We start from the raw sequence: 127,953 nt of genomic DNA, 5'->3' as shown, positions 1-127,953 counted from the left end.
TTTTTTAGGGTAGAGGCGGCGTCCGAGGAACACGGAGGGTGAGAGCGGGAGGGGGGAGGAGATACGGATAGGGAAGGAGAGGGGATGCCTTGTTGGGCGAGTGAAGGAGGTGAAGGGGTGCTTATTGCGGGATTGAGGGATTTGGAAGGATGAGTTGAGGGTTTTTTCTTGGGTTACATAAGGCACGTGTGATGTGTAGGGCTGACATGAGGTTTGCTTGATTTGCAGTGTTTTTTTCTCGTGGACATGGATTTCAACACTGCGGTGTTTGGTGCATGTGTATGTGTTTTTTGGACATGTGAATGCGTGATGGGGGGTATTTTTTCGACTGGGATTGAACGGACATAGTCAAAGCTACAGCAGCGATGTTTGAAAGAGAATGGCGACGAGAATGATAAGGCGATCTTTTGTTTTTGTCTGATTTTCATATTGCATGAGAGTAGTAATTGCCGGAGTTTGATATGCTACTATATTGAGAAGTGCATGCTCATCCTCCGCGGCGTAAACTCGCTCTGTCGTTTTTTCCATTTTGTGTCTCGACGAAGACGAATAGAGCGATAGCCCCAAAAGGGAGGGATGGTGCAGAGACGCAGAGCAGAGATTGCGTGTCCTCTCTTTCCTGAGACGGGCGTAACGTAGTACTACTATGGGCTATTTACCAAATGCAGTGCACATGTACAGGGTTTCTGCATATTTGCGGACATGGAGATGAGCAAAGAAAACGAGGTTTGCCCTGCCTACATATGCGTTACGCATCCCCCGTGCTATCAAGACTCGACTAAGGCAGATCTGTCTAAAAAAGGATGAGTAGGGGAGTGAAGAGAGTTCGCTTTTCGACCACTTCACACAGGGGGTCGAGGGTGGTAGCTTTCTGAAAGAGTCAATACTATCTTTGATTGGTGACTGTGAATAGTTTCATCAGCTGCTTAGGGGGCTGGAAAGAGAGCAAGGACCAGGAAGCCATCTACTGTCAGTACATTTTTCCCTCCCCCATTTCTTACTTGCCCAGATGCATGGACCAGGCTAGGTTGTAAGGCCACGGTAGTAGCCTCCGCCCCCGAGGATGTGGTTGTTTCCCCGCAAACTCGCTTACGTACGGCCATGCATGCTCAGCTACCATTTCGGGGCCAGGGGGGTTGCTGATGTGGCCATGTCTTACGATATGCCAACCAGTTCTATGCCCGGCGCCGATCAAGGGCCGACCGTGACAACGTGCGGGGAGGCGTGTAAGAAATGGGAACGAGTGGTGCGGGGGTCCTGTTGTGTTGCAGGGGATGCCGTGGTAGTCGAGTATCAAGTGCATTTCATTTGGGGGTAGGGGAGAGAGGTAGACTGTATAGATGCAGTGATCAGCGAATCCACGGATATTGTGTTACGCATAGACAGAATGGACCGACGAGCAAAATTGGGAGGCTTTTTGGGTGCGGAGAAAAAAGAAAGCAAAGGGTACATGTAAGCTGCTGCTGCGGCAGTGGAGGTTTGCTGCCGCGGAAGTTGCCGCCAACAAACGCAATCATGCACGGGGTCCACGATTTCAAGTGCATGTGTCAATGTGCTAGTTTTGATGGTTCTCGTCCTGGTGTAGGATTTGGATATGAGTGGTGGTCGCATCGAGAAAGTCATGTCTGCAAACCTTATCGTAGATGGACATTGGCCGCTTGGCTGAAGCAGGGCATAGTGGGTGGCGGAAGCCTAGAGTGGCACAGCGTTCGGTCCCAAGATTTGACTGGGGATACCAGTTGGTTCCAGCCTCGAGGTGATGATTACTGTCGCTAGTCAGCTTGATTCGTTGTAATTTAGCGTATAGGGCTTGCTCTGGCTGGGCGCACCCCCCCCCCCCCAAAAGCCGTGCAGATCCGTAAGCGGCCGGATGGACATGCAAATACAAAACATGGAACAGTCAGCAAAATAACAAAGGCCGACAACGACAGAGCAAGGGCCAAAAGCAATGAAAAGGATATTGTCAGACCTGGGGGAATGGTGTGACGCCCAAGAAGGCGTGCCAGACGGGATCCTCGGACGTCAGAAAACGGAGCAAGAATGTGTGCAAGGTGTGCAAGGGTAGGGCCAAAGTGCAGTGTGCGTAACCGCTCGGGGCATTGCTGAGTCTGTCGTAGCGGGCTGTCGGCTATTGTCCGTAAGAGTGTATTGCGGCGCAACTTTAGCATACCTACTAGGTGTAATCTCCTTGAAGGCATGTCCTTGACTGTAGATTTGGTAATGGGGCTTGGATGCAAAGCGTTGTAGTAGTGTAGCAGCAATGTGTGGATTGGAGGGGTTGGTTTATCTGACCCAAGGGCAGGCCAATGACAAGCACCGGAATTGACAGCCTACCCAATCAGGCCTCATGTGCAGATCTTCAGGGCTTTGACCGAGATGTTGAAGGACGATCTGCAGGGTCTGCATTGCTTGGAGGGGGGAGCCGGCCTGCACGAACTAGTGGATTTTTTTTCCAACATGAGAGTTACAGGCAAGCGGTAGGCAGGCTGGGATTGGAAACAAAGAATTGAGAATCAGCCGTTGGCTTGCATAGGTTCTGGGGTAGCCTGCGGGGAGAGTACGCCGCAGCGACTCACAGATGGCAGCGCGCCAAAATAAGCTTTGTGAGGCGCTGCGTAGCGGCCAAGAGTGGATAGCAGGTGAGGAGAAAAAGGCTAGGAACGCTGCGAACCATGGCAAGCCGACGGCAGATGGCCTTAGTAACGAGATTGCGGAATGACAGCGGGCCACCAAGCTGTAGTTTGATTACCGGTCGTCATCGTCACCATTGCATGCGCGCCATGGGCTCTGCGTCTGCTGGCGCGCTAGTTGGTGAGTTGGGCGACTTTGATGGAGCATCTGTCCACGACGCCTTTCCATGGTTACAAACATATTGTTGAGACTACCAAGCCACATTGCGTTAGGGAGCACTGACAAAACTATGCACCTACATACACCAAGCAACCTTGCGAGCAGGGACGAGGCATGTAAATGTGTATGTGTAACTGTTTTCATTGCTATTATCCGAGTGGCAGAGTGAGGGGGTGATGGTCTGTAACAGACACCGCTCAGTCGTCCTCGGGCGCCAGTGCCACATATGGTCAAAAATCAAGACAAAAATCAAAGGTCGGTGCACCTTGCAAAAAAGGGCGGGTATCCATATTACCAGTTCCAAACCCACGTCCCTATGATTGAAGCCCTCATCCATCCAATTGGCCGTCATCATGGTAGCGCTACCACCGTATTGAAACGAGAAGAAGGAGAGAAAAAAAACATGTCTGTAAAGACGGCGTGACTGCCGTTAAGGTATATACAAAGGAAAAGGTCATGCGTGCGAGCAAATGGCATCGCCCACCCAAAAGAAACGCCGAGATCCGTTTGTAGCCATGACGGCGTGCGTCTATTTCTTCCAAAACGGCCTTTTTTAGTAGAAAAAACTCCATTAGATGCTGATCGTAGCCGTAAGCGCCTTGCTCCAGAGGTTGTTAAGCCTCGTGCCGTAGACCAGAAAAAGTGATGACAAAGCGTGAGACAAAAAAAAAGAACCGAAAATAGACAGAGAGAGGCGTATGACAAAGCTGATTACGATTCAAACTTGCGCTTCTCTCCGCTGGCGGCAATGGCCAAGGCGTCTAGACCACCATACGAACTAGGGTTGTAGCTGTAAGGAGTGGGGTCGGGGTACGGCGAGCGATGTTGCGAGCTTGAAAAGTCGAGAAAAGAGTCGGACGATTGTACAGGAGCCATGTATGACGCCGTAGCGGGACTGACGGGCAGGGTGGGGTCCACCATGGAGAGCGATGAGAGAGAAGGCATTGTTGACTGCAGAGGCGCTGGCTTAGGGCGCTTGGCCTGGTGCTTTGCCTTTTTGACGTCGCGGTCGGCGCCCTTTGCAGCGTTGCGACCGGTCTGGTGGGTGCGGCGGTGCTGCTCCATGTTGTCCTTGCGAGTGAAGGCCTTGTTGCACTCGGGGCAGAAGGCGTCCTTTTTGCCCGTGTGCTTCTTGGCGTGGCGCGCAGCGTGGCCTGAGGTGGTGAAGTAGTCGTTGCAGCCGAATTGTTTGGCCATTGGGCACGGGTAGCTGTTCTTCTTGGGGCGGGCGTTAAGGGCCGAGGGCTCCGAGAGCTGCTGATGTTGCTGGTGGTGCGGGTCCTGGAGATGGTCGGGCCTGTTGTTGAAGTAGCCGGGTTGGGGTGGGTAGGGCATCGGGGCCGCTTGTGGCTGGTGCATGGGGTAGCTGAGGTCCTTTTGCGAGGGGAAGAAGCCATTTTGCGAAAAGACGGGCGAGTCCATGCCCTGCTCAAAGGCAAAATCGGGCGTGATGGGCGAGGGAGTCTGCATGTTTGAGTCTGAAGAATCGCTGCGGACCAGGCGGGGGGTTGGTGGTGAGGCAGCGGGTGACGAATAAGCTGAGGTGCGGGACTGGAGGGAAGGAGTGATGGAGGGGAGTCGGACAAGTTGAGGTGGAGGCGCCGGGCCGTCGTTTAGCAAAGACACTCTGCGACCTGTCGAATTCTTGCCGGACAAGGCGTCCATTTTGAGCAGACACGTGCCGGTGCAAGGGGGGAGGTGATGAAATTCACAGTAATGTGGGGGGGAGCGAGAGGGGGTTGTGCGGTGCGGTGCGTGTGCAAAGGCAGGCGCAGACAGGCAAGCACGTGAAAGTCCGAGGCGAGGCGGGCAGCAGCAGCAGTGGCTAGCAGCAGCAGCGGTAGTCGCGGTGGTGGTGGTGGTGGTGGTAGCAGCAAGCAGCGTGCAAGAGAGCAAGCCGCGGTAGAGAGTCAGATGGATGACGTGGTTGAAGAGGGCAACAAATGGTGAGTGGTGAGGGTGAGGCAGTGGTGGTTGTGGGTGGTAATGGGAAGAGGGATCTGGCAGCAGCACCAGACGGTTGGGCGGGCGTGGGTGGGCAGTTATAATGGGCAGGCACAAGCAGGGCAAAAGGCACAGGGTTCGCCCACCCGGGATCAGGGCACTATCAGGGACTGAGAATTGCATGCGTGGAGATGGGAAAGTGCAGTGCGCCCTAGGACGCTAGCGCGGTGAAGGAGCAGGGGCCCCGGCGATCAGCTTCTGGCGAGGCGACGCGCGACCAGGAAGCATGCGCACCAGCACCAGGTGGCATCAGCTCATCTTACGCCTGGCATGGCGCTACACAGCCGGCGATCGAGGACGACGCCCCCCAAAGCTTCTTGTGCTGTTGAGCCGGCTGCTTGGGGGCAGAGGTGCAGCAGCGCGGGCGATCAAGACAAAAGCAACCCCAGACGAGAGCAGGCGCCGCCCAAGGGCAACCCTCGGCCAATGCTGCGCGGCGGAGTAGTGCCGTGCCAGGACGACAGATCGCGATCTCGTCAGTCGGGAGTGAGAATGGCAGTGGTCAGTGGCCAGTGGGCATGGCAAAGTGGAAGCACCATCCCTCGGGCTGCAACTGCTCTCCCGCCTGCCCGCCTGCCAGCTCACGCTTTTTCTTTTGCTTGCCGCTCCTCGGATATGGCACTCGAGCATTTGCCGGGCGAGGGCAGCAGTACATGGGAAAGAGTAAAGTGTGTGAGTGTGGGTGCAGGTGCGGGAGTGGGTGCGTGTGATGAGCATGAGTGAGAGAGTAGTGAGTGTGTGGGTGTGGGTGTGGGTGTGGGTGTTGTTGTTATTATCCTTATTCTTCTTCCTATTATTGTTATTATTCCCAGTTGTTGTTGTTCTGGTTGTTTGCACGGTGCGCCCACACACACGTATGTACTCGCATCCATACTACACACACACACAGGCATGTGCCCCTCAACAAGCCGATTACACACCGTACCGCACCTGTATGTAGACATGTACCGTAGCAGCAGCAGCAGCAGCAGCAGCAGCAGCAGTCACTCTCCTTTGTGTGCCCTCGGCCGCTGGGCAGCTGCAGCGCGAGGCGGTGGCGGCAGAGGCTGCCGTGTTTCTGCAAGCAGGGCGGAGGGCGGGCGTTCTGCGGGCCAGTAGGCCAGGGTCTGCGTGTCGGTACTGGCAAAATGGACGGGGCGGCATAAACGTCGTGATGTCTGATGTAATCCAGAGATCAGGGTCTTCTCCGCTCCCACATCCCTGTCGGCTCATCCCTGCTCGGCCGTTTCCGCTAGTGCCATATCCGGGCAAGCGCGCTCCTCGACGCTCAGCAGTGATCGAGCAATCAGGTGGGGATCGATTACGGCGCCGCTCCCAATGACGTCGACCCGCCCGCCAGCCAGTCTTCTGCGCCACAGCCCCTGGAGCAGCTGTCTGCCCCTACTAGCCCCTGCTAGCCCACTCACACTGTGCTCGTCAGACCCATAGACCCCTCTGGCCCTCTGCCCACCACGCTCCACGCAGACGCCAAACGGTAGCCGTGCACCCCGGGCCTGCTACTTCTCCCCTCATCGGGTTTTGGCACCACATCGACCTGATCCTCACACCCTAGTCCGACCCCGTTGCTTTTGTACCACAGCCCTTCCAGCCTGAATCCGGTCCTTTTCCACCTCTCTGCTGCTGCGATCGCGATCCCACGCCCAAGCATCTGCCCTCTTCCTTCTATAGCCCACCGACGCGCCATGCAGGGCCCAGCGAAAGTCCCCTTTTCCCGCCGCCGCCTGACCCGGGCCCTCGCTATCTCTTACACACGCTGATGTCATTGCTACCCACTGCCCCAGTCCCTGCCCACCTGCCGACTCCCAAAACAGCAGGCCGCGATACACTTCTGGCGACCGCCATGTCCGCCGTGACACCGCAATCCTGCCATTTCGCCCTTCACCCTCCGCTTTCCCCTCACCTTGGATGCAAGAAAGAGAGCGGGAAAGAAAAAAAAAAGTCTCTTTCGCGTCACTAGAGCCGCCTCCGGTCCACGTGTAAGACCCTCCCTCCCCGATGCATCGCGATCCTCCCGCCTTCCATGTGTCTCCAATCTCATGATCATGCCGGGCAATGCGGTACATACGTGTCCAAGTATTACTTACTCTCCAGCACCGTATGTATGTACGTGCACTTGCTTTGCCTGGCTTGCTTGCATATACATTATAGTACGTACATGCTATACCATCTTACTGCTTGCTTGCCTGCCTAGCAGCCCGCCCTGTCCCCTCAACCAATACTCTGTCGCCTCGTCCACGGGGCTAATCCTCGCCCTCTACCGTGGTAGCAAGACCCTCGATGATTGTTTTCCCTCGTCAATCGCCCTCCCGGTGCGATTGACCAGCATCTTGTGAAACCTAGATTGCTTCTTTGATGCGTCTTCGCTTGCGCAATCTCGCAACCGCAACCACTGTTCAGCTATCCGTCCATTCCTCCATCCTCTACAGAGACCCTGCATATGCGATCCCATCTGCTGCATGAACAAGCGCAAAAGCTACCGGCACCTCTTGATCCCACTCCCACCCTCATAACCACGTCCTTTGTCACTTGGACCTCACGACGAGCCTGCTCTGGGACACATGCTTTGCTAGCCATTTCTACCATTGTTTGTTTCTGAATCAAGGCGCCGACAGTGTGCGTGCGAATCTCGATCTCTCTGCTACACGGTACGTCATTGAACTCTGCGCCACAAGCGCTGCATCGGATCCACTCGGCCTATTTGGAGAAAAAAATTGCTCCTGCGCCAGATGAGCAATTTGGGCCTTGGCATCAAGTTCTGATCTCGATCACTCTCAGCGCCACATGCCTTCGGACCAAATCACAACCACGGGCTACCCATCTAGTATGGCGTTCATGCAGGCAACCACTGCGAATCCCCCCTCGCGACGTTTATTCATCGATTAGCGTCTGCACCTTCTCGTTTGTCATCAGTTTTGGACGCTCAAGTTCGATAAACTAACTCTGCGAGTACGCTATTGCTCGTATGCCCCGTACAGACACACATCACATACGGTCCCTTAGTCTTTCGGCATGTGTGATAGTAGTAAGCCCGTTGGGCAAGCGCGCACCCTTCCCCTCCGCTTCCGCTCACTTGTAATGATTATTCTCGCTTTCGGCTTCAGAACCTGTCCTCTCATCGACTTTGCGACAGACCCTGGCTTTTCGGGAAACATACCGTGTACACATATGCCTAATCATATTGTGCCCATTTGCTTTTTTCGGGTTCGAATCTTGGCAAATGGCTGAAAAGAGAACGGACCCTTGAGCTGTTCTCGGTAGTTTTTGCATCAATTGTTGCGACAATACACAATACAAGCATAATCCCCAAGATAATGCAAATGTGCTGCATGTCTGTCGTACGAGTTGTCGCGAGGGGTACGCGCGTTATCTCCATTAACTCTATGTTACTCGTGTATAGCTGCTTAGAGAGGTAAGCCTCGAGCTGCGTTTCAGTGCCATACAACCGTTCCGACAATCTTCGGCCTCTGCGAGAGTGAGCATCTGCGACACACCATTGGCTGGCCCTAGCAGGCTGAGATCGCTTCCACTACCCCGTTTGCACTACGGCAGTTTTTTTTTTGTTGTGTGTGCTTCAAACTCAAAACTGCGTGCATTGACGCGCGCGCTATTGACGCCTTCCGTCGCAAGTTATTTTACCAAGATTAGGTGCACATCACTACTTTACACCCACCTAGAAAGGAAGCGGAAAGAAATGAGACCAAACCACTAAAACAAGGGCGGCGCATTATGCAACATGGGTTTCTTTCTGCGAGGCTGCCAGCCGCACACAACGTCCGCGGAGCTGGCTGTCGGCTGCTACTTTTTAGCTCGGGCCCCACCACGAATGAACGGAACAGGTTCCTACCAGACGTTTCCGACCGTTGTCGGGCCTGCTTGCACTTGCTTGCTGTGTCATCCCCAAGAATGAACGCTTATCCCGCATCCCCGCCCACGCTACCGCAGAGTAGATCCACGTGGGAAGCAACTTGGATTGCTGGAGCTACTTTTTTTTCTGCTCTCTTTCTCTCTGCAAGTTTCTTGTTCCTTTGCCAATAATTACGTCTACTTACTATTCCCGGCGAGCGGGGGAAATAGCCACGCTGTGCCAAGTAGTTTTTTTTGCTTGAGGCTTCCCATTAACCTATACCTCTCAACACTTTCAAGCAACCACTTCCTTGTCCAGTAGTAGTAACCAACTTTTTTTGGGGCGCTTCAATAACTTGCATCTCCCCCGTCCGGATGTGATCCCCGGTGTAACTAGTAGTTTTCCATAGCACCTCTATCCATATCTCTCGTCCCGCAATCACCAATTGCCTTCTTTGGCCGAGAAACCAAGAACAACAAAAACGCCTTGTCTAGACCCTTCCCCTCCCCTCCCCTCCCCTCCCCTCCCCAAATCCCCCCTTTCCCCGCTCCACTTAACTGCCATTTGCCTATCAGAGCTCCGTCCATACTCCGGATGTCGCTTACGCCCTCCTTCACCTCTCATTAAACTCTAGGCGAGAGATAAATCCCTCTTTTGTAATCACCACTTTCATGCGGACCCCCTCGGATTGTGCGAGAGGGTACGGAGCTGATGCCGACTCAAACGCGGTTCATGCATCCCCTCCCTCCCTCCCCATGTTCGCGGCGGTGGCTTGCAAAACCATGGCGAGAACAGAAGGAGGAAAGAAAGAAAAAGAAAAGCCACAAACTGTATTTTGTCTTGAACTACTTGGTAGATTGTGTGTTGTTGTTTCCAGGGATGCGCAACACTGTGTGTGTGTGTGTGTGTGTGTGTGCGCGTGCGCCCCCGTGGTTGATGAACCGTTCATTTTATTCGGTACTGGGTTTGGTGAACTAATACGCCATTATACTTGCTCTCACCCTCCTCCTTCCACCTTAGTCTATTTCTTTTATTTTTCTTTTATTTCTTTTTTATATTTTCTTTTGTATGCGTTTGTGAACTCTGGTTCACTTGCATCATTTCCTGCTTGTCAACTTGGCCAAACCCCCCTCCCCTCCTCCTTCCCATCATCAAAAATCCTGTTTTTATTTGATTTTTTTCCTCTGACTCGTGGGCTGGCTGGGCCATGCGTGATGTATGTGGGGAAGTTTACAGTAATGTGCAAAGTTGCTTGTTTTACGTCGTTTGTGCTGCGCGCGCACGCGGCTATCTTTCCCTTTCGACCAGCCACACACGCACCCCGGTTTATTACTAAACACGCCGAATCTCTAACTGCTTTCTCAGCCTCGTACTCGCACAACGGGTCCTCTTCTGGGTTGTTTTAGGCGCTCGATCGATGCGCACGCCGGTCATTCCTCTCGATTCTATACATTGTTCCTTGGAAAAATAAGTCCGATTACCCTGATTCAAGTTTTTTTTTTGAAGAATTACTCATGCAACCTATCTATGCACATTCTTGCCTTGCAAGTTTCCCCTTCTTACGAAAGAAAGAAAGAAAGAAAGGCGGATTGGTGGTGGGGAGGATGCGCGCCATCTCATCTGATGTCTTGTCATGTCGTTGCATCTCTACTGTCTTTCCCCCCCCCCCGCCTTGCAATTCTTTACATCAGATCATTGACAAGTCTTTTCTTTCCTGGTTGCTGGTCAGCCTTAACGACCCTCTTTGCCGGCTGGCACTTCCGACAAGCAAATAGCGAGTAGCAGCTACCATGCCTTCCCGCTCTCACACGTCAGGCCCTCAATCCTTCCTGTCACCGGCGTCCAAGTAAATCCCCCTTCCCATCATCTCACCTACTCGGCCATTTCCTCCATAGACATCACACACACACACACACACACACACACACACACACACACCTCGCGTGCATACACGCGAGAGCGTTGGACGTTGAATACGGGAACGCAAAAGAAGCTCGGTTTCAGCATCCCCCCTCTCCAACCACCTCCAATACGTACTACACTACTACATATCACAAACCGTTGTCCCGCCCCACCCCTCCTACCTTCCCGCGTGCAACCACCCCGTTTTCGTGGCTTGCCCCTTCTCATTACAAAACGGCGTATAGTAGCTGCAGGGTCTCGTTCCCTTCCCTTTCTCTACCCTCTCTCGACCCTGATTCAAGCGCCATCTTGCTCCACTATTTGCTCATACTACATATTCCCACATAAATATAATCAATCCTCCGAGGGGTCAACATAAATCGAGGCAGGGAAGCACAAATCGGGTTTAAACAAAAAAAACGTGTGTTCGTACAAAGTGGGGGAAGGAGGGGGGGACAGCGGCCGGCAGGGCTTGTGTGCCCTGCTTTGTTGTCTAGATTTGGAGGTGCGCATGTACGTTAGGAAAGTAGAATGGGAATGGGATTGGGCGTGGTGTTTGACTCGGGATGCGATGACCATCCCCCCCATAGCCCCCCGCGTAGTATAGTATGGAGAATGTGCGGTAAGGTCGGCGACGTTTGAAGCAACCCCAGTCTGCGCGCATGAAAGAGAGAGAAAGAGAAAGGGACATGTGCGTTGCTTGGATTCAAGGAACGAGGGAAGGGAAATTGAAGTGCCTTGCTTGCCTGGTTTTCACTGTGGTGGGGTTCATGTTTTCTTTTTCGGTTTGTCCCCTTTTTTTTTCTTCGTGTTGCAAAGTCGGCGGTTGCGTTTGCGTGCGCTTTGCTTGTCCTTCTTCCCACCCCCGGGAATGTTGGCCGGTCGCCCGTGGCCAATGGGGAGCCCCGGAATACAATGACATGGGGGCTGGATACATGCTTCCTTTCGCTCTGTCTGTTTCTGTTGTTCCCTTCCGGATACCTGGTAACAACCTTTTTGTCGTCCCCTCTTCCACATGGCTCATGGTTTGATGTGGTTTTTCACTAACACCGTTTATCTTAATCGGTGAGAAAGTAACCATTGGGTAACTAGCATTCGCATCGATGTAGCGATTGCTAACTCTTTTTTCGCATGGGCCCTATCGGGCTTATTTCTTTGGCTTGCTTGCTTTGCGGCGATTGCGGTATACTTTATGATGCTACATGTTGCATACATGCATGCAACATGAGTAATTACCACATCATACGTCACACCTTTTCTTACCTCTTTCCCCCAACCACATCCCCGTCCAAGCCTCAAATCCACTTTTTCAATTTCTGCGCTATCCTTGCTGTCTCTCGGTGCAACCTAATCTCCTTTATCTCCTCGACTTCACTTTACCATGTTTTTTTTACAACCCCATGCTATAGATAGCCATACCAACCCAGCTTATACGCCCGGCACACTTTCCTTCCCTGCAACTCTATTCTCAGGTGTATATGTGTAGATCCAAAGACCTGGGATGAGCGCATTTCCCTTTGCGTTTTGCGGGCGGGTGGTGGGGTTCGACTGAGCAGGCGGCGGAATATGGTCGCGTAAGAAACCCAACCCCCGGTAAGACTATCAGGGTGACTAAGTTTGTCGTAAGACTATGAGAGCGGGATTCAACGGCCCCGATAGTAAAAAGAAGGTTATACGCCGGGGTTGGCGAGCAGCGGCTGGGACAATCAGACAAGGGGGGACATCGGGGATAACAAAGAGTTAAGGTTGGATAGTAATCACCGTAAGGGTACTCCGTAAGCAACGAGCAAAGACGGGAAAGAGCAAAGGTTACATGGGTGTGCGACGCCGAGATGGAATAAAGAAAGGATATCCCAGCTTCACCCCAAGTCTTCACCCCCGGGGCTCACGGGTGCGGTGGCGGAATAAGGTTGCGTTGGAGGGGGGCGTTCTTTCGCGTATTCCCCTGTGGGGATTATGGATGGGTAGATGGGTAAGTGTATGGGTAAAAATGACGTTTGAGTATTTTCAAAAGCGCCGGAGAAGGGCCGTCATGAAGGGTTTTGGTTTGGGTTGCGAGATGCGAGAGTGGCTGACGTCTCTTCAGGGAAGGGAGTCCGAGGGACTGGTTTTGCTTGGGGTTGTAAGAGGGGGGAATTGGAAAGTTAAAATCTGGTGGTTCGGTTTTGATGCTGAGTATGGTTCGATATGTACAGGGAGTGGGATGCATGACAGGGTGTGAATACGTTGGAGTTTATATTCCGAGTCGTTTATAGTCTTCCGAGACATGTATCGTACCACTTCCAATTCGATAAATGTTTACGTTCGACTTGTATGGATTGTTTTTTGACACAATATCGATATTTCCAAGGTACTAGCCCTGGTTGTAACACTGCGATATGTTACCTTGCACATTCGCAAACTATCTTGCCTGTATTGAATCAGGTTCCCAGTTCAGGTATGACAACAAAGTAATGTCTTTGAAATTTGAGTTTCATAATTCATGGTTGCAGTAAGTGGTATGATGAGGAATCCTGGGGTTGTAAATATAAAATATCCACAGTTGTAGTATTTTTTTCGAACATGTAAACATCCAATGTATTACGAAGGCAACCCTATTTTGAAGGAAAAGATTATTCGAACAATCAAGTGTCTTGACCAGTACTATGTACGACTTACAATAATTATAACAGAGCGCCTGCAAGCTTTTGAAACGTTAGAAAGAGACATGCACGAAATGATTTTACCCTACTGTGGTTGAAATCATACAGACAGACCATACACTGTGACGAACACAAGTATATGTTTAGCTATAATCTACTGGCAACCCGCTGCTGTGGCAGCTATCTGATATATTTTCTCACCAGTATGAGTGAAACATCCTACAGACAGCAAAGTAGAAACACACTAATGTTATGGTATCTAGGACTTTCCAGATCAATAATTTTTTAGTATTGATTGAGCTTTTTTTGTTGATACCAAATACAGGCAGGTCGAGATACTGTCTGCCATCCTTTTCTAAGAAACAATAATCCGCTACTCAAGACGCGAAACAGATAGCAACCATTCAAGCAGTAGTATTTATTCACTGGAACTTAGCATCTTAATGCCAATAAGAGTATCAAAAAACTTTACCAGGAGGATACCGAGTCGTAAGTGAGCAGACAACCACATCCACCCTGCACTGACTGACTTTATCGTAACAGGTCTTCACCCAATTGTATATGTCAGTTCCGAATTTTCAAACTTCACATGCATAATTGAGCGCTTCAAAAGTCTATGCTACACTGTTCGTAACTTGAACAAACTTTTGCCACTCCTTGTATGCCGCTCCACTCGAGATTGCCCACTTTGCTCTCCGGACACCTTCCTTCCAGCGTCCACCACCGGGCCCGACTTCTTTGATGACATTACCGTCATCACCCTCGCCCATGTTACTTGTATCAGCATCACAAATACCGCTTACTACGAACAATGCTGCCGTATTGATGTAGACAAAATGCAGAATCGGGTCGTCAGGCGGGACCTCGCCGTTCAAAATCTTCATGAGGATCGTGGCATTCTGTTCTGGGGACTGACCCGGGCTAACCTCGCTGAGGGGATGCTCAGGAAGCCCAAAGTCGGCAGGGCTGACGGTGAAGTAGTTGATGTCGACCTCGCCTGTTAATGCATTCTCAACTAAGCGCCAGCAGTGAGTTGGTCCAGCACACGATAGCTCGTCAAGTTCCTCGTCGCCGCAGATAATCATGCCCTTCTTGGACCCTGATTGCTTGAGTGACTCTGCAAAATCTGGCCCAATCTCTTTCCTGGCGACACCCAGCACCCGGGCCTCGATCAGCTCGTGTAGGGGGTTTGCCAGAGGACCAAGAAGGTTGAAGATGGTTCGCCAGCCCAACTGCTTCCGAATAGAAGCGGCATGCCTGGCACCAGGATGGAAGATGGGGGCGAACAAAAAGGCATAGTTGGTCTGTGAGTAGATTTCATGGATGGTGTTTGGGGTAACGGCGGTGATGATAGGGGCCTTTGGTGGTGTGCATGAAAGGAGATCTGCCGAGCCAGAACGCGATGTAGACGCTTTGTTGCCGTGCTTTCCAATCATGAGGAGAGAGCTTGCCAGAATGGAAGAGGTAGTGCTGATGTTAAACGTGTTGTGTGAGTCACCTCCTGTGCCTACAATGTCACACAAGCCGCCGTGGTAGTTCCCTTCTTTCCTTCCCCGTTTGGCAATGAGCTCTTGCAGGCCTTGGATATCCACATCGGTTGAAAAGTCACGCATGGCCTTCGAGCACTTTGCCAGCACTTCGGCCTGTCTGTCCTGGTCTGTGAAGTGGAGACATGTTAATAATGCGCCTGTCTGGACCTCTGAGAGACTGTTGGTAAAGATCAAGGCGAGTGCAGCTGCAATCTCGTCGGCGGTTGGCTTGGTGGTGGGTGACTCATGCCAGAGACGTTTGAGGAGGGGCGTGATAGACGTCTTGTCCTCGTCGGTAACGTCGGTAGCCATGGTAGGGTGAATTGGTGTGCTTTGCTTGCTGGCGGGGTAGGCTGGCGGGGCAGAGGGTTGGTGGTGGTGAGATGGACGTGTATTTGTCGGGACACGTGTCAATGGCAGTGTTTATATGTTGTATGGCCGAGCCAATACACGCATTGTTAATTTGGGGATACGGCTGAGTCACGGGAGTGGTGTTTTGGCATATTCCGCTCCTGACAGGGTCCGATGATGTGCTGCACAATGACGGGCCCCACGGCGCTAGGGCACACTGCTAGCGTGCCAAGAATCTTCAAATTCTCGACTCATCGCCGTGCGAGCGCCGCCATCTTTTTTGCGGTCGTGACGGGTCAGAGGAAATTCTCTGACGGACCTTGCAGCTGCTCCGCGCGCGACACCAAAGACATCAAATGGGGAAGAAGCGAACCCATGCCGAGACCAAGGATGGCTTTGCGAAGCCCGAGCCGGACCAGGGCCGGCTGAGCGCGAAGAAAGAGCACAAGAAGGACCAGAAAAAGCCGCACGCGCAGTCGCAGCTTGTATGCGCCCTGAAAAAAAAAACCGCCTGTACTGCATCGCCATGCTAACGCGAAACAGCTGATTAAGCCGCAGCCAGAATGGCATGCCATTGACCTTCCAGAGCTTCCTATCGTCGACAATCCCACCATCCCGCCGCGTTACATCATCGATGCGCTCCACGACTATGCCCTCCAGCTGCTCGACGCAGAGGCCAAGGAGTATGCAGCCTCACACCTCGCAAAGGACTCGTCGCACAAGTTCATGGCTACTGTCATGGACTCTGGTACCATGGAGGACAAGGTGTCAGCCCTGACGCTCTTGGTCCAAGAGTCGCCACTGCACACGCAAAAGGCTTTTGGGCAGCTCATGGGACTGTCGCAAAAGAAGAGCAGGAACGCCGCCATGCAGGCTTTGGCTGCGCTAAAGGATTTGCTTGGCCAGGGTGTCCTCCTTCCTCCAGACCGAAAACTAAAAGCGTTTGCGCGACAGCCAGCCCTCCTCTCCGCCATCCAGGGAAAGAATGTGCACTGGAAGGCGGGTGAGAAGCTTCCTGGTAGCCTGCAAAAAACGCATTTGATTGTATGGGCGTTCGAGGACTGGCTAAAGAAGCAATACTTTGAGCTGCTCAAGATTCTCGAGGCATGGTCTAATGATGAGGTTGAGTTCTCGCGCAACCGCGCTGTCACATATGTTTGGGAGCTCCTCAAGGAAAAACCAGAACAGGAAGAAAACCTGCTGCGACTGCTCATTAACAAGCTAGGAGATAAGGAGAAGAAGGTTGCATCAAGGGCCTCGTATCTGCTGCTCCAGCTGCAAAACACCCATCCGCTCATGAAGAACGTCATCATTAGCTCCATAGAGTCCGATCTGCTCTTCCGACCGAACCAAAGCGGAATCGCCAAATACTACGCCGTCATCACCCTCAACCAGACCGTCCTCAGCCTGAAGGAGCCCGAGGTAGCCAACAAGCTGTTGGAAATCTACTTCAGTCTCTTCTTGGGCCTGCTGAAGAAGCAAAAGGAACACGAAAAGGAGGAGAAGCGGCTGAACAAGCATGGCCTCATCCAAGGAGGTGGTGGAAAACCCGGCAAGATGGCCAGGCAAAAGGCTGAAAAGGCGGCTACCATGGCTTTCAAAGTCGAGGACGAGTCGCGCGAGAAGCTCATTTCGGCAATCTTGACGGGCGTCAACCGCGCATTTCCCTTTGCCAAAACCGACGACGCCAAGTTTGAGGACCAGCTAAACATGATTTTTGAAGTGACACACTCTTCCAACTTCAACACCAGTATCCAGGCCATGACTCTGATTCAGCAGATTTCGGCCACGAAGCATTATTCTGCGGACCGCTTCTACCGTACGCTGTACGAGTCGCTTCTGGACCCACGCCTCATGACGACTTCAAAGCACATTATGTTCTTGAACTTGCTATACAGGTCGCTCAAGGCTGACACGAGCATCAAGCGCGTAAAGGCTTTTGTGAAGAGGTTGCTCCAGACCATTCACATGCATGAGCCTCCGTTTATTTGCGGAGTCTTGTATCTTGTAAACGAGTTGATCAACACCTTCCCGAGCATCAAGTCCATGCTATCCACACCAGAAGACCATGCTGATGACAGTGGCGATGAACACTACGAGGATGTTGATGAGGAAAAGGAGCCCACAACCAATAAGAGCGAAGACAAGTCTACAGCACCAGCCTACGATTCTCGAAAACGAGACCCAGAATACGCAAGAGCTGACCTGTCGTGCTTATGGGAGTTGCTACCGTTGCAAGCACATTACCACCCCTCGGTCCATGTGCTCGCTTCCAAGATTGTCAACCAGGAGCCCATCAAGGAGAAGCCAGACCCAACAATCTACACTTTGATGAACTTCCTCGACAAGTTTTCCTTCAAGAACGCAAAGGCCAAGTCATCCGGCATTCACGGTACATCCATCATGCAGCCTATGGCCGGCACATCCAAAGCGGCATCCTACCTCATCACGACGCGCGACGGCGACCGGACGCATGACCCGCTCAACTCTGAGCAATTCTGGCGCCGCAAGGTCGACGACGTGCGCGACGATGAAGTCTTCTTCCATACGTACTTTGAAAAGGCCGGCAAAGCCAAGCAGGCGGAGAAGAAGACGAAGAAGAAGAACCGCAAGCAAGACGACAGCGAAGACAGCGCCGACGACGAGGAAATCTGGCAGGCGCTCGTCAAGAGCAGACCCGAAGTCGAGGGCGATGGCGGCGACGACGACGATCTCAGCGACTTCGACATGGACGACATGATGAGCGATGACGACGAGGGCGCAGGCGGTATGGACGGCGGCGTCGAACTGAATCTCGGTAGCGACGACGATGAAGACGTCGAAACGGGTGGTCAGCACGCCGACGATGATGACGACGACGACTTTGCAAATTTCGATCTCGACGACGAAGACGCGTTCATGGATAGCGACGCTGATGTCCCCGTTGATCTTGACGTCGACGAGGATGAAGGAGCCGCAAAGGATGGGCGCAAGAATAAGAAGCGCAAGCTTAAGAGTCTGCCTACTTTTGCCTCGGCAGACGATTATGCAAAATTGCTTGCTGATGAGGATAGCGAGTAAGCTTTTGTTTGGTCTTTGCGTTGATGTAGTATTTTTTCACAGAGATGGATTATCTTTTTTTCCTTCTCCCTCAACTTAAAAGAAGAAGAAGATTTTTTTGTCAACTTGTTATGTGAGGTCGTGGTGTCCTGATGTCGTCATCATCGTTGTTTTTGTTGTCATAGTAAAAAAAAGGAGCACTTCGTCGTTGTATTACGCCCATTTTTTTCATTTTTTTCTCCATCAGGTTCGAAAGGGGGAGTGGGATTTAGGGTTTTGGGCAGTTGTTAGATGTTTACATACCCTTCCCCCCCCTTTTGTTAATATAACAACCATATCTTGAAGAAAAAGAAAAACACAAGTGTACTGGAGTAGAGAGAAAAGAACTTTCTTCCCCACTTTCTCTTCATGTCATTTAGTTCATAAAGATGGGTGTTTCATGCTCAGGCGGGTTATTCTGCTTTGTAGAAATGTGTCATCACAAATATGGGGTTCCATACTGTTTCTACGTTGAAAACAAAAGGAAGAAAGCGAAACTGGACCGAACTCAAAACTAAAGCTTCAATATGCATGTGGAATCATGCGTTTCTGCTCGAGTTTTCCGTGTGACGGGAAACGTGTAATCCCCATCTTGCTCATACAAGCACAACCCCAGATGTTTCGATGTAAAACGGCTGCTGGAACGTTGACAGTTTGATGTTCATATTTCTTTTTTTTTCTTTCAACCTTCACATTGCTCAATCCTCATCAGGCATTTGCGGATCAGGGATACTATGCATCACTCTGCCGCGTTCTGTGGTACTCTAACGCAATCTTTTCTTGGCAAAGAGCCTCTTGATCGCATCATTCCCCTCTTTTAGCGATACGGACTTGCTTTTTGTGTGTGGGGAAGATCTGGTGACCCGGGGTTTGTCTGTGCGTGTAATCTGTTAATTTTATGAGATGGAGAGAGTATGGATCGCGATTTTGAATATTTGTTGGATATTACTTGGAGAGAGATGGGTTGAGATCGAGGTGGCATGTTATGGGCACAGGGGATGATGCTAAAGGTGAGGAATTTTGGTGTTGATGCGACAGATGCAAGAGGTAAAGTAAAGGAAAGGGTTTGAGCTGGTGCTGTTGAGGTGGGGAAAAGGAATGGGAAACGTGAGGTAGACTGTGGTATTTTAGTAGTGATGAGAATGGAGTTTCGTTTGGATGCTACAGCATGGAATGGAGACGGAGATAGAGATGGGGCAAGTAGAATGTGTGTGGAAGAAGACTGTGTGGTAAGCTACCATTCCCAGCTGATAGATGATCAAATGGAAGTGCGGTTTTGGAACACGCCGTCTCTGTCCGAGGAGGCTCATGTCTGTCTGTCAGCATCACCTGCCTGTAAATGTCACGTTGGTGTCAAGAGATGTGCTGCGGATGAAATCGAGATGACGAGAAAATCAGATGGCGTTGAGACGACGGCCGATGTAACGTTCGTGAGACAGATGTGCAAAGTTGCGGGCGGGCTGCGGGCTGCGGGCTGCGGGCTGGTGAGGTTGGGAAGCGCCACTAGTCCAGCCTAGTAGGCCGGCCTCAATCCAGTCAATCCAGCCATTCTGTTTCAAACATGTGTAGTGTTGGACATGATAGAGTTTGAACGTAGTTGACCGACATTTTGCTACGCAGCAAACAAGCAGCGACAGCAGGGCGACCAAGTTGAACAGACGGTGTGCGGTGATTGAGTGCACATGTCGCTCAGGAGACCATGCAGGGCTAAGATGAGGGCTCCATTCAGCCGTTGTCGAGGGCGTGGACAGGCATGCCACCCACCTTTTGCTTGGAGCGAACCCGACGCCATGCCAAAACGGGTCCCGGTTGCCGCTCCAGCCCCTTGGCTGCGCCCCTGCGTAACCCACTCGCTCATATTTACGAAGAGCCATACGAGATGATGCTGTCGGGCCTAATTTTAGAGCCCAGCAGCTTCCGAGAGGACGCGTAATGCCGTGTGTTTGCCATTATTGAATAAGCGATATTGGCCATGATTGGCGGGTGCTGCATGGTGAATGCTATGGATGTCATGGTAGTGGGTGTAAGTAAGGAGGGTCAGTCTTGCAAAGGGCTAAAAACAAGCAAACGCCTGGCAAGCTTATCGATTGCTCACGTGACAGACCGCAGTGCTTACTGTACATACTTGCTGTTCTGCCCTACTGCCGCCGGGGCCTGTGTGTAGTCAGGGTCCTGGACTGGACTGTGTAGCAGACAAAACGTTGGGGAAACCAAGGACAAAGGGGTGCGCGCGCCGTTTGACGAGTGCCAGTGCGCCCAACGGAGCGACGAGCATTGAAAAATTGCCATGTTAAAAGTGGAGAGGCTGAAGCCGGGGTCGGAAGAGCATTTGACGGGGGACATGACGACAGCATGCACTTTGTTTCTGCGGGAACCCGCACACCACACCACACCTCACCGCACTGCGCTGAGAGAAGGCTGGAAGAAAGATGGCGAGAGGTTTGCTGAAACTCGGAATGAGGCTGGGCTGGTCAGCACCAGAGGCGCACCTGACAGACTGTCCTGCATGAGCTACGATATTTTTGTTTTCCTTCCTTGGGCCAACATGCTGAGACGACAATGGCACGCATTCATTCCTTTCTCGGCGACCAAGACAATACCATTGTGCTGCTTGTATTGTAGTTGAGTAATATGGCCCAATATTGGCACATGTCGCGATCAGCGTCTGCAAGGACGATGGGAAATCAATAAAAAAAATTATCTCCGCTGCCACAACGGACGCGAAACATGGTCGCCACCAAACAGGGCCATTATTGGCTGGGCTGGCCGCTAACAGCTTGCCACGGTGCGCGTTGCCCGATTGGGGGTTAGCGTGAGGCTGGCTGGTTGCCTGGTCAGGGTGGCGCGGGCCTCTCGGGCTAGTGTTAGCTCGTATGCCTGTTCCTCAGCAGCGGGTGAAGAGAACAGCGGCAATAAAAGGAGGGCGCGTCGCGTTGACAACAATTATTTTCCTGCTCCATCCCATCTCGCTCCAGTCGCTACTCGTCTGAATCGCTACTTGCAACTTGACTTTTGTCGTCAATTCCAATCGCTCAAAGACGCGTATTTAATATCAACCACCACCACCCGAAAAACAAACACTACCACTACCACCACCAAAATGCGTGCCTCCATCTTCGTCTCCACCGTGGCTTTTGCCCTTGCTTCGGCCCAGGTACGCAGAAACCTCTTGCATTGCGAATTCCCCGTGATCTGGTTCTGACATGGCTACCATAGAACTCTTCCCCGTCCCAGGACCCAGCTCCCCAGACTGCTTTCCTGACCCAGACAAACTCTCTGGGTGTGATTACCGGCATGCCCCCTGTTGACACCTCCATTGCCAACCAGCCCGACGCCGTCACCGAACAGCCTGCTGTTGTCACTTCTCAGCCTCTTCCTGCCAACGTTCCCGCTGTTGGCCCTGGTGTCCACACCCTGACCCTCGCCGGCACTGGCACTGGTACCGCTGTCAACCAGACCCGTACTGTCACCGTCAGCGCAAACAACAGCACCACTGTCGTCCTTGCTCCTTCCACCACCTCCTCCGGTGCTGGTGCTACCGGCAGCGGCTCCGAGTCTGGTGCTTCTCGCTCTGGCTCCGGCTCTGGTGCCTCTGCCACTGGCAGCGGTGGTCGCCCCGACTCCACTGGCGCTGCCTCCAACGTCAAGGTAGCTGCCGGTAGCCTCATGGGCTTCGGTGCCTTCATGGCCGCTTTCTTGTAAACGCTCTTTTCCAACGAGACGCGTTTGACGATCTGTTTTTCTGTTCTGTCTCTTGGAGAGATTTTTTGATCATGTTCGGAAGTAATGTCCTTAAAGATACCTTAGCATGTCGTTTTTTTACCCCGAAAACGCTACTTGGCGTCCCTTTTAGCACTGGCATGTGCTTTTGCATGGGAAATTTTGGAAACCTGTTTTTTGTAATGTCTGTTATTTGATGGTGGAGGAAAACATCACGAGGCAATTGAATGAGCCATGTGGTAATTTTATTCCGCGGGGATTATTTTTTTGGGGTTTCGGTTCTTGAGGTTATACTATCGCCGTAGTGTAGCCGGAAGAGACAAACCCATTATCAAAATCTTAAAAACATTTGAAACATCCTTACTACCTACTCCAATCTAGTGAGACTCTAGAGTGACAGGAAACTTTTTGCTAAAGCTGCAGACTGACATTAGCGTACGCCAAAAACCAACATTGATATGTAGCAACTTCACCTCTTCTTTTGCAAACCCCACAAAACCGTTTCCCGTTCTGCATTCCTTCAGCCAGCCAGCCAGCCAGCCAGCCATCCAGCCAAAAGAAAAACAAACCCCCCACCCTCCACAATGGCGTCAGCCTCCCCCTCGCTCAAACACCTAGGGTCTCTCCCCTACACCACCCCCGCAAGCCGCCTCCGCACCCTCGACATCTGGCTTCCCACACCCACCCCAAGCGCACCTTCCCTCTGGCTCATCTACCTCCACGGCGGCGCCTGGCACGACCCCCTACAAGACTCGACCTGCATCACCCCTCTCCTCTCACACCTCAGCACCACCCACGAATCCACGCTCCCCTCCCTCGCCGGCATCGCAAGCCTCAACTACCGCCTCTCGCCCTACCCCGCGCACCCCACGCACCCCAGCACCCCCTCCGACCCCGACCGCTCAGCAAAGCATCCGACCCACGTCCGTGATGTAGCCGCTGCTCTGCGGTTTCTAGCGCAAAACCATGGGATGAAGCGTTGGATCGGCGTGGGCCATTCCTGCGGCGCAACGATGCTTGCGCAGCTTGTGAGCGGGATAGGCGCGGAGACTGAAGCGGCGGAGCCGCCAACCGGACCAGAGGCGTTGGTATTGCTCGAGGGAATATACAACATACCGCTACTCCTCCGGAACCACTCGCCGCCCGCGTGTCCGGAGCATATCTCAGATATTTACCGGGGCTTCGTGGCTGCTGCGTTTGGGACCGAGGCAGACGAAAAGGACTTGTTGGACGTGTCCCCTGTATCGGGGAAATACAACACGGAGCAATGGCCTGAGGGGCGGTTACTGCTTATTTGCCATAGCTACGAGGATGAGCTTGTGGAGCGCGCGCAGCGCGATGTCATGTGTGTGGCGCTGGATAGGCAGGGGTGGAGTATCGTTATGGAGGTTGGGGATGAGGAGGATGAGGTTAGGGCTGAGGGGCGGAGAGTGCTTAATGTGAGGGATTTAAAGGGTGGGCATGATGAGATTTGGGAGGATGGGAAACAGATTGCTACCTTGGTTGCCGAGGTGGTGCAACGGTTGGCGTGAGTATAATAAAGTTAGAGATAGTGATATTAATATTTAGACAAAAGGGCTGCAATCACATCACACAAAAACATACACTGGGTGGCTGGGCTTTGTTTCAAGTCATGTTGATTGGCTGTTGCGATTCCTTATTAAATATACAAAGGCATGGAGTCTTGATGCAGGAAACAAGACTCTTCGAGGAATGCTTTTCAATGACCAGTATCCAATAACCCGGATGCAATCGTTTCGTGGGCCGTGCTAGTCATACAGCTTTGTGTAATGTACAATCGTCTCGCGTTCCCATTCTACCTCTTCCCTTTCCTCAACCACTGTCCGCGACTACCTGTTGTTCAACCTCTGGTCCATGGCCTTGTTGATCTCGCTGTGCACCTCACTAGTCCCGCGTTCGACATTGTTCAACTTGTTCTGAAGCTCTTTGATCTTTTCGCTAGCTTGTGTGCTGGCTCGCCCACCTTCGACCGACTTGGAGGCCTTTGCTTGCGAGGCACTGACATTACCGTAGACTGCCATGGCACTGGCAATCATGCCGCTGATGTCACCCACATTACCAGGAACCACAATGCTGGTACCCTCCTTGGCAAGGTTACCAAAGGCGTCGACATACTTCTCAGCAACAGAGAGCGAAATGGCATTCTGCGCGGCGCCTTCGCCTTGGGCAATGGAGCGTGCAACAGCATCGATACCGTTGGCTGTAGCCCTGGCCTTGAGCAAGATGGCCTCAGCCTCTCCGCTTGCCATGTTGATCTGCTCTGCCCTCAGAGCCTCGGATGCCAGAATCACTGACTGCTTCTTTCCCTCGGCAATGTTGATGGCAGACTGCCTTTGACCCTCCGACTCGAGAATCTCGGCTCGCTTGGATCGCTCAGCAGTGACTTGACGGTGCATGGCTTCGACAACGGGTTCGGGCGCATGAATGTCACGGATCTCGTAGCGCAGGCAAGTAACGCCCCAGTCCTGGGCGGCCTCGTTGATAGCTGCAGTGATGTTCGCATTGAGGTTGGCGCGCTCCTTGAGGACGTGGTCGAGGGAAAGCTGGCCAATTTCGGAGCGCATCGTTGTCTGTGCAAGCTGGGAGATGGCATACTCTGCGTCTTCTACGCCGTAGCTGTTTAACCTTAGTATACTGGTAGCCTCCAATACATCTGGCCGCACTCACCTCGCCTTGTATGCGTCAAACACACGAGTGTACAGTACGCCGTCGAGCTCGAGTGTGACATTGTCGGCTGTGATGGCACTCTGGCTAGGTATCTCAATGGCATTCTCCTTGAGGCTCTTGACATAGGCTATCCGGTCAATGAAGGGTATCAGGATGGCCAGACCAGGCTCCAGTATGCGGTTGAACTTTCCCATGCGCTCGACTATCCATGCTGTCTGCTGCGGCACAAAGCGAATGATCGTGTTGGTGGGCAGGCGCCTGTGTGACGAGGAAAAGTACGATGGGGGCCCCGATGCAGATGTCAGCTGGCCGAACGATGAGAAGACACTTGTCGGGTTTGTGGCGGACTGTGAGCTGAGGTGCGAGTTGCTGCGGGCCGACAATGTCGTCACTACAGCAGCCAGCGGCGTTATCCTCGAGTTTGCCAGTGGCCGCGAGCCTCGTAATAGTGTTGAAGCTGTGGTGGCTGCCAGCCGTGTGTGCGACGCCATGGCGAGTTCAATTGTGGCTGCAAGGCGGTTGATGACGGACACGCGATGCTCTAACCATCTAGTAGTAGCGATACCATCGGCCCATGACTGATGGCATCGCCGACCGCCGCCTTACATAATCAAACACCCTGGTCATGCACAACGATTACCTAGTAGGTTAGTGTGATGGGAGACACTACATGTGCGAGTAGTAAGGCGATAAAATATGATGCTCGATTAATCAATTACGCCTCTCTAGCTAGACCTTTCCTCTGTTTGTCGACTGACATACCGCATATATATGAGGCTCGTATGCTGAGTAAAATGTAGTCTATTTTGCTGCTATAACAACCCCAAATCCATGGTATCAGCCCTCGGTACGATATATCCTATCATAATACCCCAAACGCCGCGCTATGCTTAATAAAAACCGAAATACTGGTCCCCTTCTCAAAGTTTCACCTTCTTGACAGGCTTCTGCTCCGACGCATCGTCCTTCTTTCGTTTGAAAATGCTTTGACTCTTCATTTGTCCAAGGCCAGCCTTGTTAGCTGGAGCGGCCTTTGCCTTTAGGCCGAAACTTAATTTGACGGGTGCTGCATCGACCTTCGCCTCCTCGCCGACTCTCTTTTCTTCCCCTTGCTTCTCGCCATCAGCCGGTGGGTCCGATTTCTTGCCTTCTGTTGACGAGGCCTCTTCCGCGGGTGGGGTGACTTGTTGTTGTACTGCTGCCTGGGCTGCCGCTCGTTTCGCTTCGATGGCTTTTTTAGCTTCGGCTTCTTCCTGGGCACGCTTTGCCATCTTTTTGAGCATTTTGTCTTCACCGGCTCCGCTGCGTGCTTCGGCAGCCTCTAATTCCGCAATTTCGTTGCGTCTCTGTACCGCTGCAGCACTGGTGTCCCGCCATGCAATCATCAAGCCGTCTTTTTCGTCTTCCTTGACATGGCAAATTCCCTCGCGACCAAGATGCTTTGTAAACTCTGTGAGCGAACTCCATTTTGTAGCGTTCACTGTTGATGGTTAGTACATTTCCGCGACATTGAGGGTCTTATGTACTCACTATGTACATGCTCCTTATCCCTAATATATTCATTGTAGAATTTGTTCGCAGATATCCACTGTAGTCATGTCAGTTGAACCGCGTTTTACCAGAGCCAAAGAGGCTTTACACACCTTTTCGTTATGCGCCGTGCGCAACAAGTTGACGAAATCCCTCTGGAAGTCATTACTGAAGTTGTTGATGAACTTCTTTGGGTCCTCGCCGACAATCTGGAGATTCCTGACATGGCTCTCGCTCTGTACGTGACATTTAAATCCGTTGGCGTCGCGACATTGTTTCTGGCAGGGCTCACACCACCAGCGCAGGCGCTGCAGCCCCTTCGACTTCATCTTGTTCGCGACCCATTTTGTACTACCGGCTTCCGCTTTGCCCATGTTTTATGTGTGTAGGTGTCGGCGTGTGTGATGTGCGTATGGTCTAGTCGTGAGTACGCGCGAAGTATTCTATGCAGCGTAGTCTAAGTACGGTGTAGAATGAGTTCTCGTGTGTCCAAATCGTTACAAGTATAGAGCGAGCGTGGTATGGCAGGTTGCAGTAGCAAGCGGGGTAGCAGGATGTGTGGTGGTAGAGTGAGAGTTGAATGCAGAGTTACGGAAATCTAAACACATCGGGCTGACTAACACAGGGATCGCCACCCGCGGCTTACCAGTCTTGGCACTGGGGAACGGAACCAGGGTTCGTACGCACGTGCCTCTTTCCTCAAATATATCGTGAAATCAAAACCACGAAGCAGGTAAAACTCGAATCCTCGGAAGCCATAACATTTCCCTAGATCTATAAATCGCTAAAAAAAATAGTAATTATGACAGTCGTATGCGCTTATCGACAAGTCCCTGCCATTCCGTCTTTCCAAATGGTAAATATCTATCGCTACCAGGCGGCAGCCAGTATAACTTATCTTCGCCAGTGGTTTTCTCCGGGTCTACACCTTCCTTCTTGAGGCGTCCTTTCTGAATCTTTAATGTGCCTGTATATTCAAGTGCCGGAGTGACCCTCAGAAACAGTGGTACAGCATAGTTCGGCAACCGAGCTCGGGCGTGCTTTGCAAGGGCAACGAAGTCGAATGTCGACTCTGTCACGCCGTCTGCCATGACAATTGAGGCTGCGCCAGCTCGGCCATCGTGACCTGGCACAAGGACACCGTACACATTCGTTTCAGCAATCTGAGGAAATGTGCCCACCATGTCCGCGACTTCATTGGTAGAAACGTTTTCAGATTTCCAGCGGAACGTATCGCCTAGTCGATCGACAAAGAAGACGCGGCCTTCGGCGTCTTGCCGCAGCATGTCACCGGACTTGAACCACCTATTTCAAGTAAGCATTCTTTCTCCAGCTTGGCATCATAGATCTTACATGTCACCTTTTTTAAACACATCTGTAATTTGCCTGCTCTGTGTGGCCGCCTCGTTGTTGTAGTAGCTCGGTGCACTAGCCACAGTTTCGGGTGTCAGCCGGTAAAGCATCTGTCCAGGTTCATTGACAGCGCATCGTATTGCAAATCCATTGCGATCTCTCATGATATATTCGGTATCGAGATCCATCTTGACAAGTACCTCCTGATTTCGAAATTTCCAATGCCAGATCAACCCTCGTAGCCCAATACAATTTGCTGTGAAAGGGCCTGCGTTACGATTGAACGTTGACCCGAGCCCATCGGTTGCGGCGTAGAGCTCATGAATGATTGGTATGTTGAAGCGCTCACGAAACGCTTCCCACACGTCTGGACGCATGCCATTGCCCCACGCCATCTGCACTTTATGGGCCCTCTCATACGGGTTCTTTGGGCCATTTAGGAGATATCGACATAATTCGCCAACGTACTGAATAATGTTTGCCTCCGAACCCGCAACTTCAGGCCAGAACGTCTTGTGTGAGAACTTTCTGCTCAATGCCACGGTACCTCCACCGTAGATCATTGATGCTGTACAGAGGGTGTGTGCGGCGGCATGGTAAAGCGGCATACATGTATACATTCGATCCTTGGGCTTGATATTCAGATACTTTGAAATCGACCAGTCACTCTTAAGCTCGCGGGCGGTGCTTATAAACACGCCTTTAGGTAGGCCAGTGGTTCCAGATGTGTATATCAGTCCACGCACTGAATCTAATGAAATGTTCTCAGTGCGGCTGTCGGGAATTGGCGTGTTGTTAGATAGCGATGAGAAGAACGATGGGTCATAGTAGTGAATATTGATGGTGTTCTCCTCCAGTTCGCCACGGCACGGTTCAACGTTCGCTTTGACATCGACGTCTGCGATTAGGAATCGACATTCGCATAGCTGGAATGCTCGTTAGCTGCAATGTAGACGCAGTTTATGATCGAGGGATTTACCTTAATGCAATGAATCAACCCCGCCCCTGTCAGGTTCCAATTCAAAAAACTCGTAGCCGCACCGACTGCATCAACTGCAAGCCAAAGCATCAGGTGCTCTGGACTATTTCCGCCATCGATTGCGACCATCTCCCCTACCTGTACTCCCAGCCCATCAATTAGCCAGTTTGCGACCCTTGTATATGCCTCGGAGAACTCCTTGTAAGACCATGTCTTGCCCTCAAAGATAAGAAAGGGATGGTTTGGTTGTTTTTGGACTTGGTCTTGGAAGATGTGATGTGTGAGGACGCGCTTTTGTGCGACGCGACTGTTCATGAAATCAATGACTTCGGACGATTGCGTCAATCCACCACCGGTATTCTTGAGATCATGGGCTATGTGGTATTTGGCGTTGATGTAGGCAGTGAGAGATGCAGCTCCAGCAGCTCCAACAACGATGGGTACTGATGGAGAATAGTTAGCAATTTCTCTTAATCATTATAGAGGTGAGCTTGAAGCATACACGCCATGATAGTTTCACCTCTGAGGTACTCCTTATCCTTTGACTACTATGACAAAAACAATAGATACCGGTCCACCCCTTGGCCCTCAACCCAGTCCCGAGGCTTTCACAAAGGCTTTCAAAGTTACACCGACTCGTCCCATCTTTTGTAGCACGTTCTAAGCATAATGGATGGGCTAATACAGTGTCACCGAGGTTATTGACTAGGGAGTTATTTGCGGGGTAAGTAGTAGTATGTAAGCTCAGTTTCCCCGCATTTTCAGGGGCACGAAAGAAACGATCACTAACACCCTGGTAGCTTGGTATGATGATGATTATGCCGCCTCATAGATTTGAAAAAAAGATACACCGCATCTTCGATTAGAGCCAAATGCTCAAGATACATTTTCCCTGTTTCATCTATCGCTGTACATGGCTGATTTGCAGACGGACAATTGTTTGCTTGCTCGTTTGCTCGTTCGCTGCAACGCTTCCCAACACTACACTCACTCTCACCACAAAACCTCTTCTTCGTACCAAACACACACCCAGCTGTCCATGTATACTTCATCCTCACACAGCCTACTCTGCTCGCACTCCCCTTACCAGTACACTCCAAAACACACACACACACACAAACAACCATCTTTTGCTTTCTCATCCGTCATAGCATTACTACCTCAACAAAAGACCAACTCGCCAACCAAACAACGCTTTTTCACGCGAACAAGACCATACTGGTAAGCCTTCTTAGTCCTGCTCGCCTACTCGCCGCCGGGCCCGTTGCTGAGTATGCCAACACACAAGAGCAAATGACGACCGCATTTTCTCCAAAACAAAAAGCCCAGGGTATCAGGAAGTGGCGTACGACTAAGCAAAATCGGCAGAGTAGGAGAAACCACGGAACTCTTCTTGCATGGCTTGCGAAAGAACTAGACTTGTTGTCAGCAAAATTTCCCAAGAAATGACATGACTGCACGGGCCCACATACCAGACTGCACAGGTGTAAGCACCGGCGTAACACTCGTAAACTCAGTATCGAAATTACTCGTGTCCGTTGGGCTCGTAATCTGTGGAATAAATGGCGGTTGTACTCTCTTGTGGTAGATGTCGTCCCAGTTGATGTTCCTGAAGAAGGCATGGGACATAATCTCCTGTGCATCAGTCGGCCCAGATCCTAGACGCATCTCAGGCTCACGGGTGAGCAGCTTCTGTAGAATTGATACAGAGTCGCGCGGCATGTGGATGGGGTAGAGCGGTTCGTCGGCAAGAATAGCGTCGTAGATTTCGTCTTCGTCTTCACCACGGAAAGGCGACTGCTGGAGGAGCATCTGGTAGATAAGAACACCAAATGCCCACCAGTCAACTGCGCGTCCGTACTTCTTGTCCAAGAGAATCTGGAGAATCCAATGTCAGACATGCTCATGCTAGGCCAAAAAAATACGGCTTACTTCTGGTGCCATGAACTCAGGAGTACCACAGAATGTGCTGGTGGTTGAGCCATACCACATCTCCTCTTTACATAGACCATAATCGGCAACCTTGATATGTCCGTCAAGAGTCAACATAATATTGTCGAGTTTCAAATCTCGGTAAATGACACCGTTCTCGTGGAAGTACTTGAGGGCGAGGCAGACCTCGGCTGCATAGAACCTGTGCCAGCGTTAGCAAGTGCTTCGTAACCCATATGGTGAAAACATACTGTGCGCGTTTTGTGCCGAATTGCCCACGTTGAATGTGCAACATCAGATCACCACCACTGATGTACTCCATGACGAAGTAGACTCGTGTCTCGGTTTGGAAACAGGCGTGGAGGTTCAGCAAAAAGGGATGCCTCTCCTTGTTGGCAATCAAAAACACTCTCTTCTCCGAGCGCGTGCTCTCCACTTCGTCGTTCTCGATAATGAACTCCTTCTTCAGAACCTTGATGGCATAGAGCTGCTTGGTCGTCTTTGTTTCAGCCAACATGACCTTTCCAAAGTTACCTTTACCCAACACAGCAAGGAAGTTGAAGTGGTCCAATCCTATCCTCTTGCCAGTACCCTGTGTGTTGGCTGCGGGCGTAACCTTCTTTCCTGGTGCTTCTCCCACTGCGGATGGAGGCTGCTGGGTGAGCGCCTGCGGCTCCGGCATCTTTTGTTGCGAAGGCGTTGGTTGCTGCGGATGTTGTGGCGGCGATTGTGGCGGCGGGGGTTGAGGCAGAGGATAGGAGGATTTCGTTGGGTAGGACGGCACAGGCGCGGGCTGTTGGTGACTTGGTGGGTAGCTTGGAATGTTGGCGTAGACTGATGGGTCATAGGCCGCCGGTTGGGGTGCTTGCTGCTGTGACATGCGTTGCTCTGTTGGATATCCACTGCCAGATGATCGTCCACTTTGCGGTGAGTAATCTGTGTTGCTGCGGCCATACCCAGGTTGTGTGGCCTTGTTCATTGCTGCTGCGGCCGCAGCTACTGAAGACTGAGTGCGTGGGCCCGAAGGGGGTCTCGATCCCGAAGTCGGCGATGTGGGAGCCCCAGTGGATCCCGTTCCCGTTGTTGAGTAAGAGGCGCGTGCAGCATCAACTGAAGTTGCTGATGAAGGATAAGATGGCTGTCGTGGCGGGCCGGGTGGAGGACTCATCTGTTCCTTGCCGTAGGAGTACCTGTCGGATTGGGTTGGTGATTCCTGGCCTGGCTGTCCAGGAGATTGAGGTTGCGTCGGTGGCAATGGCTTCGCCGCCGATTGCGGTCTCAGAGTGCGCTGGCTCATACCAGGACCTGATGAAGATTGGCCTCTTCTGGTTCTCTTAATCTCCATTAGAATCTGGTTGGCGACTTCCATGGACATTCCGCAAAAATCTGGTACAAAATGAACGCAGTGAGCGTGACAAGTGAGGCCACATTCTGTGATGAAGTTAGTATGAGGTTAGGGCTAGCGGTCATGTCGAGATACTCACCATTACACTTCTTAGTCTGCTTCCGACCAAGCGGAAGAACGTAACCGCAGTGACAGCACCAATTGGCACCCATGTTGGAAAAGTTCTCGAAACGATGTGGAATTCGGTGGTTGAGCTTTGCCTCGTCGGGATCGGTCTCGGCGTTGGACTGGGTGATGCACTTTGTGACGACTTTGGGATAGCATTTCTTGTGACAGGTATAGTTGCAGTCGGAACATTGCATGCCTGCAGCATACTTAAGAAATTCGGCACAGAGAGCGCAGCGCATGACGTTGTAGAACTGCTGCTGCACAAACTTGTGTCCATACTGCTCGACCACGTCCTCTTTGCGTTGACGGACAGCACCCTTACGACCGAGACCAAGATCAAAGGGCTGCTTGTTGCCCGTGTTCTTGATAAATGACATTGTGAGATGGATGCGGCCAACCGGCTCCAGTGAGAACCAATCATCAATCATGATAGGTCCAGTCTGCGGCTGTGGGGCACCAGGCGGTCTCACACCGGCAGGAGTAGGGCCTCCACCAGGACCGCCAGCGGGGGTTTGTCCTGGGGGTGGCTGAAATTGCATGTCGGGCTGGATTCCAGTGTGGCCTCCCATCTTGTCAGCAGCGACCCAGCCAGAGTTTGCGAGCTCCGTCTCAATCTTCTTCCTGCGCATCTCCTCGGCAATGTCGGATATGCGCACCCATAGCATGCCAATGGGCAGAAGATGGTCGCCTGTCTTGTCGTAGACTGTGATTTCAATCTCGTTTGCCTTGTCGATGCTGAAGTCATGGACTTCGTCGGTCCAGCGGTCATTCCTTGTAGGCTTGGTACGGCCTTTGATGGTGTCTTCGACCTTGATGTTGACAAAAGTTTCTGGGCCCCGACTAAAGCGCCCAGTAGCTGCGTGATCAACATCGGCAACGGCATGTATGCGCAGAGACAGCTGGCCGCTCAGCGGTTTTCTTTGGCTGGGAATATCGAGACTATCGTCTGTGCGATGGTCAGTCTTTGGATGTAATGCTGCTTCTTCCTTTGTGGAGCTTACTATCGTCGCCGTCGCCGTCAATGTCAACATGCAGATCCTCGTACCGCTTCAGCGAGTGCTTGAGCAACTGGATCTTTTGGTTACTCTCGATGCGCTTGGCTTCGGCATCCTGCTTGCTCTTGCGGTCGCCTTCCATTTGGTATAGGCGAACCATCTTCTCAATACCATCCTTGTACTGTTTTTCGACACTGAGCTTGAATTCAAGTTGGGTCAGCATGAGCTGGATGCGGGGACCGAGATGCGGGGTGTCGTATTTGATAAGGTCTGGACTTGTTAGCATCGCACATGGCGGGTAAGGGAGTGGGAAAGGCATGTACCCAGCTTGCTGTAGTTGGGGCGTTTGTTAGCTGTGCCAGGCGGCGGTGCGGCAAAAGGCGCGCGAGGAGGCTGCAGAGCTTCGCCGCCGCTGAGCTGGCTATACTGGCTCTGGGGCCCGCCATAGCCGCCCTGGTCCTGCTGCGCGTAGCCGTCCCAGTTGTCCTTTGGCGGAGGGGTCAGGGGATTGGTGGGGGAGCGGCCTGGCTGCAGATTCATGCTATCGACGCCCGACGTAGTGCGCTGCAGGTCGAGGTCGCGCAACTTGGACTCGAAGTAGTCGATGTTGCGGCGGCCGTCTTTGATCTGGCCGTCGAGGCGCGAGAGGACGGCCGGGTTGTTGGTCGACTGGCGCATGGCATTGGCGGCGTTGATCAGGGCCTTTTCACGGTCGATTTTGCGCTGCACATTGGCAACCGTCTCCTCGACGTTGGCCATGGCGAGGGCGTGGTGTGGAGGAGGGTTCGGCGAAGAAGGCGGGTGGGGGGAATTTCTTCGCCGATGGAGGCAACGGCGTGCTCAGGTGCCTGGCCGTCGCTGGGCTGGCTGGGGGGGAGGGGTGCGCCGGCACTGATACAGACCGACACTGGGGGGTGCAAGCAGGCAGACGGGCAGGCAGGCAGTCTCTGGGCGTCGAGGAGCCGCTGCAACGCGTCTTGGAGCGAGCGATGGGGCGCGCGTCCAGGAGAAGAATCGGGTGGAGAGGCCTGGGGTCAATGGCGGCGGTATGGTGCTGCTGTGGTGATGTCGTCGGGCAGACAGCGATTTAGCTCACGCATAAGGCGGCTTAGCGGAGCCCCACTTTGCTCCCCCCTCTCTGCTCTCTCTGCTCTTGAGTGCAGTCGGTGGCGTTGCAACGGGCGCAGACTGTAGCTGTCGTATCGTCTTATTTCTATTCGTCGTCTTCGTCTTCGTCTTGTCCTTCTTGTCCTTGTCTATCTCCTGCTCTTGCTGGCCCCTGGGTGGGTTGTGTCGTGTGCCTTTGTCAGCGTTGGGGCGGCATAAATCAGACAAGGCGATGGATGGTATGACGACGCGACGGTTGGGGGGCGGGGTGAAAACAAACACTCCCTCTCCTTCGCCCTCACTCGCTCAACGTCACATGCGACTCGGGCAAGCACCTGCCGACGACATCAACATCATGCCTCTATTCTCTAGTCATGCCACCTCGTACTACTACCCATCTTCGCCCCCCCTCACATTGTTCGCATCGCCTTTGTTCCTCGTATCTGCTCGACGGCACATGGCCTCGTTTTTGCCCAATTGGGCACCGACGCTCGGTGTGTACAACGCCTGATGCTCTGCTTGTACGAGTCTTGTCTTCGCCGCCAAACTGCCCATCCCACCTTGCACAACCCTCTGAAACTAACATCAGGGGTGCCATCCCTTCTTACCCATCTTGCATCAACTGCTCTACTGCAGCTACGTATAGCAAACGCCGTTGCATTGCACCTAACCAAGTCACGCGCTCAGACTACTAGACGTCTAATCAAAGTTTTGATGTCGTTGAACGCCGAAATGTCACAACACTTAGCTATACAGTCAACCGAAACCAAAGAATAACAAGTGCTGACGTTCCTTCCCCTAACTGGTGTTCGTCACGTGACTAGCCCAACCGATAGTCACAACTTTGCGACTGGAACTTGACGCGCCGCTTTCGGCCACCACTTTCAAACTCAATGGGAATGTCATCCAACCACATTTCAAGCTTCATATACGCAAAAGCAAGAGCCCAAATAGAGACAGCTCAGCGGCGCGTCTTACAAACGGCCAAGCGACCACTAGCCCACTGATCTGCTCAGCCGGCAATTCATCTTCCGCGAATTGTGGAGAAACCCGCAAAGTCCACCTCGAAAGATTGAAAAGTCAAAAGACCGCATTGGCCCTTGTGCCTACTACATCCTCTCCCACAAAAGCAAACACATGTCTCTATCCGTATAAAAAGACCAATAAATCACCCCAGACCCGCAAAATCACCAATCCTTCCACCTTGCACCCACTCCTGCAAGGTTCCACAGCCTGCAAACATCACCCACCTCCGAAATGTCTCTATAGATCATATGCAACTTCATGTCTTGGACTTTCTTTCATACTCCATCGTAAGAGTGAACGGACAGTTCAGGTGCATCTTTTCTGGAAACTTGCCCCTTTCATTCCCTACCAATAACTTCCGCAATCTATCTTCCCCAAGATCGTTTCCATCAGCAGGAGACATATGGGGCCGATTTCAAACTCAACACAACAGTCACGTGGTTGTGCATTTTTCTAGGGGTTTCCGCGCTGCAGGTATAACGGCAGCTGTATCACAATGGCAGTTGACCGCTTCACTCATTTTCTGCAGATACCGGAGACTTGGCCATCGAGTCATGGCCTAAGAGTGCCATGGTACCGTGGCTTTGGTAAGTTACAAAAAGCAACTCAGTACTTTAGACAGCGGTTTGTTAGTAGCCGCTTTGGCGTCTTTACATGACTCCAGCTGTCTCGCATCTGGCCCTCTTCAGATATTCGAGTCGACAAACGTGCTGATACGTCCAGCCCCATATCAAATAAGGCTACCTAGGGTCCACATTATGAAACCAGCCATTCAGCGCCGCGTATACAAACGTGTTTGTGCTTTAGAATTTTCGACAGTCACAAGTGACTGCTGAATGATACTGGCTTTCGCCTGCGGACCGCGGAACTCCCACTGCTCCACAGTCTGTGAGACACTCACTTCCCTTTCAGGCCCTCCTTCTCTGCCGTGTCAAGTAGCCGTGTCTGTGTGGCGCATCTTGAAGCCTGCAGCCCTTTTGGAAGGAGGTAATGATCACTTCACACATTGTTGTTACAGGTTCATGGTCGCCTTATCTTTTCTCCCATGGCTATGTACACTAATCCATTTATCCAAGCCGCTCACCATAGGGCGTCCCGTTCCGGATGGGCAGGTCAGGGGATGGAAGATCTTCGTTTCGGACCTTTTATGGGGCACGTCAGAAGCGAGTATGTGGCTTATGCAAGGCTTACTAGTGACAACCACTACATACCCGGGATCATCTCCCGACGTGGCGAACCTTCGACCCGACCCAGACACTGTTATGAGCTGCAGACATGAAAATCTGGAGAAAGTTGAGCGAGAGCAGACCGAGCATACCAAATCAAGATTTCTCAATCCGCCATCCGCAGGGCATGTGACCAGATAGCCAAGCGATGAATTCCAAATAGCACACAATAACAGTGGGCTAGCATTCTGCCTGGAATAGAGAGCAACACCATGGGAAGTGTAGCATCAAACCCGCTAAACCTTCACTCTTCAATGTGTACCTTTCGCGGTACCTGCGTTTTCTCGAGTCCGGACGCGAGCATGTTCCACCTGTATGGGTCAGCCGCTCTTCCCACACCGGCCGCCACTTTAGGCCACCCTTACCAACCATCGTAACGACGTTTTCGATGGGGCGGAACATGGTTCTATTCCAGTAATTGTTCGCCGTACCTTACAGGCCGCATCCCAGAAGCCCTCTCACGATTCGACAAAAAATTGGATCCCCGTGGGTCGTTTACTTGGCTTCTGTTGCAAGACCAATGTCGAATTGTTCCATGATCTGAAGCGAGTCGTAATTTGGCATGGGGGATCTTCGACAGCACCCCGACATGCGTCCAATCTCTCTTCTTTTATCTCTGAGCAGATCTGTTTTATATCCTCCATCTTACTTTGCCCTATCCCTGGATGGCAGTTCTTGAATATCATTTTGCGCTTGCATCACTGGCAGATTGACGGCTTCTGAGAACACCACTTAGTTGTTTATAACCTCCGCGGACTGCCTTTTCACTTTTATTGCCACTCCTATTTCGCTCCATAGGAACTCGAATCCAGAGCAAAGGATCCAACATGACTTACTTCGAGGACAAGGCACCCAGCCTCGCTGCCTCAATCATCGCGCTGGCTGTCATTGCGTACATCACATTTGGATTGCGAGTCTACACCAGACTTCACAATCAAGCCTGGGGTCTCGATGATTGGTCTATGACCCTAGCGACTGTAAGTCACTCCCTTTTGACTTTGGCGGTAGGAGTTATGCTGACAGGACACTTGCCAGATTCCCTTCACGGGCCTGACGATATCGTGTATCGGCGGTGCATTCAGCGGCGTCGGCATTCATGACAATAAACTCAGTCCAAGCGAAAAGGTTCAGGGAATGCAGGTATGTGCTTGTTCATTGACGTGACATTTCATACTGACAATCTCCAGTTTTTCTTCTTCTTTGAAGTCTTTTACTGCGCAGCAATTATCCCGATCAAGCTGAGTATATCTTTTATGCTGATCCGAATCGCTTCGCGGAGAAAAACATACATTTACAGCTTGTATGCTGTTTCTGCCATGTTCGTCGTCATGAATCTCATCGCCCTGCTGTACATCATTTTCCAGTGTGCCCCCGTGTCATACGCTTGGGATCAATCGACACCTGGAGGCAAATGTAATCCTTCGCAGACACTTGCCGATATCTACTATGCGACCACAGCAATCAACATTGCAACAGATTGGTTTTGTGCCCTGCTGCCAATACCGTTACTATGGAACGTGCAGCTTAACCGCAATGCTAAGCTTTCCGTCGGCGTTATTCTCGGTCTAGGAGCCTTGTAAGTTTTTGTTCCCCCGGCCTCGCTTATCTCATGAACATGATCACTGACCCGATGCTCCACACAGAGCCAGTTTGTCTGCATGTATTCGCCTCATTTACACGGTGAACCTTACGAGTTCGACCGACTACCTCCGTGAGTTCCACTTTGGCTGTCTATTCTCCTTGTCCCCCGCACACACTAACACCTCCGACAGACGGTGTAGCCGATGTCATTCTCTGGGGCTACGCCGAAAACGGCGTTGGAATGATTGTAGGATGTGTCGCCACACTTCGTCCTCTCCTGCAGCGCGTCCTCAAACTCGGTAGCAGCGGCAGTAGCGCAACCCCACAAACACCCGCAGCAGGCTATGCAAAACGACCCATTCTCAAGAGCCATTTGGCCGGCAGAGATGAGGAATGGGTCGCGCTTGAAGATGGCCAGATGGTAAACATGGTGCGTGGACAGGGTAGCGCCGGAAGCGAGGAATTTATCTTACCATACAAGGACTACCGCGGCATCCACGTCACTAGTACAGTCGAGCAGCGAACAAGCTCACTGAAGCTGTAAGGTGTACCGATAAGATTTTAATTCGTGTTTAAAATGACGTACATATTGAGGAGGATGAAACAAGGGAAAGCAATAAGAAAAAGTTCATACATATATAATAGAAATGACCATAGATTTAACCACCTGCCAAATCAAGAATCCCCCGAACTTGTAATTACTATTCGTACAACCCACCCACAAATTATGTACCTTGCAGGCAAGCCACCAACAACATCACAAGAAAAAAAACCCCTCAGTAGTACCCGTCCATCTGGCCCCCCTCCCGTTACCAGCCTGCCACGTCGGGCCCGCAACGAGAAATAGGAAAGAGACAATCCCGCGATAGTATCACCCCGAGACTCGACAAGTTGCGTACCCGACACTTGCTTTACATGCATAATGTCGCATCTCTTCCACGCGTACATGTACGTAAAGCAGCTAACAAGGTAACTATCCGCAGACTACGCCTTCGTCTTTTCCACTTTGCTACATACGTACTAGCGCCGCACCCGCGACCAGCACGTTAAACGGGGGTGGGTTTAAAAAAGGAAAACGAGCGGTTTGCGTACCGTAGAGCGGGGGGAGAATTTGCGTTTGCATCCTGCTGGCGCATAACCGGGGGGGTTGAAGCGAAAGAAGGAAGAGGGTGTGTGGTGCAGGATGCAGGGAAGCGATATTACAGTACCGGTACTGGGTTGGTGGGAACGCGGAGTAGCGAGATGAGTGTTGGTGTTGGGGAGGTTTTTTTTCACTGAAACGATGGTTATTTTGGTGGATGTACTGGTAGGCTGGGAGGTACTGAGAGTCGGGCCGAGGATGCTGGGTTATGATAGAGCGAGGAGGTGGTTTGGTGGAGGTTCTGCAAGAGGCTAGGAGGCTTTGTAGGAGTTATGATGGTGTGTAGATATGAGATGATGGGTTTGTGGGAGAGGTATGGTTGACGCGAGTGTTGCGTGTTGCGTGTTGCGTGTTGCGTGTTGCGTGCGATGTGTGGATGTAGTTGGTCTGGTGGTGCTTCTTGAGGAGAAATTGCTTGTCGCCGTTAATGGATAGTACTAATGAACTGACTTGGTCTTTTGAAATATCTAGATGGATATGGCGATTTGCCAATTGGCTTCTGGTGTTGTCACTCGGATAGCATAACAGCTCGGCGAGGGTTGGTTGTGCAGAATAGCTTTGTGCAGCTGCCCTGCAATGACTCAATTAGTAGTATAGTAAATTTTAGTCTTGGAATATGGAATAGCTAAATACTGCACGGTGCTTCGTGAGAGGGGAGTGGTGCAGCCTGGGGAATAATGTTCAGAGGGAAACACAATGAGCGATGTGCAAGCCTTAATAGCGGGCTGTACAACCCTTCTTTGATTCACTATGAATTTTGCCAAACTCAGCAGAACGTCCTCTCATTACTTAGACAGTTACCATGGATCGAGATGCTCTAATTCGAAGACTGTCTAGCACTCATTTTTGACGCGACACCCAAACGATTGTCTAGGCTATATCTTGTACCGTTATACTGACATGCAATAACATCATCAAGTGCACTGTCACTAACAATTTATAATACCAAGCAGTTTTTGTACAATGGTAGTACTCGTGTCGCATGTCAAACTCTATTTCCCGGTGGGGTAATTCTGCCAAGCGCCTGCTGCCTACAGTACTAGTGCAACTCCATGAATACGAGATAAACAGCACTGTCTCGACCACATCCCCACGTTGAAAAAAAGCAATATTTCTCGACGCAATCTATTCCCGGGTCCTCTCTTCCCTTGTTTGCCACGATTGTAACTCGGCACAACGCACTGTCTCTCACATCCTGGCCATCCACTCGCATCTAGCCCACCCCGCCTAGTGTCCACTGATTTGTTTTAGATTCTCCGACAATGGCGAATTTTTCTGGTAGCGTCTTCGGCGAGACCCTCCAAATAATCACCAGCACCAAGTTAGAGGAGCTCGCAAAGCAACGTATCAGCTTTGAGGAAAAATATGCCAGACTGCTCGACTCTGTAGAATCCGAAAAAGACGCATTAAAGCGAGTTGGCATCCTACTTGACGGCTTGAAGGAATGCCTTGGCGTTCGGACCATGAAGAGTTCCGAAAATGGGGGAGCTGAACACGTACTTATCAGCAAATCAAGGAATACTCGCCTCGAAACTGATCTCCGGAACCTGCCCCGTTTTATTGAGCAAGCTCGCTTTGACCCTTCTGTGTCAAGTAAGGACCTCTTGGATTGGGAAAAGAAACTGCTCCAGTACCTTTCAATTCAGTCCACCAAGTTCCAATACGCCGATCTCTACGGGAAGCTCGTCACAGAATGGCTCTCCTCTGAAAAATCTGCAAAAAATGATGGCAACGTTGAGATGGTGGAGAGCTTTGAAGAGGTGCCTGGTGCGAAGAAGCTTGCTAATCGTGCAGAATGGGAGAGGAATGTGTTCCAGGCGGCTGAAGTAGATGAAAATGCACTAAGGCTATATCTCGAAGACCTCTTTGTTAGGGACGAGAAAGAAAGTTCCTCAGCAATCGACGAGTTGCGTAAAAAGGTCCAAGAATTCGAGAAGAATCTAACTAGGTCGAACCAATTTGACCTATTGTCACTTCGTCCGACCATTGAAGGATTACAGAACTCTGATCTGCTTTCAAACGAAAAGCGGGAAGCGTTAAGAGATTTTCTGGACAACAGTCAGTATAATCGATACCGGCGAGGGACCTCAACTGACGATTGTATCAGATGTAATATTAACAGAACTCTGCGACATTCTCAATGTGCGCATGGCAGCTCTTGAGAATTGGAGTTGGGGCCCGCAAGTCCTAGTGGAACAGAGGAGGAAGATCAACGGCGAATTCTCGATCCATTTCGATCCTGACCTTTTACAAGCGATTTTCCTTCATTACATCGGCGTACAATGGTATCTTCACTGGCTCTCAACCAATTTAACACAACTAACAAATCTTGACTAGGTCTGTATTCTTAAAGTCAGCATTTAGAGACTTGCATAAGCACGAAGCTTGGAAGAGTTCTTTTACTAAGGTCGGCAGGGATGAGCGCTTACAGCGCATGTGCTTCCTTGGTAAAAAAAGTATAAATGTTTCAAAGAGTCTCGAGCAGAAGCGGAAAGGCACGCATGACAACAGGTACTTTGCACATCAATTGCTGGATTTTGACGCACAAAAAGTCGAGGTGGAAGAGGGCGAGGAAGAAGCAGAGTACGGGGACTACGCTGCCAATAAACGGGGCACCACCATGGAGTGGAAATTTCACACAGGTCATCCTGTGAAATCTGCGACTAAGTCGCATTTCACCTCGAGGCGTCTGGTTGCTGAAATGGAAGTAGATGGAACTGATGAGGATGATGAAGACGAGATGTTTTCTGAGGATTCGTTTCATGACGAAGATGAAATTTACCGTCATCAGTCCAAGAAACCTATGGAATCAAAGCAGAGTCTGCTTCATCTTGTCGCTACAGAAATCATCTTCAATACTCGGCTACACGGCGAGTTTACCTGTCTCCGCACGACATTTGATTCCTGGGATTCACTTCTACCGCATCAAACAATATCCGCAGTCCTCGAATTTCTTGGTGTATCAAGGAAATGGAGGACTTTCTTTGAGCGATATCTACAGGCTCCATTGAAGTTTGCTGACGATCCACCATCTGAGCCACGTTTGCGTCGGCGAGGCATGCCGAGCTCTAATACATTGAGTGATGTGCTGGGCGAGACAGTACTCTTTTGCCTGGACTTTGCTGTCAATCAGGCGACTGGCGGTCCAGATCTGTATCGACTCGGCGATGATGTATGGTTTTGGAATAAGAATTACGAGACATGCGTGAGCGCCTGGGCCAGCATTCTGAAGTTCACCGAGATCATGGGAGTTAGGGTGAGTTTTAGATTAATGAAGGTCCTGTCATGTTGTCTAACGAAAGAACTAGCTGCATGAGAAGAAGACTGGCAGTGTGCGAATCTCACACAACAAAAAAACGGAGATTGATGAACGTCTTCCCGGAGGTGAGATTCGCTGGGGCTTCTTGCAGCTTGATCCCAAAAGCGGCCGGTTCGAAATCGACCAACGCATGGTTGATGGACATGTAGAGGAATTGCGCACGCAGCTGCAAGGCAAATCGAAGAGTGTTATCGACTACATTCAAGCCTGGGTACGTCATACGACTTGAATAACTAGTTTCACAACTTTCTGACCCTTGAAATTAGAACTCTTACGCGGCTACATTCGTCAGCTCGAATTTCGGAAAAGCTGCCAATTGCTTCGGCCGCGAACATGTCGATAAAATGCTCGCTACTCACCGCCACGTTCAGGAGCAAATATTTCCTAATGGCAGCATCGTTCAGAAAATCAAGCAGATGATAGAAGAGCGTTTTTCTGTAAAGAACGTCCCTGACGGCTTTCTCTTCTTCCCAGTCGAATTGGGCGGCCTGGATCTTAAGTCACCGTTTGTGCACCTTTTGCAGATCCGTGAGTCGGTCAAAGAAAATCCTTACGACTTGCTTGATGAATACGAGGAAAATGAGCGCGACGACTACGCCACTGCCAAACGTAGATTCGACAATGCAGACGATTCGGTCTCACAACGTAAAGACACTGATGAATTCTTCTCTTTTGAAGAGTTTGTCAAGCACCGTGAGGTTTTTGGAAGCCTGGGAAAGGCAAGTTTAGTGAAGACTTACAATAAATTGCTGGAGCGACCGCAGGAACAACCTGTTGCTCTCGGCACATCGGTTGCGCAGGCTGTAACTCAGCTGTCGAGTCAGACCAACCTACGAGGCATCCTTGGTCGTTGGGCGGACATGGATGCTTATTGGAAATGGATCGCACAGATGTATGGCCCAGAGATGATCGACACGTTCGGCAGTCTTAATGTTGTCGACTTTGGATTACTGCCTATTGGTATGGTGTCGATGTTTAGACAGCGTCGTACCAAATGGCAAGGCTGAATGGATTCATGAGATGTTTCAAGTTGGGTAGATCGTTCCTGTTTGTCGAATAATATGGCTATCTTAAAGCTTCCTACAGTTTTCGTTGCTGATCGTGAAGTGAGTATCTACCCGTACAGCAAGGCACTTGTCCTGCTCTTGCGTTACTAGCGTAATATAAATCTTGTAGTTACAACCGGAACATTAGTCAGAGGCTGGCGGGGGAATAAGCTCAACGGGACGGGTAATCCGATCGTCTTCCCCGCACCCGCTCTTGTTTCACCCTTTTACATGTCTTCTGTTCCTGTCACTCGCAATCTCTGCTTTGGCACCTCTCCTTTTCGCCAGGAAAAGCAGCAGATCCTGTGTGGTGGACGTAGCGCTATCGAAACTTGAGAATGTGCTCCCCGTCACTGCCACTCTGTGTGCCTCATATGTTAGCAAGACTTTGAGGAAGCCAACAATCGGCTACTGAAAGCCACAGATATCTTCAGTAAGTGCCGATATCACCTGTTTGTGAACTGACTATTGGCAAACCCATTTGAATCATAACTATGACACATTATTGCGTCAGCCCAAGCAACTTTCTGTTGTCAGTCCTTCTTCACATCATGAGTTCCGATTTAAGAGTAGGGAGCCCTCAAAGAAAAAGGAAAAATTGAACATTACTACCTAACGTTGTTCCACGATGTTCAGAGCCGGTGCTGTCATTTCATCACTCGGACATACGGGCACTGGCAAGATATTCAGATGCCAGGGCAGAACTACAGGACCCTTAGCATCCCAACGTGGTACCCCACCGACCCGCTGGAAGCCACTCGGCTAGAACGTTGTGTCGCAAACCCCACGGGACGTGGGTCGAGCCATTTTTTGGCGGACCGGTTCGTCATTGGCGAGAGCTCATAGGCTGGCGCTGCCCACAATTACCGGCAGACGGCCACACAGAAGCGAATCGCGTCCCTGCAAGCTGTCAACAACCAACCAAACAGTCGCGCGGTACACTCCAAGATCCTCAACGATTCGCACCTCTGGGCGGTATTATGGGGGTGTGGGATTGTTAGTTGACGCTAGTTGATGACGTTATCGGCAGAGCTGTGCGCACAACACTGAGACGAGAAAAGTGTCGTGCGCTGGAGCTAGCAAGCTATACGAGCCCTAGCAAGCCAAACCCCATACTTCTTGATTTCCTGTACGAGAGCTATTGGCTCGGTGGATGGAGTTTACAACTGAATAAATATCTCGTCGAGTGCCAGTCGCCCGCAGATCCCCTTTTCGATTTTACCCCTCCTTCAAAAACTTCCAGACCATGTCTGTCATCGATACTACCAAGGACCTGTCAGCACTCTTCTCTCAACAGGTTCAGGCTACCCCCGACTTGGTTGCTTTAGAAGACGACAAGAATACATACACATACCAGGAGCTTCACGACAAAGTTGCTGCGCTTGCCGACCGACTGCGGAGTCATGGGGTTGGCCGTGACAGCCTGGTTGGTGTCCTGTTACCGCGATCCACTGACTATGTAATCGCCTGCTTAGCAGCACTCCGTGCAGGCGGTGCATTTCTGGTTCTGGAACTGGCATATCCTCCTGATCTCCTTGCGGATGTTCTCGAGGACTCGCAGCCTACCGTCATAGTTACTGTCAGCGCAGAAGTCGGAAAGATCAAGGGATCCATACCGCTCGTTGTTTTGGATGAAACCAGCTCAGATAAGAACGGCCAATTGGACGAGTCCGATCTGAAGCCTTTGCCCGAAGAGACTGATTTAGAACGCCTGGCATTTGTTGCCTACTCCAGTGGAACTACTGGCAAGCCGAAAGGTATCGCCAACCCCCACAAAGCAGCGGTCCTTTCATACAACCTTCGATTCGGGCTATCTGATCTACAACCGGGAGACCGAGTGGCTTGCAATGTCTTCTTCGTTTGGGAAATTATACGCCCGCTATTACGGGGAGCAACTGTTGTAGCCGTTCCAGACGATGTAAGCTACGATCCGCGCATGCTAGTCGACCTACTTGCCTCCAAGAAGATTACTGAGACTCTTTTCACACCAACCCTGTTCTCTGCTGTTCTTGCGCGTCACCAGGCGCTGGCGACTCGGCTGCCGAATCTGAAGACTGTTTGGCTCAATGGTGAAGTAGTGACAACCGATCTCGCACGCCGTGGTATTAAGGCCCTCCCCAACGCCCGCTTGCTCAATGTCTATAGCGCGTGCGAGACACACGAAATCGCCTGTGCCGACGTCAAGGATATGCTTGAGAAGATTGAAAATGATGCTGCGTACTGTCCTGTAGGTCCACCACTTATCGACAAGAAGTACATCTACATCTTGGATGAGAGTGGCCAGAAGGTAGACGATGGCGAAAATGGCGAGCTCTGCGTTGGTGGGCACCTTCTTGCCCGTGGATATCTCAACCTTCCAGAGACAACTGAGAAAGCCTTCATCAGGAATCCATACAGCTCCAAGATTGGTGCTAGAATGTATAGGACTGGCGATAAGGCACGCATACTTCCCAGTGGCCTGCTCGAAATCACCGGGCGTGTCGGCGCCATGATTAAAATTCGTGGATATTCGGTGGTTCCAGGCAAGGTTGAGAACGCAATTCTGAGCCATTTGGCCGTCAGCCATTGTGCTGTGATAGCCTTTGGGGAGGGCATTGACCGCCAGTTAGTGGCATATATTGTGCGAGACAAAAACACATCAGCAGAACGCCCGGAGCTTGAGATTGACAGAACTGGGCGCAGCTCGACTGCTAGGCGCATGCTTATGGCCTATCTTGCTCATTACATGATACCTTCGTTATGGGTTGAGATGGATAAGCTACCGACGAGTGATGTTTCTGGCAAGGTCGACCTCAAGGCACTACCTCCCCCGAGGCCATCATCACCTTCAGGAAGTGCACGCAAATATGAACAAAGCCCGATTACTATCGAACAGATAACCCAGATCTGGGCATCTATCCTGAATGTTAGCCCAAGCTCGATCACTCCTGAGTACAACTTCTTCGATCTCGGTGGTCATTCACTTCTTCTTGCAGACTTGGCTGCGCGGTTGTCAAATACTTTCGGTTTCCGGGTACCTGTCGCACGTCTCGCCCAACCCGCAACCCTGAACGGACATCTGGACACAGTTCGTGCTATTCGCGATGGTCATACTGCTGAGGTACAAGAGAACCTTCCAGCTGTATTACGTGCAGACTCTGTCTTGGACAAAGAGATCCAGCCACAAAACGCCAAGGTGTGTGCACTCAAGGATGCGAAAACCGTGCTCCTCACGGGTGTGACTGGTTTCTTGGGTGCGTTCCTTCTCCGCGATCTACTGGAAAGCACGTCTGCTCAAATCATCTGCATGGTCCGATTCGCCGATTCCTCACAAGATGATATCCCTGCTGGTATCGCTAGGATACGTAGGAACTTGCTGGATTTTGGCCTCTGGAGCGACAACATCATGGAGCGTGTGGAAATTCTTCCAGGAAATTTGTCTCGAAAGCGATTCGGTCTTGCCCCTGATACATTCAAAGAGTTGGCCGAACGCCTTGATGTCATTGTTCACGCTGCCGCTACTGTCAACTTGGTATACCCTTATGCTGCGCTGCAGAAGCCTAATGTTGGCGGAACACGAGAAATCTTACGTCTTGCAACTCAGGGTGGTGTGACGGTACAGTATATCTCAACCAACGGAGTACTTCTTCCCGCAAAGGGCCGGGAAGGGTGGCCAGAAGACGCCATGCTTGATGTCAATGATGTTGTCAAGCTTGCTGATGGTTATGGACAAACTAAATGGGTCGCTGAACAACTTGCTTTGGAAGCTGGCCGAAGGGGTCTCCCCATCAAGATTCATCGCATTGGTACGATCAGTGGTCACAGCGAAACTGGTGCTGCCAACGCGTGGGATCTCTTGACAGCTTTGATTGTTGAGTCTATCAGAATTGGTCATTACCCGGACGTCGAGGGTTGGCGTGCAGAAATGACACCGGTGGACTTTGTTAGCAAAGCCATCATTCACCTCAGCAATCAGATTGAAACTGAGCAAACAGTCTTCCATATCGGCGATCCCGATCCTGTGGATGTTAGAAAAGTCTTTGAGGATCTCAATGAACTAGGCTACCCAACTACACCCATAGAGTTCACAAAGTGGATCCAACTCTGGGACGACAAGCGCGGCGCTGCTAAGGGTGGTGATGGCGCATTCACTGTTGATATACTCCGCAGTGGTATGCCTAGCATTGAGTTCTTGAGGGATGTTGTAGTTCTCGACAATGCGAAGACACGGCCACTTCGTCTTGCTGTGGAGCGCCCAAAGGTTGATCAAGTACTTCTTGAGACGTACACACGTCACTGGTACGCTCGAGGCTGGCTCCCAAAGCCTCCTGTCCATCAGGACGCTGCGGGTGGTTCGGCTCGACTTCCCCGAAGGGGTCCGCTATATGGCAAGGTTGTTGTTGTCATGGGTGCTTCATCTGGTATTGGTGCTGCGACTGCTACAGCTCTTGCGCGAGAAGGCTGCCATGTTGCGCTTGCAGCACGGCGCCTAGACGCTCTCGAAGATTTGAAGAAGAGCATTGTGGTTCGCGAGGGCAAGATCATCACCCAGAAGACCGATATCACGGACAAGAGCCAAGTCGAAGCCCTTGTCGCCGCAGCAGAGAAGCAGCTGGGACCAGTTGATATCTTTGTTAACGTCTCGGGAGTCATGTACTTCACCATGATGGCCAACTCGTATACCGACCAGTGGAACCAAACCGTCGACGTAAACTGCAAGGGACTCCTTAACGTCATCGCTGCCATCGTACCCTCGATGCTCAAGCGTGGAAAAGGTCACCTCCTTGCCATCTCTTCAGATGCTGGTAGAAAGGTGTTCCCTGGGCTGGGTGTCTATTCTGCTTCTAAATTCTTCGTAGAAGCTACATTGCAGAGTTTGAGGCTTGAGACTGCTGGTACAGGGCTCAAGGTTACCTCTGTGCAGCCAGGTAACGTCGCCACTGACCTACTGGGCATGAGTACAGATCCAGAAGCACTGAAGAAGTACGGCGAGCCGAGTGGAGCCAAGGTCCTCGATCCAGAGAACGTTGCGGATAGTATCGTGTACGCGCTTAAGCAGCCGGATCATGTCAGCGTCAACGAGGTTCTTATTGAGCCTAGGGATGAGCCGATCTAGAGACATGGGTGGATTACATGTTTCAGATTTCCATGATTGAAGGTCTTTTCGCATGTATGTCGTTTTAGTTTGGTGGAGGAAAAAAAACAAGCATGGTACAGCAAATCGTGATTGATGGGATATCATGTAGATTTACTGTATTTTAGTTTCAGCGCAAGACTTAGACAATACATATATATATACATATGACTGCGATGCGTCAAGACTATTATATTTTCTAAACTCTGTGGACTTAATTTATGTCTTTCCAACTTATGCAAGGGTTGTTGCTGCCACGAGAGATCTGAGTGAATTTGCCAGGTTGTTGGGCCAGAATGAGAATGAACAAGCTCAAGATTAGATTCCATCCTGAATTGTGTATGATTTCTTGATTCTATATCCGATTCCTGTTATGCGTCTCTAGAAAAGCATGGTATACGTGTTCATCATACGTCAATCCAGACTTGAGATCGTATAATAGGCAAAAGTCGCGCTAGAGTCTTGGCAGTCGTCAATCCAACATTTCGTTGAAGGAGCCGCGACACTTCCACAGCAAGCTCACCAAGCATGACGAACGTACCTAAATCAGATAACGAGACGTCCAATACTACCGCCCCTGAAAAAATGGCCGAAGAATCCTCCACCGTCGCACCATCGCAAACCACAGCGGACGAAGAAGCGCCCTCGACCACCATGGCCGCAAACGAAACATCAGCAGATAACACACCGACAGGCCAGGAGTCTGCTGTGAAAGAAGATGCAGTTGCTACCACGGCGATACCATCTGACCCCAAAGCCGCTCTCGCTGCGCGAATGGCACGCTTCAAGGCGCTCCAGGCGCAAAAAGTCAGCGGCCGAAAAGCCACAGAGCGTGAAGTCCGCGACGCCGAAGACCGTAGTGCGCGTCTTGCACAGATTTCCAAGCTCAGCGCCGCCCACGATAAAGCCTCGTACAAGCTTCTCAAGTCCGAAGACCCTGACTTCGAGCGCAAGCGGAACTGGGATTACACCATCGAAGAGAGCGAGAGCTGGGACAAGCGGCTAAAGAAGAAGGCCAAGAACAGGGAAGGCGTAGCCTTTGCCGACTATAGGAACGAAGCAAACAAAGTATATAAGCGGCAAATCGGCCAAATGAACAAAGTAGACATGGAAGCCTACGCCGAAGAAAAGGCCAGAAAACTTCAGTCCCAAGTATCCTCCGGCCTCCTCCAACTCGTCGAAACCGACGCCGGCGAAATCTACACCGTCGACAGCCAAGGTCGCATCAACACGCCCGTCGACGAAGCCTACAGCCACGATCATAAGCCCAGCAAAGAAGCTGTGGACCGCCTCGTAGAGGACCTCGAGAAGAGCGAGCGCTCTCGCTTAAAAGCGCGTGCCGCGCGCGGCATACGTGACGAGCAGGATATGGGCGATGTCACGTATATTAATCAGAAGAACAAGCAGTTCAACGACAAGCTGGCGAGGTTTTATAATCGGTACACGACGGAGATTCGCGAGAGCTTTGAGCGGGGGACGGCTATATAAGTAGGTGGAATCTGAAGAGAGAAACAGAATGGTGTGAATATACCCCTAGCATATTTTTTTTAACGTTTGAAAGGAAGGCTTTGGTTTTGTGGGTAGTTGAGCGGCATTAGAGAATTTGGCGTTTGGAGGGGGTTAGGTAAATCAAGATATTTTCAAGTCATGAATCCAAATTCTGCAACGTTCGAGATCTCGGACTGCTTTTTGGTCTTCTCATTATATTTAGTATGCTTTGTCGTTGCTTTTTTTCACATCATACTACTTAGCACTCTATTCACGTCCTGGCCCGGCTCCGGCTTCTTCATCGCCTTGCTTGTCGCCGTGTGTTGCGAGAACTCGAGTCTGCCCTTTCTCCTCTTGGGCTTCTCACCCGCATCTTGTACTACATCCGTTGTCTCTGGCGCATTCTGATCGGTATCCAGATCCTCGCCTCTCTTTCTTCGCGTGGCCTCAATTCCACTCACCACCTTGCCGCGCTCTACATTCTCCAAGAACGCCTTGTTCTCCTTCTTGCCCTGTGCAATTTCAAATCTGAGTCGTGCTGCGCGCTCCGCGTTCTCGTTTTGAATCTGCTCGACGAGATTGTGCCATTTGACGCCGCTCAGGTACCGGATATTCCACACTTCGTCGTGCCATCTGCCTCTCTTCTTGCCGCCCATGGTCTGCGCATTGAGATTCTCGGCTACGAATTTGGCGTCGCGCTTGTGTAGGAACTCAACCCAGCCGTCGAGGAAGAGCTTGCGGCGTGTGCCGCCGTTGCGCAGCCGTTGTGTGCGCGCTGTGGAGGATTCGGGGGTGAGGAAGATGCGTCCAACAGCGCCGTAGGGCTGTAATAAGGAACGAAGAACGGCAGGTTTCATGAAGGGTGGTACGCGCGAGAGGTAGATAACGCCTGATTTATCCTTTTTAAGTGAGGATTGGGGTAGCACTTTGCCGAGTTTCGTGGATTGTAGTCTCAATTCGGAAGGGAGGGATGCGGCGAGTTTCTCAAGGTGGGCTAATTCGGCGCTCTTGGAGGCAAAGGGTTCTGGCTCGTCCTCTTCTTCGTCTTCTGCGTTGTCATTGTCGCCTTGAGATTCCGCGTCCTCATTGTCGTCTTCCTGGTCTTCTTCTGCTTCTGAATCATGGTCTGTCTTTTGGCGCTTCGATGCTGGCAGCATGCGCGCTCTGCTCTCTTCCTCGGAATCATAGCCCCTCTCATCGTCCTCGCTCTCCTCTACGTCGAGGTACTCGTTCCGTTTGCGCGTCGCCATTTTTCGTTCGTGTTTAATTGTTTTAGAAATACAGCTGTGAGACTTCTCTCGAAAGCCCAAAGCGACTCGTTTGCGACAAGTAAAGACGTGCTGTATTAAGGAACCTCTATGCCGCTCGCTCGAAACTTTTGCGGAGAAGTCGCGGAGGTGAACTTTTGGGTGGGGCCTGACTTAGCGCGTCTTGGCAGCCCGTGGCGCATATTCGCAGATGTGTACCAGCCTTCCATCATTCTTCCACCTACTAATATAACCAAAACCTCCCATTCGCGCGCGCATCATATATCCAGCGCGACGTTATCCGCGTCTAAAATACCACCAAGTCCACATATTCAGACGCGCACCGTACACTTGTCGCAATCATGGGTGGAGAGTAAGTCATTCACTCTAATAAACTGTAACAAAGCTAACTAGCCCAGTTTGAATTTGAAGAAAAGTTGGCATCCCCACCTCTTCAAGAACCAGGAGAGAGTATGGAAGGAAGAAAAGTCCGCTCTCGAGGAGCGCAAGTTGATCGACAAGCTTCGCCGAGAACGCGAAGAGGAGGCTGCGCTTGAAGAACTACAAAAGTTACAGGCAGAGTCCGGTGGCAAGGTCGTGCAGCGGAGAGTCGACTGGATGTATGCCGGCCCCAGTGGTGATAGCGGCATTACGGAAGAAAGAGAGGGTTATCTTCTTGGAAAGCGCAGGATCGATAACCTTCTTAAATCAAACGACACGCAAAGTCTGCAGAAAGGCGCACCGGTCGGCATTGGCGCTATCGGCGAGCCCAGCGCGAACATAAACAACGCTCGCGATACACAAAAGAAGGTCCTTCAAGACCCACTCCTCATGATACAGAAGCAAAAGATGGAGATGCAGCTGAAGGCCATGAAGGACGCTCAGAAGGAAGCCAAGTATGCCGAAAAGCGTGAAAAGGAGAAGGAACGCGAGAGGAGACACCGAAATAGGGACAGAGAGAGGAGTAGGGATCGGGAACACAAGCATCGGAGCCGACACAATCGATCGCGTTCACCACACAGAAGCGAAGATCGTGGGCACCGCCGTGAACACCACAGCCACAGGAGACGGTCAAGGTCGCGGTCACGATCACCACATCACAAGCACAGTAGCCGGCGAGAGCGCACACGTTCGCCGCCCAGGAGGGAGGATCGTAGAGACTTTCGCGATCGCGACAATTACCGAAGACGTGATCGTAGTCCACCCAGAAGACAAGTCGATGATTCTGAAGCCCGCCAAAGTGCAGCTGATCGTCTTGCTAGTATGCAAGCAGAGGCGGCATCGCTAGAGGAGCAGCGGGCTGAACGAGTCCGACAGCAGGAGATTAAGGATGCAGAAGAGGAAGCAAAGCACAAACAAAACATGGATGGCGGGCGACGCTTCATATCTAATATTCGCGGCCAGGCCTCCAACCTGGATCTGGGCGATGCCATTGCTCGTGGGCGTCCAAACTTAAGAGCAGACTTGGACTCTTAGGGCTTCCTGGCGGTTTCAACGGTAGTATGGTTCTTGTCAGCGGATTCATAGTAAATTGATACCCCGGTGATATATTCTTAGTCAAAATTGCAATAGAATGTGCGCCCGTATAATTGGTAAGTCTGGAACTCACAAGTGGTGTAAATGTGAGAAATATTACTTGTGCTCTCAGGCATGCTAACATACGGCTCGTGCGCTTCATAGCTGTTGCTTGGAACGAGAAACAATCCCTGTTTTTCGACTATGGCTATTAATCCAGTCTTAGGCTTATGAGAACCGAAGCTGCAGCAAAGACATTGCTCTGAGCAGAGTCTATGCTGGTTACACCACCACCTCAACACACATTGGTCGCGATAACCCCTTTCCTCCGCAGTGCGCCAAGACTCCAATCATCGTCTGACATTTACTCTATGCCAGCCATTTGACATCTTCCCTCAACCTCGTCACACTGTCGATTTGATGATCTTCTGGCAAATGAGAATGCATTACTGGAATTCTGCCCTTTCATAATTAGTCCTTAATATTGCCTCTAGATTCATCTGGAATCGTCGGCCAGTACAATTTACACACGGTCCCTTGGAACAGCCCTTCCAATCCACAAGGAGCTACCGGCCCCCGTTCCAGCCGGCAGTTGGTGCAAACAAATCATCCATGCTGTCGCCGTTGTTTTTCCCCGTCCTCGAATCTCGAACACTGTAAGATCTGGTCACCTCGATTTGACGATTCAGTTTATTGTTGGCCTGCTTGCGCGCGTCTTTTTCTGCGTTTGTGCTACGTAGCTCAAACTTTCCCCCATTGCTGTGCTTCTTAAACATCTTGAATTTCCGAACTCTGGATCGATTCCCACTTCCATTTCCACTCGAGAGAGATAGTATCCATGGCATATGCCGTTGTATAAAGGGCTTCAGAAGCGCCGCACATGCGCAAATGACGCCACCATTGAGTTCAATCGTGGAGAAGATACAAGCTTTGGCGATATTATAAGTCGAGTCGGGATCGCTGATCATACTGTAGACGTAAATGATACGAACGGTGGAGATGACAACCACGCTAGCAATATTAGCATAGGACCATATGGAGACTGTGGATGTGTGCATGTCCTTACCCGGATCCCAACGCGAACACTAATCCCAGCAAGACTTTTTGTTTCATCGGCAGCTGCAAGGCGCGTAACATCGGTACTGGTAGGCACAGGATCAAGAAGTCTGTGATAATGTTGATGCATGCCATGAAAAGGTTAAGGTCAGTGAGGCACTTCTGGTCGCTATGATATTGTGGATTGCATGGGCCGGCAGCGACAATGGTGATTGCTAGCGAATATCCAGATACAAGACCTGCTAACGCGTAGATACAGGAGCGAATCTTAAAATCCGGGTTAAGACGGTAGTAGAGTGCTAGCAACGAGAGCTTTGCGAGCGCAGGCGTCCAGACATAGACTACCATTATGCCGACGAGCATCTTTGTGTAGACTTGCAGCTGTTCGACGGTCACATTCCACAGATGCTGGCCGAAGCCGTATTGAAATGCTACAGGTATGTCAGTTACAGTTGACGAATGAGTGCCAGAGATTGTACCTTCGAAGCATATTACCAACCATGCGACACACCCTAGCCAGCTGAGAACTACCAACACATCGTCCAATCCAGTCAAGCGACGAATGAAGGTGCGCGTATACAGCCGCAATCCAAGTACCATGGACGAGAAGATTGTCATAACCACATATACCACAATGATTCTCCTCTGAAGGTCAGTCTTCCCGTCCAAGTCTTGATTACCATCATCAGGCACAGGCAAAACGCCCACTTTTGTCCTGTCAGAACTCATCACACCACCAAAAGAACTTCCGGGGATTGGAAAAAGAGATAGAGTATACAAAACAGAAGCGAACCCTCTAGGAGCTGGGCCATACCCCCGGATCTACAGCAAACTTATCTTTGTGGGGAGCTTGAGTTACCTTTCCACCGATTTCACCACCGTGAAACTCAGAAGACCATGGCTCGTGTAACTTTCATGTTCAACAGTGAAACCATAAGACGCAGTAACTAGCAAGCCGCTTACGAATGTGCATTTCTCCAATACTTCTTTCTGGTAGTGAATGCGTAGAAGTATTGACAGAGCTGCCATGACGACGCAAGAATTCAATGATATCCATGATTATGCAGCTGCCCCAAGTGGACCTGGTCACTTTATTACTGGTCGCTGCAAACACCTGGGTTCCTACATGGAAAGGATAACTGTCGCGCAAGCCATTACATCGCCTATTCGGTTATTGACTGGTTTACGTGCTGAGATTACATATCATGGGTTGGAGCACATTGCCAGCGGCTCCACTCCCCTATGCTGACCAATAAGACCATATCCGGAGAATAAGGGTTCCACGAGCTAGTTTGCTTTTGCTGAAAAATGGATGAATTGGGACCGCTAGAAAATTTCACGGTTATCGACAAGTTGCAAGCCTGGCCAAACGCGAGTCACTAGTGAATTCTGTGTGATAGTGTGCGATAATGTGCGATGGTGTACGACGAAGCGCGGCAGCGCAACGCTTTTGGTCATCATGTGGAGTCAGCCGCAAAGCATGCGGAAAGATGCCGTTTGTGGGAGACACTAACACAAACATGCAGTCTGACGAGCAGACTACCCAGGAAAATGGATTAGACCCTGGTTCAGCTGTCGGGACTACCGATCAATATCTCATACAGGTTGCCGCCACGTGTGACTGTGGTCCCTGGAGCAAATACGTTACATTTTCTCCTCTTCCACGTTTTGCACGACCAACTACCCTGCTGGATCTGCGAAGAGGCGTATCTTGGATTGTCTACTGGTATATTTTGTTTGCATTCATTAATATGTCAAACAGCTAATGAAATGAGAAAGTAGCAATTGACTTCATTAGTGAAGGAGCGATTGTATATCGGCTATCGCCTTCATTGTTTGTTTGTTGCTACGAACACTCAACTCATCGCAACACCATCAGCCCCACGCACCACCGGAGCTTTGCCCGTAACGAGCCATGGAGTCGGTTTCCACTATTATCCTTGTGTTCGTATCGCTCTCGGCTGTCATCTTGCACGAGTCTGTCCTGCGCAAAGTGGAAGTTGATCATCTGGCCCTTCCAATCATTGGCTCAGCGATTACAACTTATTGGATCCTCGTATATTACACGGGTTTTATCGCAGCGACATTGGTGACGAGCTTCTTCTGGGTACCCCTATGGTTGTACATAGGAGCCTACCGCGCTTTCTTCCATCCCCTGAAAGACTACCCAGGACCCTGGGGGGCAAAGCTCTCGCGATGGTGGACAATCAAACAGACATGGGATAGCGATTTGCACTACCACAGGGTACTACAAAAGCTCCAAACGCAATATGGCGATTATGTTAGGACAGGTCGGTTAAGATTGGTACCTCCTTCCAAATGCAATGCTGATCGAAAACAGGACCACGTGAACTTACCATATTCGATGCAGACGCAATCCAACCTATTCTCGGGACCCGGTCAAAAACTACCAAAGGACCGTTCTTCGATGTCATGGAGAGGTCGCTGCATCTGAATCGCGACAAGGCATTTCATCGCCAGCGACGCCGACTCTGGGATAATGCGTTCAAGACGTCACTTTCTACCTATGCTCCAGAGGTTGAACATTTCACAAATCAGCTACTTGCAAAGCTTCGCAGCGAAGAAGGACAGCTCATTCGACTCTCAGAATATACTTCACACTACAGCTACGATACCATGGCGGCACTGGCTTTTGGCAAGCCCATGGGCTTCATCAAGGGTGAGCAGAGCGATGTTGCTGCAAGTATCCTTGCCACGTTTACCAATAGCGTACAAGCCTTGGGATACATGTATCACATGCCGTGGCTCATGAACACAATCGGAGTACTTACCTCGTTTACCGGGCCCATGAAAGAATGGCGAGACTGGAGCGTCAGCCAAATGCGTGCACGAATGAAAGTACGTATTATGCACGCGATGAACCACGCCCCCCTCAAATCCAACCATTACTAACGCTTCTCCAGGTTCGAGACGCAAGACCAGACTTGATCTCGCATCTTATAGCCTCCACGCCCAAGACCATCGAAGGCCGCGAACTCCTCTTCGGCGAATCGCGCCTCATCATTTCCGCAGGCAGTGAAACAACATCCACAGCTCTAACCTTCATCTTCATGCACCTCGCCACACACCCACACTACATGATCGCCATCCGCACAGAGTTCCTCGCCAATGCCCACAGCTACGACTGCCAACACCCACTCCCCTTGCTCGAAGCTGTAATCTACGAGTCGCTGCGCATATGGCCATCCGTCTTCTTCGGTTCCCAGCGCGTCACGCCGCCCGAGGGCATGGACATCAACGGCCACTTCATTCCCGGAAACACGATTGTGCATATCCCGCTGTTCCCGCTGTTCCGCGACACGAGGAACTTTGTTGCGCCTGACGAGTTTATCCCGGAGCGCTGGACTACGCGGCCGGAGCTTGTGCGGAATAGAGCGGCGTTTATACCGTTTTCGACGGGGCCGTATAGTTGTGCGGGGAAGGCGCTGGCGATGATGGAGTTGAGGAGTGTGGTGGGGAGAGTGATTGCAGAGTTTGATGTTAGGCTTGATAAGGGGGTGGATGTGAATGCTTATTGGGAGGGTATCAAGGATCATTTCACCGCAGGGGCTCCGAAGGTGATGGTCAGGTTTGTTAGGCCGACTTGAACGGGGTGTGTGTCTGAGGGAAGTGGTAATGAGGGTTTGTAGGGATGGGGTAGAACCGAATAAGGTGTCTGTTTTACAAAGGACTTAGTCAAGTCCAGTCGATTAAACCTACTACAAGATAAATTTACTAATATACATGTTGAACCCCTCTAAAACATATGCCACATAAAACGCACACCCATCCTTTCACCTCAAAAATCCAGCAAACTCTTCCCTGGAGCAGACAAACCAACGACCGGCGTCGGCAGCTCCTCCTTCACAGACTGAGCGCTAGGCACACTGAATCCATACTCCGCCTCCCAATCATCCTCGTAATCGCTATCATCTTCCGAATCCCACTCGCTATCCTCGCTCTCATACTCATAATCATCATCATCACTCCACTCCTCTCCTTCATCCTCCTCCGCACCCCTATCAACCCAATCCGCATCCCCCTCTGTATCTCCATCGTCTTCGAAATCGCGCGTAGTAACAACCACGTTCGTGACCTCCGGTATCTTGTGAAATTCCTGGATGCTCAAGCGCGCCAGAGAGCCAGTAAGCAGTCCATTTCTCACCGTGTACTTCCTCACTTTGCCGTCTTCATCTTCTCTGCGTTCCCGATGCAGGTTCAATTGCACAATGCGGTCCTCGCCCCAGACATTGATATGGTCGAATCGCACGACCTTGAGCGTCTTCCACAACGGCATTTCTTCAGACGTAAGGCGATAGATAATAGAACCGGGGTAGAGTAGCCTGCTGTGCGACGAGTAGAGCGTTTCCAAGCCACATAGTACTTTGAACATTTCCGTGAGATCTTCCGGTCCGCCTTGCCACTTTGTCGGTCTGATCAAGTCTTGCTCGTCTAAGCTGAGTTCGCTGAGCTTGAGGTACTTGACGGTGGATGCATAGACTGGGTTTTCGTGGACGGTGCGGAGAAAGAGGTCCCAGCGGACGGTGCCCCATGTCAGGCTCATGTTTGTCGCGATATGGGTTGATGAGATGCGATTTAGGGCATGTGCGGTCAGTGAAAGGCTTATTATCGGGCGGTAAAGTGTGAGTGATTGGCCATTTTCGGGGTCGTTGACGCTGGGGCGATCGGGTGTGAGATAGATGCAAATTAGGTGTAAAATGGGCTCGGGAAGTGAAGGTAAAGTGGTTAGAGGCATGGTATTTATGTGGTGTAGCGAACGAATGTGTAGAAAAAAAGCCAAAAGTACTAGAAAGGAAGAAATTGGGGTGAAATTGGCGACTGCTGAGGGGAAATGGGTCGCGACGAGAGAGACGCGTATCGATGATGTAGACGCGTCGCGATTAGTGTACTAGACTCGATACGGCATAGTGATTGACTTTGGTACTACAGGAAGTCTACACCTGTCCTAATATCTTGTGATTATGCACACTCCTAATCGCGGTCAGGGATTTTAATGAGTTCCATTTAATTTCCGTATTATTTCCAACTTGATAGGCCATCTTCTGAAAGTCAGTCCCAGTGTGTGTGGATTGCAAAATATACATACGTAGACATTTTTTCCATCTATATACACTAATTCAGCCAACTACCTACACCGACCGTTGCCATCCACCCTCGGTCTCAAATATCTTTCCAACTTCCTTGCTCACTGCCAGTAACCGTCTGTCATGGTATCGCGGTGCCACGAGCGAGATGCCAATCGGCATGCCATTCTGCCCCTTGAAGCCCGGCACGTTGACCACCGGTGTATGCAGCGCCTGTCTCTAGATCAATAACGACTCTTGTAGCTAGAGTACGTAAACAAAACTTACCGTCCATATCAAACAAAATGCCGCGCTGCCAGTCTTCTCGATACCCAGTGGCGCTTCATCAGGCACACTTGGCGTCAGCACCGCGGCATACTTCTCAAGCAGCTCATCTACCACCGGCCTTGCTGCTGCTATCTTATCAAACGCTTCCAGTTGTTCCTTGCGCGAAATCTTTCCGCTGTTCTCTACATGTCCTACTAACTGCTCTGAAATCTTGTCCTTGGCCACTGTGTATTCAGGCAAAAACGCTGTCCGGCCATCCGAGTTCAGCACTGTCGCATGCCATGATGGGAGATCATTGAGGTGCTCCGGCAGTGTAATATCCTCTACTTCAGCTCCATGCGCGCGTAGTAGAGAAACGGCTTTGTCGAGCGCAGCAACAGTACCCGGTCCTACTTGTGGCCAAACCATGGTTTTGAGAATCGCAAACTTTGCTCCTTTGACAGTGAAATCCGATGGGACTGGGGCGTCATCGTGGATAGCAAAAGTATCAGCGAGCAGCTCTAGGTCCGCTACACTACGAGCATAGAGGCCAAGTGTGTCGAGTATTAGCGAGTAAATCTTCTGTCCTTCGCGCGTGATTGAATTCCACGTAGGCTTCAGAGCATAGATTCCATTGTACGAACCGGGCCGGATAGTGCTGCCGCCCGTTTGTGTACCTAAACCGATAGGTGCTTGGAAGTCGCCCACCGCAGCCCCAGACCCTGATGAAGAGCCACCAGGCGTGCGATTCGAGTCGTGCGGGTTGCACGTCTTGGGGCCTATGGTTGTTGCAGCAAATTCAGTCGTTGTCGTCTTTCCGAATATAAGCGCACCGGATTTGCGCAGTATAGCAATGGATCCGGCATCTACTTTTGGTGCATCGTTGGTGTAAATTGGTGAATTGAATTGTGTCGGCATATCTACAAATCATCAGCCAAGGTCCAACGAAAAAGATTTAGATTAAACTCACCTTTTGTGTAAATCACATCCTTTACAGCAATTGCAACGCCGTGCAACGGGCCGCGCTCAGCTTTTGGGACAGCATCTAGTGCTTTTGCCTGCTCAATCACGTACTCGGGATTGAGATACGCCCATGCTTTGACGGCCTTGTCCCGTGCCTCGATGCGCTTCAACAGCGACTTTGCGTATTCTTCTACTGTAACTTCTCCTTGCTGGATTCTCTTTGCCACTTCTGTGGCTGTCAGCTGGTAGAGTTCGGAACTCATGTTGTTGAACGTATCGCTATATCCCAGGTCACAATAATAACTTTCAACTACAGGGAAGCAACGACTCTGGAAGTTAAGAAACGATGAAATGATTTCTCTTTTCCATTTCAAACAATACACCTATGCTTAACAAATGTATATTAAAGAAAATCGTGCCGAGACTGTTATCCTCGGCCCAGGTGCTCCGCTTGATATGATAGGCAGCCGCCAGATACACCGTGTGATCCGTCGGTCACGACGTGCGGATTTCCCTATCGAGGCGTTAGTGGTAGTACAAGTGCGATGACGGCCGATAACGGTCGTCCCGCTTATCGGACGATTGTATTCCGAACACACACCTCCAACTTTCTCTCTTACCAGATACGGAAGCATCGCAGTGGAGACGATTTGGGGTTTTCTGTGGAGCAAGGGTATTGGGTATGGAGCTGTTTTTCACGATTGAGGGAGGAGGTATGTAATGGAATGATTGGTATGCGCAAAGTGGATGTCTGTAGTTTTAGAGAAAGTATTGTTTACGATACTTTTAATGATATCATCACACAACATAACTACGTACAGCATTGATAACGAAGTTCCTCCCTACAGCTCAATAATTCACCTTCGGCGATTTGCCTCCAACCTCAATATCATCCCCTGCGTCTGTCATGGGCGGTGTAGTAGCAACGTAAATCTCTCCACGATCTCCCTCTCCCTCGAAAAATCCCTCACGGCCGTCGTTACCCAACCACTCCCACTCATACGGCGTGCTCTCGCGTCCAACAGGAAATACGCGCGGCTTGATGAAGAGAAATGTGACGTAATAAACTGTGGCTGCAACGGTAAAGGTCAAGATCCATCCCATACGGTACATATTCTGTGCGGCCATGGAAATGATCTGCGGCTGGTATTGGCCGATGAGACCTGGGATACCCATGGTTGTCCCTAGTATCCAGACGACCACTCCACACCAGTTAATTCCAGACCAAAACCAATATAGGCCTGTTTTTCTGCCGTCATAGCACGAGGGAACGTGGATGTTACCCTTGCGCACGACGAAGTAATCGACAATCAAGACGGCGCAGAGAGGAGCCATGAAGATGTTGTAAGATCCAAGAAAGCTGTTCAATTGTTAGTTTCATTTTCTTCTGCAGCAAACTAGTGACCTCTGCAGCTGTCTTACCTGAGGAAAGCAGACGCATTAGCCATGAGCTGCCATGGCTGCACAACGACTCCAAGTAGAGCACATAGTATCTGTCCTCTGCGGATAGTGAGCCATTTGGGGAATAGACCAGTCATATCTGAGCCAAACGGAATAGAATTTGCCCCAAAGTTTGTCGCAAAAACTCCGAAGTAGAATGCCAATGAGGCGAAGAAGATTGCTGCGCGTGCGCCAGCGCCAAAGTGATGGTCGAGTATAGCGTCGAAGAGATCCCAAATATTCCAGTACGCTACGCCGTACGCTGATTGCATTGATGTCGTTGAAGCCATACCGAGGAAAAAGACGATGATGGCAGAGACGAACACACTGACGCCCTGGAGATAACCTGCATCGCGAGGCTTCTTGCAGTAGCGGGCAAGATCGGGCTGGTTTACCAGCATGGGCGACAATGCACCGAAGATGGTGTTGATACCAGCCATGACACTCCAACCCATAGGAATAGACGAGGAAGCTTTACTCGTCTTGTGAGCAAGATCCATGGAGTTAAGTCCGCCGCCGTTTGCCATGCACCAGCCGAAAACCGCAAAAGCTGCAATAGGCATGATGATTCCCTTAACGGTGAAAACGTAGTGGATGCTGGTCGGATGAACCCACATGAAAGGGAATTCCATAAGCCAAGCCATGAAGAAGGTCAACAGCTGCTTCGATGTCACGGCGGCACCTGGCGAAAGCGTGTTCGGCAGGTTTTCCCAGGAACTGCCAAAGATGCAGCGTAGCATCACGGATAAGAGGTTACCGGCGTAAAAGGTCTGGATGCCATACCAGATGATGCAGACAATGGCTCGGATGAAGATGAAGAAGTAGGAACCATACATGCCCATGACGGAACGTGCAAGGACGGGACTGCGCATGATAAGCCAAAGTAGAGGATGCGTGCGAGATTAATACTTACAATCCGATATGGTATTTAGCACCCGGACGAGCCATCAAAACGACGACTATGGCCGCGAGTAGAGAGCCAACACATGCTGACGCGAAGGATGTTTGCCATGTCTACATATGTTATTAGTCTACGTTCTATGAGTAGTCTTGCCGGATAACGTACCAGACCAACGGCCACGAGTGAAGAGCCAGTATTCCAACCGACAAGGGAGAATTTGTTGGAAAACCAGTACAGAGGCAGACTGTACCAAGTCCAAGTCCTCTGTTCGACTGGCGTTGGCTCGAGATCTTTATTCGACCATTTCTCATCTCCGATGGGAATATGACCGTCGTTGACACGAGGAGCCCTGAGAAAGTCGACAAAAGCTTCCTTTGACTGGAATGGTGCTACCATCCGCCGCTTCGTTGACATTTCGAATTTGCCCATGGTGGATTCAGTCGTGGTCTGAATAGACAGGCCTGAGTATTCGCAAAAAGCAGTCTGTCCTCATCTTTACATCTGTGGATCATGGCCGCTCATATGTCGAGTTGATTAAGCTTGTTCCGACTCCAGATAGTTCATGCAGTCCACACACCAATGGTGAGTTAGAACTGGCCAGACCCCTTACCATCGCCTCTATCGGCGCATTTTCAGCCGATGTAACATGCTGCCTTAGATGTGCGAGCTGCTTCCAAGCCCCCGAAGATGCGATAAAGAACAGGGGCTGAGATAGGAATATAGTGTAAGCATGCGACGTCGTTGTGGTAGCGAACGTCAGTGTTACCGATCTGGTCAACAGTCTCCGCGACCAAGAGGAAGGCTGCAGCCGAGATAAGGTCACATGACTTATCTTGCCCACTCTTGAAGGAATCACGATAAGATACACTTCGGCTTGTGCATGCCGTGTGCCCTGAGTGATCGTCGCACGTGAAAGGCGCAATGCATCCGAAGACGTAGTGCGATGTTGGGGCCGATGATTCCAGGGCTCTCGACTACTATACACTGTGGTAATTTCAAACCGAAAAGGTCATGTCGCAATCCTACGCAGAGAGCCTCCTGAGCCCCTCTGGATCAGCCGACGATCAGATACCTGCATCCTCTACTGCTATTGAGATTCCATCGAATAGCACGAGTGCAGGTGCGCAGAGGAAGCCTCGAGTCGCCTTGGCCTGCAAGAGATGCAAGCGGAGAAAGCAACGAGTACGTCATTTGAGGATTTCACAACAGTACCTCTTGACTAAGCCTCTTGCAGTGCGACGGCGCGCGTCCAGTATGCAGGTCGTGCGAACGAGCTGGCGTAGCTTGTGCATACGAGAGAACCCTGCGGCCCCAATACCCTGGTGGCAAGTCGGCGTAGGTCCTTTACCCAAATGCTTTTTTAAAAATTTATGTGTTGGGTATCTGACTAACTAGTCAGTTATATAACTGCCTTGGAAGAACGCATTGCCTTTCTGGAAGCTCGTCTTCCGGACCATGCTTCGGATCATTATGACAATGGCTCGGATATGGTTCACGTTGTGCCTCCTACAGCTACGGAAGATCCTTCAGTTTCTCAATTTCAGTCAAATGAATCCCGCCGCGAATCTCGAGATGACTATTTCTCGGATGACCTCGAAGGTGAAGATAGGACTTCACTTGTTGACGGCGTAGCCTACCTCTCTCTATGTGCATCTGGAACTACCGACACGACTTCTGAGCCCTACTATGTTGGTTCTAGCTCTGGCGCTACTATTGCTCGCATCATACAATCTTCAATCTTTCGGAGTTCTGGCAAGAGAGCCGCCAGCCAGCATGCTAACCAGACGACTCAAACTCCTACAGCTGCAAGGCCACCTCCGCCTCCTGAGTCTTCGCATTCAGATGACCATATCATTGATTTCCCCGAGAGGCAACAGGCGCGTGTGCTGTTTGATGTCTTCTTCGAACGTATACATACACGTTGGCCATTACTAGACCGCGTAATCTATACAAAGCTCTTCGAGAAGCAGTATGTTCAAGGTGCTTTGTCTATCATTGAACGCAGCATCTTTCACCTCATGTATGCCATCACAGCTCGCTTCCTGTCTTTGACACAGAAGCCATGTGGGGTTGATCCTGAAGTAAGTCAAACGAGTGTTAAATAGTGTGTTGTTCTTACCGGTTTCAGAGTCATCTTGCTGCCGCGACAGAGCCCATGGATTATATATTAGCTCAACATAATCTTGCAACTGTCCAGTTTCTCATACTGCTCGGGGTACATGGACAGCGGTCTCCATATGGAGCAGGTGCCTGGTCTCAGATCCGATATGCGACGTCCGTCTGTATAGAGATGGGACTACACAGAAAGAGAAGTGTGGTGTACTCTCCTGAACAAGCGAGAGATGCTGAGATTCGACGCCGAGCGTTTTGGTCGTGTTACTGTCTCGATCGAGTGACTAGTATCGTGCTTGGCCGTGCCTTTGCCATTGCCGATCGGGAAATTAATGTCGAGGTATGCCAGTAGTAACTGAAAATCATAAAGCTTGAATCAACTGACTCTTTTGGAAGCTTCCCAGCACCAGCCCCGAATTCTGGACTCTAACGCACCAAGAAGCCCCCGAAGCCCACAAAACCCAATGGTCCAACATCGAACCCTTCATCCACATCATCAAGCTCGACCAAATCCAATCCCGAATCCACAAAACAGTCTTCCGCGTCGACCGCGACGTCTTCGCCGGAACCTTCGAACAGCGCGCCAAACTCGACCAAAAAATGACTTCCATCCGCAACGACCTCGACACCTGGCTCCGCACCTGTCCGCAAACCCCCAAAAAGGAAAACAAGATAACCTGGATGTACGACCCAGAAAGTGCTTATCTCGACGCCCGCGACTTCTACGGCGTCCAATACCACAAAGCAATGCTCTTCCTCTTCACTGTCTTCCTGCCCACCCTCGATACTTCAGACACACGCTTCATCACGTGCGCCCGCTCCGCCGCCTGCGTCTGCAACGCGTACAAGCGACTCAGCCAGAACAGAACGCTAACCTACACCATGATATCGCTGCACTCGTGCTTCGTAGCCGGTCTAACGCTCATATATTGCATCTGGCGCGACCGCACGCTTTTCTCCTACGACGTCCTCGAAGCGACACGCGCGTGCTCACAGATTCTAACTATCTTCGGAGAGAAATGGCCGGGCGCAGTGAAGTATCGTGATATTTTCGATGCGTTGTCTGGTAGTTTGTTCAAGACTGTTGTCAATGCTACGAATACGTCGAGAGCGAGTGGTGCGAGGCCGCTGCAGTTGGATGTTGATGCGGAGCCGAGTTTGCAGGGTCTGGGGCAACAACGGAAGGGGTATGAGGAGGTGACGGAAGGGAGGAGGGGGAGTAAACAGACGCTGTCGCATATGGTGACGGATGCGGTCAAAGAGGCATTTATGGAGGTTGATGAGGAGGCGCCTGGGGGGTGGCAGGGGTGGAGAATGTGGAATGAGATGGTGAGGGATGAGGAGACGCATATGCAGAATGTTGAGGTGAGAGGGGATGGGATGGGACGGGGGATGGCAGAGATGAGTTGGACGGCGGCGGAGGGCCCCGGGTTCTATGGTGTGGATCCGATTCAGGATGCTGCGATGCAGACGGATGGGGAGGGGATGGTGGATATTAATCAGTGGAGTTTTGGGGGTTATAGGTGAGTGAAGTCTGGAGTCGTTAGGTATCTGCTGCGGGCATCGCTTGTGGACTTTTAGACTCGCAACGGAAGGGAAATAAATGTCTAAGAAGGAGACGACTGTCGATAATATTGTTTTATCCGTATCTGCACATGGTCACCAACTGGACATATACACCACTCCAGCAAACTCTGGATAGTGAACACGAAAAAAACTTTGATTGAACAACCCAACACCCCTATGCAAGCTCCCCCTTCCTGTAAGGAAACTGCTCCCTAAACGCCTCTGCAATCTGCGTCCGCGTAGCCACCCAAACCCCCTCCTTCTCCGAAATATACTTTACAAAATCCTGTAACGCCTTAAACCGTCCCGGCCTTCCTATAATCCTACAATGCAGTCCAATCGTCATCATCTTTGGTTTGCCCGCCGCACCCTCTTCATACAGGACATCAAATGCGTTCTGGAGGTGCTCGTAAAAGGCGCCTGGGCTGCGGAACCCGGTGCCTTGAGTGTGGAATTTGAAGTCGTTGCAATCGTAGCTGTAGGGGACCATGAGACAGCCCTTTGGATTGAGGCTGTTGCGCTCGTGGGGAAGATCGGTCCAGTAAGGGAGATCATCGGCGTAGGTGTCGCTGGCCCAGAGGAGTTCTTCACCCATTTCCTCGTAGACCAAAGGAATTAAGGCGCGGCTTTGGGGGGAAGGGCGGCCGTAGTACCAGCCTTTAGGGGCGTAACCCGCGAGTTTTTTTAGCGCGGTGATGCCGTCTCTGATGTGTTGCTTTTCGGCTTCGACAGAGAGGTTGGAGTGGTCGATCCAGCGGTAGGCGTGGGATGCGATGTCGTGGCCTTCTTCGACGGAGCGCGTGACAGCTTCCGGTTGCTCTTCGACGGCTGAGCCGACGGCGTAGAGTGTGAATTTCATGTTGTAGTCGTTGAAGAGCTTGAACATGCGCCACCAGCCGCTGCGTGAGCCGTATTCGAATTCGGATTCGCCGCTGTAGTCCCGCTCGTTGATTCTTGGTTGAGCGGGATATTCGCGGAGATTGATTTCAGACATTCCGTCTCCTTTCATCACTGAGCGCTCGCCACCCTGATTCGTCAGTCAGTATATGTGAAGTGGTAGTTTTGGATTTTTGGATTCACCTCTTCGTAGTTGATGACAAAAGAGACGGCTATTTTTGCGTTGTTTGGCCATTTCAACCCCTCAAGGCCCTTTTCGCCATATCCCTTGAAATTTCGAGGAAAGGCGTATTCTTGTGGTGCAGCGTAGACTTCAGGCATGATGATGATTTGTTACAATGGTACTACGAAGGTATCTCGAAAGTAGACGATACAATAGCTAGGTGGTGATTGAGACAATCCTTTTCAGGTTTTCCAAAGTGAGTCTAAGTACTTGATAGCAGCGAACAACCCCTCAGTTTTCGTATCTCGTAGCTGGAACATCGGCTGTTCTCACCCGTGAAGTTGTTACGCAATAGACGCATGCTATACCCTGCCGTCGTTCACGATGATCGTCCAGCGTACGGCCGCGATCTGGATCGGCCGTGACGTTATCATGTTATCGTAGGAAGGTGTAAAGTTATCGGCTTGGAAAAATCCGCAAGTAGAAAGTTGCCCCGAAAGGGAGGTGTTACGACGGCTTGGGCACACTAATCTGGGGTTGCTGATAAGACGTGGGTTTTTGTGGGGCCACACTGCAACCTACCGAACTCGGAACTCTGAAAATCCTATAGGAAACTGTTCGTTATATCATTAAAAAATGTCTTGTGTATTCCAGGCATCAATCTTTTGTGTACCCTGGTGGATCGCCTCAATGCGAAGTCTTCTCGTCTCCGCATCGTTTTACGTTGACAGTAACAGCAATCGAGCAAATTGCGAGGTAGTTGCACTCAGTTTCAATTAGTATATTAAGAAATTGTAACATAACAAGATACTTTCATGTCGAGTCATGTGTGCGGGGTTCTCACTTTGGTTTTGGAGGCAGTCCATGTTAAGATTGCTGGAGGACGATCGCTAAACTCCTAAGTGATGAAGTCATCAGGCTCTACACATGATGTATTCCAATATTCCTGCCAAGACAATAGGATGCTAATATGCCTTTTTATCGTGAAATATCTCACTGGTCCTTATGAACTGTGTGTATTCTTTGAGTCTCCCCCGATATTTGCATCCTTCTCATGAGATGCATCACCCTCACTCTCAACTTCCTCACCATGTATGGCTGCCTGCTGAAACGCATCTCCGTTTGCGGTTGCTGCCACCGCTTCTTCCCCATCCAGCTTCTTCGGTGCTTTCAGACTCGTGTTCCCGATCCAAAAGGTCAACGATAAGCTCACGCCTGAGCATGCTGTAAAGAAAACAAATATGTAATGCAGACCTAGCATATAGACATCGAAAACGACATCTTGCTGGTCTTTTGTGAGACCAAAGCCGTCGAGGTTATAAGTCGAGGAAGTCAACTGACTCATCAGACTTTCTGATACGAAGCCTCGTTGCGACAAGTGACGACTGAGTGTGTTCGACAGGATGACTCCAGAAATTACAAGACCAAATGCTCCGCCAATGGTGCGAATAAAGTTGCGCAACCCTGTTGTTACAGCGCGATCTTCGCTACGGCCGTTTGCGTACATACCAACGAGCGTGGGCTGAAGCACTAAGCCAATGCCCGCACCTTCCAGAATGAGCGCAACAATGAGCACTGCCAGGCCGGTACTCCGATCGAAAAGTATCGTAAGCCCATTCCCAAGAGTCCAAAGCGCAAATCCAGCGAGAACGCAATGCATGTAACTACCGACTCTGTTCATGTACTGGCCAGACGCAATGGATGTAAGAGAGGTGGTGATGACCACTGGTAGAATTAAGGCACCAGATACTAAAGGCGAGTACCGTAGGACTGATTGAAAGTAAGTCGGGAGATAAAAGAAATTCCCAAAATACGCGAGCCCGATGAGGAAGGTTTGCAAATAGAGTGCCCAGGCGTGAGGGGCGCGATAGAGGCAGAGTGGCATGATTGGAAGAGCCACAAACTTCCATTCGTAGAGTACGAACAGAATTCCCAGCACGGCGCCGATGACAGTGCAGGCAATAAAAAATGGAGAGGCCCAGGCATAAGTAACGCCACCTCCGGACAAGGGAATCAGTAAGAGGAGCGTGGATGCGATGTTTAGCACCATGCCACCATAATCGATTTTTCTGATCTTTTCGAGATAGCCGCCGGATCGATGCTTCAAAGGCAGGAAGAACAAGATGATCAGAGATGTGGGAATTGTCAAGATGGGTATAATCCAGAACACCCATCTCCATGTGGCTCCTTCGACTATAGCACCGCCGAGGAAAGGGCCAGCGCCATTGCCTAGAGCGATTACTGCACCCAGCCAACCTGAAAAGAGATTTAGTAGGTCATGATGGCCGCGAATTGACACAATATCCTACCTTGATACTTGCCACGATTCTGTAAAGTGGTAATATCACTAACGATGATCATGACCAAACTATTGATGCCGCCACCGCCAATACCCGCAATGGCACGGAGGACAAAAAGCTGTACAGCCGATTTTGCGAAACCGCAGCCGAGATCACCCAAGGCCATGAGCATGAGGCTGACCAGCAGTAGGTTTTTCCGACCAAATATATCCGAAAGCCGACCATTGATGAGTTGAAAGGCTGTTGAGGCTATCAGAAACGATGTACCAATCCAAGAGGTTGCAGTTCCAGTATTCAGATCAACAGCGATTGCAGGTGTTGCGGTTGAAACACTGGTTTGGTCGATGAAGGAGACAAACAGGCAGACCGACAATGCTGGAATCGCGATTCTGAGCTGAGTAGCGGTCATGGTATTCCGCTGACCTCCAATAGATGCCGCATCACTTTCACCGTCAGAGTCTTGTTTGGTCGTTGGTGCGAGTGGTGTATTGCCATGGTTCGAGACGGTCATTCCTGTAGAATAATGACCATCCTGGTTGGTTCTGTTCTCGTCCGGCGCATCAGGAATTCGAGCATCTTCGTTTTTGGTGGAATGTGTCGAGTTCATCTGGTCAGTGGCGGCCTGCTCGCTCATCATCATATATGCGTTTGCTCTAGGCTCGTCGCGGGTTGGGTAAACATGTCAAGTTATGGAGGAAGTCTACATGAATAGCTGACGTTGAGTCCAGACATTATGGCTAGCGTGCAGATTGACAGCAATGTAGGCATCGGAAGCCTCCCGAGCGGGGTGGCCCTTTTCCTTAACAAAGTATGCTCGGTACTACGTTTCGTTCGGAAAAACGTCGGTAATCGAATTTGACACAGCCAAAGAAACTGCAGCTGGAAGGATCTGTTACATGCTTGGATTCCGTAAGTGTATGGTGGAGACGATTGCGAGCGCGAGTGGGGTAATGATAGCGTGGCTTCGACCACGCTTTCGGCACATTTTGAGCCGATGTGCTAGACCCACATGGCAACGTTTGTCGTCATCGTGGACCCAACGCTTCAGAAGCACATCTTAACTCCATGGGGGTTACGCCGAGTTTTCGGCATCACGAGCGGGTTCGTAACATGCCTGGAATGATTTTGGGCGTTATCTGCCGAGAACAACCCCAGCGATTTGAAGGAATGTAAAGTTTTTCTTAGGAACGAACCAAAAAATGTTTGGCTGACCGTGGTCCCAGGCGCGCTTGTCTGATAGCAGCAGAGGGATATAATGGGGCGATTCGCTCGCAGTAAAAGGGGACATTTGGTCATTTTGTAGCTGCGCCATTGTCAGAAACCAACATGTCGCGCCTTTTCCAACCGTTGACGGTAGGGTCCGCCAGGCTAGACCATCGTATAGCCATGGCGCCATTGACTCGCTACCGTGTAGACGACGAGCACAAAGCAACATCGCTCAACAAAGGTAGGTTCTATACCACTGCTGCATTTTACGAAGAAAAATTGTTAACAATATGTCATAGAGTATTACGAGCAAAGAGCATGTGTGCCAGGTACTCTTATAATCAGCGAAGCCGTCATCATCTCGAAGAATGCTATTGGTAGTCGCAACACACCAGGCATCTGGTCGGAAGATCAGATTACAGCCTGGAAAGATATCACGAGCGCAGTACACGCCAGGGGATGCACAATATATTGTCAGCTCTGGCACCAAGGCCGGACTGCCAATCCCGAGGTTATTAAGGAAAACGGCCTGAGGATGATTTCTTCAAGCGCAGTTCCAATCAGTCCTGAACATGAAACACCAGACGAGATGACAGAAGAGATGATTTGGGCAACAATAGGGGAGTATTCGATGGCAGCAAAGAATGCCATTGCTGCTGGTTTCGATGGCGTTGAGATACATGGTGCAAACGGCTATCTGCCAGATCAGTTCCTGCAATCGACATGTAATCAGCGAACGGACGAGTGGGGAGGGAGTATTGAGAAGCGATCTCGGTTCCTTTTAGAGGTAACCAAGGCGGTAGTGGCCGCAGTTGGTGCTGAGAAAACGGCCATGCGTCTGAGCCCGTACAGCGACTTCAATGCTATGCTGATGGACGAGCCGGAGCCAACGTTCAGTCATGTGCTAGAAGGGTCGAAGCCTTTGGGCCTTTCATACCTCCATCTCATTGAAGCTCGCATTACGGGTAACGACGACTCTGGATGCGGGGGACAAAAGACTGTAGGCTGGATGATTGAGCAGTGGAACAACGCGACGCCTGTAGTGCTTGCGGGAGGCTTTCTTCCAGAGTCGGCGAAGCACGCGGTAGACGAAACATACAAAGGGTACGATGTGATTATTGCGTTTGGACGATACTTTGTGGCCAACCCAGACCTCGTATTCCGGGTCAAGGAGAGCGTGCCACTGACAAAATACGACCGCAATGTCTTTTACACGCCAAAGACACCCGTCGGCTATGTCGACTACCCACACAGTCAGCAGTATCTCCAGGCCATGGCCAAGGTGTAGATAGTTCATATACAATATATCGAGGTTGTAATCTGACGTTTTCCATGAAGAAAAGCTGGAAGTGAGCATAAGGTAGAGGCGATGCTGACTGTGACAAGGATGATGGTGGCAGGAATGCAGCCTAACTACCCCGCCAAAGTTAGTGCAGCCTCCCTGCATCAGCTCCCCCCATCGGTCCGTCAATCGACAACAACGTATGTATGTGTAGCTTCATACTACATACTCCACTGCACATCAATCATTTTAATTCCCCGTCACATCCCAAAGCATCCAGTCACAGTCGCCATGTCGACCACCATAGAGGCTGAGACGCTTAAGCAGCACCTGGCCGACAACCCGCCTGCCATTGTGCCCCTAGCCATCAAGCCCCACTTTGAGGCCTTGAGCGACAAGGAGAAGCTCTATTCCCACCATCTCTCCATGTAATATATGTCCTGGGGTGCGATTACGTTGATCCATGGCTGACTGACTGACGCCCATCACAGTGCCTGCTTTGCCGGATCGCGCGTCGTCCTTCGTCAAGTCTCGCCCGAGTCGGAGTACATCTACGACTTCATTGTCGCCTTGCACAAACACACAAAGGGCGACTATGCTGCTGTTGCCAGTGAAGCTGGCCTCTCGCAAGAGGACATTGATGCATACCTCAACTACGCGGCCCAGTTTCTCGGTAACATGGGCAACTACAGGTCCTTTGGTGACTCCAAGTTTGTGCCCCAACTCCCGCCCCGCCAGCTCAAGGCCCTCGCTACTGTATCCAAAGACACACTAGCCCTATACGAGAAGATCAAAGACTCGATATACGCAGGCGATGACGTCGGAAAGCTGCATCTAGGCTATCCGGGTGCAGGACACATCTCAGCATACTACCCTGACAGTCCCAACATCACAAACGAGGAGATATCCAAAGTCAGCGACTTCCTCGAGGGCAAGGGTCTTCTCCCAGAAAACACTAGAATCAGGAAGACGGACAATGGCTACCAAGTCCTCATTGCTTCGGCGCTCGATAACCCCCCGGCAGAGCAGCGCGACTTGAAGGAAAGTGAATGGACAATGGATGATGGAACAAAGGTCACGCTCATGTTTGGAGACTACTCCAAGGAAATGGATACCATTGCCCGTCACATTGAGGAGGCCAAGAAGTATGCGGCCAACGAGCACCAGGTCGAGATGATGGAAGAGTACTCCAAGAGCTTCCGTAGTGGCTCACTGCAGGCTTTCAAAAAGAGCCAGATGGCGTGGGTACAGGACAAAGGCCCCCAGGTCGAATCAGATATTGGCTTCATAGAAACATATCGCGACCCTCACGGAATCCGTGGCGAATGGGAAGGTTTCGTCGCCATGGTCAACAAAGAACGGACACGTGCATTTGGAAAATTGGTAGAGAGTGCACCACAGTACATCCCACTACTGCCATGGGACAAGTCATTTGAGAAGGACAAGTTCTTGAGCCCGGACTTTACCTCGCTTGAGGTACTGACGTTTGCTGGCAGCGGGTAAGTGGTCGACTCACTCAACATTGCTGCTACATTTGCTGACACCAACAGTATTCCTGCCGGTATCAACATCCCAAACTACGATGATATTCGGCAAAACTTTGGCTTCAAGAACGTGTCATTGGGAAATATCCTCTCCGCTAAAGCACCAAACGAGTCCATCCCCTTTATCAAGGAACGTGATCTAGAAACGTATCAAAAATACCGCGATCCTGCTTTCGAGGTCCAGGTCGGACTCCATGAGCTGCTCGGCCATGGCTGTGGCAAACTGCTTCAGGAGACGGAGCCTGGTGTCTTCAACTTTGACAAGGAGAACCCGCCCATATCGCCTCTCAGTGGCCAGCCGATCAAAACATGGTACAAGCCCGGCCAGACATGGGGCTCAACTTTCGGTTCCATGGCTGCGTCGTACGAGGAATGTCGCGCTGAGTGCGTCGCCATGGCATTATCTTGCGAGTTTCCCATATTGCAGCTATTCGGCTTCGGCGATGGCAAAGTAGACATGAACAGCGCGGCTGGTGATGTCTTGTACATAGCATATCTCCAGATGGCACGCGCTGGTATCGCTGCCCTGGAGTTCTGGGATCCCAAGAGTAGGAAGTGGGGACAGGCACACATGCAGGCCCGCTTCTCCATCCTGCGAACCTTCCTTAACGCGGGCGTTGAATTCTGCCAACTTGAATGGGAGAAGGAAGACCTTTCAGACCTCACGATTCGCCTTGAGCGCGATCGCATTCTCGACCTTGGCCGACCAGCTGTCGACGACTACCTTCAGAAGTTGCACATTTACAAGGCTACCGCAGACGTGGCTGCTGCGAAGCGAATGTACGATGAAATCACAAGCGTAGAGCCTTTCTATGAGAACATGGTTAGGCCAGCTGTGTTGAGAAAGAAGACGCCACGTAAGGTATTTGTGCAAACCAATACAGTCGAGAAAGATGGCAAGGTAGAACTTGTCGAGTATGAAGCAACCACCAAAGGCATGATCCAGAGTTATGCCGATAGGGAGTACGTTTAGGTATGATGGTAGCTAAGGACGATTTTCTCCGAATCATAGCATGCTCAGCCTGCTCTTGTCACAAATATGAAGGGCTGCGCACATGAACAATTGAACGATACGAATGCACAAAAAATGCAAACCAATTTTATACTATGTTCACCGTTCCTGGGAGCACAAACCTCAGATATAACTCTTTTTTATGGATGATGGATCGAGACTAATACACAACGCAGCCTGGATTCAACTCAACGGTGGATACACATTAACTGGCGGAACAGTGCCAAGAGACGCTTGTATCTGTTTAGAGCAGGTACCTGGAAAGCGGCACTTGGCAGCCTCTTGGCTAGAGAAAGTGTGGAGGCGAAGGGTACTAGCCTGGGGTCCCACATGGTAGTCATGCCCACCTCATGTACCCTAGTGCTATGCAACTGCCGGCTGCCGCAGTATTCTTCCACCGCTTAAGAACGACCTTGCTACGAAACCTCGTCATCTGACCACGTCCATTTTCAAGACAAACAAAAGAGGGGAAAGGAGATATATCGACCGCAACGTTTGTCTAGCTAAGCATCTGCATCCACACAACAGGAATCGTACTCGACAGAAGCCTAAATGATATGCGTACGAAAGCTTCTTTTTTCGCTCACACCATTACTACAGGCAGCTCGGAGATGCAACCCTGAAGCGACCAAAGCCAAGAGCACTTGTGTAAATCTTGTTAAACATCCACAATCCCATGGCTATGTGTTTCACCTTTCTATACTGCGTTAGTGTGCCGGCCCTACTGTAGATTGCTCTTGTCGCTGCAGGTTGTCCATTTCTCCGTCATAGTCATGGAAAAACTTGTCTTGATTTGTGAAGCATTTTAGTTTTTACGCACATTCGAGATTGCAAAAGAAATGGCTTCGGAACAATTCCCGACAGGCGCTCCACCGAGCCAGTGTTTTACTTGCATGGAAATAAATAAAGAGCCTAGTATTTCTGGTGATGTCCTCTTATTTTGCACAGGCAACCAGCTCTACTCTTCTTTTCTCTTCTGATCTGTGAAGAAGCCTCTTTCTGAAGGCTCAATTTCATCATGAAGTTGTCCATTCTTGCTCTTGCAACTGCCTATACCGCCAATGCTGCAGTCGTTGGCGAAAGACAAGCATACGGCGTAAAGGGCTCGCCTGAGGGGTTTGGTAAAGGTACTACGGGAGGTGGCAATGCAGCATGCCAGATTCCTTCCTCCGTCGCTCAGCTAAAGACGTGGCTCACCGACAGCACCGCCCGTTGCATTGTGCTGGACCGCGAGTTCAACTTTAAGGGCACCGAGGGCACCACCACTGCCACTGGTTGCCGTCCTGCATCCAACAAATGTCCAGGCAATGGAGGCCAGGATGCCATCAACAACGCTAACTGGTGTACTAATGGCAATGCTGGAGCTGGAGCAACGAGCATCCAAGTCAAATACGATAATGCTGGAACCTCGGCTATCAACCTAGGCTCCAACAAGTCCATCATCGGTGTCGGCAACAGAGGCGTGATTCGTGGCAAGGGTCTCCGTATTGCAAATGGAGCAAAGAACATCATCATCCAAAACATTCACATCACTGAGCTCAACCCCCAATACATCTGGGGCGGCGACGCCATCACCCTCGACGGTGCTGATCTAGTATGGGTCGGTACGTATCTCACTCCTTCACCTTCATCTCCATATCTATCCCCTATCTAACCCCTTTCCACTAGACCACTGCAAAATCTCCCTCATCGGCCGCCAAATGTTCGTAGCCGGCTACGGCGCCTCGAACCGCGTCACAGTCTCCAACACAGAATTCGACGGCTCAACCTCCTGGTCCGCAACCTGCAATGGCCGCCACTACTGGACCATGCTGCTAATCGGATCCAATGACCTTATTACCCTGAAGGGCAACTACATCCACCACACTTCCGGTCGCAGTCCGAAAGTCGGTGGCAACACCCTACTACATGCTGTTAACAACTACTTTTACAGCAACACGGGCCATGCTTTTGACAATGAGAAGGGCGGCAAGATTGTCGCGGAGGGCAACGTGTTCCAGAATGTCGCGACTCCCCTGTTGGCGAATACGGGCCAGTTCTTCGCGTCGCCGTCAACGAGCGCGAATGCGGCTTGCCAACAGTATCTGGGTCATGCGTGCCAGCTTAACTCGTTTGGAAGCAGCGGCTCGCTGAGTGGAAGTGACACATCGTTCTTCTCAAACTTTGGTGGTAAGAATGTCGCGGGTGCTTCGGCGGCGAGTGCCAATGTGGCGAACACTGCTGGTGTTGGAAAGATTTAGGCAAGTGGGCTTTTGGTGAAAAGAGAGGTAGTATGAGGAGGTTGGTTGTTCGAGGGTTGGTTTATCTTCTCCTGTATCTACTTTACTCCGTGATTTTGCTTTGAATTACGGCTTGCTTAACAAGCTTCTCGGCATCATCACTCCCCGTATATATGCAAATATCCACCGACATTATTGATCTGGCAACACCATTCACTCCACCCCAAATGCCTCCTTGAAAACGTCAAGATTTCTCCGTCCCGCCACTCCAGCCGCATAAATCGCAAACCCCACAACTTCAAACCAACCCTCAAACTCCTCCCTCCCCAGCGCCTCCTTCATCTCCCTCGCAACAGCCCGCGGTGGACACCCATAAGCCCCGCACCCCATCGCACCAAGCACCAACCTCGTAACACCCTCCCTTGCCGCCATCCTCAACACCAGCACAATCTTCTCCCTCAAATTCTCCAGTTCCCCTTCATCCGCAAACTCCTCCCCATCCCCCGTCACCCGCGGAAACCTCGGCGCCGCAACCGTAACAACCACAACACTAAACCGCTCCTCCTCCTTCAACTCTACAAGATCCTGATCCAACGTATCCCGGTACACGACTACACCCGGCGACACGATACCCGCACACGACCCAGGACCCATGTTGGGCCAGGGATACCATTCGGGGCGTAGCGTAGCATACAGCGTAGACGAGTAACATAACGCTTCTTCTTGCGTACGGGACAACGTGTAGCGCCACCCACCCCCCGGTCGCTCGTCCGAGGCTAAGTTCAAGACCCCGATTTTCGGGGCCGTGGAATATGGCGGAGTTGTTTGAAAGCGATGGGCGAGGGCGAAGGCGTCGCTATTTAGAATTTGTATAGGGTGCAAAGTATGGCTTGGGTAGGAAGAAGAGGATTTGACCAGAGGGGGCAGTTGGGAGGGGATGAAGGTGCTGGAGAGGGTGCCAGTGGGGAGGGAGGCGGCGAGGGAAGCGGAGCGCGAGATTGTTTCTTCGCAGATTTTGCGGCGGGTTGCGAGGTCTAGCATTTTGGGGGGTGATGGGTAATGGAGTGTTGTGAGGGATAGGGAAGGTCACGTTGGGTGTAGGTAGGTATTTTGGATGTTGCCTATTTTTGCCAAGCCTATGCGCTGAGTGTCGTCGTGCAGTTGGATTTTTATGGTCATGTGTTGAGTCTAGTGGCTGAACACTAGTTTCTGAAGATATGTCTAGATTGCAGCAAGTTTGATGTGCTGGCGTCCTGTGATGCTGGTAGTAGTCATGGTAGTTCAAGATTGGCGTGTAAGTGGGGCGCTACTAGTAATGTCCGTCACTACGTATCGAGACACCATGCGTAACGAGACGCTACTTACATCTTCTAGTTTACATAACAATACCTTCTATTAAATTTAGAAAAAGACACTCTCTAAGAATATACTATGCTTGCCGTGAAATACAAGAGCGTAGTGCAACAGCCACCCGATCGCCTATCTTCGGTAGACCTTAAGTGCGCAGAAAGCTTGGACTCCTAGCTCAAATTCCACCAGCTTATATCGTATAACATAAACAACTTGTCACGAGAATTTCGCTTCTATCCAACGTGCCAGCGCGCGTGTGTGTTAATTCAAACCATGTCTATTAGAATGCACAGTATGCAGAGCACTAAGCCTTAGCTTGAAGGTAGGTTAACCGTACTATATTGCTGCTGACACTAACCCCAGGATCAGAAAGAGTCTAACAGTGTATCTTAGCCGATTAGAAAGGATAGAAATGACCCGAGCCACTTCACCCTTTGTGCGAAGATGCAGCCTTCAGTATTGTTGAAGGCATTGCTGGTGTGGCAGTGCCTTCCCATTGTAGCTTAGCGCAAATAGTTGATAAGCAGCATCTCACTGAGAGCTCCACGGTCAATTCTACAATAAGCTCTTCACAGCCTTTTCACGATTCAATATAGGCTACAGCCTTCTTAATGCCATCTATTCCGGAGGCAAGGTCAGAGATGGGGCGGGTCGGCCATCTTCCTACTTGCGTGTATAAGACGTTCATACACGCCACTTGGGCAGCACATACGTGGCAAACCGAGCACCAACAAGCAAGTCGTACAGAATGAGCGAATTAGGCTGGAATCTGTCTACAATTCTATAAAGGTACTCTTCGTGACTGGATCGGACTTTGACACTTTCATCCGATAAATATGCTGCGCAACACTACCGACGCCGTCAAATCAACGCACCAGCCATCACTTTTCATCCATCTTCACTTCTACACCGCAGACAGATTGCCGTGTCGCCTCTATAAAGAGCCCAATACAGCATGAAACGGATAAGGTTATCGGATACATCTGAAACGTCACCTCCAGAAAAGCGACAGCGATTTGTAGCCGCACGGGTTGCGGAATATCCGGAGAACGAAGGCACGCCCAAATTACGTCTAGAAGTAGCGCATTAAGAACAGACTACTCTATGTTCCAGGTGTTCACATATTAATGTTGAACATCTTTTTTTCGATCTAAGGGACAGAGAAACAGGGTAGAAATTGAGAAATCTTGGAAAACTTGGGCCAGAGACTGAGTTATCGCCGTATTCATTGTGTCACCTTTTCTATGCGGTGAAGATACAGGGTGACGACAACCTTGAAGACGAAGACTATGCTTTATACTCAACGAGTCCTCCATCACCGAGTGCCTCTGATGCTGGATCTGTAGTAGCTGTAGCCAGGGGAGCGAGCAAATGCAGGCAGAGATCGTCTTGGTTCAAAGTGATGTTCAAAGGAAAGTCCAGTGGATTTATCGCATCTTCAATGGCATCAGGATCGGCTCCTCACATATATTCACTACGTGCTCGGTCTATTGATGCAAGATCAATTGACTTCGACATTATTCGAGGCCGGATGAGACTGTGCATCGGAAAGCACATGAAGCAGTGCGTCCAAGCTGCCCCATCAACTTTGGACCTAAAAGACCTGAAGTTGATTGATTGCGAACAGCGACGAATCATACAAGCACTACCATCAAACAAGTATTCCGCGCTCAGCTATGTATGGGGAACGAACGGATTCGGCAATAATGATCGATCTATCCATAACAAGCTTCCCACAACCTTGCCGCAGACTATCGAAGATGCTTTAAAAGTTACTAAAGAGCTGGATCTTCGATACATTTGGATAGACAGGTATTGCATCAACCAAGATGACGATGCTGAGAAACAGATTCAAATTCAGCAGATGGATCTTATATATCAGAATGCATTCATAACTATAGTTGCTGCAGCCGGCACCGATCCACATTTCGGCTTGCCCGGAATCGGGACATCGAGAGATCTCCAAAAGAAGGCTTGGATCAAAGGAACTTGCCTTGTATCAATTTTTCCGGACCTAAAGGAGACCATTAAGACCTCTAAATGGATACAACGCGCGTGGACTTATCAAGAGAGCTTCTTCTCCACTCGACGTCTGGTTTTCACAACGAAACAAGTCTACTACGAGTGTCGGGGTGTTGTTGCGTATGAGACAGTCGACAATTTCGAAGAGACCACCTATTCTCATATGTTCAACGCAGCCAGCCATTCTGAGCATCACCCCTGGAGAATTTGCCATCATTTGAGCGCATACAGTTGGAGGGAGCTATCTGTTGAAGCTGATGCTATACGCGCTTTTGAAGGGGTATTCAACAACTTCAAGAGAAAGAGGTTCCCTGTGCGCCAATTTCTGGGTGTTCCAATTATGCCAGCAGTAATTCGAGGACCAAGCGGGGGACAAAAACCAGCACGACGTAGTAGGAGTGAGGCTTTCGCTGCGGGGCTTTCCTGGATAAATTCTGCATCGAGAACTAGGCGCACACAGTTTACTACATGGAGCTGGGCGGGATGGACTGCTCCATTTGTCTATAGCAATTAATTATGCCAATACGGGCTTCAACTCAAAAATGAAAGTCGACTGAAGATCTTCATAGAGAATCATGATTGATCACTTTCAGATATTGATAAGTACAACGACGCCTCGCTCGAGCAGCAACTAAATAATTCGTCTGGAAAATTTGTTCATATCGAAGCCTGTACAATACCTATTGCAATCCAATATATGCCCGAAGGGGCAGATGACTGGATTGACGAATTTCGATCCGTACCACAACTGAAATCCAACTTCTCTGGTTGCTTCGCTGTATTTCAAGAAGATGAAGAAATTCTCAAAATGCCTTTGTTTTCATCGTACCAGACCTACGAGAAGGGCAATGATGCACAGCATAACTTCGCGCCAGACCTTGACCGGGGCGATTTATTAGGTATAGTCCTAGACAGATGCGAAGACATTTCCAATCTCAAGTCTATTGAATGCATCTTTATCTTAGTTGTGCATAACAAAGGGTAGCATTTTGAACGCGTCGGGTGCATGGAAACTAAGCGTATGGTGCCGAGCTTGAGTCCTTACAAGTCGTATGTACGTTCTAATGCAATACCGTGGAAGCTTTGTTTTCGACTAAAGGAACGGAGAAAAATCCGTCTTGGTTGATATTAGCATAACAGGTGGTATTTAGCACTGTTGGAGGGTGGATATCCCAGCAATAGACCTCACACGCAACGGCGTTTGCGCGCTATCGGTAGCTGCTTAGGCCATACAAATATTGAATCCTAGAACACTTTCAATAACCCGAAAGTTGAGGTTTTGTATGTTTAATCTCGTAAGCTTAAGGATTTGCAGTGAAGTCATTATAGGGGTGTCGTGAGCGTCTCGTTACCTAGAGTGCCTCGCTATGCAGGGCCGGACTTAAGAACGATACTTAGGGATCTCGGAACGTCGGAGTTCAACCCGGATACGAAGATTGACCAAAAGTACCATCGTAAATAGCTTTCGATCAAGAACCTGAAGCTGGTACCTTGATTCACTACTAATGGGGTAAATGCATCCAGTGCCGTCATGCTAGTCGGAGAATATCGATGCAGGTTTGCTAACCCAAAAGCCTGGATACTTGCATCTACGACTCGCTGTCTCCTGATGATCATCGCCCAGAAGATCAGTACACGGAACGGATGGATCAGTGCGTGCATGTTTGTCGGGATTGTTGGCATTACCATCCGCGGAGAGGCGGATGCGTTCTCCGCTGATGAGCGGGTTATCGCGTGTTACATCAATGGAGTTGTTCGTGTGACCAAGGAGCAGCGATGTCTCGTATGTCTAATAACGATATTGCGATCACACTCCACTTTTCTATCGTCTTAGGAGATAGAGGCTCATTGTGATACAGCTATAGAAACTAGATCAAGCCTCACTCATGCAGCGTGATATTGCATTGGGATGATTATTGAACAAGGGTCCAGTCTGCTGTCAAACTTTAGGCCGCTATTGAGAGCATACATGTACCGAAACGATTAGCCAATACAGGGTGCCTTACATGGTTTCCTCGCCCACTCAATTCTCGCTTCCAATGCGAGAAAGCGGGTAGTAAGCTTTGCAGAGCTGGAAACATGGTGGCAAGGGGACGAGCATACATATACAGATGTGGCGTCGACTTTTATAACTTTATACGACAGAGTTCGGTAGTCACCATCATTTGTTTCAGCACTTCGGAGACGTGGCTTTGTGGCTCTACTAAACAAATGGAAATCTTGGCTGGCTTCCCAGTCTGGAGTATTTTGGTATACCACACTGCTCATCTTATCTCATGTACATGAGATATGGACTGATTCAAAGCTTGCAGAATATTATGCAGCGACCTAGTGATATCCTATGACTGTGCAAATAATCCCGTTGGGTTTTCGCAGATTGCTTTTGGCAGGTGGCGTCACTAGTATGTTCATAGCGTGAAGCGAACGACGCGACAGCGCAATGACGATCACGACGAACCTGTTACTAGTACCCCGCGGAGAGAAACAACGTAATCCAATGCCTACACAAGAGTTCTAGCTGGTGCCCAATGACCAATTTCTCTGCTCTACGTATTGTGAACTGTGAAGCGTCTTAGCTGAACAACTCGTGGCAACCCTAGACCCTGACTCAGGCGCAATTGGATGATTGCACACGGATCAGCGGCTAGTCCTGTTAGTGATCGGTTTTGACAGCCGCCCGCTACCCGCTCCCCGCTGGCACGGTGCAGCGTGTAGTTTGATAGTGCCAACCTTCAGACATGCATACGAGGCCTGTGATTTTGTGACATAACAACATACATAATTGCGCTCTGCCACACGAGCATTGCAAGTGGAACTGGATTGGAGAAACCTAATCTCCCTTTTCTTGCGTGATCGTCTTGCAGGCGCTCATATAAGCAGCATCTTCCACTCAACTGGTAGGAGATGCGCAAATGCTGCTGTTCTAGGCCATCAATACGTTGATCGTAGCATGGCTAGGATTGAATCCCTGGTACAGAGCCAAGAATGGATTGTACGAGTAAGTAGTTCGCCAACGCCTTGTCTTATCCGAGACATGTAAAGGTCTAGCTAGAAAAAGCAAATGTCTATCGGAAAGGGCCCTGAACGGACGGAAGAGTCGTATCAGTATAGCAGAGGGCTCAGCTCTGGTACACATGTGTCAGGGCACTATGTCATTATGCGCACCAAAAACATGGGGATAAATCACTCTCCAACTAGCCGTCTGCGTGGCGCAGGGGCCAGACAGAACGGGGGGGATCGCCTGCGGATAGTGTCCCATCCCGTCGCGTGGGTGATCCAAGGAGGCCCGCGTAAACCTTATGCAAGGTAACAGCTGAGTTGCCACCGGAAACACGATTTCAAGATGCCTTTTTAACCAGCGTTTTCCTTATAAAACCTAGGGGTGCTGGGTCCGTTCTAGTATCTGGCATCATTCCCCCACCAACAACCACTCGACATCATGGGTCTCCCGCTTCCACAGCAACTGAGAATACCATGCGCCTTCCTAGGTGCGCTGGGTATCGTCACCTTTGCGCTCCGCTGCTTCGTTCGTGTGCGTATTGTTAAGGCCTGGGGCTCTGATGATACGTTCATCACTCTTGCGTTTGTATGTTCGCGCAACTTGAAATCACTTTTCACTTTGCCATCGTACTTACAATCTGTTAGATTATGCACATGTGGTACACCGGGACTTTGTTGACAGGCATTCACTATGGAACTGGTCGACGGACTGCAGAGATATCTGTAGAGGACTCAGTACATGCTATGCGTGTAAGTATATAATTTTCTTGAAAATACGGCATTATCTGACTCTATCTAGTGTTGGTGGCTGTGCTTCCTAGCATACGCGTGTTCAATCACCCTGGCCAAAATCTCCGCTGGTTTTTTCTTCCTTAGGGCCACAGGCAGCAAGTCAGTATTCCGTATCACGACCTACGTTATCACGATACTCGCCGCAGTGGTCGGCTTCGGGTTCTTCTTCCTCAGTGTTTTCCAGTGCATGCCAGTCGGCTTTTTCTGGACGCGCTTACAAGGAGATACCAATGGCAAATGCCTTGATATTGAAATCATGATAATAGCCACATACTTCTACGGAGCTGTCACTGCAGGAACGGACATAGCTTGGGGCATCCTGGTCGGAGCTCTCATCTGGAAATTACAGATTGACCGCCGCACAAAGGTTTTAACAGCACCGTTCTTAGGTCTGGCGTGCATGTAAGTGAGGAAAACCCTTTGCAAAAACCGCTTAAATTAACAAGAAAAACAGTGCAAGCTACGCTGCCCTTGTGCGAATGCCCTACGTTGCCAACTTCAAAAGCCCAGACTTTCTATGTAAGCACACCGTAAAACGACGCACACTTCACTTAATCCTAACTATTGCACCCCCTACAGACGCAACCGTCGAAATCTCCATGTGGTCCACAGTAGAAGTCGGCGTCTCCATCTGCGCCGCCAACCTCGCCACAATCCGGCCCCTAATCCACCACTTTACCCATAAAGGCGAATCTTGGGAATCTCGCCAGAACAGGCCGGGACATGCCGCACTAGCAACGATACCCGACTCCCAGGAACTTCCTATGCTAAAAATGCCACCAAAGACTGCAGAAAGCTCGATCACATGTACGGATCCGAAGAGCAGGAATGGCGAGAGTGGAATGACGAGAAGCGTGTCCAACTGGAGTAGGTGGACGCGGAAAGATAGTGCAGCGAACGTGGATGTTCATGTTCTGTGACGATCGTATCTCAGTCATAGGAGAAAGCGTAAATCATTTCTAAAACTTTGTACAATACTGCATTTCAGGTGGCCCTTTCAAACAGAAAGCTGTTTCGCCCCTTTGCTGACACACGGCCTTGTTTAACATTATAATCGCAGCCTAGATAACTGCTGCTTGAATCTTCGCAATAGCCTTCCTCTTCATGTTCGCCTGAATGCAGATAGCTGATCAAAGCAACCGCCCTTGTCGCGTCCCCATATAGTTTATTTCTCAAAACACTATAGACACCCATCTTAGCCTTGAGTACCCGCCTCCGCGCTAGCTCCAGCGCTACACTGAGCATCTGGTCTGTGGGAGCAATAGCGTCGACGATTCCGCTTGTGAGTGCAAGGACCTCTCGGGCCGTCCAGCAATGGGCCTGTAGTAGCGTTTTGTGGGCAATGTCGGGCCGCAGATTAGCTCGGAGTAAAGTCCCCTTGCCCTCAAAGTGCATGCCGAGAATTATCGACGGCTTGCAATTTATTCCGGTTTTATTAGGATCTGGTGCTAAGTATTACACGGGGATGTTGTTATCACTCACCATGCAGCTTTCCCGAATAAGCGTAAGATCATTAACGGCAGGGGTACGTCCACTTCTTGATACCGATCATAGAGATAGTTATACATAACCATGCTTGCATGCATAATTGCTTAATCATCTTCACAAAATACTTTGCCGGCATTACAACTTATGTCTCTTCTCCCCCATCTTAATCTTCTCGAACTCCCTCTGCGGAATCCTCAATGCCTGCCTCTTCAACCCCCTCCCATCAACTCTGTCACCACACTCTGATCAATCTGCCGCTTCATCGATAATACGAGGAACTTCTTAGTCTTAAGCAAGCTCGAACCCACTAGATGAGGACCCAAAATATCATCGACATGTGCAACCACTCGCTCACTTAGCTTCTCATCCTCACCCTCGCCGCAATCCTTAAAGATTTTGTTAACAAACCCACAGGCTACAAGGTCATCTGCTAAAATCTTTCGACTCATAAGAAGTGCTTCTGTCGCTTTACTCGCGCCCATACACCTCACGAAGCCCACTGAAGCGCCGCCTTCGGCAATGAGCCCGAAACTTGTAAAAGGGGTGAGAAGGTAGGCATGGGGTGCGCAGGAGATGAAATCAGAAAACGAGATTAGTGCCGCTGCGATACCTACAACAGGGCGGTTGAGCACCGTAACAAGGATTTTTGAATGCGTATAGAAGGCTTCGGTAGAATTGAGGGTGTAGGCTACCGTCTCCCTGAGGGACTCCCGCCAGATATCGGTGCCGGGATCAATGGGCCTGCTGATTGAGACGTCTACTCCACTGGGTGATTGAGTTAGCGGGGATGTGTACATAAAAAGCACTGGGATTTTATCGTTTGGCATTTTTCCTTCGATGTCCTGGCGACAAATGTAGTTATAACTTTAATCAGGCCGACAACTATACTCGAACACTGACATCATCAGCCCACCGAACACCCTCCCCAAAGTACTGTGGGCCCAGGAATATCTTCAAAACTTTTCTTTTATAGACTTCCTAACGCTTCAGCCGAACCATTAGCTTCATCCATATCGGATTTGGTTTCCCAGCAATTCCATCTCTGCATATGATTTGTGCTCTGTGAAGTATCAATATTTCTTAAAATTCCCTCAGACAAGCCTATGTACTTCTCTAGCACCAAGATAAGAATTATACCCTTTAGAGATATTTGCTCGTACAAAAATAGCATTCCTAATTTTTCAGTCATATATTATGATTACCATACCAGGACTAAGCATATTGTCGTCCAGAAATAGGCTGCGAAACCTCGAGACTCGAGAGACCACAGTGCGGCATAACAAAATACTGTTCATCACCATGCAACATGAAAGCACCCCACTTGAGTTCCTTCTCCCATGGCGCAACTTCATACGGCCTTGCATAAGAAGATGCGGCGATTGCCGCACTGCAAGACCCCACCATCGGAGCAGGACTCAGCTTCTTCCTACCCAAGATGAACATGCCAATCGCCAAAATGACAGCAACGATCAAGGAAAGCAGGATACCCAATGGCGAAAAAGAGAGAGAGATAAAGTCCTCTCCACATCTATTACTGTAGGTTTTGCCATTGGGTAAAAGGAACTCCGGGTCCCAGTGTTGGCATCCTCCAACCTTATTATGTACGCCATGCATATTATACAACTCGACCGAAACTACAAACAGGCTTTGCGACGCCAACCAATGCAGTAGCGTCGAAAACCCCAAGAGCGGCAAAGCATATCGATACGGAAGCTGCAGGAAATACGTACTGCGCTGGTGTCCCCGCCGACTCGTTGAAACGCGAAGTGGCTTGTACCGATTGAAGAAGGTGGACCACTCGTCTCCAAGGAGCATCGACGTGATGGCTGCGTTGTAGGAGAAGTAGATGAGGGAGATGATTACTTGCGGACTGTTTGCTACAAAGACGTTTGAAAAGACACCGAGGAGGCCGGACGAGGCGGTGCCGTCTTGCACAATGGTGCGTGCATCGACGTTGCCGAGGCCAATGCCCAGGATGCTGCGGAGGCTGTTGTCGCCTCGGATTGAGATGTAGGCATAGAAGAAGAGGAAGATTAGGACGCTGATGCCTGTGAATAGGCTGGTGCGGAGTTAGCGGGGTAGTAGTATGTTGAGGAAGGAGGATAGATGCTTACGCGAGACGAACGGTCCATCGCTTTCCTCTTTTGACTGCTGAAGACCATCTACCCGAGTTCATTGTAAAAGTTCTCGGTTGCTGCTGTACTGGCCATCCTTTTCTCGCAGTATGAATGTCTTGCTGAGATACAAGACACATGTTGTGCGCTATCGTGTCCGGCTCGCGAAGAAACGATGCCACCGCATCTCCAACCGTTAACATCGGGTCGTTGCGAAGAGTGAAGAGACCGATCAAAATGGCAGATATCTTCACCACATTAAACGCAATGACTATCAACATCAGATGAACACTGAAGCTCAACTTGCATGTCGGCCCCGTGGGCTCGCTAAGGCAACTTCGCACTGGGTGACCAGCAAACGGTGCCCATATCGACGGATCATCCTGGAGCCGAGGCAAGAAGCGACCGGCTTGCTGCTCGAAACACGAACCGGCTTCACCTTCAAATTGTCTGTAGATCCATGATGTGCCTGTGTCTGCGGAGCAAGTACCGCTGCGTTCAATGTAGTTGGATGCGCCGTAAATCTCGTCGGCTCCCATGACACCTTCGTCAACGACAAGGAAGACGTTGCCTCTTGCTGATTGAAAAGTGGCACTGTAAGCATCGATGCACTCGCGCAGCGTAAGGTTCTCCAGCCGGCCTGCTTTGAAAGCCTCTGCGTACAGTTGGCCGTTGACGTACGGGTTGCTGGTATAACCGCCCGCACTGGTAGTGTTCATTGAGCCGTTGAAGCTGCCATTTTCTATCGCAGCCTTTGTCTCAGGGCCAAATTCGATGATGCCGTATGTCTGGGCTGAGGTGGACATGAAGACTACCGAGTTGTAGCTATCAAGCGTCAGTGTGCATGTTGACGAGTTGGATCATTGATATTGCTTACCAGAGATGCAAGGGAAACGAAGACAGCCCTAGAATCCACCAGCAAACCTTCTTGCGCGCCCCAAAACTCGACGACATGATATTTCCCATGCTGGGTATACCGACGTCGAGCCAGTTTCCTTTTCGATGTGCGTCTTCGACTTCGGATCGGGTAGGAGCTGAAAGACATTGCATGCAATAATTACTCGCACCTAGAATCGCGGTGCTCAAAATGTTGATAAGCAAATGTACGCCAATGTTAACCTTCTTGGTGTAATCACAGGTCGCTTCGTAGAGTATGCCAACACCGTTTGTCGCGCCTCTTGTACGTAGTGCCCACACTAGGAAGGCAGTGTTGACACAGAGTACTGCAAGTCCCAGTAGTATAAACATATACAAGCTCTTCCGCCATTTCTGTGTTTCTTTTCGCTCTTGAGTCGTCTCTTCGACGTTGTTTCCATTATGTGTCAGGAAAGGCTGCAGTTGCGCCTCTGGTCGCTTCGACACATGTACTTGGTACATCGTAGCATCATAAAACAAGATGAAGTTGGAATAAAATGTTGTGAAAAAAATGCGGGGGACGGAATTGTGCGCGCCATCGCAAGGTATATGCAATGCCACGATACATGTAGGCTTGAAGCTGTCCAACCTCGCGCCATGGCGTGCGGCTGATAGTCATGAGCGCCCATGATTGCAACTAGTAATTGGGCGCCATTTAACGCCACAAGGCCACTGCTTGCTTCTAACTGGCTGCTCTCTATTGGGGAGATGCAGCTAATGCAGGCTGCAACAATACACGCTTCAGTGCTCAATTGCTAAAAGATCAAAGCGACGACCTTTTCACAGCCGCACTGAACTACCTGACACGTACCTACACCGCCTCCTGTGACTATTTTGTGCCTTTACTTTGTGGTTAAAGATGCAAGTGAGAGTCTAAAATAATGGTTGCAACGACCTGCAGCCAAGCAGCGGAAATACTCGATATCAAAAGATAAAGAAGGCTTCCTTTTGCTATTTAGAAAGCGATGTGATGGGACTAAACGACAAGATAGATCATTCACAGTTATTACGTCCAAACCTTTATCGATTCAGTTTATATTACAATACTACAAGAAGCTGATTATTAGTAATTTTTCAATCCCCGCTAGTTTAATCAAACACATCCGTTGCAAATCTCTCATTGCGCAGCCCCTCGAACCACTCCTTGGCCTTTGCATCATCCACCTCTCTGTTTTCCTTCTCTCCAATTGTCTCCTTTGCAATCTTGATCAACGTCTCCTGCACTCCATCACCAACACCACGAGACCCGCATACGAATACCTTGGCACCAGCATCGAAGAGTTTGACAACATCTGCGCGATCGTGATAGATGCGGTCCTGGACGTACTTGCAGCCATGTGTCTCTTCGGGTTGCCGCGAGAAGGCGAGGCGAAGAGAGACTGCACCCATGGCTTCCCAGCGCTTGAGCAAGTCGCCGTATATCAGGTCAATTGAGGGTGAACGACAACCGTAAAACAAAATTGCAGGAGCCAGTTTGCGGCCTGCTGCTGCTTGAGCGGCGCGTTCCTGGATGAAACCCCGGAAGGGCGCCAGACCCGTTCCAGCGGCGATCATGATAACGGGAACATTCTGTGAGTCTTTGGGGAGATGGAAAGCCTGATGCGAAGAGCGTACGTTGACATGGAGTTTGTCCCCCGGCACGAGGTTGGCGAGGTAGTTTGTTGCTACACCCACATATCGTCCGTGTCCGCTAAGGGCTGGCTGGTCGACCACTGAGTAAGTCAGTGTGACGTGGTTCGGGTTCCACAGCGGTGAAGATGAAATGGAGTATTGTCGAACACGCATAGGTGGCAGCATCTTGAGGAAGATACCGAGGGGCAGCTTCGTGGATGGGAAGCGCTCCAGGAGATCTAGCACCGAAACTCTCTTCGCGGTGATCTCCGAGCTAAAGGCTTCGTCTGCAAGGCGAGTAAGCTCCTTCTTCTCGGCATCGTCCCGAGTGCTTTCGATAAGGGCTTGGACATTGCGTTTGCTGGCGGGTTGCGCAAGTTCAACATATGCCCCGAAAACATCGGTAGCGCTAAGGGGGGTATCGGTCGGGAGGATAGTAGGACCAGCGGAATTGATTGTCAGCATTGAGTCCCAAGTGAGACCAAAGTATCTCATCGCGCGATGGATGTTCTCCTTGGGGTTGAGAGGTAAGACAGCTAGATAATCGCCTGCAGAGTACGTCATATCAGACGGCAGACTGATCTCAATGTGCCTTTTCTCTGTTGCATCAGAGCTGGAAAGAACCTCAACCTCCTCAACACGAGCCTCACGAACATCTTGGCGGAGTGTGGATGATCTTGGTGCGGTGACCTCGACATCGAGCGTCGTCTCCAAGGAGCTCTCGGCATCTGCCTCTATAGAACCGTACTTTTCGCGCAAGGCAGGCCACAAGACTTGGTCTTCCCATGTCTCGAAATCAGTGAAGATGTCGCCAGCTGCGACGTCAGTACTACCCATTGGCACCAATCTGGTAGCACCTCGCTCCTCCAAGGTAGCGTCAAGATACTTTGGAACCTTGTGGAAAGTCTTTGCCCAGTCGCGGTGGCCGCATCCGAAAACGGCATATGAGACATTCTCGAGATCTTTTCCTTTGAGTGTGCCCACCCAGTTGACAAAATGTGCGGCATTATCAGCGGGCGCTCCTTCGTAAGATGGTGTCACAATAACGACAGGTTTGTCGGTAGGGAGGTTCTCGCGGGCAGTGTCCAATGTGTTTACCACGTCTACCTTGAAGCCATGGTTTGCAGCATCGCTAGCTAGTCGATTTGCAAGTGCCTCGCAAGTACCAGTATTGGATCCATAATAGATAGCCATGGGTTTGCCGTTGGTAGTCGCGGCTTTTTTGACAGGCCCACCATTGGCTGGTGCTGGGTCATTGACGCTTGACGAAGCTAGAGACCGTTCTAGTGAGGTGGGAGATATGCCGTTGCGGAGATGTGCATGCATATAAAAGTCTTTTGGCTTGATGGTGAGCGTTTGCTTAATCTGGAGTTGATACGACGAGTCGTCCATTGTGAAGTTGAAATTCTGCAAAAGAATAGCAAGCACCAAGAGAGCCTCTTGCCAAGCAAATGGCCTGCCGATGCAAGCGCGCATGCCGTTACCGAAAGGCTTCCAGCAGTCGGGAAACTCTTTGTTGCGTCGTTCGAATTCTTCATCCAGCATTCGTTCTGGTCGGAACTCCTCTGCATCTTCGCCATAGACAGCAGGATCACGATGTAACTAACGCAAGAGAGGTTAGTTGTTTCGCTACGACCGCAAATTGGCAAAACTGTCTTACCATTGGGAGCAGTGTGACTATGGGAACACCGGCTTTGATGGCATATTTGCCTCCAATAGTAGTGTCCTCATTGGCAGTGATTCCGAAAGAAGGGGCGGTCGGTTGTAGGCGCAAACTTTCTCGAAGCACCGCGTTAAGGTATGGGATCTTTGACAAATGTTCGACTGTGATGGGACCCTTGCCAATGACCTCGTCCACCTCTTGCTGAGCCTTTTCGTAGGCTTGGGGGTTCTTCAGCAGGAAATAGAATGTGAAAGAAAGCAACCCTGATGTAGTTTCGTGACCAGCAATCAAGAAAGTGATCATGTTATCAATGACGTTATCATCCTATTGATTTTAGTGAGAGTTTTCGAGAAAAGCAAGGAATGGTGGACATACAGTCATTTTCTCGCCCGTCTTTGGGTCCACACCACTGAGCATACCGTTGAGCAAATCTTTCTTGTCGGTGGGGTTTTCTCTCCTTGTCTCGATGACTTCCAGACTAGTCTTGCGCAGCAATTCGATATCCCTCCAGTATTTCTGGGTCTCTGCACCATAGAACATTTGAGAGATGGGGTCCCTTCTCGCCCGGTCGCCACTGGTTCTCAAAAAGTCGGCCATGGCATCGATGAAAGGATGCATGCGTTCGGAGTAATATGAGTTGAAGCGATAGTCCATGGCACACAGGGCAATGGTATCCAGTGTCAGTCGTGTAAAGTCGTCAGTGACGTTTATGACGTTTTCAGGTCCGTGTCTCGCCCACTTCATCACCAACTGAGAGGCAATATCGTGCATCTCATCGAACATGTTACGGATAGCGAGTGGACCAAGCTGGGGCATTAGTATGCGATGTGCAATACCCCAGTTCTTCTCTTGCGGTCCATATGCTGTGAAGAGTCCATCGTGAACACCATTGCGGACCTGATCTAGAGAAGCTGCAATGATTTTTGAGAAACGTTCCTCGTCGCAAATTTCGTGCATATGACGCTGATCGGCAACAACGATACGCTCGCCGCCCAGCCAAAATTTCCATACGGGGCCTGGAATGATCAGTAGTTTTCTTGTAAAGTGGGTAACAATGCCCTGTCATAACCTGGTACGGTAGAAGCAGTGTTGTATGGAGTATGGGAATATAACAAGTTCAAGGTTTTGATGGATTTTTTTCGCTTTGCCCACGGTGTATATTGGGCGTGCATTGGAAAACTGTGAATAGGTCTCTGAGATGTCACTTACCGTATTTCAAGGTCAAGTTGCACAATGACTGTATGGGGCAGTTTGCATCGATATCTGCAATATTGCCAACAATGGGCAGGCCGGGAGGGCCTGGGATTGGCTCAAGCTCCATTTCAGCGACACAAAAACGGCAATGTAGTGCAAAGGTAAAAAATGCAGAATGAAACAAAGGATATGAATGGTCGTGGTGGTGGTATGGTTATAAGTATACTGGATATGCTGTGAATAGTGTGGTCTTATATAGAACGGATGAAGATAAGAAGAAAAATCTCAACTACAGCACGTCGTTTACCAGATGACGCACTAGGTCGTGGCTAGGTTCTCTGTGCGTTCCAAGTGGTACCTTCTCCTATGTTGGGACCTATTGATGCTTGAGAAAGATGCCTCGGTCGTCAAGGAGAACGTAGGGCACGGTGATTCGTCGTTTGTGACTAGGGCGGTGCTCCGACTGTGCGCTAGGTGGGGCGCAACCTGCAAGAAATGGCTCGGCCGTGACGGAGTCAATGCGAAAAGTGGTATGAGATTGGAACTGACTGACTGTCGGTGTCAAGTTGTCGCCAGTGTACAGCGAGGCAGTATGTTTTGGGAAGTCAAGGCCTGGGAGAGAATGGACAAGGTTAATGTCGTGGCGGAGGAAAAGAGGGACATGTCGATCCTGACGCCATGCCAGCGCAATTCTCGTGTAGACATTGGCCATGTCATTGCTAGTGTGGCCATGCACATGCACATGTCTTGTCAGAGTAACTCTAGCCACGCCGACGACGTTTAGGGTCGGAGGTTCCGTTGGCTCCGATGTGCCGAGGTCGAGATGAAGGAAACATTTGCGTGTGCGTGCTGTCGGAGTCGCACCGGACATCTTGGCAGTCGGAGGCATCAAACTTTGGACACTTCCGCCGTTTGGTTTCATCTTGACACGCCCATCGGCCATGGTACTCTCTATGTAGTAGTATGCTGTTGAACGGGCAGTGGGCGGGTAGTGTCTTCCGGGCCCGTAACTCCGACCAATGGCCGCATGCGACATGCGACGGTGAAAGGACCATGCTGGTTCGGGCTAGATCTCCCGGACGCCCTCCGCAGCTTCCTTCCCCGCATGCTGTACTTGCCCATCCCCAACTCCCCCAATGGCTGTCCCATTGCCACCAGCGTCCAACCTCCATGCCATCCTCCTTGTCACGAAGTCGCGCTCGCTAGGGCCTCGTCTCGTATTCCACTATCCTCCGCTGTCGCCATCGGCAGCCGCTCTTGCAGCCGCCAAAGACCCAGCCTGGTTTCGTCACGACGCGTCCACAGCAAGCGGCGATTCGCGCAGCTCAGATAGTGACTGGGACAGCAGCAGCGACTCGGATGACGATAACGATATCGAGATAGGAAGTCGTACGAGCGGCGGCCGAGGATCCGGAAGAACCTTGACCGGCCGAGTGAGCGACAGGTCCAAGCTTGGCGCTGGCGTATGGGGCAAGCAGGAGACCATTGACGAGGAAGATGCCGAGGAAGATGATGACAACAGCAGTAGAGAACGCAGGGGAAGGGGAGGCGACCACGATTGGGACACCGTTTTGGGCTTCAAGACGGACGCACTGGAGAAGATGCTGAGTCCCAGCAAGGACTACAACAAGCGGCGCTTCGAACTGGGCGTAGAGAGCATTGTCTTCGTCGGCGCGCCCATGTTTGTAAGAGAGGATGGGCTCTGGAAGAAACTCAAACGGAAAAAGAAGAAGCGATCCGACAAGGAGAAGCTGGAAGATATTCATCTGGCAAAGAACCTGCCCACGGCGGCTGCCGACGATGACGAAGATGGCGCTGATTCTCCCGAACCACCCCCAAAGCCTGCCCCTGAGCCATTTAGATACCCAGAAGGCTTCGAGCCTGGTTACGGGCATGACTCCATGTCTAGTGGACCATCGGCAGCCCCGTCAGAAGCTGGGTCCGATACTCGAAGCAACTCGACTACACACGACAATAACCCCGACATGACCATGTTCAATGTTGTGTTCGTGCTGAATCCGCCTGTCCTAGAGTATCAACAGCGTGTCAAGGAAATGTACGACAACGTCACGCGCAAATATGCAAAGGCACTCAAGTACGAAGAGGCGCGCTTCCAATATGTGTGGAAAGAGTCGAAGCGCATCATCGACATCAAACAGCGAGCAAAGGAAACCAACGAGTCTCTTACAGAAACATGGCGCAAGATTGTCAACACATCGCCCCTTGCCAAGTCCATTGCAATCATGTTTGATGCAATATCGCATGACAAGATTGCACACATCCACTTCGATGCTACCTTTAACACGTCGTTTCAGATACCTCAAGCAGACTCCACACCATATTTGCCCAATGCCATGGAACCGCAAATGCCAGGTTTATGGCTGACAACTTCGAATGTTGTCCTCGAGGACGATGAGGCACCCATGACACAGCATGCTGCATTACTGCTTCTTGAAGATGCCGAGGTATTGATCAAAGACCTCGGTGGAGATGCATCAGGCAATGCTGCTGCTATAGCCTTCTATATTCGTAATATCATACCCACCAAGTCACTTTTGAAAATCTCCAAAAGACACAACATTTCCGCCCACGACATGGAGTATATAGCGAGTCACCTCGTCTATTGGCGGCGGGCGCGACTCATTGCGCCCCTGTCACCGCGCGATACATACATTGTCAGTCCAAACGCCGACATGACGGTTCTCCCCGCCGCTATTGCTGTCTATTCACAACGCTTCCCTACCTTGCCTACTTTGCCAAAGATATTGAGTATGCTTTCTGGTACACCCCGGCCGTACAGAAGTTTCATACCAACAGCTGAGCACCGCGACGCCTATATAGAGATTCTAGCTTGGCTAATGCGAGGTGGCTGGGTGACCCAGTTACGTACCTTTGCTTGGGTGCGTGTAACACCGGAGATCAAAGCTCAAGTCGCTACGGAAATGGATCGTGAGGAGCGGATTAAGAAGGCGGAAGAGGCGCGCAAGGAATTGCTCGGGGACAATGAATCAAATGCGGATAGTTTGCTTTCTAACAAGCGTAACAGCTTACTGTCTTTGAGCTCTGCAAGGACATCGTCACCGTTACGACGTACTAGAAGGGATGGAGAAGACGAAATGGAAGCGAGCACAATTCTGAGCCCACGACTATCGTCTACAGCAATGACACGCAGCTCTTCTGCGCGGACTGGCTCAGACGCCGGAAGCACGACTAGTCAACGAACAACAATTGCGCTCAATCCAGCCCAACGAGCCGAATCACCATCACATATTGGTCTTCGAGACGTCAGGCCGCATCGACCCTCGCCACTGCACTTGAAGCCTACTTCTCCCTCTCCATCTCGCAATTCTATCGTCTCCCCAACCTCTCCCCTAGAGAAACCGCCACCCTTGGATCCCTCGTCCTTTACCCATACCACTATTCTCTCGCCTCAAAAGGCATCTTCTCTTGAGGCCCGATGGTTGGACAAGATTGCGCAGACCTTTGAAGAAACTGGGGTCGAGTCTGCAAATCCAAGCCCTCCAAAGAATACCGAGGGTGGATTTGGTGGCATAACGGGAAAAGAGCTTAGAGAAAGCTGGCCAATGCTCTTGAGGCATTTGGATGGTAAACATGCGATTGAGGACGTGTCAGCCAGAGAGGGAATTAAAAGGAAAAGAGTAGCTGCACTATTCAACGCTGTCAAGGAGAGAGGCTGGCTAGTTATCACACGGCATTGGTAAGATGGGGTTGTTCTTGATTAAAGTGATACCTGTTTCTTTTGTTGTATCTAATCACCAAACGGGTAGTAGAATACATAGCCCCTTGTAACCAGATGAGATATTCTATACTTTGGAGTCTGTGCCATATATGAACTGTAAGACTATGAATGTACAATTCCCGATTTAGTCACTCGAATACCATTAACCAGTATATTGCACAGGCTGATTTAGAGTGTTGACCTTTCATGCGGCCTGAATGCGCAATGCACGTCATCCCGAGGTTGCAAGTGTCGCAACGCACAGGCCAGCGACCAGTCAATTGCGCTAAGTTTATCCAAATCTCACTCGACCACAAAGTACACATCTATCTGCGCCGTTCCTACGTCTTTATCGTGTACCGGGTACATCTTACATCTATCCGTCCGATTTTACTAAACTATCACGTCGCTGCTATGAGTAATCTCGGTGGAGCGGGTTTGGGACAAAAAGTCCAGAAGCCGAACCCGTAAGTGCATCTCAATGCGCCAGTCGCACATTACAGCGGCAAAGAAGCCGGCAGGAGACTGTGCTATTATATGATTTTCTTGAATAGCTCCTTGACTAATCAAAAACATGTAGACCCGAACGTGGCTCATTCCCTCTTGATCACGATGGTACGTCCTGCCATAGCTTGTCCCTTATTATTCTGGCTCGCTTGCTCGATTCTGTCTATTATCTGCGTATCCAACCTCAGCCGCTAACAATCTACTTAGGAGAATGCAAAAGCATCATGATGTCATATCTACGATGCATCAAGTCCCACCGGGGAAGCAACGATCCCGAATGCCGCAACCTTTCCAAGTCATACCTCTCTTGTCGCATGGACCGGTACGTAGACTGCCCGACCGGCTCTACAAATATACTCTTGCACTACATTAGGCAATTCTACAAAGAAGGGTTTGGCTCACATCTGTTGTGGTAACAGGAATCTCATGGCACCCGATTCTTTCAAGAATCTGGGATTTGGTGACGAGAACGAGAGCCCTCAAACATTGCAGCCCCAAGATCAAAGCAACTCCCGGAAATCGTAAACCGGATCGTCGAATCAATAGATATCAAGGTTTCATGCAGCCTGCTCAGCGATCCCATAGCATGTGAATAGCCGAGCCGCCGTACGAACCCCACTGCTATCCCTCGCTACCCTCTTCGACTTGGCGACCGTATTCGCCACCGGCTGAGACCCGCCATGCGCATTCATGCAACTGCTCAGCAGCCATGACAGGTTACATTGACAAGACGACATGCATGCCAGGGCGCGGGGCATGAGACACCATATGGGTCGAAAATGGGGGCATGGGAACTGAACTGAAATGGCTAATGACGGACATGGAACCAGGGTTGCATGCAACAGAGACAGCAGGGAAAGGACACTTACTCCTACAAATAGCCAGCTTGGGTTGGTGCACCTAGATGCTTGCAAACCATTCAAAAGATGGGCTGTGACCAGATGCACCACGACAGGTGGAGAAACAGCGCGTAGTCAAAAGGCCATATGACTGCTTTTTCTCCTTTTGTGTGAGTGGGGAGGGGGTGTATGGGGGGGGGGGAGGAATGTGAGAAGGCGGGGTTCTAGTCCTATACCATCACACCTCTCTTTTTCTCTCCTCTCATTTTACTCCCTCAAAAAAAGGTTGTTGCCGGATCTAACCTCTATTACTATTACTCCAGTATCAGCCTGACATCTAACATGCAGAAAAATATCCACACACCCACATACGTACATACATACTTTCACATTCCCATGCACACACGCACACATATATATAGCAACCCATCTTTAGTTAGCTAAAAAAAAAGCCACATAACGCTTGCCGTCGCAACCGAGACATGTCTCTCCCTCTCTTCCTAACCTGCGCAAAAAAGAAACCCCCAGATCTAGGACCCTGTTTCTGTCGATCGCATTGAGTGTGCGACTGTTGTACAGATGAGTGATCGACATAAACCCCCTCCCCCCCAGATCCTTTTTTTGCTTTCTACTACTACAACCTCGTTGTCAGATGCCGATTTTCTCGTGTTGCGTTACGCACCCACCACTTTCTTGGGAAAAGTTCGATGGCGCGACGGGGGAGAGGGGGGTGCGTAATGCGTAATGCGTAACGCATATGCTGTGGAGGATGCAGGTTGTGTAAGAAGGTGTTAGTGTAGTAGTAAGTAGGAAGTAGAGAGGTTAAGAAGTCTTTGGGTATTTAAACATAGTGAGCGATAGCAATTTATACGTTTCGTGGTAAATGTATGAGAGGTCTTTGTGGCATTTATCTTTGCTTGTTTGGCCGGTTCGAGGGAAAGTGTTTGGGATTAGGGATGTTGAGGGCGTAAGGCGGTGTTGTCAAGAGAGAGAGAGGGGGGGCTTCATGAGAATGGTTTATCGTACAAATGTTCGATACTGAGATACTTGAAGAATAGATCCAGGTAATAGGGCATGAAGATGAAAAATCCAAAACCCTCCTCACCTCTCCATCCACCATCCCATCTCCCACAACACCACCCTACCCCCGTTCCCTACCCTCGCATACACGGCTACCTGCATACCGACTCGTGGTACCGCAACCGTTTCTTGCGTGACCCAGTTCGTGCGATACGGACGCTTCCATGTGATTGGCTGCGGGTCTGCAGACAGGATTTGGAGGAACCCCCCCCCCCCTCTCCCTCTCACTGGGGATCGATCGGCGGACGTTGCACACACGCATACGTAAACACTACTTTTGAAGGAAAGCCTGTCTCGTCAAAGAGATGGTTAGGGAGGTGATCGTGGTTTAGAAGAGGAGGGGGGATACCGAGGCATGATAGCCGCCACAAGTTGCCAGCCTAACCTGCCTGCCCTGTCCTGCCCTGCGCGTATGTATAGCAAAAGGGACGGGGATATCGCCACTTGAGTATCACGCACAAGTCCCGTTTCCAGATCCTTCACAACCCGGTCCTAGCGCAAGTCTTCCTCCCTTTGTCCTTCATCCACATCTTCCATGCGAACAAGGCTCACGGCCAAGGCAGCACAATATTTCAACTGAGACAAAAAAAAAGGAGGGCACCTAGCCTAGTACATACTCTTTGTACTGCCCCCCCTTCCTCGAGTCCCGCCATCTCAATCTTATGGGGCCAAAAGTAAGGCAAATTGGAAGTAGAGACAAAATAAGCGTTCTAGGCGGCATAAACCTTCGAAAACCCATTGCTATCGCCTCAGTTTTTGAGCTTCATCACTGCAAGACTTGATCTTTTCTCTTCCTCTCCCGTTCCACATAAGAAGAAGAGAGCGGGATAAGGATGCAGGGTTAGACGATTAATGTGTGCAGTCGGCAAGTTTTTTTGCTTTTGTTTTGTTTTGTTTTGTTTTGCAAATCTAGCGCGATTGCCCATGGAGAAAACAATATGTTTGCTAGCCAGGCGATTTGAAGTAATCGCATTCTCTCGCCTGAGGGACCTACCTCCCTAACCCTAGAGTATTCAGCCTTCCGGGATTCGAGACATGGGCTGCCTGAAACCGGTTTCCCATGTGTTTGTTGCGGTGAACTCTTTTCGGATAGCAGCAACTTTATCGAGGCGTCATGTTTGTTGCCCTTTATGACGCTTACCTGGAGGACACACTATAATCAACAAGGGCGTGGCTACCTGCAGCGCTTGAGAGCCTCATTCTAGGCGACCACAACACGAAGACGAAGCACATGCCAAAGAAGTTTTGTTATGTCATGAGATTGAAACTAGAACTAAAACAACCAGTGCCTAACGAAAACAGAACGCGAGTGAATAAACGTTCCCAAACAGCCTATCATGACGCAGAACCTCGTCTTCCCCAGTAACATCAGCGTCAGATACCACAAACGCCATAAATCGAACACGCCGATCCATGCTTATGATGTAACTTCATTGGCCAAAACGGTATATTAAAAAATCAGAGTGGTAATATGCAAACCTGAGCCGACAAAACAAACAGTACATGCTATAGATATCCGAAGAAAGATCAGTTAGAGAGATAGCAAACAAAGGGCCATAGATCTGCCAGAAAACAAAACAGAGCCACAACCTTGAAACAGACATATGAGATTGCCATGTAATGGGTGATGATGGGAGTGTAGAGCCCGGCGTTGACATCGTAAAGACATAAGGACTCGGTAGTAGCCTGGATTCGTAAGGGAGCTCCAAGGACGCCGGGGTGATGATGTGCCATGAGTGGATAGAGATATTACGCAACGAGATGGGAAGTGCTGTGATGCAAGCGGGAAGCTTTGTTCGTCCTTGTCCAGCAGAGACGGTACACATGGAGCCGTCACATGGAAATGTTCTTCCACCGTGCGGATATAGCCTGAATGTGGTGGCTCCAGGGTATGCATACGGCAGGATGCAGGAACGGATGCGGGGTATCGCGGGGTATCATAACGAAGGAATCGGCGAAAAGACAGACAGGGCCAACAGTAGGAAAAGACTTCTCAAAGGGCCTCAGCCTCAGCCCATGTCCATACCGTACTCGTCTTCCTCCTTCAGGCTAGTCCAATACTGCGGTTGGTTTGATCCAGAACCGCTACCAGTGCTTTGCATACCTGGACTAAGGCTCTGTGGTGAGACGCCGTTGAGGGGTTCACCAGCCAGGTTGGTATGCTTGGGTACTCGCAGGCCTGAGCCGGGGCCGCGCGAGTATCTGAAAGTACCGGCGCCGTTCTTCTCAAGCGCATCGAGGATTTCCGTCTTCATTCGCTTCTCGTCCTCGGACTGTTCGACAGACCACTCTTCACCAGTTGCTTGCTGGAGTCGTGCAGCCAGCTCATCGCATTCCTGAATCTTCTTGGACAGCATCCACATGAGATCACGTGTCCAGCTTACGGCACCGTTGAGAATATCACCCTTGTTAGGACCCTTGTCCTTTTCTTCGATTGGCAGACCTTGTGTAATGTTACCGGCTGCTCGCCTTCCACTTCCGCCAGCTAGAAGTGACGTGGCTTGTGGTGGTGACATACCGCTAGTGGCCATGGTAGGTGAGAGTGGGCCATTGTTGTTGATGTGCTTGCGGATCTTCTCATCCTCTAGACGGTGCTGAGGTACAAGACGAGACAAGTCGTGGATGCGCTCGTTGATATTGTCCCTGCGGCGACGCTCCACCAAGTTGTGCGACTCGCGGCGTCGGCGCTTCTTAGCGTCGGCGTTTTGACCAATATCAACCTTGGCGGGGAGTGAGTTGTGCTTGCCCGAATGCAAGACGTCGGTGATCTGCTGATGGTGCAGACCGCCAGTATGGGGTGATGCCGTAGGCGAATCGATCCATGAGTGGGCACTCCCTGGCGTTCCCTCCCACTGGCCAGACATGCTCTTGTGGTGTCGGTGCATGTTGGTCATGATGGGCTGGGTGTTGGTGAAGTTACCCGAGTCGGGTGTACCAAGGTGGAGGCCAGCCATAGCAGGCGTCTTAGGTGACATGGGAGCCCGGTTGTCGGAGGTGGTCCTGCTCATTGTGATACGCTGGCGCATAGAGCCAGTTGGCATACTGCCGGAAAAGCTCCTCATCTGCGATCCTGATTGGTACTGGTTGAAGTCAAAATTGCCAGGGTGTACAAAAGGACTGTGAATGGGTAGGTCGTCTGGGGTGTTGGAATAGACCTGGTTCACGCTGGCATTGTTGGCGTGGCTGTGGTAGTAGTCCTGCTGTTGACTCATTTGGTCCTGAGAAAAGTTGTTAAAGCCGCCCGGTTGCTGCTCAAAGGTGCCAAGCGACTCGGCAAGCTCGTCGTCGGCAATGCCAGCACCACCCTGCATGTAGCTGTTAGTGCCAAAGTGGTTGCCCATCATGTTTCCGTTCATGTTGAGCTCGGAAGGGTTGATGCCACTTGCGTTCTCGTGTCCGGAGAACTGGGCGTTTGTGTATTGTTGGTTCATGTCCAGGCCATTGTGGCCCATGAAGCGGCTGTTGAAAGACATGTCGTCGACCTCTTCTTTGATATATGGTTGAGGTGATCCTGTACCATTCATGTTGAAGATATCAGCGTCTAGCACGTCGTCAGAGGGGGACTCGAAGCCAAGGTCCAGCCTCGCAATCGGCTTCTGGGGAGAGTAGGAAGAGGGAGGAGTGAAGAGAGCGTCCGCTTCAGGGACAGTTAGTATGGTTCCGTAGTACATGGTGGAAATGACGGAAGAAAGAATGTGCTGAGCGAGGAGGATTCGCCGACGAGCAGAAGGAATGATATAGAAAGCGAGAGATGCGGATCGAGTGGAACAGAATGGTGCTCTCGTGACAATGTAGGATAAACTGACGTTACTAAAAGGCGTACTTACTAGGCTTTGGCATTACTGTGGGTTGCAGTATCCCAGAATTGTGGATGGGTGTGGCCGAGGGCGGTTGCTTGTGCCGAACGTTGAGATCTGAAACGATCTATCGTCGGCTCAAGCCAGTGACCGAGGGACGCACTCGCAAGCTGGCAGAATGGTTGCAGCACGAGACGGCCTGTGTCCCTATATGGGAATTGACGGACGCTTGCTGTGTGGTGAGCACAAAGAGGGCGCGAGCAAGCTAAGGAATCTTTAGAGCGACGCCTGATACTCGCTAGCAAGCCTCTGGTCTTGTTGGGAGGGGGAAGCTAGTGTTTGTCTGTGGGAAGGGCATTAGCACCATGTCTGGCATGCACGAGTCATCTGTCACGGAAGGTACTCACTTCACTTGTCCGGGCAACGGATACCACGGGTTGGGTGTTCCGGAGATGGTTATGGGTGGGCGTGGGGGGAAGCAAGGATGCGGCCTATCTTCGGAGCCAGATTGCGGGCTGCGGCGGGTGATTGTGGCTGTGGGCCGAATTTGGATACTGAGAAAGACATGTCAGCGCACAGTCCAGCAGGGCAAGTGTTGGGTGGTTGAAGGGTCGGGTGCATGCGTGTAGCGCACAGATGGGTAACCCGCGAGGCAGGCAACGGAGGACGACAGCCGTGCTGCACGCCGGCACTGTGGGGACCGTGGTACGGGAGGACCAAAGCAGCGAAACAGTGTCACTGCTCCGGGGTGGTGTTGGGGGCTTTTTTTTGTTTACAGCCCAGGCAGCCCAGGCTGGCCCAGGCTGAAGCGCAGCACGAGGACGGTGGTGAAGGGGTGGTAAGGAAGGAAGGAGGGAGGGGTGGTGATGGTAGTGGTGGTGGTGGTTGTTCAAGGAAAGAGCACCGAGCAGCGTTGACTCACCTTCGATTCCAGCAATGCTCAATGGAGATGGCAGCTGGAAGACTCGGCTTCTCTTTTTCGGAGAGAGGTCGAGTGAACAAGTTGGGAGAATAGTCGGCTACCTGCTGGTGTGCAAGAGGGAGCAAACTTGGGGGTTGGAGAGTGAGGTTGAAGGTAGTGGTAGTGGTGGTGGTAGTGGCGGTGATGATGCCGAGGGGAGCCTGTTTGTTGTCGACGGGGGTGAGAGCGGGGGGCTTTGGATGGGTGTCGAGGGGAGTTTGGTGGAGTGGAGGTGAGTTGGTGTGCGTGGTGGGATGCGCTGTGAGGGCTTTGGGGCAACGCGGTGGAGGGGGTGGGTAAAATAGCAGGAGTGGGCTCTGGAGTAGGCGGTCCGGGGGGTTAGTGGTGGGGAGGGCGGTGGCAGGATGTTCCCAGCAGCAAGCGGTGGATGAAGCGTGCTAGGCGCGGTGCAGCTTCTGGGCGATGGGGGCAGGAGGCGCGATGGGAGCGGCCCAGTCTGCAACAGCGATGCAATGGCTGCCGCGGCTCTGAGAAGAGGAGAGACGGGGCAGCTCAAGCGAGGGAGCGAGGGCGCGGTGTGGGAGGAGGCCCTAGGCCGGAAGGCGGTCAGAGAGGGTGGTGTTCTTAGTCGGGGCGCGCCAAGCAGCTATGGCCGGCCGGCGAATCAGTCCGTGGCAGCGAACTACTAGCCGATGCTGTGTGGCAGCGGTCGAGGACAAGCGGGCGTCCAGTGGGCGGCGTGGTGCAGCAAGAGGCAGAGGCAGAGCAATGGCGACAGCCGCTGCAGTGGTTTGCGCAACGCGGCGCCGAGCGGGTGACGTAGGGCGTAGGCGACGTTGTGAGATGGGGGGAAGGCCGGGCCGGAGGGGTACTGCGCTGTATATGTCGTGATAGATTGTGTGTTGCGAAGAGGGGTGGATGGCTGTCGGTGTCTAGTGTAGCGTATGTATGTACATATATATATATGTACGGATGTATGTAATGTAAGGTGCGGATTACTACTACTACAACTACTATGTAGCGTGCATTCTATTGCAGCAAGGGCGAGACAGACAATTATTGGGCCACCGACGGACGCGGCACGGCAGCATAATATACTCTGGCTCAGCAACGAGCAACGCGCCTCTCTGCTCGCCGTGCCTCTACCTGTCGCGTCGCATCAGGACGAGGCAGTCTGCAAGCCGCAAGCCCACCGTCCAACCCTGGCGATGCGGACACCATCCGGCTTGCAAGCGGCCTCGTCTGGTCACTCGCAAGCCGTCGTGTCTCAGCTACCCGGTCCTGCCAGCCCTGGTAGAGGACGCGCGATGTGACTCACTAGCAGGCCCGCAAAGGACGTCATCTATATGTTGCCCGGCTTTCCAAGGCAGCCCTGGGCCCGAGGGTGTGTGTGTGTGTGTGTGTGTGTGTGTGCAAACGGCCATGTGTGTGTGTGTGTGTGTGGGCGTGCGTGGTATGGGTATGGGTGCGGGTGAGCATGGTCTGGGTGTGGGTGTGGGTGGGCATGTGTAAGGGCTGCGCTAACCCGACTCGGCCGCGTGGTTCACCCAGCACTGCGAGTCGCAGCGGGAGGCGATCGCGCGCTAGTCGCTGCAATGGCCTAGCAAGTCCAAGTGTGCAAAGCATGGCAGGCTGGCCCTCGCACCAACTCACACGCCTTCGCAAGAGCAGTCGGCGCTACTCCACTCCTGGGCGGCGAGCAGACTACATTCCTATCTCCCATCACCGATCTTCTCTACTCTAGTAACTGTAACCACCGCCTGCCCTTTCCTGACCAATCACCCCGGCCACAGCCACACCTCCGCCCCCTCCCGGCCACACTGGACGCCCTCGCCCTCGCCCTCGCCGCCTCGTCACAAGCCTCGCCCACCCATCACCGTGTCTGAGACGCCTGTCTGACTTCTGTCATTGGGTCTCTGTCGCCTACTCCCACGTCTACTCCGACTCTACACCGCACGGACATCATCTGCACGAAATCCTCCGGTCCGTGGGCAGTTGTTCCTACTCGAGTATCCCACGACCGCACGCATACTTGCAACCCCGTCTCCATCGCCCGCCGCGCCAAGCACCATCTATCTAACTCTGCCAAAGCCACGCCCTCTACTGCTACGGCACTTCCCTAACATCCCTACTATCTTCCTACCCAAGGCCCCATCTTCTCTGGGTGTCGCCTGCTGCGGCTTCTCCCAAACCTTCGCTGGTACCCAAGAACCCAAGTCGCGTCCCCCGCGCCCACGCCTATTTCTGCTAGCCTCCATATACGCTCGCGACCGCCGTGCCCAGCAGCAGGTTTCTTCTGCTCAACCACACGGCGCTAGCATCTCGTGCTCCTCCACCCTCCACCGCTACAACCCTCTCCCACAATGGCGTCCGCTTCCTTCCGAGAATCCATGAACTCGCTTGGCTGGTCCAGGCGCGAGTCGCAGGCCCCCGTGAGCACCGCGCCGCCCTCGCTACTCGATAGAATACAGAACCTGAATCCCTTTGGCGAGGGAGGCTATGTGCAACTCCCTACCACCGAAACAAACCCCGGTGCCCCTCTGCCCGCCCCGACGAGAAGAGAGGAAGAAGAGGGCTGGTTTGCGCGTAAGTTGCTCCTTCCTTCGTCCCTTACTTCGTCCCTTACTTCGTCCCTTCCTTCCCCCTCTGCTCTGCCAGTGGCAAAACACGTCTACCTTCCTTACGCGTCGTTTCGCGCCTCGTAACCCCCTGCTCTGCTTCGATTACGCGATGCCCCTCGATCTTATATATTTCTCTTGCAAGCACCGATACCACCGACTGGCCCATGGCTCGTGGTGTCATCAGCCGACGATGCTTCCGGGCTAGTTTCACATGCACAGCCTTGCTTCTTTGTCTCCGCATCCACATTTTTCCCCGGCACATGGCAATGTTGAAATGAGCATCCGCCCAGTAGTGGGATTCCCAGTTCTTCCCTCTTCGACCTGTCATCTGCTCCTGCTCCTGCACCCGACAAAGTCGCCGCGCAGCCAACCGTCAATGTGACAAGAGGGAGTTCCTGCGTCACCCATCTCGCATGCACGACGCTTGCACTCTTCACTCTGCCTGTCTTTGAACCACTTCCCTCAGTGCTGACCAATACCCGCAGTAAGTCGGTGGGACCGGTTGCTCGTTTTTGGCGGCCTGCTCCTTGCTGCCTTGGCCATGTTTGCTACATGCATTGGCCTCATGTTTACGCCTGTCTTTTTGGTTAGGCCGCGCAAGTTTGCCATCTTGTGAGTTATCTGCCTCCCCTCACAGCCCCCCCCCCCTTCATAGCCGCCCAGCTCCTTGTCCCGCGCTACCTTCCTTTGCCCTGGTAAAGGTGATCCCAGACAGAGAGATAGACAGTGGCACATGGCCTATCTGTTCGTCGGCACGGCTATGCGAACTCATGCAACTCGTTCAACTGCTACACGTCCCCGCTCATGTACTGCGGACGGCAGCTTTGACGAATCGAATCCATGTGCCACTTGACCTTTCTAGCCACTGTAACATCGGCACTGGACCCCTCTGCAGCGATCATGCGGGTCCAAGGTTCGGCGCGCTGCAGGGTACAGACAGCCTTCATCGAGTCAAGACTATATGCCAAGTCTCATGCACGTCACCTGAAGAACGCTAGTGCTAACCACCATGGTCTCATTCTAGATGGTCTATGGGTAGCCTTCTCTTTCTAGCTGCATGGGGTGTCCTGATGGGCCCGATACAATATGGTAAGCAAGCCTTGTTTGCACCAACATCACCACTGATCACCTCAAATCCACACCCTTCCATCTCATCATTATGCATCCACACACCCACACACACAGAGTGACTGCATTTGCCCTTTACTGATCCCGCTTCTAGTTCACCACCTTATCTCCGGCTCCAGACTTCCGTTCACGGCCGCGTATTTTGGCAGCATCGTCCTCACGCTGTATTTCTCCCTAGGTGTAAGTCCATTTCCTAGCGTATTAATCCCTGCAACATGTCAACCCTGGTGCTTTCTGCCCCGAATCCCTGTCCGCGTGCCCCTCCCACTCCACGCCAGTCCTTATCGATTGCGCTCCACCCAGCTCGCTCTCGCTGACAATGTTCGCGTGACTAGCTGCATAGCACCCTTCTCACCTTCATTGCGGCTGTCGCTCAGCTAGTTTCCCTGGTTTGGTACATCGTATCCTACTTCCCCATGGGCTCCTCTGGTCTACGTTTTGCTGCGCGCTTTGGAGGAAACCGCGTCGCCGCCTGGATGAGCGACTAGGCTCTGTTCTTGAAACCTTGCCGGCGCCACGCTCAATATTGTGGCTATGCCCCTCCTGCGAATACGGGCGTGTCGTCGCAATGCGACGCGTGTCGGACAATACATGAGCATGTCTGGCAGGGCTGTATATTGCCCTTGTACGCGAAGAGTCGACTTGCCAGGATCTCTCAATGTCATGTTCCAATCCCATCACGCTACATAGTCACATATACGCCTCTCTCCACGCCTCTTATTGCTGCATCCTGACTGATCGGCTGGCGTGGTGCTAGCGGCACACTGAACGAGGCGGCAATCAGACTAGCACCTAGCGCGCCGTGTCTGCATTGCACTGGTGTATTTGGAAGCTTCAAGTGCTATCGCCTACGGCCATTCTGAATCAAGCTGAGAAGCAGAGGGTCGAATACAGGTTGTTCCATCAAACCAACATATCTGATACATTTCTCCGAAGCATGAGTGAGCTTGTCTCATCCACGCCCGACCAAGCCTTTCTAAATTAACCTATCTGGTTGATCACTTGCCCAAATGTTCCCCCTCGTGGCTGTTCGGACTCGTCCTTGGCTGTGCCGATCTGTAGATTACTTGCTTACCCAAAGATTTTTTTTCTTCTCCTTTCAAGTTGAAAGTCTCACGGAATACCCGACTCACGACATCTGTTGCATGCACGGCGGGTGAGAGGTTGAGACCGATCAGCGCAGGGTCAGCGCCGTCTAAGGCAGGGTGGTGGCCGATCAAGGCAGGGTCCCGAAGGCGTCTCCAAAGGCCAAATGGGCTACGAACGGCTTTCGGCGCTATATGGCAACATCTGCGCTGATCTTGCAATGTGCGCTTGTTCGCATGTGTTCGGCGGGTGGATGCATATAGTTTGTATGCGAACGGCTCGTCAGTGTTATCGCAAATCGCGCAAGACGGAAAAAGGCGAGCGCACACGCCCTCCGTCGTTGCCCCTCCCCCTCCCCCTCCCCCTCCGTTCCCCTCCACCCCTCTCCGTTTCCTTGGTGAACTCCTCCCACGCAGCGATGGACAGGAAACGATAGTACTAAACGTTTGATCGTCTCAAGCTAGAGGGAGATGGCGGGAGCGCGAGGGGCCTCGTGATCTACATAGTCCATCCGAGTAGGGTGGGCCATGTTATCGTGAAGCGATGAGGTGTGGTGGTGGTGTCGTCGCAGCAGCAGCCCATGTTGCAGGGGACCAGTAGCGAATGAGGATTTCCCCGCACCATTAAGTCCATGAGCGCTTGCGCGCCACCCACGGCAATGCGCAATCCCAGAGAGAGAGGTGTGGGAGGCATTTTGGTTCCAAACTGTCCTGCTAAGCCTGTCTCGGCCATGTGCAGAGAGGGCACAGTCTATCCAGCAAGGCGGGATGCCGCTCTCGGCGAAAATCCTGTTTAATCGGCGCGAAACGCGGCCTTGCGAATATTGTTAGCATTCAAGTCTCTCTCGTTTCTAGTCAGCATGGTGTGTGTGTAGTGGCCCAAGGTGGCCCGACATGGCCCGATGAGCGGGTGGTGGATGACGACATGAATGTTTATTATTAACAGTAGTGTATAACTAACCCAGAATTAATAGCCCATATCACGAGCGGGGGGACCGTGCTGTCGCCCGAGAAGAAGAAAAAAAATGGCAAAAGGTAGATGATGAAAAAGAGACATGAGACCAACTACTACTATCTTGTGTCGAAATGGAGGGGGTCATGTGCGCAAATTCTGGTGGTTTGGTTGGGCTTTTTCCGAAGGTGATTCGGTCCTTTAGCGTTCTATACTATCGCGTTGCCCCTAGGGAAGCAAGCATGCCATGGCGCAGTTTTACTTACTACCAAAGAAAAAAATCAAGGTAACGTAGCGGAATTGGCGGTGTGAGCCCAAATCAACTAGCATGATCTTAACTTTCTTTGGGCCATTTTGCATCTTGATTTTTTTCTTTTTTTATCGTTCTGACAACGCGACCACGACACTTTAGCTTCCCGCGTGGGCTGCTAGTTGCAGTTGCCAGAGCTACGAGCATCGGTTCACACTTCTCTTTTGCCGCTGCTAGCTCAGCAAATTGTCAGTCCAGATTTGTTGATTTCTTTTTTTTTCAAAGGTCTACTTTTGTTTTCGCTGCTGTCAGAAAGCTTGATACCATGTTTCCAATATTTTTCAGTCATCTATTTTCGGTAGGGGTAATTCCAAACTTGGGGCTATCTGGCGACGCGCCAATATCCACCGACCTTGGCCCTCGTCTACGAGATGTCAGCTCTCCCTTATCTCTCTCTTTTTTAAGTTTCTTTCAACTTACGAAACTAAGCCACGAGTTCTCCTTGTGTTACGCGATCTTACGTTGGGTGGGCAACCCCTCCCTCTCTCCCTCCTCCTCCGCCCACTTCCCACCCACACACACACATCCCTTCGTTTCCGCAATATCCGTGAGTAACCACGCAGACTGGGCTCCCGCGATACGCGAGTGAGATGTGTGTTACGGGGCGGGATAGGTTGGGAAGCGCTGACCTACGATTCCACGTCCGTATCACATAGGCGAGATCCGTTACACGTGTGTCCAGACTCGTGGTGCCACGAAGTTGCATATAGGGCTGAAAGAAGATTATTTGTGGCGTCTTATTGTGGCCGCTAGAAACGTTCTTTGCGTTGGACTGTGAATAGAGAAGGTGGCGGGTTGGAATGGGCGCCCTACTACTTGAACGGTGTGGCCACAGTTTGCCTGGATCAAGGACTTGGCTTTTAGCTGCATGTGAGGCGTGATGACTGGGTGCCGTTTGATGTTGTAAACGCCATCTCGACCGATCGCCCTTCTGGAATCGCACGTGTGAGTGGTGATGTAAATATGCGGAGAGACTTGGAAGTGAAGGCGAGAGAGGATCGGAAACAATCGGGTGCGGCTGACTGGCTTGCTTATGGCTGGTATAATAGCTCTCTTCTATGTACTGCTTCTCTGTGATTCCTCACTAATAGTGACATGCCCGCCTGTGATCGGGCTGTTCCCTCATTCGTAAGGCATCACAAATGTCTGTCTGCTAGCCGCTGAACTACTACCATAGTATGTATGCACAGAATTTCCCCACCGGAGCCTACAGTAGCCAATAGGCGCCAACCAGAATCTGCTGTTTATCCGTTGTCGTTGCATCGGGGAGTAAGTATGTGGTGCTACCCCACTCCGACTCACGTCGGCAGTATACCTCCAGACCCAACCGTGTGCAGTTCCACTCGACCATTGCCCGCAAATTTCGGGGCACGGAACAGCTCTCCCAGTGATTGGGCAATGTATGACAAGATTCAAAGAGGGTGGGGTGACCGGCGTGATGAGTGCGACACAAGCTCTTGCATGAAGCTTGTGGGGTCGGCAGATGGTGGGGTAGCAATTGGGGTAGTTGAGAACTGGTACACTATTTGTACGCCAGGCGCTCTCATACTTCTTCTCCGACTCCATCTGCACCATCGTGAGAAACAGCGGTGAAGTGTGCACCTCCATCTTTCCGCTTTCATTGGTCTCGTCGAATTGCACCGGAACGACTATCGCCACCAAGGCGTAACCACCATGCCCGAACAGCTTCAAGACCCGAAGGAGTACCAGAATATCTTCCACTGGGCAGAGACGCAGAGGGACGGCGCTATACCCTCGTTTGGAACTAGGAAGAACGACCCTTATGAGGTGAGCTGACTAGACGAACAAGTGGCCATGTTGAAGCTTGCCCGCTGACGACTGGCGTTTTCGCAGTATCAATCCGGCTTCGGAAACAGCTTCGAGTCCGAGGCAGTCCCAGGTGAGTAGGAGCCCAAATCTGATAAACTGTGCAGCCGGCTAATCGGTGGGGCCATACAGGCACTATTCCCAAGGGTCAGAACAACCCGCGATGTGTCAGATTTGGACTATATGCGGAACAAATGACCGGAACGGCCTTTGTGGCTCCAAGGCACCTGAATAAAAAGGTTATACCAGTAAATCAAGGTGGCCAATATAGATGCTGACGCGTCGTTTCAGGCTTACCTCTACCGGGCGCGACCTGCTGTCGCTCATCAAGGATTTGTAAGAGCTCTCTTTTCTTTGACCGATCGGTGAGGTCGGACGCGGAGTTACGCCTCACGTCGTATTCGGCCCGTTTCTGGTTCTCTCAGAACAATCATGACCTCAAAGTGTCAGAGGATATGGATGGCGCAGTAGCATCAAGTGGCGGTGACATTTTACATTCGCTGACACATGCTCACAGACAGACTTGCCAGACAACGAGGATACAGAGTCCAACTTCCTCCCCTCCAACAAGCGAGTCCATGTTTCGCCTACGCAGCTAGCCTGGCTTCCATTTGATATCCCCAAGGATGGAGATATCGATTTTATTTCTGGCCTCAAGACTATTGCTGGCTCAGGTGAGCCAACACTGCGTGAGGGTCTAGCAGTGCATACGTATCTTTGCAATGCAAGCATGAACCGGAGGGCCGCAGTAAACTCGGATGGCGACTTTCTCATTGTGCCTCAGCAGGGAGCATTAGATATCCTGACTGAATTCGGGCCCATGTATGTGCAACCAGGCGAAATTTGCGTCATCCAACGGGGACAGAGATTCAAGGTCAAGGTCGAAGGACCGACCCGAGGCTACATCCTGGGTAGGTCGACTCAAGTCTTGGAATCACTTGACGTAAACTAATGCGATGCAGAAATCTGGGGATCGCAATTTCAACTACCAGAGCTCGGCCCACTAGGAGCCAACGGCCTTGCCAATGCTCGAGACTTCTTGCACCCCAAGGCAAGATACGAGATTGAGAAAGCATCATGGGAGGTTGTCTACAAACTTGCTGGAAAGTTTTTTCTCAGCAAGCAGGAACACTCGCCGTTTGATGTTGTTGCGTGGCATGGCAACTATGTCCCGTTCAAGTACGATTTGACAAAGTTTGTCAATGTTGGCTCAATCTCGGTTGATCACATTGACCCTTCCATCTTCTGCGTCATTACAGCTCCCTCTCGCGATCCAGCGGCGCCGCTAGCCGACTTTTTGATCTTTAGTCCGCGATGGGATGTGGCTTCGCACAGTACGTTATGAGTATCTAGGAGAAAGGCAAAACTAACTATTGCCCAGCATACCGCCCACCGTATTACCACCGCAACGGAGCCTCTGAGCTCATGGGCTTAATCTACGGAGAATACGCAGGTCGTTCAGACGAGTTCCAGCCCGGAGGTGTCAGTTTTGAGTGTGGATTTGTGCCTCATGGTGTTGCATATGAGGAGGTGAGCCAACGCCAGTGAAGTTTTATGAGCAATGCTAAAAAATTCCAAGTTCAAAGCCGCGAGCGCGCAACCGCCGCCTGAGATGCAAATCTCCAAGGGTGCAATCGCTTTTATGATGGAGAGCTCGAGGATGTTTACCATTACCGATTGGGCATGGAATAGCGACAAGAAGCACGAGCACAACCCCAGGATGTGGTAAGTAGTGAATAGAAGCGTTGTGTATACGAGGGCTTTACTGACGCATATCTAGGGACAATCTCGTCGACAATTTTTCAACGCACGAGGACGAGGTCGAGAAACTCCTAGCTGAAGGCGTGAAGAAGCTTTCATTGTAGTGTATTTAGATATTGAAGTCTCATAGAAACAAAATAAAAAGGGCTTCTCTACATGCCTCCCACCTTGACTCAGAAGTGATATGAAAATGATAAGGGCTAGCTCATCACAAATCAACTATGACTCTGACCAAAAAGGCTAGTGTGTACCCCACCCGCGGGGGTCAGGCACCAGGCTGTGATCTCATCGCGACCAGCTGAAGCCATTACTACCCACTGACCTCAAAACAACTACACTTGCGCCCTCTGTCGTATTCGCTCACAAGGGCTGAACTCTGGTATGCAATGCCCTTTCCGAACCGACTCATCGTGACTGCACTGCATAAATCATTTCTCTTTTGTTCTTTCCTACGGCAATGCGCACTACTTTAGTAAAATATTCTCCCCGCTCTTGCACATTGTCGCATTTGTCCGCAACCTTCCTTCGCTCACAATTGTCGCTATCTCAGATTTACCTTTCCGTCTTTCCGCGAACCCGATCACATATCCAAAAGCATTTCATCCCCCGACGTTACTTTGCGTCCACTGCAATCATGGCGCACCGCGAGAGAGCGCCTTATGTGCCGCAAGACCCAAAAGAGGTCACCGATTTGGTCCACGCTCTCGAGGCACACAAGGGCAAGAAGGGGCAGGGTGGTTTCTCAGTTAAAAAACACACATTTACACTCCCTAACGGCCGAACCGTTGACTCATGGAAAATGAACGATTGGGACTATAAGAAGGAGAACCTTCCTACATATGCGCGAGGACTCTTCACGTATAAGAACTTGCAGGGTAACTATGAGATTGCAGTAAGAGGGTACGACAAGTTCTTCAATCATGGGGAGATTCGGAAGACGGAATGGAAAAATGTCGAATGTAACACACGGGGTCCGTACGAGCTGAGTGTGAAAGAGAACGGGTGTATCATCTTCGTAGCTGGTCTAGACGACGACACACTGCTGGTCTGTAGTAAACACTCTACAGGCCCTCGGGAAGGAGGTCTCAGTCACGCTGTTGCGGGCGAGCAGTGGGTTGAGCGTCATGTTGCGAAAGTCGGCAGGACCAAGGCGGAGCTGGCGCGTACTCTTCGATCCATGAACGCGACACTGGTAGCAGAACTATGCGATGACGAATTCGAAGAGCATGTGCTGGCATATACTCCCGAGCAGGCTGGCCTCTACGTACACGGCATCAACCTGAACCTGCCCGACTTTGCTACATATCCTGGCCATCTAGTCGACAAATTTGCCGACGAGTGGGGCATGAAGAAGGTCACATATGTAATTGAGAATGATATCAAGAAAGTAAAGGCCTTCTTGGATAAGGTTGCGGAGACGGGCAACTACGAGGGTCGCGACACAGAGGGTTTCGTCATCCGCTGCCAGGCACACGAGACTGAGGACGCACCTTACGTGGATTGGTTTTTCAAGTACAAATTTGAGGAGCCATATCTCATGTACCGTCAGTGGCGCGAGTGCACTAGAGCTCTCATCGCCGGCAAAGTACCGCGTTACAAGAAGCACGAGGCAATCACCAAAGAGTACCTTGACTTTGCGCGCTGGAAATTCACCCAAAACAAGACCTTGGCCAAGGCTTACAACGAGAATCATGGCATCATCAAGATGCGTGACGAATTCTTGGCCTCGCGTGGAACCACTGGTGCTGAAATCATTCGACAAGAACTGGAAAATGGGGCTGTCGAGAGCAAGAATGCTACTAGGAATATCGTGCTTGTTCCTGTTGCAACTATTGGGTGCGGAAAAACAACTTTGGCTCTCGCTCTGGTCAAGCTGTTTGGATGGGGTCACTTCCAAAACGACAATGTTAAGGCCAAAAAAGGTCGTGGCCAGGTCTTTGCCGACACTATTTCTTCGCTGCTAGTCACAAACCCAGTCGTCATTGCAGATCGCAACAATCATCAAAAGCGCGAGCGAGACCAGCTCATCAACGACATCTCCAAGAATGTGCCAGATGCGCGCTTCGTCGCGTTGCACTATGTTCATGACCGGCACAACTACGACCGAATCCGAGAAGCGACACGGGCGCGTGTACTTGACCGTGGCGATAACCATCAGACTATCCAGGCAGGCTCAAAGGGATCAAGTGAGATTATTGAGATCATGGAAGGTTTCATGCATCGCTTTCAGCCAGTCGATCCTTCAGATAGCCCGGATGACCTCTTCGATTTGGTTATTGACCTCGACCCTACTGTCGACTCGCGCCAGAATCTTGAGTCAATCATTGGAAGAATGTTTGAGACATATCCAGCTCTATTTAGCGATAGACAGATGCCGACTGACCCCGATATGGACGCTGCTATTCACTGGGCTTTGAACGACTACACGCCGGATTTCAAGATGGACCTATCGCGAGGCAACAACGATAAAAAAGGCAATCAGAACAAACAGAACAACCAGAAATCTCAACCAGTAGCAAAGCTAAAGAAGGCTCCACGCATGGAGTACTTCTCCGTTCGTCTCAACACCAACCACGTCAACGCAGTCCTTGACGACCTCTTCAAGGGCAAGAACGCCACGACCGCCCGAATGTACAACCAACTAAAGCAGAGCCGTCGGGTTCAAAACGAATTCCACGTCACCCTCATCCACCGGGCCTCCGCACCCGAAAACCAAGAATACTGGGAAAAGCTCATCAAGCTCCATGAAAACATGCAAAAAATAAACATGGAAGGCTCGTGGGAGCCAGAGCTCGGCAAGTGCGACGTCCAACTCGAACGTCTCATCTGGGACGACCGTATCATGTGCTTCGTAGTGCGTCTCAATGGCTCCAGCACCCTTCAGATCGAGAGTGAAGCAAGTACTGCAACCGAGGAATTCGTTTTCACGACTGCAAATCCCATCGCCCACGTCACTGTTGGTACTGCGTCGCCGAATATTAAGCCTATGAAGAGCAACGCGCTGCTACAGCGCTGGGTCAATGGGGGCTCGGGAGATCAGACTGGTATCGGGGAGTTGAGCGTCAGGGGTAATGTTGTTCTCGAGGGAAGTGTGAGGGGTGTGCTTGGACGCATGTAGGGAAATCGTTTGCAGCGCACTGCTCGGAGGGAGAATGCAAGGGAGAACAAGACGAAGAAGAAGAAGTGAGGCGGTTTGAAAGGAAAGAAGAGTTACTACAGACACTGAGGAGAGGTTTCTGTAAAAGAATATTGAAAACAAAGAGCATTTTTTATGGCGTTAGCATAGGTGTGTTTAAGAGGGTATATATCTATCGATGGATACGGAGAAGCATGGAACATGGCTCAAATCATAAATGATACTTTACAACAAATCAATCAAGTCACTATTCACATCCTCTTTCTAATACGTAGCAGGAAACACCCCCGCCCTCCCTCCATCCGTCAACTGTGCAACCCCATTAACATACGCGCCCCCCTTGCCCACCAAAAAAAGCATCAACCCCGCAATGTCGTTCAACCCGCCCATCCGTCCCTGCGGTATCTGACTCGTTCCATACACGGGCGTAATACCCGCCGTCATATCACTCGGATAAGGACCCGGGCAAACAACATTACTTCTAACCCCCCACTCCGCCAGAAACGTCGCCATCATCTTGCCCAAGTGCGCGGCAGCGGATTTACTGGCATTGTACGCGAGACCCGCGGAGACCCAGCGCATGTACGAAGCGACGGATGCAACGGTGATGATGTGCGCCATGCGGTCATCGTCGGCGTCGATACCATGTTCTGCCAGCTTCGCCGTGTCACGGGCACGCGGGTTCCCTGTGCCGGTGACCTTGCCCGGTGCCCATCCACGGCGTGTATTTGCTGCTTCGAGCAGAGGGAGGAAAGTCGCGGAGACACCGATGACGGATTGCGTGTTGATCGCCATGGCACTGGCCCAGCCATCGTAGTCTGATGTCATTGCGTCGGCGAGTTCGTGGATGGACGATGCTTTGTAGATGTCCTGTCCGTTTCTCGGCCCAAGGACACCGGCATTGTTGATTAGCACGTCGACGTAGCCAACATCTTTCTTGATATGCTCGGCGGCGGCCTTGACGGAGTCGAGGTCGGTGACATCGCAGACGATGTCGTTGAGGACGGAAGTGCTATGCGGTTTGTATGCTATGTCTGATTGGAGGTTGGAGATGGCGTTGCGGAGGACGTCTTGTCGGCGGCCGAGGATGTAGACTTTTTCAGCGCCGTTTTGGTAGAGTGCTGAGGCTATGGCGAGGCCGAGTCCTGTGGTTGTGATGAGCCTTTTTGCTAGGAACTTGCATGGCAAGCGACTGTTCAAAGGGGATGGGCGCGGGGCAGTACAGCGGGGTAACTTGGAGCTTGAATAACTAACGTACCAGAGCCGCCGCCGGTAATAACTACTACCAGTCCCTTGGCGGAGAATAGGCTATTCGGTTGTATGGGTGCTGTGACGTCCATGGTGACCAGTCTAATTCGAGAGTATTGTAAACGTTTGAGACTTGTAGAAAACGGCAGCTTCTATAGTGAGAAAGTCCACTCCCGGGTGATTACTATGCCGAGCTAGAGCGAAACGATTGCGTCACAGATGGAGATGGGCCGCGGTTGGAGATGGACAGGACATGACGCGTGTGATTCAAACAAGGGGGTATCATTTACGCCGTTAGAACTGACAAAACTCTTTTTCCTTTTCCTTCTTTTACCCCACGACTGCCTAGCTAATACCTCCAACAATCTTGAGGCCCAGGTTGTCGGCTGAATAGGCCAGTATATATCGGCATGGGTGCCATGCGACGTGCGCTGCGGGTGTAGGAACATCAATGGTGTGCACAGTTTCGCCCGATTCAACATGCGCGATGCGAATCTTCTTTTCTTCCTTGTCGTCGGAGCCAGCTGTAATGTAGCTGCCATCAAACGAGAAGTCCACGCTCTTAACGAGGCCTCCTGTCAACTCCAAGGTTCTCACGCAAATCCATTCCTGTGTATCCCAAAGTGAAACTAACGCATCTCCTCCGCCAGCTGCCAGGTATTCGCCGCTAGGTGACATGGAGACAGCATAGCATGCAGAAGTATGGGCGTTCAGTGTGAGAGCGTTTTCGAACGACGGATAGCGTAGTAACCTAACGCTTCCATCACCAGCTGTCGAGTAAAGGTGGTTACCGGACCAATCAAAGACACACTGGTTAGTCTGGAGGGGCTGACGGTGCTCGGAGATGATACTAAGAGCTGCTCTATCGACATTGACGAGCAGGTTGTCCTATAGAAAAGTCAGTACATGTCCGAAACAAAGGTTGGCCTACTAACCTTTCGTCCTACAACGATTTCATTGCCATCTGGTGTCCATGCCAGCGTAAAGGGCTGCTCGCCGACCTTGACCTCGCCCACACTAGCTTTGGAGCGAATATCCCAGAATCTGACCATACCATCGGTACCGCAGCTTGCAAGCTCATTCTCATTGATGGGGTGGAAAGATACGCGTTCGAGGTTGGTCAAGGGAGGCACGTTGGGCGTACGAAGCTCGGTGGAGTTCTTAACGTTGGTTTTCTCGGGATTCCATATGCGCAATGTCTTGTCTGCAGCTCCCGTGGCGATAAAAGTTCCAGAGGCGTTCCACGATATCGAGCGGATGTAATGCGACGACGAGACGGCGGCCGGGCGCACGCTGTCTTGGTAGACGGATGTCTTGAGTTTCTTAAAGACCGTCTCGAAGTCATCTTTCTTGATCGGACGCGCGCGGACTGGGGGCGGCATCTTGACTGTACCGTAGCTGGTTCAGCTTGCAGTTGGTGGTTGAGACTTTGGTCATGACGCGAAGCTCCAGTCTCATGGGTGGACCGTGCTTTCCCCAGCATCTACTTCCGCCATCGTACCTGGAATGAACGCAACGAGAGCACACGCAACAAAAAACCTTAATAAACTTCAAAGTTCGAGTTCATGAATACTATATAGTATATCGTGTCTATACTATAGACATAATCTTATACTTCTTATATTGATACAGTCACTCGATATAAGTCTATAATAGACTGCGCCTGTGAGTGAAACACGTAATTGTATCACGTATCTTCTTTATATCACTTAGTCACGAAACCTTTTTCGGATAAAGGAACCTAATATAAGAATTTAAATTTAGACTATAAAGTTAGACTCTAAAGTTAGACTAACTATAAAGTAATAGATTTTAAATAATAACTTTGCTTTCTATATCATTTTTTTTATACTATGGGATAATGTATACTTGTATTAAAGTCTTTTCAGTCTTAAAATAAGAAGAAAGATTATTACTTTTAACTTTTCTTATAAAAAGAAAAGAATTTAAATTTTTTTTTAAAATTAACGTATTCCACTATCGAGAGTCCTATATAACGGCGCAGGCAAGACTACTCGGATTAGTATCGGCGGCAGTGTCACTCAGAGGCATATAGGAGTGCGTAGAACATTAAATAAGCCTTAATTTAAATAAACACCTATAAGCCTTATATAAAAGGATATTAAAAGTCTATAGAACTAGCTACAGAGAGTATTTTCTTATATACTTATCTTAGTCGGATCTGAATTAGATATAATCTTATAACGAGTAGTTAATAAAAAGGGCAGTAAATACTACCTCTAATTTAGCTCTAGAATTAGTCTAATACTATAACGGGCTGAACGCCCTTTGGATAGCTCCTCAATAGAATCTCGGCCTACTCGCAGAACCTGGGTGCTATCTTGAGCACCCGGATTCTCTACGCACCACCCGAACGACGTTTAGACGACAGCCGCAGGACCCAGAAGCTACCTCGTGCACCTAGACTTCACCAGTCCGATTGTTACTTAGGTAACCAGCTTATATATAGACAGCTACGTAGCTTAGGAGCTTAGCTCCTTATCAAATATAACCTCTTATATACCTCGCGATTACTCCCTAGAGCGCAGCCTCTTATATTTTGTATTCAATCCTAATTAGATATAAGCCTTAGGTAGACTGTCTTCTAACTAAGCTTTAGAATGTGCTATTAGTATAAGCTAGTAATACAGAGTTAGTGCTGTAATAGGTACGAAAGGCCTTAGCGCAGCGAGTAGGTAGACTATTGTAAGATAGTACACCTAGAGTAGAGCTTCGCAGGAAGCTTAGCCGTGAGAGATAGTAGGCGAAAGAGTCGCCTAAGACCTGTTAGAAGCCCTACCGTATCTTAGAAAGCCGAGCCGTAGGCGCAACGTTACGTAATAAACTACCTAAAAGCCACTTAGGCCTAGCGTATAGTTAGCTAGAAGCAGACGTTATAGTAAGAAAGTCCTATTAATTCTCTATTAGACGAGGTATAGGCCGTGCGATTACTCTTAATCAGAGACGGGATCCTATAAGCGAGACAGCAAGACGCGAGTCTTCCTAGAGACGTGACGTAATAGCGATAGAGCGCTATTTAGATTCTAGCTAGTAATAAGAATAGCTAAAGGTAAGCTCTACTAGTTCTTACTAATAAGGAGTAGGCCGCAGTCCAGGACTGCGCAAGTAGATTAAGAGACAATTAGAAGCTATACGCGACGATAAGGGGGTACTTAATAAAGTTTCCTTAGAACCCCCCTAAGAACAGTACGATAGAGATTAACGTTCCTAACTTAAACGTAAAAGAGCTAGCGGCGTACGCTACCGCTAAGAGCTAGGTAAGAGTCTTAGACGAAGAGATCCTGCGTGAGATTATATAAATACTAAGAGAGAATAGGTAGAAAGAGGCAGCGATTGGCCTAATAATTAAAGCAGTTATAAAACGGTTAACAGTAGTAGGAGAGAGGAGCCTACTAAGGCAAAAGAGCTTACTAAAGAGCGACTAGAGCGCTATAGTTTAGATAATAGAGCAGATAATGCGACTTCTTAGCCTAATAGTTAGTCGTTTAGAGGCACTTAAACAGAACTAAGCTGAAGAACGCTTAGAAGCCTCCTTAGGAGTTAATACCTTACTACTACCGCTAATAATAACTACTAAGCTAACAGCCCGTAAGAATAAGTTCCTAGACCTAGAACGTTTTAATAAGACCTATAAGAACTACCTAGGCTAGAAGTTTAAATGCGAAGGGAAGCTAGAATATAATGTTACTATATTCCTAACGGAGAACTTAAAGGTTTAATACGTGCTTAGCTAAACAAAGGATAAGGTAAACTAGGTCCTTCTTCTCTAGGTACTTAAGAATAAGAAGTAAACAACCGCTGGACTATAGGAGCATATAGATACTTACTTCTAAAACGTCCACTAGTAGTAGCAAGCTCTAAATAAGCTTTAACACCTAAAGTAAGAACAACGCCCAATACGCGACTACGTCTTAGAGTTTAATTAACTCCGCGTAGAGTCCTAACAGACGTTTAGTCTAGTAGTAGCTCGTAAGATATTTAGCGAAGGACTTAGAGAGAAACTCTAGAAGCTAATACTCTATACCCTTAAGAATAGGAGTTTAAAGGAGTATATAGACAAGGTAATTAAGCTTTCTAACAACCTATATTAGATCTAACTATATAGAAGAAACTAACAGAACGTAGCCTATAATTACGCGTAAGTATCTCTAAAAGCTACCTAGTAAGAGAATAGCCTAGAAGCGATAGACTAGGAACCCTTAAGAGTTAATTAAGCATAAGAGAAGACAAGTAGGCTAAGACAACCTCCACGGGACTGCTATAGCTGTAGAGAGCTAGGTTATTTAGCTAGGAACTATCTAAATAACGTTTAAGTCAAGAGAGCTAGAGCCCTCCCTAAGAGCGAAAAATAGAAGTAGCTAGAAGAGGCTAAGAACCTAGCTAATAGCGACTTAAGAAAAGAGGAGCTCTAAGCTAGAGTCTCGGCTTAGAGCCTCTAAAGATAGATCAGCAGACAAGTAGCGAATAGAGTTAATTTCAGCAAAAGTATATACGTCCTCCGCTAATTACTATAGATCTAATTATAAATAACGTAGTTAACGCTACGGCACTAATTAATTATAGATATCTCTACTACGCACTAATTAATAGAAAGTTCGCTTACTACTACTATCTAGAGCGCTTTCAGATCCCTACCCGAATAATTAAGGGAGTAAATAGTAAGCTATTAGAGATTAACGAGGTCGCCTAATTCTCGTTTAAGCTATATAAGTACAAAGAGTCTACCTATATATATATAATAGATTTATCCTCTAGTAAGGACGTCTACTTAAGAAGAGAGTAGATAGATTACCGCGATATAACGATAGCCCCCGCGAAGAAGAGTATCTTTATCTACTTAAAAGGCATTTAAGTGTAATTAATAGAGGGGACTCTATAAGGAGAAGTCTAACGCATAAACGCCGCTATATTTATAGTGCTACTTCGCCGACATAAGAGCGCTCTAAATAGCGTTTAGATTTTCGCCGCGTCGATCGCAGATATTAATAAAGCGTTATAACTAAAGAAGCTTATAAACGTACGAGCGCTGCTACTAACGTAGTACTAGAAGTTCTATAAGCTCTTTAACCTAAAGTAAGTAGAAAAGCTTCCACTGTATTAAGGGCTAGAGGTAGACTATAAGATTAAGTTAGAGCTAAAGAATACTTAACTACTATAAGGACCTCTCTATAGCATATCGCGCGGAGAGCTTCTAATTCTTTAAAAAGAACTTACGTTACTTCTCAAGAAGAGATTTATCTATATAAGTAGCTTACTAGCCGCTACGCTAGTGCTATTCGCGAAGAAGCTAGAAGGAGAGCTCTAATTATATATCGACTATCGAGCTCTAAATACGATTACTAAGAAAGACTAATATCTACTACCGCTTATCCGAGAGACGCTTAATAGCTTAAGTAAAGCTAAATAGTTTATAAAGTTAGACGTTATCGCGGCCTTCTATAAGATCCGCATTATACTAGGCGATAAGTGGAAGACAGTCTTCCGAACGAGGTTCGGACTATTTAAATAGCTAGTTACTCCGTTTAGTATAGCGAACTCCCTAAGCACCTTCCAATAATATATTAATTAGACCTTAAGAGAGTACCTAGATAACTTCTACTTAGCTTATCTAGACAACGTACTAATCTATACTAACGGCGATCTACGCTAGTATCAAGAGCATATCTAAAGGGTACTTAGTAAGCTTTAAGCCGCAGAGCTATAGGTAGATATCAAGAAGTGCGAGTTTAAAGTTAAGATAACTAAGTACCTTAGGTTTATTATTAAAGCGGGCAAGAGAATAAGTATAAATCTAGCTAAGGTAGCCGCAATCCGCGAGTAGGAGGCGCTAAGAATAGTAAAGGGAGTAAGATCGTTCCTAGGATTCGCGAACTTCTACTAAAGGTTTATTAAGAACTTCGCACAGCTAGCCGCACCTCTTATAAGGCTTATAAGTAACGTCCCTTTCTAATAGAGAGCTGAAGAGCAGTCAGCCTTTAAGAAGCTAAAGAAGATCTTTATTATAGAGCTAACGCTGGCGGCGTTTAACCTAGATCAGGAGACAGTACTTAAGTGCGATTCAAGTAGCTACGCGGTAGGCGGAGTGCTATCGCAGTACGGCGACAATAGAGTCTTATAACTATACGCATTCTTCTCGCGGAAGAATAACGCGCACAAGTGCAACTACGAGATCTACAATAAGGAGTTACTCGCAGTAGTACGATGCCTTAAAGAATAGGACTCTAAACTACGTTTAGTTAAGAAGTTTAAAGTAATTACAGATTATAAGAACCTAGAGTACTTTATAAAACCCTATATACTAAACGAGCGTCAGATAAGATAGTCGCTTCTACTTAGTAGGTACAACCTAGAACTGCTATATCGGCCGGGTAAGTAGAATATAAGAGCTAACGTGCTCTTAAGAAGAGAATAGGACCTACCTATAAGGGTAGAAGACGAGCGCCTATAAAAGCGCTTCGTGCAAATATTTAAGCTAATAAACTCCTACTATAAGGAGTTAGCTAAGAAGAGCTTAGATAGTAGAGCCTTAGTAATAGTCGCGAGACTATAAAGAGAAAAAGAGACAGCTAGCACGACTAAAGACTAGTTGAACGTACTAGAGGTATAATTCTAGTAGGAAGAAGACACTCCTCCGCTAACTAAAGACAGTTTAGACTAGTCTCCTTCCGAAGAACTAGAGGAAGGAGAAAGAACGTAGTAAAATAAGCTAGAAGAGCTCTAGAAGAAGGCGGCAATAAAAGATTAAGTCTACTAAGGAGCGAAGAAGGTAGTAGAGAACTAAGAGCGACGTTTCTCTACGAACTTAGGCCTAAAGTGCTTAATTAAAAACTACTTAGCAGACGGTAGAGTCCTATTTTACTAAGGGCGTAAGTAGGTGCCAGATAACGACGAGTTGCGAACGGTAATTATCAGCAGCGCCTATAACTTACTAGTTACTAGTTATCTAGAGCGTAAGCTAACTTATAAGATACTTATAAGGGACTACTTCTAGCTAGGCATAACTAATTCAATCCGAAGATACGTTAGAAACTGCGACACCTATAGATAGAGTAAGTCCTAGAGAGAGAGCACGCAAGGCCTTCTAAAGCTACTACTAATACCTACTTAGATCTAGAAGGAGATCTCTATAGATTTTATTAAAGGGTTACTAGAGAGTGAGGGCATAACTAGCCTAATAGTAATTACTAATTAGCTTAGTAAGAGCGCGATCTTCATACCTCTTCTAAATACAAAGACTAAGATAGTAGCCCAGAAGTTTATCGAGCGAGTAGTTACGTACTACTAGATACTAGATACTATAACCTCTAATAGAGGTAGCTAATTCGTGAGCGCTCTATAGGCGAGACTATATAAGCTTCTAAAGATTAAATAAAGACTATTAACTGCCTACTACCTACAAACTAATAGCGCTATAGAAAGAATAAACAGCGTTTAGGAGACCTATATCCAATCTTTTACGAACTAGGCTTAGAACAACTAAGCACGACTCTACCTAATAGCCTAGATCGCTATTAATAGCAGAAACGCAACGTTAATAAGTATATTACTATTCTTCCTTTAGTATAGGCACAAAGTGGAGCTGCTACAGCTAAAGCTAGAAAATAAAAGACGATAGTAGAAACTAGCTGAATAGCTTTCGGACGAGCAGAAAGCGGCAGAGATCGCAGTTAAACTATAGTAAGCTATAGAACTAGCCTAAGCAGGAATAGCAGTTACTTAATAAAAATAGAAGAGACAGGCGAATAAGACTCAGAGAGAGACACAGAGCTACTAAGTAGGCGATAAGGTATAGTTAAAGCTTAATTAGTAGTATAGTATAGAGCGAAGCTCTAAGAAGCTCAACTAGAAGAACGCTAAGTATACAGTAGTTAAGGTAATTAATAGCCACTTAGTTTAACTAGATACGCTGCTAGGACCGCACCCTGTTTTTTATATTAACTAATTAAAGCTCACTAGCAACAATCCTCTCCCAAACCAGGTTTAGGATAACTATCAGCTATAGCCGCTGTAGGTAGACGGAGAAGACAAATAGAAGGTAGAGAATATTATAGCAGAAGAGGTACGCTGCTATAGAAGAGAGCGTAAGCTATACTACGAGGTAAAGTAGAAAGAGTTCCACTAAACGACGCTCGAACTAGCGGAGCTACTAGAGAACACTAAGATAGTAGATTATTAGGAAGCGTTCACAGAAACTAAACGAGACAGCGAGGGCCGCCTCCCAGAAGGGTTTTAGAGAGGCGATGCGGTATTACCCTAAGAAGGGGGGTATTATAACAGGCTAAACGCCCTTTAGATAGCTCCTTAATAGAATCTCAGCCTACTCGCAGAACCTAGGTACTATCTTAAGCACCCAAATTCTCTACGCACCGCCCGAACGACGTTTAGACGATAGCTGCAGGACCTAGAAGCTACCTCATACACCTAGACTTCACCAGTCTAATTATTACTTGGGTAACTAGCTTATATATAGACAGCTACGTAGCTTAGAAGCTTAGCTCCTTATTAAATACAACCTCTTATATACCTCGCGATTGCTCTCTAAAGCGCAGCCCCTTACAAATACTTAGCGAAGTTATAACGTCGTTATACTATCTCTCTTTTAGTAGATAGCTAGTTATTATATAAGGTAGAGGTCTATACTTCTCTATCCTAGTCCGCACTAAGGTAGGTAAGTATTACGTTAGTATTCTGTAAAGCTTATCTGGCGATATAGTAGAGTAAGCGTACTTAAGAAGAGTTTAATAAGACTAATCTATTTAATAGACTAACTTTTAATAATCTTATTAAGTAGAGATACTAGTAAGAAAGTATAATTTAAGTTAACTACAACGAGAGTAAATAATAAAATCTATCCATCCTTATATTCTTATTGCTTCTAGTCCTACTATCTTATCTATCTTTTTTTCTTACTCCTTAGTAGGATGTCTATAATAGTATACTATCTATAATCCTATTACTATACTTAGCGGAATATCTTATCTTAGTAGAATAGTATATTACGTGACCCTAAGCCCCGCGATAATCTTTACCTTCTAACATAGACGTCTATAAGTATTTAGCTATCTTATTATATATTAAGAAGAGAATTCTTCTTATTACTTATAATTTTACCCCCTCTCTAAGAGCTATTATCTTAATACTTTAAAGTATTATTTTCCTATACCTCGTATTAAGACGCTAGCTGTATATAAGGTTAGAGCCCGCCTACTTATTATAGCTGTCTCTACCTTATAGCCTTTCTCACTATGCCTAAGATTCTATCGTTCTATTGCGTTCGTACTTAAAAGTCTAATAAGAAGCGTTATTCTCGTACTAACCATATACTAGAGTAGAAGAATAAAATAATAGTTTACTATTATAAGCGTTATAAAGAAAAGAGTCTTTATTATTTTATAGATACTGCTACTAGTCGCTACGCTAGTTATATTACAGGGGGGTGACAAAAAAAAACGTAGTTAAACAAGTAATAGTTTTTAAAAGATGATAACTCAGCTTATAGAGCACCTATACTTAAACGGGTTAGTCCGTTGAAAACCAGATATTAAGTAGTTTATAATAACTATATTACGTAATGCTTAGTAAGCTTATTCCTAGCTACAAAACATGCTAAAGTTCGAGAAGTAAGTGTTCTAGATTCTAGCTAAATATTTCGCGCTGCTATTTTTAGATCTTATATACTAACAAATGCTATATATAGTCAGATTAGTGAGATATATAATATATATTAAGATAGAGACATATTATCTATCTATTTTTTATAATATAGAAATACTTTATTGTAAATAAGATTTTTTCTATTATCTTCTAGCTACTAACTAATACTTTGTATACCAGCCACGTGCTTCTACTACTCTAGTATATTAGTTTTCCATAGATAAGATACAATTATCTATATCTCTTTATAGAATATTAGCCTACTCTTATTTAATTGCGCTAATAAAAGTATTTATACTCTTATCTATAGAGCTAACGCTAAGAGACCTACTAGGTAGCTTAGTAAGCCGGTCCTTAAGTAAGCTCTATACGTTTTCTATTAGGTTAAGATCTAGGCTATATAGCGGATGCTTAAAAAGTCTAATATGCTTACGCTAAAACTACTC

At 50.1% G+C, this 127,953-nt stretch overlaps 45 protein-coding genes across 45 annotated transcripts; 24 read left to right on the top strand and 21 right to left on the bottom strand.

Annotated features, from left to right (window-relative positions):
- Positions 1-3,561: 3,561 nt before the first annotated feature.
- On the bottom strand, positions 3,562-4,515 carry COCSADRAFT_165690 (uncharacterized protein; the record flags this gene model as incomplete). The annotated part of the gene is made up of 1 exon (XM_007707750.1): positions 3,562-4,515. The coding sequence occupies one exon, from the start codon at positions 4,513-4,515 to the stop codon at positions 3,562-3,564; it is 954 nt and encodes a 317-aa protein (XP_007705940.1).
- Positions 4,516-6,366: 1,851 nt separating this feature from the next.
- COCSADRAFT_279711 (uncharacterized protein) lies at positions 6,367-7,013 on the bottom strand. Its single transcript, XM_007707749.1, has one exon. The coding sequence runs from the start codon at positions 6,915-6,917 to the stop codon at positions 6,396-6,398; it is 522 nt and encodes a 173-aa protein (XP_007705939.1). The 5' UTR covers positions 6,918-7,013; the 3' UTR covers positions 6,367-6,395.
- Positions 7,014-10,200: 3,187 nt separating this feature from the next.
- COCSADRAFT_279682 (uncharacterized protein) lies at positions 10,201-10,522 on the top strand. Its single transcript, XM_007707748.1, has one exon. The coding sequence runs from the start codon at positions 10,213-10,215 to the stop codon at positions 10,471-10,473; it is 261 nt and encodes an 86-aa protein (XP_007705938.1). The 5' UTR covers positions 10,201-10,212; the 3' UTR covers positions 10,474-10,522.
- Positions 10,523-13,550: 3,028 nt separating this feature from the next.
- Positions 13,551-15,283, bottom strand: COCSADRAFT_41954 (uncharacterized protein). Its single transcript, XM_007707627.1, has one exon. The coding sequence runs from the start codon at positions 15,081-15,083 to the stop codon at positions 13,857-13,859; it is 1,227 nt and encodes a 408-aa protein (XP_007705817.1). The 5' UTR covers positions 15,084-15,283; the 3' UTR covers positions 13,551-13,856.
- A 195-nt stretch (positions 15,284-15,478) lies between these two features.
- On the top strand, positions 15,479-18,182 carry COCSADRAFT_103708 (uncharacterized protein; the record flags this gene model as incomplete). The annotated part of the gene is made up of 2 exons (XM_007707747.1): positions 15,479-15,607; positions 15,666-18,182. The coding sequence occupies 2 exons, from the start codon at positions 15,479-15,481 to the stop codon at positions 18,180-18,182; spliced, it is 2,646 nt and encodes an 881-aa protein (XP_007705937.1).
- A 3,118-nt stretch (positions 18,183-21,300) lies between these two features.
- Positions 21,301-21,902, top strand: COCSADRAFT_31595 (uncharacterized protein; the record flags this gene model as incomplete). Its single annotated transcript, XM_007707608.1, has 2 exons — positions 21,301-21,354; positions 21,417-21,902. 2 exons carry the CDS (start codon positions 21,301-21,303, stop codon positions 21,900-21,902), a joined length of 540 nt encoding a protein of 179 aa, XP_007705798.1.
- A 301-nt stretch (positions 21,903-22,203) lies between these two features.
- Positions 22,204-23,611, top strand: COCSADRAFT_279661 (uncharacterized protein). Its single transcript, XM_007707746.1, has one exon. It carries the CDS (start codon positions 22,505-22,507, stop codon positions 23,450-23,452), a length of 948 nt encoding a protein of 315 aa, XP_007705936.1. The 5' UTR covers positions 22,204-22,504; the 3' UTR covers positions 23,453-23,611.
- A 159-nt stretch (positions 23,612-23,770) lies between these two features.
- On the bottom strand, positions 23,771-25,099 carry COCSADRAFT_103996 (uncharacterized protein; the record flags this gene model as incomplete). The annotated part of the gene is made up of 2 exons (XM_007707745.1): positions 23,771-24,557; positions 24,609-25,099. 2 exons carry the CDS (start codon positions 25,097-25,099, stop codon positions 23,771-23,773), a joined length of 1,278 nt encoding a protein of 425 aa, XP_007705935.1.
- A 249-nt stretch (positions 25,100-25,348) lies between these two features.
- On the bottom strand, positions 25,349-26,696 carry COCSADRAFT_185858 (uncharacterized protein). The gene is made up of 3 exons (XM_007707744.1): positions 26,252-26,696; positions 26,139-26,196; positions 25,349-26,088 (listed from the first exon to the last, which is right to left on the bottom strand). Exons 1-3 carry the CDS (start codon positions 26,510-26,512, stop codon positions 25,529-25,531), a joined length of 879 nt encoding a protein of 292 aa, XP_007705934.1. The 5' UTR covers positions 26,513-26,696; the 3' UTR covers positions 25,349-25,528.
- A 188-nt stretch (positions 26,697-26,884) lies between these two features.
- Positions 26,885-29,144, bottom strand: COCSADRAFT_129745 (uncharacterized protein). The gene is made up of 4 exons (XM_007707743.1): positions 28,973-29,144; positions 28,471-28,913; positions 27,492-28,417; positions 26,885-27,443 (listed from the first exon to the last, which is right to left on the bottom strand). Exons 1-4 carry the CDS (start codon positions 28,977-28,979, stop codon positions 26,939-26,941), a joined length of 1,881 nt encoding a protein of 626 aa, XP_007705933.1. The 5' UTR covers positions 28,980-29,144; the 3' UTR covers positions 26,885-26,938.
- An 865-nt stretch (positions 29,145-30,009) lies between these two features.
- On the bottom strand, positions 30,010-33,232 carry COCSADRAFT_279632 (uncharacterized protein; the record flags this gene model as incomplete). The annotated part of the gene is made up of 5 exons (XM_007707742.1): positions 30,010-30,348; positions 30,458-30,604; positions 30,654-31,833; positions 31,887-32,861; positions 32,917-33,232. Coding segments are annotated over 5 exons (2,616 nt in total). The 3' UTR covers positions 30,010-30,347.
- A 2,307-nt stretch (positions 33,233-35,539) lies between these two features.
- COCSADRAFT_350968 (uncharacterized protein) lies at positions 35,540-36,421 on the top strand (the record flags this gene model as incomplete). The annotated part of the gene is made up of 2 exons (XM_007707741.1): positions 35,540-35,630; positions 35,956-36,421. 2 exons carry the CDS (start codon positions 35,540-35,542, stop codon positions 36,408-36,410), a joined length of 546 nt encoding a protein of 181 aa, XP_007705931.1. The 3' UTR covers positions 36,411-36,421.
- A 675-nt stretch (positions 36,422-37,096) lies between these two features.
- On the top strand, positions 37,097-38,522 carry COCSADRAFT_194738 (uncharacterized protein; the record flags this gene model as incomplete). Its single annotated transcript, XM_007707740.1, has 5 exons — positions 37,097-37,246; positions 37,305-37,409; positions 37,457-37,845; positions 37,913-37,980; positions 38,042-38,522. 5 exons carry the CDS (start codon positions 37,097-37,099, stop codon positions 38,392-38,394), a joined length of 1,065 nt encoding a protein of 354 aa, XP_007705930.1. The 3' UTR covers positions 38,395-38,522.
- A 1,594-nt stretch (positions 38,523-40,116) lies between these two features.
- On the top strand, positions 40,117-43,388 carry COCSADRAFT_129736 (uncharacterized protein). Its single transcript, XM_007707739.1, has 5 exons — positions 40,117-41,049; positions 41,099-41,276; positions 41,329-42,247; positions 42,300-42,521; positions 42,577-43,388. The coding sequence occupies exons 1-5, from the start codon at positions 40,254-40,256 to the stop codon at positions 43,315-43,317; spliced, it is 2,856 nt and encodes a 951-aa protein (XP_007705929.1). The 5' UTR covers positions 40,117-40,253; the 3' UTR covers positions 43,318-43,388.
- Positions 43,389-44,184: 796 nt separating this feature from the next.
- COCSADRAFT_41946 (uncharacterized protein) lies at positions 44,185-48,657 on the top strand. The gene has a single exon (XM_007707626.1). The coding sequence runs from the start codon at positions 44,603-44,605 to the stop codon at positions 48,449-48,451; it is 3,849 nt and encodes a 1,282-aa protein (XP_007705816.1). The 5' UTR covers positions 44,185-44,602; the 3' UTR covers positions 48,452-48,657.
- Positions 48,658-48,974: 317 nt separating this feature from the next.
- COCSADRAFT_279575 (uncharacterized protein) lies at positions 48,975-50,079 on the top strand. The gene has a single exon (XM_007707738.1). It carries the CDS (start codon positions 48,998-49,000, stop codon positions 49,955-49,957), a length of 960 nt encoding a protein of 319 aa, XP_007705928.1. The 5' UTR covers positions 48,975-48,997; the 3' UTR covers positions 49,958-50,079.
- COCSADRAFT_279574 (uncharacterized protein) lies at positions 50,080-51,323 on the bottom strand. Its single transcript, XM_007707737.1, has one exon. The coding sequence runs from the start codon at positions 51,205-51,207 to the stop codon at positions 50,203-50,205; it is 1,005 nt and encodes a 334-aa protein (XP_007705927.1). The 5' UTR covers positions 51,208-51,323; the 3' UTR covers positions 50,080-50,202.
- A 125-nt stretch (positions 51,324-51,448) lies between these two features.
- COCSADRAFT_154761 (uncharacterized protein) lies at positions 51,449-52,788 on the top strand. Its single transcript, XM_007707736.1, has 2 exons — positions 51,449-51,577; positions 51,624-52,788. Exons 1-2 carry the CDS (start codon positions 51,567-51,569, stop codon positions 52,678-52,680), a joined length of 1,068 nt encoding a protein of 355 aa, XP_007705926.1. The 5' UTR covers positions 51,449-51,566; the 3' UTR covers positions 52,681-52,788.
- Positions 52,789-53,285: 497 nt separating this feature from the next.
- On the bottom strand, positions 53,286-54,504 carry COCSADRAFT_104006 (uncharacterized protein; the record flags this gene model as incomplete). Its single annotated transcript, XM_007707735.1, has 3 exons — positions 53,286-53,730; positions 53,786-54,206; positions 54,255-54,504. The coding sequence occupies 3 exons, from the start codon at positions 54,502-54,504 to the stop codon at positions 53,286-53,288; spliced, it is 1,116 nt and encodes a 371-aa protein (XP_007705925.1).
- A 1,186-nt stretch (positions 54,505-55,690) lies between these two features.
- Positions 55,691-57,433, top strand: COCSADRAFT_204425 (uncharacterized protein; the record flags this gene model as incomplete). The annotated part of the gene is made up of 3 exons (XM_007707734.1): positions 55,691-56,066; positions 56,117-56,634; positions 56,700-57,433. The coding sequence occupies 3 exons, from the start codon at positions 55,691-55,693 to the stop codon at positions 57,381-57,383; spliced, it is 1,578 nt and encodes a 525-aa protein (XP_007705924.1). The 3' UTR covers positions 57,384-57,433.
- Positions 57,434-58,613, bottom strand: COCSADRAFT_41940 (uncharacterized protein). Its single transcript, XM_007707625.1, has one exon. It carries the CDS (start codon positions 58,529-58,531, stop codon positions 57,575-57,577), a length of 957 nt encoding a protein of 318 aa, XP_007705815.1. The 5' UTR covers positions 58,532-58,613; the 3' UTR covers positions 57,434-57,574.
- A 282-nt stretch (positions 58,614-58,895) lies between these two features.
- Positions 58,896-60,352, bottom strand: COCSADRAFT_185847 (uncharacterized protein; the record flags this gene model as incomplete). The annotated part of the gene is made up of 3 exons (XM_007707733.1): positions 58,896-59,093; positions 59,148-60,046; positions 60,097-60,352. 3 exons carry the CDS (start codon positions 60,350-60,352, stop codon positions 58,926-58,928), a joined length of 1,323 nt encoding a protein of 440 aa, XP_007705923.1. The 3' UTR covers positions 58,896-58,925.
- A 536-nt stretch (positions 60,353-60,888) lies between these two features.
- Positions 60,889-62,976, bottom strand: COCSADRAFT_154750 (uncharacterized protein). Its single transcript, XM_007707732.1, has 4 exons — positions 62,596-62,976; positions 62,443-62,543; positions 61,512-62,393; positions 60,889-61,449 (listed from the first exon to the last, which is right to left on the bottom strand). The coding sequence occupies exons 1-4, from the start codon at positions 62,857-62,859 to the stop codon at positions 60,939-60,941; spliced, it is 1,758 nt and encodes a 585-aa protein (XP_007705922.1). The 5' UTR covers positions 62,860-62,976; the 3' UTR covers positions 60,889-60,938.
- A 351-nt stretch (positions 62,977-63,327) lies between these two features.
- Positions 63,328-63,835, top strand: COCSADRAFT_279537 (uncharacterized protein). Its single transcript, XM_007707731.1, has 2 exons — positions 63,328-63,612; positions 63,665-63,835. The coding sequence occupies exons 1-2, from the start codon at positions 63,442-63,444 to the stop codon at positions 63,767-63,769; spliced, it is 276 nt and encodes a 91-aa protein (XP_007705921.1). The 5' UTR covers positions 63,328-63,441; the 3' UTR covers positions 63,770-63,835.
- Positions 63,836-63,917: 82 nt separating this feature from the next.
- Positions 63,918-66,158, top strand: COCSADRAFT_154747 (uncharacterized protein; the record flags this gene model as incomplete). Its single annotated transcript, XM_007707730.1, has 3 exons — positions 63,918-64,511; positions 64,559-64,882; positions 64,939-66,158. The coding sequence occupies 3 exons, from the start codon at positions 63,918-63,920 to the stop codon at positions 66,067-66,069; spliced, it is 2,049 nt and encodes a 682-aa protein (XP_007705920.1). The 3' UTR covers positions 66,070-66,158.
- A 117-nt stretch (positions 66,159-66,275) lies between these two features.
- COCSADRAFT_129709 (carbohydrate esterase family 4 protein) lies at positions 66,276-67,400 on the bottom strand. Its single transcript, XM_007707729.1, has 2 exons — positions 67,189-67,400; positions 66,276-67,135 (listed from the first exon to the last, which is right to left on the bottom strand). Exons 1-2 carry the CDS (start codon positions 67,324-67,326, stop codon positions 66,284-66,286), a joined length of 990 nt encoding a protein of 329 aa, XP_007705919.1. The 5' UTR covers positions 67,327-67,400; the 3' UTR covers positions 66,276-66,283.
- A 771-nt stretch (positions 67,401-68,171) lies between these two features.
- COCSADRAFT_103819 (uncharacterized protein) lies at positions 68,172-69,979 on the bottom strand (the record flags this gene model as incomplete). The annotated part of the gene is made up of 2 exons (XM_007707728.1): positions 68,172-69,424; positions 69,478-69,979. 2 exons carry the CDS (start codon positions 69,977-69,979, stop codon positions 68,172-68,174), a joined length of 1,755 nt encoding a protein of 584 aa, XP_007705918.1.
- Positions 69,980-70,608: 629 nt separating this feature from the next.
- On the top strand, positions 70,609-71,999 carry COCSADRAFT_129703 (uncharacterized protein). Its single transcript, XM_007707727.1, has 3 exons — positions 70,609-70,633; positions 70,692-70,915; positions 70,974-71,999. Exons 2-3 carry the CDS (start codon positions 70,795-70,797, stop codon positions 71,960-71,962), a joined length of 1,110 nt encoding a protein of 369 aa, XP_007705917.1. The 5' UTR covers positions 70,609-70,633; positions 70,692-70,794; the 3' UTR covers positions 71,963-71,999.
- Positions 72,000-72,142: 143 nt separating this feature from the next.
- On the top strand, positions 72,143-74,748 carry COCSADRAFT_204418 (uncharacterized protein). Its single transcript, XM_007707726.1, has 3 exons — positions 72,143-72,384; positions 72,448-73,455; positions 73,507-74,748. The coding sequence occupies exons 1-3, from the start codon at positions 72,248-72,250 to the stop codon at positions 74,471-74,473; spliced, it is 2,112 nt and encodes a 703-aa protein (XP_007705916.1). The 5' UTR covers positions 72,143-72,247; the 3' UTR covers positions 74,474-74,748.
- Positions 74,749-75,470: 722 nt separating this feature from the next.
- COCSADRAFT_350939 (polysaccharide lyase family 1 protein) lies at positions 75,471-76,752 on the top strand (the record flags this gene model as incomplete). Its single annotated transcript, XM_007707725.1, has 2 exons — positions 75,471-76,116; positions 76,181-76,752. The coding sequence occupies exons 1-2, from the start codon at positions 75,531-75,533 to the stop codon at positions 76,750-76,752; spliced, it is 1,158 nt and encodes a 385-aa protein (XP_007705915.1). The 5' UTR covers positions 75,471-75,530.
- A 34-nt stretch (positions 76,753-76,786) lies between these two features.
- Positions 76,787-77,844, bottom strand: COCSADRAFT_41935 (uncharacterized protein). The gene has a single exon (XM_007707624.1). It carries the CDS (start codon positions 77,770-77,772, stop codon positions 76,945-76,947), a length of 828 nt encoding a protein of 275 aa, XP_007705814.1. The 5' UTR covers positions 77,773-77,844; the 3' UTR covers positions 76,787-76,944.
- Positions 77,845-79,522: 1,678 nt separating this feature from the next.
- Positions 79,523-80,617, top strand: COCSADRAFT_103751 (uncharacterized protein; the record flags this gene model as incomplete). Its single annotated transcript, XM_007707724.1, has 1 exon — positions 79,523-80,617. One exon carries the CDS (start codon positions 79,523-79,525, stop codon positions 80,615-80,617), a length of 1,095 nt encoding a protein of 364 aa, XP_007705914.1.
- Positions 80,618-83,542: 2,925 nt separating this feature from the next.
- COCSADRAFT_103998 (uncharacterized protein) lies at positions 83,543-84,815 on the top strand (the record flags this gene model as incomplete). The annotated part of the gene is made up of 5 exons (XM_007707723.1): positions 83,543-83,629; positions 83,749-83,853; positions 83,903-84,297; positions 84,350-84,414; positions 84,475-84,815. The coding sequence occupies 5 exons, from the start codon at positions 83,543-83,545 to the stop codon at positions 84,813-84,815; spliced, it is 993 nt and encodes a 330-aa protein (XP_007705913.1).
- Positions 84,816-85,512: 697 nt separating this feature from the next.
- Positions 85,513-86,402, bottom strand: COCSADRAFT_279469 (uncharacterized protein). The gene has a single exon (XM_007707722.1). It carries the CDS (start codon positions 86,208-86,210, stop codon positions 85,593-85,595), a length of 618 nt encoding a protein of 205 aa, XP_007705912.1. The 5' UTR covers positions 86,211-86,402; the 3' UTR covers positions 85,513-85,592.
- Positions 86,403-86,471: 69 nt separating this feature from the next.
- On the bottom strand, positions 86,472-88,890 carry COCSADRAFT_194720 (uncharacterized protein). Its single transcript, XM_007707721.1, has 3 exons — positions 88,375-88,890; positions 87,498-88,322; positions 86,472-87,442 (listed from the first exon to the last, which is right to left on the bottom strand). Exons 1-3 carry the CDS (start codon positions 88,872-88,874, stop codon positions 86,596-86,598), a joined length of 2,172 nt encoding a protein of 723 aa, XP_007705911.1. The 5' UTR covers positions 88,875-88,890; the 3' UTR covers positions 86,472-86,595.
- Positions 88,891-89,410: 520 nt separating this feature from the next.
- On the bottom strand, positions 89,411-93,488 carry COCSADRAFT_204412 (uncharacterized protein). The gene is made up of 4 exons (XM_007707720.1): positions 92,896-93,488; positions 92,062-92,702; positions 91,684-92,010; positions 89,411-91,625 (listed from the first exon to the last, which is right to left on the bottom strand). The coding sequence occupies exons 1-4, from the start codon at positions 93,005-93,007 to the stop codon at positions 89,502-89,504; spliced, it is 3,204 nt and encodes a 1,067-aa protein (XP_007705910.1). The 5' UTR covers positions 93,008-93,488; the 3' UTR covers positions 89,411-89,501.
- A 528-nt stretch (positions 93,489-94,016) lies between these two features.
- On the top strand, positions 94,017-97,651 carry COCSADRAFT_103973 (uncharacterized protein; the record flags this gene model as incomplete). Its single annotated transcript, XM_007707719.1, has 3 exons — positions 94,017-96,486; positions 97,334-97,448; positions 97,546-97,651. The coding sequence occupies 3 exons, from the start codon at positions 94,017-94,019 to the stop codon at positions 97,649-97,651; spliced, it is 2,691 nt and encodes an 896-aa protein (XP_007705909.1).
- A 1,148-nt stretch (positions 97,652-98,799) lies between these two features.
- Positions 98,800-99,379, top strand: COCSADRAFT_279441 (uncharacterized protein). The gene has a single exon (XM_007707718.1). It carries the CDS (start codon positions 99,040-99,042, stop codon positions 99,364-99,366), a length of 327 nt encoding a protein of 108 aa, XP_007705908.1. The 5' UTR covers positions 98,800-99,039; the 3' UTR covers positions 99,367-99,379.
- A 1,064-nt stretch (positions 99,380-100,443) lies between these two features.
- COCSADRAFT_279378 (uncharacterized protein) lies at positions 100,444-100,962 on the bottom strand. The gene has a single exon (XM_007707717.1). It carries the CDS (start codon positions 100,869-100,871, stop codon positions 100,476-100,478), a length of 396 nt encoding a protein of 131 aa, XP_007705907.1. The 5' UTR covers positions 100,872-100,962; the 3' UTR covers positions 100,444-100,475.
- Positions 100,963-101,054: 92 nt separating this feature from the next.
- On the bottom strand, positions 101,055-102,716 carry COCSADRAFT_103706 (uncharacterized protein; the record flags this gene model as incomplete). Its single annotated transcript, XM_007707716.1, has 1 exon — positions 101,055-102,716. One exon carries the CDS (start codon positions 102,714-102,716, stop codon positions 101,055-101,057), a length of 1,662 nt encoding a protein of 553 aa, XP_007705906.1.
- Positions 102,717-104,569: 1,853 nt separating this feature from the next.
- COCSADRAFT_279422 (uncharacterized protein) lies at positions 104,570-105,090 on the top strand. Its single transcript, XM_007707715.1, has one exon. It carries the CDS (start codon positions 104,709-104,711, stop codon positions 105,075-105,077), a length of 369 nt encoding a protein of 122 aa, XP_007705905.1. The 5' UTR covers positions 104,570-104,708; the 3' UTR covers positions 105,078-105,090.
- An 805-nt stretch (positions 105,091-105,895) lies between these two features.
- COCSADRAFT_279345 (uncharacterized protein) lies at positions 105,896-108,383 on the top strand. Its single transcript, XM_007707714.1, has 5 exons — positions 105,896-106,350; positions 106,871-106,997; positions 107,410-107,474; positions 107,608-107,693; positions 107,849-108,383. Exons 1-5 carry the CDS (start codon positions 106,128-106,130, stop codon positions 107,999-108,001), a joined length of 654 nt encoding a protein of 217 aa, XP_007705904.1. The 5' UTR covers positions 105,896-106,127; the 3' UTR covers positions 108,002-108,383.
- Positions 108,384-111,037: 2,654 nt separating this feature from the next.
- Positions 111,038-113,603, top strand: COCSADRAFT_41925 (uncharacterized protein). Its single transcript, XM_007707623.1, has 9 exons — positions 111,038-111,648; positions 111,715-111,760; positions 111,820-111,926; positions 111,979-112,023; positions 112,205-112,598; positions 112,650-113,021; positions 113,069-113,217; positions 113,267-113,412; positions 113,468-113,603. Exons 1-9 carry the CDS (start codon positions 111,535-111,537, stop codon positions 113,550-113,552), a joined length of 1,458 nt encoding a protein of 485 aa, XP_007705813.1. The 5' UTR covers positions 111,038-111,534; the 3' UTR covers positions 113,553-113,603.
- Positions 113,604-113,772: 169 nt separating this feature from the next.
- COCSADRAFT_185829 (uncharacterized protein) lies at positions 113,773-116,566 on the top strand (the record flags this gene model as incomplete). Its single annotated transcript, XM_007707713.1, has 2 exons — positions 113,773-113,827; positions 113,999-116,566. The coding sequence occupies exon 2, from the start codon at positions 114,083-114,085 to the stop codon at positions 116,564-116,566; it is 2,484 nt and encodes an 827-aa protein (XP_007705903.1). The 5' UTR covers positions 113,773-113,827; positions 113,999-114,082.
- A 282-nt stretch (positions 116,567-116,848) lies between these two features.
- COCSADRAFT_103777 (uncharacterized protein) lies at positions 116,849-119,214 on the bottom strand (the record flags this gene model as incomplete). The annotated part of the gene is made up of 4 exons (XM_007707712.1): positions 116,849-117,729; positions 117,843-117,981; positions 118,196-118,720; positions 118,768-119,214. The coding sequence occupies 4 exons, from the start codon at positions 119,212-119,214 to the stop codon at positions 116,849-116,851; spliced, it is 1,992 nt and encodes a 663-aa protein (XP_007705902.1).
- Between the last annotated feature and the right edge of the window lie 8,739 nt (positions 119,215-127,953).

Source organism: Bipolaris sorokiniana, assembly GCF_000338995.1.
Source record: "Bipolaris sorokiniana ND90Pr unplaced genomic scaffold COCSAscaffold_20, whole genome shotgun sequence".
In the NCBI taxonomy this organism is placed as follows: domain Eukaryota; kingdom Fungi; phylum Ascomycota; class Dothideomycetes; order Pleosporales; family Pleosporaceae; genus Bipolaris; species Bipolaris sorokiniana.
The sequence above is the reverse complement of the archived record's forward strand: the minus strand, read 5'-3'. Positions and strand labels throughout refer to the sequence as shown.

Excerpts from the sequence above, each read along its gene's own strand:
- COCSADRAFT_279711 (XM_007707749.1), bottom strand. The coding sequence starts at position 6,917 with ATGTACCGCATTGCCCGGCATGATCATGAGATTGGAGACACATGGAAG.
- COCSADRAFT_279682 (XM_007707748.1), top strand. The coding sequence starts at position 10,213 with ATGCAACCTATCTATGCACATTCTTGCCTTGCAAGTTTCCCCTTCTTA.
- COCSADRAFT_41954 (XM_007707627.1), bottom strand. The coding sequence starts at position 15,083 with ATGGCTACCGACGTTACCGACGAGGACAAGACGTCTATCACGCCCCTC.
- COCSADRAFT_279661 (XM_007707746.1), top strand. The coding sequence starts at position 22,505 with ATGGCGTCAGCCTCCCCCTCGCTCAAACACCTAGGGTCTCTCCCCTAC.
- COCSADRAFT_185858 (XM_007707744.1), bottom strand. The coding sequence starts at position 26,512 with ATGGGCAAAGCGGAAGCCGGTAGTACAAAATGGGTCGCGAACAAGATG. Across the intron at positions 26,197-26,251 it reads GCACGGCGCATAACGAAAAG|TGGATATCTGCGAACAAATT; the intron begins GTGTGTAAAGCC and ends ACATGACTACAG. Across the intron at positions 26,089-26,138 it reads GGATAAGGAGCATGTACATA|TGAACGCTACAAAATGGAGT; the intron begins GTGAGTACATAA and ends AACCATCAACAG.
- COCSADRAFT_129745 (XM_007707743.1), bottom strand. Across the intron at positions 28,418-28,470 it reads GGTTGATTCATTGCATTAAG|CTATGCGAATGTCGATTCCT; the intron begins GTAAATCCCTCG and ends CGAGCATTCCAG. Across the intron at positions 27,444-27,491 it reads GTGTTTAAAAAAGGTGACAT|GTGGTTCAAGTCCGGTGACA; the intron begins GTAAGATCTATG and ends TACTTGAAATAG.
- COCSADRAFT_129736 (XM_007707739.1), top strand. The coding sequence starts at position 40,254 with ATGGCGAATTTTTCTGGTAGCGTCTTCGGCGAGACCCTCCAAATAATC. Across the intron at positions 41,277-41,328 it reads CATTACATCGGCGTACAATG|GTCTGTATTCTTAAAGTCAG; the intron begins GTATCTTCACTG and ends AATCTTGACTAG. Across the intron at positions 42,522-42,576 it reads TCGACTACATTCAAGCCTGG|AACTCTTACGCGGCTACATT; the intron begins GTACGTCATACG and ends CCTTGAAATTAG.
- COCSADRAFT_41946 (XM_007707626.1), top strand. The coding sequence starts at position 44,603 with ATGTCTGTCATCGATACTACCAAGGACCTGTCAGCACTCTTCTCTCAA.
- COCSADRAFT_279575 (XM_007707738.1), top strand. The coding sequence starts at position 48,998 with ATGACGAACGTACCTAAATCAGATAACGAGACGTCCAATACTACCGCC.
- COCSADRAFT_279574 (XM_007707737.1), bottom strand. The coding sequence starts at position 51,207 with ATGGCGACGCGCAAACGGAACGAGTACCTCGACGTAGAGGAGAGCGAG.
- COCSADRAFT_41940 (XM_007707625.1), bottom strand. The coding sequence starts at position 58,531 with ATGCCTCTAACCACTTTACCTTCACTTCCCGAGCCCATTTTACACCTA.
- COCSADRAFT_154750 (XM_007707732.1), bottom strand. The coding sequence starts at position 62,859 with ATGGGCAAATTCGAAATGTCAACGAAGCGGCGGATGGTAGCACCATTC. Across the intron at positions 62,394-62,442 it reads GCTAAATACCATATCGGATT|TCCCGTCCTTGCACGTTCCG; the intron begins GTAAGTATTAAT and ends TATCATGCGCAG. Across the intron at positions 61,450-61,511 it reads AATGCGTCTGCTTTCCTCAG|CTTTCTTGGATCTTACAACA; the intron begins GTAAGACAGCTG and ends ACAATTGAACAG.
- COCSADRAFT_279537 (XM_007707731.1), top strand. The coding sequence starts at position 63,442 with ATGTCGCAATCCTACGCAGAGAGCCTCCTGAGCCCCTCTGGATCAGCC. Across the intron at positions 63,613-63,664 it reads GCAAGCGGAGAAAGCAACGA|TGCGACGGCGCGCGTCCAGT; the intron begins GTACGTCATTTG and ends AGCCTCTTGCAG.
- COCSADRAFT_129709 (XM_007707729.1), bottom strand. The coding sequence starts at position 67,326 with ATGCCTGAAGTCTACGCTGCACCACAAGAATACGCCTTTCCTCGAAAT. Across the intron at positions 67,136-67,188 it reads TTGTCATCAACTACGAAGAG|GGTGGCGAGCGCTCAGTGAT; the intron begins GTGAATCCAAAA and ends CTGACGAATCAG.
- COCSADRAFT_129703 (XM_007707727.1), top strand. The coding sequence starts at position 70,795 with ATGTCGCGCCTTTTCCAACCGTTGACGGTAGGGTCCGCCAGGCTAGAC. Across the intron at positions 70,916-70,973 it reads AGCAACATCGCTCAACAAAG|AGTATTACGAGCAAAGAGCA; the intron begins GTAGGTTCTATA and ends AATATGTCATAG.
- COCSADRAFT_204418 (XM_007707726.1), top strand. The coding sequence starts at position 72,248 with ATGTCGACCACCATAGAGGCTGAGACGCTTAAGCAGCACCTGGCCGAC. Across the intron at positions 72,385-72,447 it reads TATTCCCACCATCTCTCCAT|TGCCTGCTTTGCCGGATCGC; the intron begins GTAATATATGTC and ends CGCCCATCACAG. Across the intron at positions 73,456-73,506 it reads CTGACGTTTGCTGGCAGCGG|TATTCCTGCCGGTATCAACA; the intron begins GTAAGTGGTCGA and ends TGACACCAACAG.
- COCSADRAFT_41935 (XM_007707624.1), bottom strand. The coding sequence starts at position 77,772 with ATGCTAGACCTCGCAACCCGCCGCAAAATCTGCGAAGAAACAATCTCG.
- COCSADRAFT_279469 (XM_007707722.1), bottom strand. The coding sequence starts at position 86,210 with ATGCCAAACGATAAAATCCCAGTGCTTTTTATGTACACATCCCCGCTA.
- COCSADRAFT_194720 (XM_007707721.1), bottom strand. The coding sequence starts at position 88,874 with ATGTACCAAGTACATGTGTCGAAGCGACCAGAGGCGCAACTGCAGCCT. Across the intron at positions 88,323-88,374 it reads TCGTTTCCCTTGCATCTCTG|CTACAACTCGGTAGTCTTCA; the intron begins GTAAGCAATATC and ends GACGCTTGATAG. Across the intron at positions 87,443-87,497 it reads CGATGGACCGTTCGTCTCGC|CCTATTCACAGGCATCAGCG; the intron begins GTAAGCATCTAT and ends ACTCCGCACCAG.
- COCSADRAFT_204412 (XM_007707720.1), bottom strand. The coding sequence starts at position 93,007 with ATGGAGCTTGAGCCAATCCCAGGCCCTCCCGGCCTGCCCATTGTTGGC. Across the intron at positions 92,703-92,895 it reads CAACTTGACCTTGAAATACG|GCCCCGTATGGAAATTTTGG; the intron begins GTAAGTGACATC and ends TGATCATTCCAG. Across the intron at positions 92,011-92,061 it reads AGACGGGCGAGAAAATGACT|GATGATAACGTCATTGATAA; the intron begins GTATGTCCACCA and ends TAAAATCAATAG.
- COCSADRAFT_279441 (XM_007707718.1), top strand. The coding sequence starts at position 99,040 with ATGAAGATGAAAAATCCAAAACCCTCCTCACCTCTCCATCCACCATCC.
- COCSADRAFT_279378 (XM_007707717.1), bottom strand. The coding sequence starts at position 100,871 with ATGTGTACCGTCTCTGCTGGACAAGGACGAACAAAGCTTCCCGCTTGC.
- COCSADRAFT_279422 (XM_007707715.1), top strand. The coding sequence starts at position 104,709 with ATGTATGTACATATATATATATGTACGGATGTATGTAATGTAAGGTGC.
- COCSADRAFT_279345 (XM_007707714.1), top strand. The coding sequence starts at position 106,128 with ATGGCGTCCGCTTCCTTCCGAGAATCCATGAACTCGCTTGGCTGGTCC. Across the intron at positions 107,475-107,607 it reads GATGGGCCCGATACAATATG|TTCACCACCTTATCTCCGGC; the intron begins GTAAGCAAGCCT and ends TCCCGCTTCTAG. Across the intron at positions 107,694-107,848 it reads CGCTGTATTTCTCCCTAGGT|CTGCATAGCACCCTTCTCAC; the intron begins GTAAGTCCATTT and ends TCGCGTGACTAG.
- COCSADRAFT_41925 (XM_007707623.1), top strand. The coding sequence starts at position 111,535 with ATGCCCGAACAGCTTCAAGACCCGAAGGAGTACCAGAATATCTTCCAC. Across the intron at positions 111,927-111,978 it reads CAAGGCACCTGAATAAAAAG|GCTTACCTCTACCGGGCGCG; the intron begins GTTATACCAGTA and ends GCGTCGTTTCAG. Across the intron at positions 112,599-112,649 it reads GACCCGAGGCTACATCCTGG|AAATCTGGGGATCGCAATTT; the intron begins GTAGGTCGACTC and ends AATGCGATGCAG.